Here is a 141120-nt window from a genome sequence, read left to right as displayed (position 1 = left end):
AAGCTATTTACATGCCCGGCTCGGAACAACCAAGCCTAAAATAGGTCAAGAGAACCACAAATAAATGCGGAATCTCACAACCAAATGGTATGGACAATGAAAGTGGTTTGTGAAATTTGATTTTTTTTAATTGCCAAGAAAATAAAAATGACAATTGATAATTAAAATTAAAAATAAAGATAATAGAAACTAATCAAGATATGAAAATTAGGTCACTAGGGTATCCTCCTAACCAAATTTAATGCACAAATATATTCCGACAATGGTCATTCAATTCATAGTGGCATCAAGAACCGTACCCAAGGCTTTTCAAGGCTCATGGGTCATTAGATTCCTTAAAGGGTATTCCTACTCCGGATCAAGGGTAGTAGAAACTCAATTGAGACAATCTAAAGCCTTGTTAGGGCCTCTAGTTGCACCAAAAGGCGAAGAGTCCTAGAATCAAGGTTCCCAAGCTAGCCAATACGGCAATGAAATTGGTATTGTAACTAACCATGTTCTAAACAAGTGTCCTAGCCATAAATTAGAGAAGTGATGGGTCCCCTAACTTGTTCTAGACATGCTCATCTACACATTCAAGAGTTAATCAAGCTCCTAAGCATGCATCTAAACCAAATATTATAGAATAGAACATATGCCAAACATTAAATTGAAAACCATTAAATCAAAACATATTTATTACATTAAATCTATGCTAGGTCTCAAACCCTAGCTTCCTAAATAGACTACTCACAACCCATCCACAAATCAACAACAATATTCATCAAGTAAATAGGTAAAGGTGAAGAAGAGTGAAAAGTAACAAGAACAAATCACAAATTGCTATGGAGCAATTATGACAAGCCTTGATTGATGGCTTCTTACTATACCCAATCTCAAATCTTGATGCCTCTTGAAATCCCTTGAGAAATTGATGAGGATTTGATGGAATTTTAGTGAGGTGAATCTTGTTGAGGTGATGGTGGATCTTGGTGAGGAGAAAAATAAATCTTAGTGGGGAGGAAAATGGATCTTGGTGAGGAGAAAAATAAATCTTAGTGAGGAGGAAAATGGATCTTGGTGAGGAGGCTTTTGGTGTGGAGGAAAATGGTGTGGAGGGGAGGTTTTGGGTGTAGGGAGAGAGAGAGAGAGAGAGGGTGCGGCAGAAGGGGAAGAAGAATGGGTTAGGTTACTGCCTACTAGCTTTCTCTCCCCCCTTCGACAGAATATGATTATGAATATATATATATATATATATAAGGGTGTGGCTAGTTGTGATTGTCAGGAGAAAGATTAGAGCGAATCGTGTGGTTGTGAAGGAAAGAAAAGAAATAAACGCTGCCACGTGTCAAGGCCAAAGTGATGGTGAGGTCATTGAATGGTAGGTTAAAGAACACGTGCAGGCATGGCTAGCTTTCTCTCACGTCCATGTATGGCTACCTTAATTAAGCACAATGTTAATTAAGCTTAACCAATAAACGGCAAATTTTCAATTCTCCTTTCTACAATTTTCTTTTGCGCTGCTTTGGATTGTCATAAGACATTTGCGCACATGTCGTCATCTTCCATGAATTTTTCTCCATTTTTACAACTCCGCTTATTTTCTGCAAAGTAAATAAAAGTGAATTAATTAAATAATAATTGACTTGAGGATTAACTTATTTTTGGTGTTTTAGATACAATTACATGCAAAAAAATGCATGTAATCAATGTGAAGTGGTGATTAAAGGAGGATGGTAACAGGTAAACACTCGGGATCCAATGCAGCAAGTCTGCCAGCGAGTTAAACGAACGGGGAAGGAACTCACAAGTTAGCTAGCAAAAAGAAACATTCATGTTCAGGCAAGTGGAGATGGGAGCGGTATGAGCTCGTTTGGATGAACTACTCAATAAACCCTATGACACAAATGACCACGGAGAAAAGCAAGTACTACAGGAAAAATTTCAAGAACTACTCACACAAGAAGAAACTATGTGGATCCAACGCTCTAGAGCACTATGGCTAAAAGGAGGAGACAGGAATACTGCATATTTCTATAGGAGAGCCTCGAATAGAAAGCAACGAAATCGAATTATGGGTGTTTTTGATGCAAACAACCTTTGGGTGCATGAAGCACAGGATATTGAAAAGGTGATTAGTGACTATTACAAAGGGATGTTCCAAATTGAAGGGATAAATACAAGAGCCTTAGAGCTTATCACAAACACTGTGAAGCAGAAAGTAACGGGGGGTATGAGTGACAGCTTACTAGCTCCATATTCTGATGAAGAAATCCGCATAGCCCTCTTTCACATGCACCCATCCAAAGCACCTGGCCCTGATGGAATGTCACCTTTCTTCTTCCAGAAATACTAGAACACAATAGGGCAAGATGTATGCATGGCAGTGAAACACTTCCTCTTTTCTGGAGAGTTGCTCAAGGAGGTAAACTTTACACATATTACACTCATCCCAAAGGTCAAAAATCTGAAACATATGACGGATCTTAGACCTATAGCTCTATGTAATGTGTTATATTGAATATGTTCAAAAGTGTTGGCAAACAGGTTAAAAATAATATTAGGAGACATCATATCCCCCCTTTAGAGTGCTTTTGTTCCAGATCGTCTAATTTCAGACAACATCCTGGTTGCAACTGAGGTAGCACATCATCTACACAACAACCAAATGGGTGGTGATGGACAATTTTCACTAAAACTGGATATTAGCAAAGCTTATGATAGCTCGAATGGCCTTTCCTGCAGGCCATCCTACTAAAGCTGGGATTTGCTTCAGATTGGGTGGAGTTAGTTATGGCAAGCATCAAAACAGTCAGATACCCTTTCCTTATAAATGGAGAAGTCCTACGTTATGTGAGACTTTCCAGAGGTATAAGACAGGGTGACCCGTTATCACCGTATTTATTCATCTTATGTGCAGAAGGATTATCGGATTTGATAGAGCATTTTGCACAACAACAATGGATTCAAGGAATTGTCCTCGCACCAACTGCACCACGCCTACATCATTTTCTCTTTGCAGATGATAGCTTTTTATTTGGTATAGCCAATACAGAAGAATGCCAACAATTTCAAAACATTCTGCATACATATGAGATTGCATCAGGGCAGAAGATCAACCTACAAAAAAGTGAGGTAGCTTTCAACAAAAATATTGATATCAACGTACAGTTCCAGTTAGCCGAGTTGCTAGGAGTACAAAGAGTTGATAAGCATGACTGATATCTTGGTTTAACAACATATGTGGGAAGAACAAAAACAACTGCTTTTAGTTACCTCAAGGAGAAACTCACAAATAAGGTGGTTAGTTGGCGAGCAAAATTACTGAGTGGAGCAGGCAAGGAGATCCTAATCAAAGCGGTGGCTTAAATAGTACCAAACTATGTCATGAATTGTTATAAACTACCTATTGGTCTGTGTGAAGATCTACAACAACTGTGTGCAGGATTTTGGTGGGGTGACTCGGAAGAGAAGTAGAACATACACTGGAGATCTTGGGATAGACTATGTGTACCAAAGAAAGAGGGTGGTATGGGCTTCAAAAATCTACACTGGTTTAACTTGGGCATGTTAGCTAAACAAGGCCGGCGTATTGTGAGAAATCCAAATTCTCTAGTAGCAAGACTCTACAAGGCTATCTACTACCCAAACGGTGATTTCCTACATGCAGAACTAGGAGACCAACCATCCTTTCCATGGAGAAGTATTTGGGAAGGTAGAGTTGTCCTCAAACAAGGCTTACGGTAGCAAGTGGGAAATGGACAAAATATCGATATATGGAGAGACAGTTGGTTACCAGACTCCTACCCGCGTGGTCCTTGTACACCGCAACCCAGAGATGCACCAAAAAAGGTATGTGAATCAATATGCCTGCAAACACAGACCTGGGATATACAAAAGTTAGAACAATGGTTTGTCCCAGTGGATAAAGATCTGATTATGAGTATTCCTCTGAGTAAAAGAGCTCCCAGAGATAGACTAGTGTGACATTTCAGCACCAAAGGCATCTTCACAACAAAAGGGTGCATATTATGTTGCCAGGGATATGGCTTTAGGCATAGTCCTAGCCCCCCCCCCCCCCCCCCCCAAGAGCTCTACATCCCTGTGACAAATTATGGTATGCAATATGGAATGCCAAGGTTCCAAACAAAGTGGCTTTACACACTTGGAGATCGTGTGTCAACATACTACCAAATAGAAGCTGCTTGAACACAAAAGGTTATACAGGGGAGCTAACATGCCCAATGTGCGAAGCTGCAATTGAAGACAACATCCGTATCTTTACCCAATGTGAGTATGCTAAAGCAACATGGGCAGCAGCTACAGTTGATTTGCCGCATGGATACTTTGCAGATTTGAAAGAGTGGCTGTTAACCATGCTATCCAAGACAAGTAAAGAAGGTTTTGCAAAGTTGATGATGTTGATATGGGGCATTTGGAAGAACTGAAACACCCAAGTCTGGGAAAGAAAAAAGCAACACCCTCAAGATGTAGTCCTGATGTCCATGAGCTGGTTAGAAGATTTCTTGAAAGTAAACCGGAGTGAAAATACACCCATAGCACGAAACAAGGAATGGATAAAGCCTCCAGAGAATTGGGTGAAATGCAACGTAGATGGAGCATTCATCCCACAAACGGGCCAATGTGGAGCTAGCATGGTTTTCAGAGACTATAGAGGGCACTTTAAAGTAGCTGAAATGAAGCCATTACAGACCATTACCACGCCGTTGCATGCTGAATTACAGGCCATGTATGAAGCAACTCATATGGCAGCAAATCTGGATTATCAAAAGGTTATCTTTGAGACCGACTGTGCAATGTTGGCAGCTGCACTGAACCAAGAAGAACGTGACCACTCTATGCATGGATTCCTGATAGATGATGTAAAAGACTCTATGCACACTCATGGGGAGTTCATAGTCACTTTTGCGCCACGTGAGGCCAATAGGGTCGCTCATAAATTAGCTAGTCAAGCATGTAATAGTATTAGCCAAAATTGGTTTGGCTTTGCTCCCGTATTCATAAGGGGTGTCATTCTAAGCGAGTGTACTAGTTGATATGTTTTAATGAAATCCTTCCTTCAAAAAAAAAAATAGCATACTTATTTCTCAAGTGGTACATCAAGTCAGCTTGGCTTAAAGGTAATCTCTGATTACATCAAGCTATCTACTATAAGATACCGTTCTATACATTAACGTAGATGTCTATACAAATGGGATGAGTTTGTGGACAAATTTTTTCGATGTCACTAGTCACTATGTCCAAAAATGGTGCAAGGATATATGTGCTACGAGTCTAAGACCATATAACAGTCGATAGAATAAGAACAAAAGAAAACATTCATATTTCTTAAAGAAGCCTTTGTTATTTTTTGGGAAATAATCATTTACCCAATTTTGGGGTTAATTAACCCCACTTACCCAAACACTCTAAGAGATTGGCCACTTACACAACAATTTTTATTTTTAAACCCCACTTACCCAAAACTCTAAGAGTTGGACCTGTTTTTTTCATATTTTTGGACCGTTTTGCCCTTTTCTAATTGCCAAAGCTGAAAATTGAAACAGAAAGAGATAGAGAGAGAAACACCTCGATTTTAGAGAGAGAAACTCTGCCATTTTAGAGAGAGAGAGAGAGAGAGAGAGAGAGAGAGAGAGAGAATCTGCGCAGTTTATGGAGAGAGAGCTCTACGATTTCTAGAGGAGAGAGGAGCTGTGCTGTGATTATCACCATGGACCGAGATCGAGCTCTTGCTTGTGTTCCTCCTTCATCGCGGTTTGATTCTTTTCTTCATCGTTCTCAAATTGTTTGATTTTAGCTCGGTTTAATCAGTTTGATTTCAATTTCTAGGTCTTTTTGTGTATGTTGTGTTAGTTTTGAAATTTTTGGGTTACGAACTGATTTTAGTGAATCTAAGCTTTATGTTAAGTTCGAACTCTGTGATTTCTAGAGAGAGAGGAGCTGTGCTGTGATTATCACCATGGATCGAGATCGAGGTCTTGTTTCTGTTCCTCCTTCATCGCGGTTTGATTCTTTTCTTCATCGATCTCAAATTGTATTATCTTAGCTCGATCTAATATGTTTGATTTGAATTTCTGGGTCTTTTGTGTACATTGTAATAGATTTGAATTGTTGTGTTAATTTTGAAGTGATTTTGGTGAATCTGAGCTTCGTGTTTAGTTGAACTGGTTGTATTGTAGTTTTGACTATATTATTAGGTCGCAATAATCTGTCTACTGGGGGGCAGTAATGTGTGTTGGTTGTTATTCTGTCTCTCTAGTTGTTGTTTAGTGATCTTTTCCTTTGTGTTAAGAGCAAATTGTTACAGTTTATGAAGTGTTTTGGTTGTTCTGACTACATTATTGGGGGGCAATAAGCTATCTTAATTGTTATGAAGTCCCTATAATAGTTGTTCAATGTTCTTTTTCTTTTTGTTGAAAGTAATTTGTTGCTACTTCTGATGTGTTTTGGTAGTTTTGAAATTATTATTGGGGGGCAATAATCTGTTTATTAGGGGGCAATAATAGTTTTGCTTTGTTGATTTTTTTTGCAGGAATATGGGTGATCCTTTCGTTGCTCGGTGCATTTATTCTGGAAAATGTTATATGATCCCTCTGAAGCAGTAGTACATGTTTTTGGACAGAATTGTTAGGTTTTACAGTTTTTATTGGGGGGCAATAATTGTTTATGTTCAGGCTCAGGCTCAGGCTCATTGTAACATTTTTCTTTTGAGGATGATTAATTAATATTGACTTTTATTTTGATTTTTGTTGCTTTTTAAGAAGTGAATTAAATTTTGAACAGGATTAAGTTTGCAATGACTGTTTATAAGAGGTTTATTGGGGGGCAATGGAGATTTTATTCCCCTCCCCCCACCCACCAATAAACATGTTTATTGAATCTATCTGCAATTTGTTGAAAGGACCTGTAATAATTTGAATACAACAAAAGTATATCGTATCATCCAAATTATATCATTTCACCGTAATTGAAGAATAAATTGCATAGGAGAATGTACAATCCCTACTTTCGGAATCCCTATGTTAAATTCCTACTTTCAAAATAAAGATCCTCCTTTATAGTACATTAGAAGTTAGATATCATGTTCATGATCTCAGTTTTCACTTTCTCTAAGCTGCATCAAGAGGCATGATTTACTCAACTGTGTGCTTCCTCTTCAGAATCACTCAGCAGGTTGAATCTTGGTCTTGCCATTCTGCGCGCAAACAAAACCAAAATCATTATCTTAGACTTTCAAAATCAAAATTTCTAACATTATTAACCCCCAATAAAGACATTATTGGGGGGCAATAATCTGTCTACTGCCCCCCAATAGACCACCCAAAAATCACATGTTTCTATCATTCACATATTATTGTATTATAATAAACTCAAAACAACAAAAGACATTTCAAAGCTCTAATTTTAGTGATTAATTAACCACACTTAAGAAATTATTAGGGGCCAATAATCTGTCTATTGCCTTCCAATAGACCACCAAGAAAACACTCCATTTTCAATCAATAACAGATTAGTGTACTTAAATAAACAGTGCAGTGATTATTGACCCCCAATAGGTATATTATTAGGCGGCAATAATGTTTTTTTTTTTTTAGTGTTTCGACTCCACAATAGGTTTTCAATGAGTCTTCATTTTCACTCAATTAACAGTTTATAATAAAAAAATAAAAAAAGAAGCAAAACAAACTAAGAATGTGAGTGTGTGCAGAGAGAGAGAGAGAGGAGAAAACCACAGATCTTACCTCTGACGACGGAGACAGAGAGAAGCTCCTCTCAGAGAGTAGACAAAAAGGAACCTGGCGTCGCCATTGCCGTGACCTTCGATTTGTGCATCGACGACTGTGTCAGAGTCTTTGTTTGAGTCGAAACCGTGCTGCACGACGACGGATTGAGAGCCTTGATGTCGGACCGATTTGAGTGTCAACGACTGCGCGATTCCAATGGCCTCAGATTGGGCCTCGACGACAGTGCTGAAGGGGGGGGGCCAGGAAGGGAGGGAGAGAGAGAGAGTCTGGGAGGAGAGAGAGTAAGAGAGGAGAGAGATATATGAGTTTCAGTTTAATTAATAGGGCAAAATTGTCATTAAATGTTAAATTGGGTAAATGAGAATAAACAACTCTTAATGGAGTAAGTGGGCAATTTTTAGGCTAAAATTGGGTAAGTGGCCACGGCCCCTTGTTTTTTCCACTTTGCTTAATAAACGTTCATTTCATTGCAGACAAGTTCGACAATATTATGGGTTGATCTCCTTCGTTGATTCAACAATTATATATATATATATATATATATTATTTTTTTGTTACAAATTCAACTATTATATTTCTTTATTCATTGATTAATTATATATGCAATAATAATATGATTAATATCTTATATAATTATAAAGGTTATAAAAATTAAAAATTAGAAAATCGGCTAGGCGCAACCTAAGCTCCCACCTAGGCCCCTGGGCGCTACTCTATTGCTCGCCTAAGTGATTTTTAGAACCTTGCATAATATAGATATTAGTAAACAAATTATTTCTATAGGATGATAAGATAGTCAATAGACTATATCATATTTGAAAAATTTGCAATATCTCCCATGAAAAAGGAGAATCTTCTCTAAAATTAGGAGAGAAATTGCTATAATTTTTTTAATTTTAAAAAATAAAAGCTAATTGATTAAGGGGCTAGTACTATAATTAAGGCGATTAATCACGTTGAGATATCTAATAATAGGAATATCTACACAAACATATCTACTAAAAAATGGCAAATATATAGATCAAATCAGAAAGGAAGATATATGCAATAATTAAGGCAATTAATCGTTTTTAAATAAGGGAAAATAAATTGATTGTATTAAATTCTAATTTGTATTTATAACTGATGTCATATTTAAATTAAAAAAACAGCTATATTTGAGGAATATTTTCCTTATTCAATTAGAAGGATAAAATAGTCAAACTTAAAAAACGTGAAAAAACGTAATTATAGACTGAAAACCTATAAGGAATGTTTAATTATGTGAATGAGTGTAGATTAAAAAAAAAATATAGGAATGAGTTTTTTTTAATAGGAACTTCATTTTTTGGGTTTTTTTTCTTCTAATTTTCTCTTTCCGGGACTAATTTGAAATGAGAAGTTTTAAATGCACACCCCAAATTACTTAATACACACTCCATACTGAATACACCACCCATTTAATTTCTCATTCTAATATTTTACTAAATACACAACCCAAATTAAGTACCTAAAATATCATTAATCTCAAAAATCATGAAATATCCTATTATTTGACTATATTAAGGCTACTATTTAATATGATTAGTATATTCTAGTATATTACTTGTTGTTTTGTAAATAACCATATTGATTACATGTGTTAGTTAGTGAGAATTCCATAAAGATTTATTAATGTTCCTTTTAAATAGATGCAAATAAATAGGTTTTGTATTATTTGAGTTCTCATCCACCAAACACCATGTTGATCAAGTATAAAATTATGAGTTTAACATTTAACCAAAACTATATTAGTAGTTTCTCCACAATGGCCGAACTACAAAGTTGTCATTAGAGGGACCAAACAAATTAACAATTACAAAGTTTTTTCACCCGTGATGTTTTATATTAGAAAATAAATGGATTAATCATATCTCTTACGAAAAAAAGAAGGAAATTAAGTAAAAAATGGGAGTAAAGTGATCCGTTTTAAAAACATTTAATGCCATTGATTTTGAAATTCTAAATATTATGGTTTCTAACCTCACTTAATTACAATTTATTTAAGGAAAAATTAAATTAGATAGTTTCTAACTTTATTCTTGTATTAAATTAGGAGGCCATGTATAGAAATTTGTTGTGTTTATCTAAAACATCGCTGCTTCCCAACTTCATTCAGTCTCAGCACTGAGATTTGAGCACCAGCCATGGAGACCCTTTACCTTGTTCTCTCTTTGGGTGCTGCTCTTTTCGCCTTTGCCCTCTTCGCATTCAAATCTGAAGATGGCAAGAACCTCCCACCAAGCGGCATGGGATGGCCTGTTGTGGGAGAAACTCTCGAGTTTCTTTTTGGCAAGCCGGGAAACTTTGTTTTCAAGAGGATGAAGAGGTACTCCCCTGACATCTTCAAGACCAAGATTCTTGAGGGAATGGTTAAAATTTTAAACTACCATATATGCCCTCACATAATATAGATATTAGTAAACAAATTATTTCGATATGAGGATAAGATAGTCAATAGACTATGTCATATTTGAAAATTTTGCAATATCTCCCATTCAAAAAAGAGAATCTTCTCTAACATCAGGAGAAAAATTACTGTAATTTTTTTAATTTTAAAAAATAAAAACCAATTGTCCGCACATGTTAAGGAGCTAGTACTATAATTAAGGCGATTAATCACGTTGAGATATCTAATAATACGAATATCTACACAAACATATCTACTAAAAAATGGCAAATATATAGATCAAATCAGAAAGGAAGAGATATACATTAATTAAGGCAATTAATCGTTTTTAAATAAGGAAAAATAAATTGATTGTATTAAATTCTAATTTGTGTTTATAACTGATGCAATATTTAAATTCAAAAAAAGAAAAAAAAAAGAGCTATATTTTAGGAATATTTTCCTTATTCAATTAGAAGAGTAAAATAGTCAAACTAAAAAAACTTAATTATAGACTTAAAACCTATAAGGAATGTTTAATTATGTGAATGGGTGTAGATTAAAAAAAAATATATAGGAATAACTTTTTAGAGTTAATTAGATCTAAGTCCAAAAGTCACAGCCTATATAAGATGCAGTCCGGATGCATTTTTTTAGTAGTTGTGGTCCTATGACTCAGCTGCCACATTGGATTTATTTCTTTTTTTATCTTGCTGACTCAACACCTAAATTTTTCATTCTTAACATACCCTTATTTAATATATTTTGCACAATATACAGTAAAAGCTAATATATTAATGGGATTCCTAAATGATTGCAATCTTGTTAATGTAAAATTAACAAATTTAATGTGTTGACTTTAATTTATATGATTAGTTTCTTAATTGAATTCAAAAGATGAATCTATATATATTAAGATATTATTCTTCCTTGATCTTGCCTATCACAAATTGTCTTCTTCTTCTTCCTCATTTTTTCTACCGAATCATCGTTTTTTCCCTCTTCTTGTTCAATGTATATCCTATTTCCAACACATACTTCTCATTTCTCTGTTTATTTCTAGCTTTTTCTTTCACATTAGTATTTTTTTTTTGTGGCTTCTCCCTTCTTAGATCTTTTTTATGTCTTACTAACATGACATCTTCAATTCGCAGCTACCTTTATTATAGATTTGGTAAGAAGTTTTTGCTTACTTTTAGTATAGAATCGATTATGGTGTTATACATAAGATTTGTCCTACAATTTGATTAGACATTTTTATTTCACATTTACATGCCTTATTTATAGGTAAGATTTCACAAGTTAAAAAAAAAAATTCAAGTTTCTCTATATCTCTATATCTAAGGATCTCTCATTATCTCACATTTTCTCTTTCATACATTTTATCTTTTAATTAGGTATAAGTTCTATATATACATATTTGTACCTTTTGATTAGATTGGGAATGTATTCTATGTTTTTTTTTTCCCTGCTTCGTATGTCTACGTAGATTAAATCTCTACGATACAACTTTAAATACCTATTATACTATAATGTAGGTATATAAAAGTATTAGACCTACATCTTATGTATATTGAGTTTATATGAATGCATTTAGTCTTCTTTGTCTGAAAATTATTTATTGATGAATTGTAAATTTTGGAATTTGAATTTAAAATTTAAAATTGAGCTAAAATTGTGATCTAATTAGTGAATTTGAAATTATTTACCTTATTTGGTTCTAAGGGCAAATTGGACTATTAAAAAAAGCAAATGGACCGCAATTAACAAGAAAATATGCGCGGACTAGATCTAATTTTTATATAACAAAAAGGACTTGAATCGAATTAACTCCTTTTTTTTTAATAGGAGCTTCATTTTTCGGGTTTTTTTTTGTCTAATTTTCTCTTTCCAGGACTAATTTGAAATAAGAAGTTTTAAATGCACACCTCAAATTACTTAATACACACTCCATTCTGAATACACCACCCATTTAATTTCTCATTCTAATATTTTACTAAATAGACAACCCAAAGTACCTAAAATATCATTAATCTCAAAAATCATGAAATATCCTATTATTTGACTATATTAAGGCTACTATTTAATATGATTAGTATATTCTAGTATGTTACTTGATGTTTTGTAAATAATCATATTGATTACTTGTGTTAGTTATTGAGAAATCCATAAAGATTTATTATTGTTCCCTTTAAATAGATGCAAATAAATAGGTTTTGTATTATTTGAGTTCTCATCCACCAAACACCATATTGATCAAATATAAAATTATGAGTTTAACATTTAACCAAAACTATATTAGTAGTTTCTCCACAATGGCCGAACTACAAAGTTGTCATTGGAGGGGCCAAACAAATTAACAATTACAAAGTTTTTTCATCCGTGATGTTTTATATTAGAAAATAAATGGATTAATCATATCTCTTAAGAAAAAAAGAAGGAAATTAAGTAAAAAATGGGAGTAAAGTGATCCGTTTTAAAAACATTTAATGCCATTGATTTTGAAATTCTAAATATTATAGTTTCTAACCTCACTTAATTACAATTTATTTAAGGAAAAATTAAATTACATAGTTTCTAACTTTATTCTTGTATTAAATTAGGAGGCCATGTATAGAAATTTGTTGTGTTTATCTAAAACATCGCTGCTTCCCAACTTCATTCAGTCTCAGCACTGAGATTTGAGCACCAGCCATGGAGACCCTTTACCTTGTTCTCTCTTTGGGTGCTGCTCTTTTCGCCTTTGCCCTCTTCGCATTCAAATCTGAAGATGGCAAGAACCTCCCACCAAGCGGCATGGGGTGGCCTGTTGTGGGAGAAACTCTCGAGTTTCTTTTTGGCAAGCCGGGAAACTTTGTGTTCAAGAGGATGAAGAGGTACTCCCCTGACATCTTCAAGACCAAGATTCTTGAGGGAATGGTTAAAATTTTAAACTACCATATATGCCCTCACATAATATAGATATTAGTAAACAAATTATTTCTATATGAGGATAAGATAGTCAATAGACTATATCATATTTGAAAATTTTGCAATATCTCCCATGAAAAAAAAGAGAATCTTCTCTAAAATCAGGAGAGAAATTGCTGTAATTTTTTTTAATTTTAAAAAATAAAAGCCAATTGGTTAAGGGGCTAGTACTATAATTAAGGCGATTAATCACGTTGAGATATCTAATAATAGGAATATCTACACAAACATATCTACTAAAAAATGGCAAATATATAGATCAAATTAGAAAGGAAGAGATATACAATAATTAAGGCAATTAATCGTTTTTAAAAAGGAAAAATAAATTGATTGTATTAAATTCTAATTTGTGTTTATTACTGATGCCATATTTAAATTTAAAAAAAAAAACTATATTTGAGGAAAATTTTCCTTATTCAATCAGAAGGGTAAAATAGTCAAACTAAAAAAAACGTGAAAAAACTTAATTACAAACTTAAAACCGGTAAGGAATGTTTAATTATGTGATTGGATGTAGATTAAAAAAATATATAGAAATGAGTTTTTCTTAATAGGACCTTATTTTTTGGGTTTTTTTTTTTTTCCTAATTTTCTCTTTCTGAGACTAATTTGAAATACTGACCAATGAACATAATTAAAGATGTAACTTGTAAAATGGGTATCAAGTTTATGTAACGCCATGATGTTTGGTTAGTTTGCAGGAAAATAGTAAACAAGTTCGTGACGTCCATTTCATGAACATTCAACATGGAAGAATGGAGAATAAGTAGGCAGAAGAATATTCAACAGTGACGACTTTTGGCCTTTATAAACCTGTTACTTCCCAAGTTCCATAAACATCACTGCTTCCCAACTTCATTCAGTCTCAGCAAACCATTAACTGAGATCTGAGCTCCAGCCATGGAGACCCTTTACCTTGTTCTGTCTTTGGGTGCTGCTCTTTTCGCCTTTGCCCTCTTCGCATTCAAATCTGAAGATGGCAAGAACCTCCCACCAGGCAGCATGGGGTGGCCTATTGTGGGAGAAACTCTCGAGTTTCTTTTTGGCAAGCCGGAAAACTTTGTGTTCAAGAGGATGAAGACGTACTCCACTGACATCTTCAAGACCAAGATTCTTGGGGAGAAAACCGCTGTCATTTGTGGACCTAATGGACACAAATTTCTCTTCACCAATGAGCAAAAATACTTCACTGCATTTCGACCACACTCCATGCAGAAGATGTTCAGGTCATACAAGGCTGCTGCAGCTGCTGCTCCTGCTCCGAAACAGCCTGCTCGTGACGAAGAGGCGAAAGTACTAAGGTCACCGGGGTTCCTTAAGCCAGAAGCATTGATGAGGTACTTGGGGAAAATGGACTCAATCACCCAAGAACAGATGAAGGTCGACTGGGAAGGCAAGAATCAGGTCTTGGCCTACCCTTTGGCCAAGACTTTGACTCTTAGTCTTGCCTGCAGATTCTTCTTGGGGATTGATGAGCCGGAGAGGATTGCTAGGCTTGTGGAGAACTTTGATGATGTGACTGTAGGGATGCACTCACTTATTTTGAACTTCCCGGGAACCATTTTCTACAGAGCAACAAAAGCAGCTGATGCGATCAGGAAGGAGTTGAAGACTGTGATTCAGGAGAAGAAGGCTGCAATGGCATCAGGAGCACCCATGATGGATATTCTGACACATATGATTGTGGCCAGTGACCCATCTGGGCAACACATGCCTGAGGCTGAGATTGCTGATAAGATGATGGGTTTGTTGACTGCTGGGTATAGTACTGTGGCTACTGCTATGACTTTCTTCATGAAGTATGTGGGAGAAAGGCCTGACATCTATGCCAAGGTCCTAGCTGGTAATTCACTTCACAACTTAATAACCCAATTCATCAAATTGATTTGTTTTTTAATGATATGCACTGAGGTTTTGTGTTGTGATTATGAAAACAGAACAAATGGAGGTTGCAGAGTCAAAAAAACCTGGACAACTTTTGGAATGGGATGACTTGAACAAGATGAAGTACTCATGGAATGTCATCTATGAGGTTATGAGATTCACTCCACCACTTCAGGGAACATTCAGAGAGGCCTTGACCGATTTCAAGTATGCCGGTTACACCATTCCCAAGGGCTGGAAGGTATAAACCTTGTTCATCATCATCTTTATTTGCGACTTAAAATGAGCATCTCTGAAAAAAACTAAGTAGCTAACTGACTTTTTTTTCGTTTCTTTTTTTTGTATCAGGTATATTGGACTGTCAGCACAACAAACATGAACCCAGAATACTTCCCCAACCCAGAGAAGTTTGACCCCTCAAGATATGATAACATAAGCGCATTCCCACCATTCACATTTGTTCCATTTGGAGGAGGACCAAGAATGTGCCCTGGAAAAGAGTATGCTAGGCTTGCGATACTCACTTTTGTTCACAATGTGGTCAAGAGGTTCAAGTGGGAAGTGTTGTTTCCCAAGGAAAAGATCACAGGTGATATGATGCCTACCCCAGAAAAAGGACTTCCAATTCGCCTTACTTGTCACTAGGCATGATCAGGGACTTTTGTGAAGTTTTCTGGATGGTGAAACTGCAGTATCATAACCACAAAAAAGATTTTTTTGGATAGAACATAATGTCTAATTATGATCAACATGATACATCATTATTATTGGACAAGAATAGGTTACAATAACAATTACAAGAATGACAAACTCTTATACCAATGCGATATTTTACTAAATTGATTAGTAGACTGCTTAAGCAACATAGTTTAGACTTTAGACCATTCACAAGGATGAAAACATCTGTTAATTGTCACAATTCAAAAGTTTTAAATTCTGATATGAACCTGTATTATTATTTTGGTAAACAGCTAAATATAAAACAGCTATTATCTAACCTACTACAAGCATCAGTGCATCACTCCTTTGCATGTAAGAGGAGTGATGCTGTTCTGTTTATGTATAAAGCAAAAGCTATGTCATCTCTGTAAAAGCAAAAGTGATAGGGATCAAAATACTTAACGGGAACTTGGAAGTGATTCCATGCTCTATGATTCCATCAATATTATCAAGGCTCATTGATTCTTCAGCTACAATTCAGAAAGAGACATGCAAACTTGTCGTCAACTGCAGAAGCATATAGTAAAACAAGAAAAGACCATGATTGAAAGACCTACCAGGGCTTAGAATTGGAGATGTAAATATGACATCAATAACGTTATGGCCTCCTCTGGTGACTAGAGGGAACTGACCACCATGAGGCCCTGCCAGCCCAACTGAGGGTCTCCTCCATACCTTCAAAAGGATTAAAAGCAGATACCATTAGAAAAGATGAGAGCGATTCTCCAACATCAATTTATATTGCTAACTCCTTTGTCTCATGAACAATTTCCAATTCTGAAATTGTATTTGCTTCTTAAATGAAACATTGAAAACTAGCAATACTAACAATCTGATAATGTCTATTCTATCAGTGACCAAGACTTATATTCCAAAAGTATCTCTACTATCAGTGACCAAGACTTATATTCCAAAAGCTGTAATGGGCTGCTTGAAAAAGAGCAGAGCCATCAGCAAGACTGGACCCAGTAATCTTCAGAGAATGGGTTCTTCTTGTTCTTGTGCACAAGGCTCTTCTGCCTCTGGCATTTGATAAAGTTAGAGATGAATGCAGGGGATTTGGTGAAGCTATTGCTATGGCTGCCATTGCCAGTGCCATCCTCACTGTCTCAAATACTGGATAACTGATAGAAAATGAACTCTCAATTGGCGCCCTAAACTTTGATCAATTTAGATATCCCTATCATTTTCAATTCAGCAGCAGTGGAAAGGTGGGCCTGGGCAAATGTGGCATTTGTGGGTTTCTGGAAAATCCAAATGGTGGGCTGAAACCCTAATCCAAAGGACCAAGACTTATTGGCTCACAATAAGTCTTTTTGTGTGGAACCACAGGATGAGAAAGAGTTTATGGAGGAGGGAAAATTGGCCACACGAATAAAATGAAAAGGGATAAAGGTCTTCGAACAATTTGTTGAAGATTTTGACACACCTTTAACGACCGGACATTTGTCCACTAAAGTCTATCATACAAATAAAATAAAAAGTTAAAATAGGTATTTGCTGACGAAATATTCGTCAATAAAAGTCTCTTATAAAGAATAAAACAAAAAGAAACGTATGTTTTACGATGATTCAATCATATTCAAATGTCCCTTATAGAAAAATAAATAAAAAATAAAACACGTATAATGATAAATGTTTGTCGGTAAAAGTCTCTAATAAAAATAAAAACAACAAGGAAAATTTTGATAACAAATTTAAATTAAAGACACAATCCGATAGTTTTTTTTATCTTTGCACCAAGGATTAGATTTGTTAGTCCTACTTCAATTAAATTGAGGAGTTGTACAAAAGTAGATTCCAAGTATTTCTGTCCACTTTCCTGTCGAGTGTGTGATTGTGTATACATGAAATGAAAGACGGTTGCAAAAGTTCGATATGGCATCAGTCTTTCTTTGTAGTACAATAGTACTCCACAATCATTTACATCCCCCATATAGATGGAATCAAGGAGCAACGGGAGTGTGGTAGACAGGTTCTTTTTCCTTTTGATATTGTCACATGGAGATGGTCATGATTTAGGCTAAAAAAGAGAATGATCCTAATGATTGTAGGAATCAGGTTCTTTTGGCAAAGTGAAGGGCACCAAGAACTCCCAACGACTATTAAATTAGGACCATCATGGTTTCGAAAAGCAGACAATGGGTGTATGTAACATGGTAGCCTACCTTATGGGAAGACACAGAAAAGTATTGGACACCAGAAGCTCTGTATTTTTCATTTTTTCGTTTGTTATAGCTAGCAACATAAGGGAGGATAATACAATGATCAGCTTGAATGAAATGTTGATGGTATCGGAATTCAGATTGGATCGGCCGTAGCCCTTGGTGTTCCAAGGGCTGAGAATTACTTGTGGATAAAGGTTTTCATGGTCAATGCAGGCACTAGAGAGGTCCTACAAGCTTAGACATTGAGTCCATCTTTCATGTATTTAGAGTTCTCTTATTAAGGAGGAACTTTGATTGTGAAGTCAATGTATTCGATAGTTTCTTTTATGCATATAGAAAAAAAAACATTTAAATAATTCAGTTTAATTGTTTTTACATCTCGCTCTATGATTATTACATCCAATATTATAAAGAGAGAAATTTTAAGTAAGACGGTCGTGTCACGTGACACGTTAATTTATAAATTAAAATTTAATTACTGATATTTGAACTCAAAACATCTTTACATCTCATTGCATTTAGAATCGATCCAAGTAACATCACTTGAATGTGGATCAGAATAGCCTGACTGAAGAACTTCACGTCGGTGAGACAGAGAAATCATGGGGAAGAAGACAATTGTCAACATGGTATGCGAATCCAATACAAGTCGCACTCAGTTTCGTGCTCTTTATCACATGGTATTCATTCACCCAATTGTACTCAATACAGCACCGTCCCACAACACCCCCACCCAACCAACAAAACCAAAGGAGTCTCTCCCCCATTTGTGCACTGTCACGGGTGACCTTAAAAAATTAGAACGTTGGAACAAGTAGACAATCCAAAGCACAGTTCCAAACCAAAGAAGGTTTGACCCATCAAGACCACATCATTCCAGGTAAGAAAAATCGAAAGTAGACAATGAAGCTTGAAGATCCTATTTTAATCGACCACAAAATTCAGAATCTGTTTATTTGCAGTTTTCCACATACACTGATATTATATCCTAATCAATAAAATTAATAATTAGATACTTTCCAAAAATGTTAGAAATTTAAAACAAAAATTTATTTACGGTACATAAATATTTTGATATATTAAGTAGACTACTTCCGTACAATAGCATACTTATTTCTCAAGTGGTACATCAAGTCAGCTTGGCTTTAAGGTAATCTCTAATTACGCCAAGCTATCTACTATATGATACCGATCTATACATTAACGTACTGTAGAGGTCTCTACAAATGGGATGAGTTTGTCGACAAATATTTAGATGTCACTAGTCACTATGTCCAAAAATGGTGCAAGGATATATGTGCCAAGAGTCTAAGACCATACACCAGTCGATGGAATAAGAACAAAAGAAAACGTTCATATTTCTCAAAGACGCCTTTGTTTTTTCCACTTTGCTTAATAAACTAAACGTTCAAATACACATCACCCAAGAAAGTGTGCGCAGATTCTCGGTGCTCCAGGTCCAGCTATTAATACTGCCTCTACTTCACTCTGCTTCTCTACTCTCTCTCTCTCTCTCTCTCTCTGCACCAAACAAACAAAAAAAAGAAAAAAGAAAGAAAGAAAAAACCCACAAAAGTGAACAAAAGGGTTCATTTTCACCGAAAAGAAGGTTGCTTTCTCAGTCAGATCACTTCTTATCTGCGAAGACTTGGTGCTCATTTTGCAGTTTCCCTTCACACCCTTTCTCACATTGAACAAAAGGGTCTCTCTGGTTTTTGTGCTTCTTCTTCTTCTTCTTCTCCACAATCTGCACATGTTGCAGTAAAGAAGCTTGCTTTTTAGAAAATGGAGGACTTGGGTTGTTGAAAGACTTGAGCTTTGAGGCGTTTTTGCTCATCTGGGCAAGTGTTGTTTTCTGGGATTTGGGGTCTGAAATGGGAAGAATTTATGGGGTGCATTTGGTGGTGTTACTTGTTTTGGGGATGGTTGTGAGCTCTTGGTGTCAGGATAATGATGATTATGATAACATCTCTGCTGTGTATATTGTCACTCTTAAACAAGCTCCTGTTGCTCATTACTTGGCTGACCTGAGAAAGAACAGTCAAGGTCTGAATGGGGATACTGAGAGGTTGAGCATTCACAAACCAAGGTACTCTTCTGGTCTTCAATTTCCAAGCTTTACTTAGAGTCTGAAATTGCTTTGATTGAATTTTCTTTCTCTGTTTGGTTTACACCTTGTTCTGGTTTTTTTAATTGTGATCCAAGTAGAAGTAGTACTGATTGAGGTTTTGAATTTTGTTTTCACTTTGTGATTAGACACCTGAAAACAATTACTCAAATGGGGACAAATTAATTTGGGTTAGGTTTAACATTGCTTTCAACTTTTATAATAGAAGTAAGAACTTGAATTCTACAGGAAATAGAAACATTTTTTACCTGCTTCAGTGTCTCGCTCATGGGGTCCTTTGTTGTTTCTTTTTCAATATGATGTCTGCACAAATTGTTTCTTATGAACGTGTGGAAAATTGTACCGATCATATTGTCCTTGACCCATGTTCGAAGTTAAATTCTACTTCTTAATTATTGTGCAAAATTCATATGATTATTATTATTTTTTTTCCTTTTCTTTACCCTGCCTTAAATTCCTCATTGTTCCCTTTTGTGTCTAATTATTTGATGTTTTCAGGTTGCTTGTATTATTAGGACCTTTAACTTGATTGATGATGCTTTTAAATGACTTTGTTTTAGATCTATAAATATTTCGAGGACGGATCCTAAGTATGCCTCATACATTGCTCGAGTTCATGATTCATTATTGAGGAGGGCGTTGAAAGGGGAGAAATATCTGAAGCTGTACAGCTACCACTACTTGATTAATGGGTTTGCTGTGCTTGTTACCCCGGATCAGGTATATCCACCAGTAAAATTTCAGTATTATTAAAACAACTATTATCATTTTTTTTTTATAATTATTACCATATTTACAACTTTGCTGCTCTAATTATGAATTATGGATGTTTACTTTTTGCTTAATGTGTGTAATTTCAAATTCACATCTTCTTGTAAAATGGAACATCATTTGGCTTGTATGTGAAAAGATGTACTTCAACATAAGTTCCGAATCGGGTGGCGTTTGTGAATTTTGTAGGTTAATAAGCTTTCCAGGAGGAGAGAAGTAGCAAATGTGGTCCTAGATTTCTCTGTTAGAACTGCAACAACCCATACTCCTCAGTTCTTGGGTTTACCACAAGGAGCATGGGTGCAAGGAGGTGGATTTAAATCAGCCGGAGAAGGGGTTGTGATTGGATTTATTGATACTGGCATTGATCCAACACACAGTAGTTTTGCTGATAATTCATCTAAAAATCCATATCCAGTTCCAGTTCATTTCTCAGGTGTCTGTGAGGTTACTCGAGATTTTCCATCTGGTTCATGCAATAGGAAGCTTATAGCGGCCCGCCATTTTGCAGCATCTGCTATAACCAGGGGTGTTTTCAATATATCCCAGGACTATGCTTCTCCTTTTGATGGTGATGGCCACGGCACGTGAGTTTTCTTGAGTTCCCTGAGAGCAAGTAGTAAACCAGTACAACATGGAAATTTTAAAAATTTTATATGCCTTTAGTTTACATTTTGAGAACTGCCAAATTAGCTTCTTTTATGATACATAAACAGCAATAAAGGGATCTTGTTAATTGCTATACAAGTATGTAAAAGTTTCTACTTCCATGTGGTTAGCTTCCGATTCAAAAGATGGTTGATGGATCTAATTTTGAATTTACAGGCACACTGCTTCCATTGCTGCAGGAAACCATGGAATTCCAGTGGTTGTCGCTGGGCATCATTTTGGACATGCAAGTGGGATGGCTCCTCGATCACAGTAATTAATCTAGACTTGAGTCTCTGTGTATATTCCTGTGATGTTGTTGCTGCTGGTAGAATTAGATACATAGCTGTGTAGCTCTATATAGTCATTTTTTTTCCTTTCCTCTGTGGCCATTTTGGGTATGTTAGAATTGTGAGCATATTCGGTTATGCTGTCTTAATCACATGCCTATTTATTCCAGCATTGCTGTTTACAAGGCATTGTACAAAAGCTTTGGAGGCTTTGCTGCTGATGTTGTTGCCGCAATAGACCAGGTACCTGCAATTTGCTTGGCATTTCTGAAAACTATAACCTATCAAACAGCTGACGAATCTTCAGTGTGGTTTCTTAACCAAAACGAAAACAATTTTATTTATATGTTATCCTTTGCCAGTTTCTAGAATATTTAATTTTGATAATTTATTTGCATTCCAGGCTGCTCAGGATGGGGTTGACATTATAAGCTTATCAATCACTCCCAATAGACGTCCTCCCGGAGTTGCAACATTTTTCAACCCCATAGATATGGCAACACTATCAGCCGTAAAGGTTGGTATATTTGTTGTCCAAGCAGCAGGAAATACTGGACCATCACCAAAAAGCATGTCTTCGTTCAGTCCATGGATCTTCACTGTTGGTTCTGCTTCTCATGACAGAACCTACAGCAACTCTATAACCCTTGGCAACAATGTGACCATTCCTGGAGTTGGACTTGCACGTAAGTTTCGTTCCCTGCTGCTTATTGCTCAATTTCTGTTCATTTTTTTCCCTATAGGATCATTTAACAACAGTACTTATACACCTTTCCTTAAGAAGCTGACTTGTGAACTGATACAGGCTGGGTCACTATTCTTAATGAAACTAGGTCCACTGTATATAAACAATTAAATATATATATATATATATATATTTTTTTTCTTTCTGAAAATAAAACACGATCCATCATATTTTGTGAGCATCTATATTTGAATCTTCTGTGGAATGCAATGAGTGATTGATCACTGCCTCACTGGTATATTAAAGTTTTGAGATTTTCAAGTGATTTTTTTTTTCAAAGCTCATCTTTTTTCTATTCAAAACTCAGAGTAAGGTAAGAAAGTGGGAGGATGTCTAAAATAATGAATGTTGTAGCTTATATTATATGCTGGTGGCCAGTACCAGTGAATCATAGAGCAGAACTTGCTATACATGTAGCAGTATTGAGTGTGTTCTTTAGAATAAAATAAAAGACAATCAAATAAGAGGCAGAATCTGAGATTAATACAAAAAGGACTGGAAATAGTGATGTGTGTGTGTGTGTGTGTATCAAATAAGAAGCAGAATCTTCAATATATGTATGTGTGTGTGTGTGTATATATATATATTTATATATAATTATATATATAAAGATTAAAGATTGAAGATTGATATGTTCGGTACCTGATGCTGCGTGATATATCTCTGTCTGTATGCCTACTTGAATTTGGAGACAAACTTGTTCCTTTCTCCAATTAAATGTCACTACTAGATTTATCCTTTACACAAACAGTTTTTACATTACTTCAATAACAGAGCTGTGATTGTACCCATCTCATACATAGAGTTAAACAAAGTCACTTCAATAATAGACCTGATCCTTAAATAGCCATTTTTATGCATGGAAGCTGTAATTGTACCCATAATCTCTGGCAGAGTTTAACATTTTAGACATGTTGGTTGCCTTCTAAATATGACATTACTAATCTGTTCCTTGTGAATTATCTTCATCGTTAACATTTTTATGCATGGAAGCTTTAATTGTAATCATAATCTCTGGCAGAGGTTAACGTTTTAGACATGTTGGTTGCCCTCTAAATATGACATTACTAATCTGTTCCTTATGAATGAATTATCTTCATTGTTAACATCTTGATGCATGGCGTTGCAACTTGCATGTGAAGTTGTGAACCATGACTGCAACCAGTTAAAATGAAAGATGAACCTGATAAGTTTCTGTTTCTGTTTCAGCTGGTACACATAATGATACAATGTACACGCTGATTTCTGCAATGCATGCTTTGAATAATGACACAACAGTTACAGATGATATGTATGTAAGTGAATGCCAAGACTCAAGCAACTTCAATCAGGATCTGGTCCGGGGAAACCTCTTGATCTGCAGCTACTCAATTCGATTTGTGCTTGGAATGTCCACAATACAGCAAGCCATACAAACAGCGCAAAATTTAAGTGCAGTTGGTGTTGTTTTTTATATGGATGCTTTTGTGATTGGTTATCAGCTCAACCCAACTCCAATGAAAATACCTGGCATCATAATTTCTTCCCCGGAGGATTCCAAGGTGTGGATTTCTGTTTATGGATGCACCATTAGTAACTTATATATTTACTTTTCTATTCAAAAAGTTTAATCGTCAAAGTGGCTGTTGCCACATGGACATACATTTGGAAGGTTGACTTCTCTCTCTATTGGCATTTGATAAGGCTTTATGATATATGTGGCAGGCTTTTATCCAATACTACAATCATTCCGTGGAGAGAGATATCATGACGAAGAAAATTATCAAATTTGGGGCAGTTGCAGCCATTTGTGGTGGTACAAAAGCGAACTACAGTAGTACTTCTCCAAAGATCATGTATTACTCTGCTCGAGGGCCAGATCCAGAAGACAATTCTCTTGATATTGCAGACATAATGAAACCCAATTTGGTAGCTCCTGGAAACTCTATATGGGCCGCTTGGAGTTCTTTGGGCACAGACTCAGTTGAATTTCAAGGTAAAACTTAGAAGTGCAGGGAATTGGTAACAGTAATAGTGATATAAATTTACATTATTACTTTGTTTGGTTCATAAATGACATAGTTCTCCTTTGTGTTCTGAACAATAGTATATAACTTTTACTTTTGTATTGACTACCTTTCAGGTGAGAGCTTTGCAATGATGTCTGGGACAAGCATGGCTGCTCCTCATGTTGCTGGTCTTGCTGCACTGGTTAAGCAGAAGTTTCCCAATTTCAGTCCTTCAGCCGTTGCATCTGCACTTTCAACAACGGCTTCTCTATATGACAAGTCTGGTGGGCCAATAATGGCTCAGCGTGCTTATGCCTTTCCAGATCAAAACCAGTCTCCAGCAACGCCGTTTGACATGGGCAGTGGTTTTGTAAATGCTACAGGAGCACTAAATCCGGGATTGATTTTTGATTCCAGTAAGTTATACAACCTCTTCTTATAAATTATAATACCATCATCTCAGAAACTTAAGGAAATTACTTTAAGTAGCAATTTATTTGTTTGACATTATCATGTGGCATTAATGGACATGTTCTCGTGTTGTAGGTTATGGCAATTATATGTCATTTCTTTGTGGCATTAATGGATCCGCTCCTGTGGTTTTGAATTACACTGGTCAGAGCTGTTGGCTTTATAACTCTACCATCAATGCCGGAGACCTGAATTTACCATCAATAACAATAGCAAACCTCAACCAGTCTAGAACTGTTCTAAGAACCGTGATCAACGTTGCTGGAAATGAGACTTATAGTATAGGCTGGAGTGCGCCTTTCGGAGTTTCGCTAAAAGTGTCTCCATCACATTTTTACATTGCTAGTGGGGAGACACAGGTCTTGAGTGTATTCTTCAATGCTACGAGCAACAACACAGCTGCTAGCTATGGAAGGATAGGACTATTTGGAAATCAAGGTCATGTTGTCAACATTCCTTTGTCTGTCATTGTCAAAATCACATATAATACTACCATTAACAGCTAAGGCTTGAGGATGAAGTGCTTTGTTTATTTCTTTTTGGTTGGCTTTTGTTTTTGCTTGCAAGATGTGATTAACCAATTTTTTGATTCATTATATTGTAAATGTTTGATCATGTAAGATCCTGACGTATCTGTAGTATAGATACAGTGGTAAATTGTATTAAACAACATTTACTCTCTCTCTCTCTCTCTCTCTCTCTCTCTCTACACCGTAAAAAAATATTACAGATGTAGAGCCCTGCTCCAACTCATTTCCCTGCAACTAAATACTACAAATTTCTTCTTGTTTTCCTGCAAAGCGTGCTCATTTACTTTCTCAGAATTTGACCCTGTAAAGTTTTGTGCAGCATGCAGTAAGTCAGTAGCATATGGTAACTAAAAACTGGTAAAATTTAATGGCTTGCTCAAATGCCAAGTTTGTTTGGGAATATATGTTAGACACTTGCAAACGCGCATGCAGGAAAACGTGCATTTTCTTCATACAAGTGTTGAGGAGATATTGATGGAAGAAAAGGTTATATATCTTCACACGTTTAATTAACACCAACTGATGCATAGAGATAGAGATGGCACTCACTTCAAGCCCTCTCCAGTCTACTACTGCATATGCCATTCACAGCCTCTAAAAATCTGCGTTTCTGGTCTTCTCAATTACTCCTCTTCTCTAATGGTAATAGGGCACGACCATCAAGGGCCATGCACATTCATTGGCATTCATTCTAGTAGCTTCCCACTTTCAATACATATCCAAGTGTTCTTCATACATATCTTTCTCTATATAGCTACTCAAGCTTTGCGCTTGAGCTCTACATCACCATGTCTACTTTCAAAATGGGGTTCTTGGGTCTCATTGTCATGTTGAGCTTAATTTTCGCCTCCGATATTCTTCATGTTCAAGCACGTTGGTTACTGGCCGAGGCACCAAAACCAACCCAAGAGGAAAATGGAAGAGCTGCTGAAAATGGAAAGGTGACGATGAAGGAGCAGTCAACAAAGGCAAAGATGGAGTTGGGTGAGATGAAGAATGTGCCACCTATTCCTGAGATTCCATTAACACCACAAACTTCTGGAAACCTTCCCCTTCCATTTACACCCTCATTACCAATTCCCCAAATACCATATACACCACAAATTCCAGGCAATATTCCATTTCTTCCTCCCCCATTTCCAATTCCACAAATCCCATTTACACCTCCACTTGAGATCCCTAATTTCCCACCACTACCTCCATTTCCATTCCCATCAATTCCTAACTTCCCACCATTTCCTCCTTTCAACATCCCTAACAATCCCTTCTTTTCTCCTCCTCCTGCATAAGTTTCCAAGTTAAAATGAATCTGGTTTTATGTACTTTGTCAGTTTCATTGTGTGTATGTGTTCAAGTTAAGTATGCATGTAGTTCTTCTGTTTTGTAACTTTGAGTAGCTGAATGAAGCTGAAGAGTGTGCTACTATTATTGTCCATTTGTCCCTATGTATCAAAATTAACCTTGCACTAGTTGTTGTTAAATTCTTGAATCTTTTGTTTTCTTGAGTTGGGTAGTTTCAATTGTGGTCACATTAGATCCTTCTAACCCACATCTTATTTTGATTTCAGGACTGTTTATCTACTAACTTGAGTAGTTGCTTGCGGTTAAAAACTGTGCTACTAAATGGCTATTATATCCAAATCAACCTCGTAGTTGTTACAATCTGGAATCATTTGCAAGTTAGGTCCTTTGAATCATCCTTATGTAAAGGAACAATGAGTAACAAAAACAGCTGAAAAGATGACTATTGTTTATTGTTAAAACTTTATGTAAAGGATTACAAGCAACTCGGTAGATGTAATATAAGTTTACATCTTCATCAATAAAAATCTAAACCAGACTGCTGTTTTGAGTACTAAAGCACAAACATGCATGTATGCATGTGTGCAAACAAAGGTTACTTATGGGGTTGCTGTGATTGCGTCATCTGTTGAAACCGCTGAGTCTGCAGATTTCTTTGCAGAGCCTGGTATTGGTGGTATAGGATGAAGATAAGGATTATAGGGAGGAATGGTTGGGATGAAAGGGAATGTGGGAATTGGAGGTATTGGAGGAAGTTTGGGAAGTGCTGGCAGACCAGGGAATGGGAATGCAGGGTTTGGATTTGGAATTAGCATGTTGTCTTGGAATGTTGGCAATGCTGAGTTTGGATTTGGAATCAGCATGTGGTTTTGGAATGTTGGCAATGCTGGATGACTTGGCTGGAAAAGTGAGGAAGAGTCAAGTCCTAATTCTTTTGCTGATGACTTCTTTGACTCCGGCAATAAGCGGGACGCCAAGCTTGAGTGAAAGCTGCAGAGCAATGGAGCAATGAAGAGCAAGCACATGAGTGTGCTATTGAGACTGAAAGCCATTACAATATTAGGAGATGAGGGTAAGTGATATTGATGGTGATCACAGGATGAGGATTTAAGTAGTTTATATAGGTTTAGAAAAGCGAGAGTGAAGTATAGTTTGGGTTCATGGTAGTTGGTGCTCATTGCTTTCATGTTATTTCTACCATGAACCTAATACTTGAGTCATGCATATTCCCAATTCCAGACTGCATAGACAAAGGTGTTTGACTTTTGACTTTGAAGGATCAGGAGATGTGTTGGATTAGAAGTTTAGAAGCTTATTAGGTGAATCGTTACTACAACTGTTAAAATATGTAGTGGTTATACTAAATCATGATCATTAGCTTGTGTATGATGCAATTGACAGGATATTTGAATTTTTTTAAAGTCATTTTGTCGCTATACGTTTGATTTAGTGACATTAGTGTTAAAATGATTTTTTTTCTCTTCATTTCTCATGAACTTTCTCTAATGAGTATTTTATAAAAAAGATTCAGTGAAAATTTTCAACCCAACGATTAGATGACTAAAACTTGGTAAGGCTTTTTCGTTTCCATTCACATACATCTCAAAAGTACTTATTCAAAAGTTGGGTGTTTTATTTTGATTTGATGGTCAAAAGCTGAGATAAAAAAATAAAAATCGGTACAACTATCGGCTCTAGGGATCGATTTTATGCGGACTTGATATGGGACTTCAAAAAATGATATTTAGGAGGTTAATGTGATGCATTCTAAAACAAAGAAACATTGCTCGTACCAACTGCTATGATCTTAACCGTTGACCTGTATGGTCTCTCTTTTGCGAAAAGCCAATACGATCCATAATTCTTCAAGCATTGGCAAAAGAATTGTCTCAAGATCATATCATTCTAATAATTTCCCTCTCCGAGCTATCAATTTGTAATGAATCCTTGCATGCTAGTAAAAGAAAACAAAAAATTAAATAATTAAATACTAGTAAAATAGGAAAACAATTTGACGGATGAGGGTGTGAAAAGGAATTATATTGGGTGGCAATAGAGGAAAACCAACACCAGTTGCAACGAGATTAAAGAAAACCGAGTTAACAGCGTAAACCAGCTTGAAAAAAAGCTATCAAACTATCAAGGATTCAAAGTTCGCTGTACAACTAGAAAAAAAAAGAAAAAAAAAACAGTGAGAGAGAGTAGGCAATTCGATCATGGCGGGTTCCGATCCAAACAAGCTGATGGCCAAAGCCGATAAGCTGTCAGTATCTCTCTCTATCTTTTCCATTACATATCCACTTTTATCATTTCTATTTCTTTTCTTGTGCTCTTGTCTATGCATTTGATGCAATTTTCACCATCAACAACTGTCTGTTAAATTCTTCAAACATTGAGACATTATCTAGTGATTTCAATTGGGTTTGTAGAGTAAAGTTTTGGGTAGGATTGGAAAATCGTTTCTCTGATTGATTGCTTCAAGAATTGTAGATTCAAGGTGGTTTTCTTTATTGCTGTTTTACTTGATCAAGATTGCAACTTTTTTTGGTTATCTGGGGAACTGTGGAATTGTATGAACTGTACTTAAATTGTTGAGTAGCTTAGAATTTTCAGTAATATGGGTATATAAAGTTGGTAAATTTGTAATGGGGAAGAGTAAAAGAGGGCAAAGGTTTTGTCTTTTGTTTCATTGAAGTAATTTTTGCTCAAGCATAAGACTTTTAGTTCTTCTTCTGAGTTTTTGAATGCCCATCTTTTAGAACGAAGCTCGGTTTTACAAGGTGGAATGCTGATTGGAAAAGCGCTACTCTTCTGTATGAGCAAGCGGGTATGTGTCCACTATGTGCATCTCCTAAGCCTGTAATGGTTAATGGGGACTTGTTCTTATTCACTGGTTCTGTGTAGCTAATGGGTTTAGGATTGCCAAGGATTACGAGAAAGCAAAGGACGCACTCGAAAAAGCGTCAAAAGGACAAGAGTTGATCTCCTCGTATCCTCATTTATATAAGTGATTTTGTTTGATGATCTGTATGACTGTTCTCTTGGTATATATCCTTTACTATGAAATCAGACCCTGGGATGCTGCAAAGCATATGGAGTCTGCTGCTGCTCTAGCAAAGGAGTTAGGCAAGTGGAATGAAGTTGCTGATTTTTACAGAAGGGCATCAGAATTATACACTGTGTGTGGAAGAGCACAGCCTGCATCAGATGCTCTTGCAAAAGGAGCCCGGTAAAGACGGGGTTCACTCTCTTCTTTCTGTAACACTTAGTGGTCTCAAAAAGCCTTAGTTTACTTGCAGGGAAAAGATTTGGACTTGTACTTGGGAACTCTTGACAATTGCAGGAATTCTTGTTGTTCTTAAATGATGATTCATCTTTTCTTGCCAAAAGAATTTTCAGTTTCCTATATATTGAATTTGCACACACACATGTAGTGGGAGGTACCTGAAAATTTATATTCTAGAAAAACCTTTCTCCATTTGGGAGTTTTCCATGTTTGTTTTTCTCTCATATTGTGCATATACTTGAGGTAGGATTACAGCTTAAGAGGTTTGGCCTCTTTATGTTCTGTACGGGATTGTACATCTTACAGTTTAAATGTGAATGTCTTTCCTAAACCATTTCAAATGTTAAAAATTACTACAGTACCCTTGAAGATCCTGTGCCTGAAGAAGCCATTCAACTTTACATTGAGGCCTGCACTATTCTTGAAGACGACGGCAAAGAGCAAATGGCCTTTGATCTATATCGAGATGTTACTAGTGTTTATATAAAACTTCAAAAGTAAGTTTTGGAATGATATACCATTTGTTGTTTAAGTTATGGAATTATTCTTTTAATCGATTAAGAAGATGCGGTACATAATGGCTGTTAGCAAATTAATTATGGTAATTACGATTTTGGTGAATGGGTGAGGTCTTGTTGAATCATGTTGTAGGGTTTTCTAACAGCATTGATAATCCAACAATTGAGGCTAAAATTGTGGGAAATTGGGGTTTATAGGTTTTATTTATTAGGGAAAGGGAAAAGGGAATGCTCCGACAGTACAAAGAGGTACACTAATAGATAGTTGGTATTTTTCGAAAATTAGGGTCACCTGTCACCAGTTTTATTATGAGTTTAATCATAATCCTGGTGATCTACAAATAATTGCTTCCATTATTTACAGGTATACAGATGCTGCGGCTTTCCTGTTGAGATGGGGCTTAGCAGCTGATAAGTGTAATGCTACCCATAGCCAGTGCAAGGTGCGAAAGGATTGCTTTTTGGCTTTTTGCACATTTATCTTTTAGTTTTACACTATTGTTTATCAAAATGATAATGTTTGGAATTGGTTCCCTTGACACTATTCTTCTTTACCATGTATTTATATGTAAATGAGATAGATTATTTTGGACTAATTTAGAAGTTTTGGTATCTGATATGAATACAATGTGGAAATGGCTCGCTGTTGAAGTACCTATGCTATATAGAGTGCTAAAGCCTGAAAAAGTGGACTTCAGTTTTCTGAAAAATAGAATCTTCTTAATAGGAAAAAACTTACAACTAAGTATCTAGCATCTTTCTCTCTGCTTTCATTTGCTTGTCATTGGACAAAGAGACTGATGCCCTTTCGCATCTTTAGTAATAAAACTTTTATCATTAGAGCTATAATTAGTCTTCTTGTACCTTGTTTTACAGAAACTACCATCCTTGTGGCATCTATTCATGTATCTTGGTTGTTGCACTAAAACTAATTCTACAGATTATTTCATTAGAATGCATGTGTAAAGGTTCAAAATAGCAATCGTTCCGGGTTCTACATTTCTACTTCTGTAGTCTGATAACTCATGTGATGATTGTAACTTGTGCTTCTGTATCTGTGTAGTTAATACTAACTAGCATCTGCATATGGGAGATTAAGCTGTTGCATTATTAATGTTCTTATCCTATTGGCTTTCGAGTATCAGTCACTTTTTAATTCCTTAGTATCATGTTTAAATATGTACTTATGAAGAAGTTATTTTTATAACCTTTGTTGAATCAGGCATATCTTAGTGCAATTCTCATATACCTGTATATTCATGATGTCAAGCAAGCAGAAAAATGCTACAACGATTGCTCCCAGTAAGTAAAAGCTCTAACAGAAACTTCTGGTATGAGCAATATATTGAAGTTCTGTAACTTACGTGTTATTACATAGCTTTATTTACTATATAGTATAGACAATTTATCGAGCCAGAGCCCAAAAATCATGGGATTTTTCTATATTTATAATAAATTTACCAGATGTTAGTTTCTTTTCAAATGACAAGAATTATCATCTGAGGTGAGTTTCATCTATATAAAGATCCTAGAATGATGAAATGAGAGGCTGTGGTTATCTATATTCATATGAAATGCTATTTACTCGCGCTATATATTTGGCTTGTAAGTACTATTTACACGATTATACGCTTACTGCTTTGGATCTTGTAGGGTCGATGCTTTTTTGGGCAATGATCATGGCCGATGTGCTAGTAAACTTCTTTCCGCATACACAGAAGGTGATATTGAAGAAATCAAACGACTTGCTCAGTCAAGCGCAGTTTCTCATCTGGATCACATGGTAATGCATTAGTTTGCTTCTCTACCATTATTGGTATGAACATTAATCTAGGCTATGATATAGGGATGTTTGGTTAAACCTGTCTTTTTACGAAGAATGGGTGTTGTATGCCAATCTTGATTTTGAATGGTTTTACTTTTCTGTTCTGCAAATATACTTGGTTTCACATTTGATTCACTAAACTGAAATGGCTGCAGGTCATCAGACTCGCCAGGAAACTGCCTACAGGTGACGTCAGTGGACTAAAGACAAATGCGTCCAAGGAGCAACAAGAAGAATTGGATGAAGATGACCTCACATAGGCTCAAGAGTGATGTTGCCATACATACCCTCTTTCACAATGTGTTGATGTACATTCTTATACTTGGGAATTTTCAAGTGGGTTTTTTTCTATGAAAAAGAGCTCATCTTGTAATGTAAAACCACATTTCCTTGGCCTGTTTAATATTATTTCCTGTATATTAACACTCGACATTATTCAAGACTTGTGTGAATTGTGGGCTTGCAGTGGCCTTCGCATATTGCAACTGAAAAGATGGATATGCATAATAAACAACTGTATTCAAGGCTAATCTCAGGAAAAGTTTGAATCTATATTAGCTAAAATGAAGACCCCAAGTTCCAAGGAATTGAAAAGTGAAATAGCTTCTATAACTCGGTAAAGTTTCTCATGGAAGCTGCGTTGCAAAGCTTCTCGAGGAAGGTTAAGCTTCTTTTATACAACTAACTCCTCCTATAAACTCCCATTCGAAGACTTAAAAGATCTTTGTCAAGCAAAGTGCTCGAAGAGCAACTCCAGAACAACAACAACAAGAAGCACAGCAGCAGCGACATGCAAGAAGGCGATGACAACTCGACAGCTGAGGCAGGGTAAATCCCAGCATCTGTTTGATTGTTCTGTTTCTCTTTCAGCTTGGTTTTCCAAATTTGACTCCTTAAAGGTGTTTGCAAACATCTAACATGGAGTACCTGCCTACGATTTGTTGTTAAATTAGACATCCATTTGAAATGCATTTTTCTGCTACTTAGATTCGGTCTTACAACTAACTGTTGTAATTTCAGGAGCCTAACTTACAAACTGTCTTAATTAGTTAACAAACTAACAAACTGTCTGATATGGCTAATACCCGATGCTTCATAGAGCTGTAATGACAAAAAGAAATCCGGCAAGACGAAGGCAGCTAGGTGGAGAAGACTGTGGCAACTGGCGAGGTTACTGTCACTCTAAAACCAAGGGGATGTGGAACCTTATACTGTCGAGGACAGGCCAACTGATTCGGTGGTGCGTAAGGTTGTTGGAAAGAAGAGCAAGGCGGCCTTGCCTATATTGTCTGCCTCAAGGAGCACATCGAAGCTGCCCGCCTCGAGGGACAATCCACAGCTTACCGTCTCAGGGAGCCTTCCAGAGTCGCCGGCTTCAGGTGCCATATCCTATGCAGCCAGTTGCCACAGCAGCCATTTTCCATGCAACCATTGCATATGTATGTTACAAGAAAAGAAAAACTAGGTGCACCTTGTGTGTTCTGTGGAGAAAAAGATTTACAAAGTGCTCGATATGGAACTCATCGGAAAATATAAAATAAAGTGCTCGATATGGATACCAATCTTTATTACAATGCAAACTGCCAAAGTGGAATTCGATCCAGCATTATTACATGCCAATGAACACAAACAATAACAAGTACAACATCAGAAACAGTCTTGTATATTATTCACATATGGAAAAAGAAAGGGACGTATGAAAACTGAGATCAATCCTTGCGTCTTCCCACGCTTACAGAAAGGAGTCTTCATCAAACTCAAATCTTGTTCAATACTTGTCGGACTTGATTGATTCTACAAAAGGTATAACAAGAGAAATTGAGAAAATACCAACATGGTAAATCTTTATTTCATTATGCGGCTCGTAAAACTAAATTGATGAGTTTTCCAGGATAAGAAACCAATTACCTCGCAGGAGAAAGAAACATGCACTAGGCCAAGTTTTCGTAGACCTGCTTGGATGAATGTTCGAAAACATGTATGACCTCACGAATGTGTTGTATCTTAGACCGATCTGCACCTCCTTTCCGAATGGGGTGTATAATTTCAGTGGGAACAAATTCCAGAGACAAAGAATGTAGATTAGAAAGGTATTCAAGGCCCAATGGCACTGTTTTCAACTCCATGCAGTTTTTAACCCATAAGTACCGGAGATTTGGCATCACCCCTTTTTCTATACTAATCTTTTTCACCGAGGCAAAATTGCACAACTCCAACCTCTCCAGCTTTACAAAGCCTCTGCGGAAACACAACTCTTCCCCAACATATGAATTCCAAAGATCAAGCCATGTCAGATAGGGCAGTGCTTCAATTTGAGGTAGTAAATCCTCTTCAAGTCTAGACCAACGCAGACACAGACGTCCTAGGCTCTGCAGTGAAGAAAACCAAGGTATTGCGGTTTGCAGTCTGCCAATCAAATAAAGTATTCGAAGGCGCGGAAGATGTGGACATTGTGCTTTCACTGGAAGGATTTCCTCTTCATTACTTGCCATTAAAACCACAGATTGAAGCAGATTCAGCTTTTCAATTGAGACCCAAAGGTCAATCTCATCTCTTTCTTTCACATTCGATATGCCGATGCTCTTAAGTTGAGTCAGGTTGCCGAGATGTCTAATAGTGTCCCCTTCTGATTCAATCATCGATAAAGTTTGCAATTTCTGCAACTGAGAAATATTCGATGGCACTTTCATCCCACTCACATATTTGAAGTCCAGATAGTTTCCAGTGAAGCGATACATAACTAGATGGCGCAGGTTCAGCAACTTTGCAATTTCTTTTGGAAGTGATTCTATCTTAGTATCCTTGATGTTCAGTAACTGAAGGTTGCGGAGACGCCCTATGGACTCTGGAAGTTGCTTGATTAAAGTGCCCTTCAAATTTAAATATCTCAAGTTGAACAAGTAAACAACTTCACCCGGCAGTTTATCAATTTGGACTTCCTGCAACTCTAGAGTCCTCAATAATTTGAACCGAGACACCAGTGTATTTGAGAAACACAACGAGGACATGTCAGGGGCAAATACTAGAAGAGAACGAATGTTTGACATACCCGGGCATGATTTAATTTCTCCTTCCATTCTGTGAATTGACAAGCGACGGATTGAGATGTCTTCCATTACTTCTTTCCCGTCGTATACATGACCAAACTTTTCTTTCTCGGCTGTCGACAAAGCAAGCTCTCGCATCAGATCATGCATCTTAACTTGTTTCGGCCTGCCTGTATTATTTCTCCTCACAACTTGTAACATACTGCGGAAACAAAGTTCCCAAAGATAGTTGTCTGCAACTTCTTCTGGTGTGATCCCTTTCACATGTTCAACAAATCCTTCTGCCATCCACAATCTAACAAGTCTTTTTCTTTTAATTACAAAATCTTCTGGGAATAGAGAGAAATAGAGGAAGCAATGTTTCAATTGAGATGGCAAATCATTGAAACTCAGAAACAAGATATTTTTCACAGGGTCTAGCAATGGACTGTGATCTAGATGCCAATTCAAGCTGTTGCAGACTTGCTCCCATTTATCCAGCGACTTCTTGGAAGACATAAGACCACCTAAAGCCACAATAGCCAGAGGAAGGCCTTCACACTTTTCCACAAGTTGGCAAGCTAGCGACACAAAATCAGGTGGACAAGTTTTGTGCTCATTAGATGAAAATGCTTTTTTGCAGAAGAGCTCCCAAGCCTCATTCTTTAGCAGGGGTTGAATATGGTGAACATGGCTTTTGACTCCAAAAGAATGGGATGCTACATCTTCTTTTCGAGTTGTAACTATGATTCGACTTCCGAGTTGCCTATCTTGAAGTGATACATTTATTTCGCTCCAAATTTTTATATCCCACACGTCATCTAGAACAACCAGGTATCTTTTGGAGTCCAAGTAGTTAATTAGTAACTCTAGCAAATCTTTGCTGTTCATGGCATTCAAATTTGCAGGGAAATCTTCCTTCCTTGATTTGTGGAATTCCATGATCAAGCTTCGAAACAAGTCTACCACAGCATACGTTTGGGAAACGGTAATCCATGCATAACAATCGAAATGTCTCTTCACCTTTTCACTGTTGAAGACCTTGGCAACTAGAGTTGTCTTCCCAGAACCTCCCATGCCAAACACAGATATAACAGTTTGGTGTTGCTCTTCATCCATGAGCCATCCCATTAGTATTTGCTTCTTGCCTTTAATCCCAACGAGTTCGTCTTCCCTAATGAAAAACGAAGACTCCGCTTGGCTCTGCAACAATTTGTGAATATCTTCAGATGTAGTTGCTCCTCCAACAAGGCCAACACTGTATCTTTGATTCCTCTCTGGAATGGCTTTGATCATTTCAGTAATTTTCTGCAACTTCTTTGCAATTTTATGCCTGAACCAAAGATTACATGGAGCGCGAATGGTTTTGTGTAGCCCCCTTGAAAGTCGACCCCCACTTTGCTTCTCATACATGTGATACATGAATTCATCAATGATGTCTTCAACATCATAGGCTAGGTTTCTGATTCTTGCAACCCACAATTTCTCTCCTTCTGTTTTTGCTTTGTTGGCCTCCGCATCCACTAGGAAAGCTTTCATGCTTAGAAACTCCTCCTTGATCTTATCAACTTCATCACGAATACCGGCTATGGCTGTTCCTTCGTTCTCAAGAATTGTCGCAAGTTTTCCAATTAAGAGGTCCGTTACTAATGAGGCCATATTAGCCCGCAGTCAGTATACTCGATCTCTGTGTAAAGAAGAGAGAAGGTTCAAGTATTTTCAAAACTAAACCGAGTAATGATAATAAGTATTCCGAAAAGACTCAACTAATATTGAAATAATGCAACTTTTTTAAGAAATGATAGATGTAGAACGACGTAGCAAGTGTTGATGGATCTTTTTGATAAAATCTGAAAGCTCACAGGAGAGCTGCAATGATCTGTTTCAAATCCATGAAGATCCAGTCAAGAAATCAAGAACATGCAAGACTCTAGTCACTGTCTTTGTTGAAATGAAATTGCTATTTTGATACCTTAATTTTGTTGAAATATAATGCCGGTCCGCTTGACCCGACTTGCGACGTTATTTGCTGGCAGTGGTCAGCCTCCTTCCCCGGTTCAGCATCAAGTTGATCATGGTAAGATATTTTCAATTCTCTACCTACAAGACCTGTAATTAAATGTTACTTCTCATTGTGCATTATGCATTCCTAAAGTTATCTCAAGTTTATGGAATGCTTACACATCGATCATTCATCGACTGTGAAAAAGAAAAAGAAAAAGAAAAAGAAAAAAGGGTTGTTTATTAATTGTCAAAAATCCAGCTATGTTTTGAGAATCGTAAGGGGCGTACATTTCAGCAAAAGTTGTGGTTGCAGGTTCCCAGTACCAAAAGGCCGTGGTGTTTTTATGTTTTTGAGCAATAAAAAGTGTGGTCTAATACAGGTAGAAACTAAAATTTCTTGCTCATGCGTATAGAGCATGTGTGGGCAATGCTACGACTAATAAAAGAAGGTATGTCACCTCGTCTTGGCACTTTGGCAGAACTTTCTGGAACTACCATACTCATCTAGATAATAAAGTTCACTATTTTAGAGGCATAATAGTTATTTAAAAAATAGTATGTAATCCTACATTACCAACAATAGGTTTCTAGTTGTGACTCAAAAAAAATCAGACAGAAAAGTTAAAATTAAAAGTAGGGCAAACTACTATTTAGTCCCTGAAGTATGTCTTCGTCCTTGTTTCAGTCCCTGCCTTTCTAATTTAATCCCAAAAGTCCCTAAACTCACAATTTCTGTCCAAACTGGTCCATTCCCTCCGATTCTTCCGGTAGCTGGATGACGTGTCAGTTTCCTCCTTTTTTTTTTTTTTTTCTTTCTCGTTTTATCTCTCCTTCTTCACCTCCTTTCAGACTCTCCCACTTTCCTCTCAAATTCTCTAGTCTCCACCTGTGACAGACCCAATCCCCACCCAATCACGCCGTTTTCTGATCGTATGAACTTCATCTGCGCTGTCCATTTACTTCCACCCACATCACCAGATCGTCCTCTACAGTCTCGATCCAGTCCTCCACAATTTAAAAAAGAAAAAAAGAAAAAAAAAGAGTCCATTTCAAGAACTAATCGATTATCTCCTCTTTTAGATTTCCTGAATTTTTATAGCCACACTCCCCTTCCTGGTTTGGTGGGTCGATAAACAACGGTGGTGATGATGCCGGGGCCCAGGTGATGATGTGGGGTTTGATCTAGATGGGCGGCTATGGCGGGTCGAGGTTGAGGAGGCCATAGGTGGAGGAGGTGAGGGAGATGATGTGGTGGCTCAAGGCAGAGTTGCCAAGATGGGAAAAGTAGAGAGAGAGAGAGCTCAGATTCTGATTCCCTTATAATCCCCCAAATCCAAGCACCACAATGGGTAACATGGAGAAGCTGACGAACCATACCATGGAGCTGAAATTCACCTCCAAGTCCTTCCACGATGGACGAATGTTTATATTCCAGAACCTCGACACGAGGTTGTGATTATGGTGAATGAACCGGCCGGTTTGGGAAGCAACGGGGGCGAAGAGAAAACGGGTTCGTCGTCGGGGAGTTTCTTGGATGAGGAATGTGCAGGAGGCCGTTGGAAACAAAACCCAGATCATAAAGTTACCTCCTTGGGTTCAACCTCAACTCTCTTCTTCTCAACTTGGTGGTGCAACTGAACTACGAGCTTCTCACAGACATGGCATTTCATGGAAGAGAGATAAACAGAAAGGAAAAAAAAAAAAAAGGAGGAGGAAACTGACACGTCATCCAGCTACCGGAAGAATCGGAGGGAATAGACTAGTTTGGACAGAATTGTGAGTTTAGGGACTTTTGGGATTAAATTAGAAAGGCAGGGACTGAAACGAGGACGAAGGCATACTTCAGGGACTAAACAGTAGTTTGCCCTTAAAAGTACTTCCCCAACATTTAACTTTTGTAATACGTGATTCTGTGGGAACTTGGATAGCAGGGGGTGCTAGTCCACTTCAGAATCTTGTCTCAGCAGAGCATGCAGAGGATTTGGCATGTCAAGCTGCTGTAAATTTTGTTCTGGAGCATAACATGATGCCGGTGATCATTGAAACTGATTCTTTACTTGTGCAGAGACAAGTTGCTAGCCCTCTAGCGTCGAATACTTCTGTTTTGGGGAGGATCTATGATGATATTGTGGTCAAGTTGTGCCCATATTCAAAAGTGAAAGTCATTCACACTAAGAGGGCTGCCAATTTGGTAGCTCATCTTCTAGCAGATTATGCTAAGACTCTACAGCAGGTTTCTGCTTTTTCTTCTACACCTAGTCTTTTACTGGCTGCAATTGCAGCAGAAACTATTGTAATGTAATCTCTCCCATCTTCAATAAAGGTTGACCTCATTTTACTCAAAAAAAAAAAAACTTTTAGTGTTCATAAACTTTGTTGTTGCAATACAAAAGAGCATGTTAAGTAACTCAAAAAAAAAGAAAAACGAAAAATTATTAAGGAACAACAAGAGCAAATGAAATTTGACAGACAGTTAAAAGTTTTGCTTAATTATGACTTGTTAGAGACATTTCTCAATAGAACATCAATGGGAACTTCTATTAATACTTTTTAAATTGACATTTGGACATCCCTTTCTCAACTATGCACAAAACTTCCAATCTTGTCATTTTTTGTCTCCACACAATTTTTTTCCCAACACACATATCCTTGTCATGATCACTAACACTAGCAAAAAAAAAAAAAACAGTATGAAAAGAAACCAGGATTATAATTGATGTCACATTAAGCCAAGCAATTAAGCTAACCCAGAAACATAAAGAATAGGCAATAAAAATCAGAGAGTTTCTATTGAGATCTCTAAATTTGCTCATTTGACCTCTCATACTCTCTACACCTCCTTTGTGTTTTTAAATACAAAAATTTGCTCACTAAACCTCCTTTTGAATTCCTCAAATAACCTTAGTTATATTATTCACATACAAAAAATAAAAGAGTAGTGCTACATACACCAAAAAATTATACAAAAAACTAATACCAAAGGATGTGGCATCCTATGTGGCATATGCTCAGTCATCACCTTCAATTAAATAATTTGCAACATATTATCTATCTAATAATATTCATTTTTAATTAACCTAAAAATGTAAAAAAAAAATTAAAATAACTTCCTTATCTAAAAGGAAGACGTGATGATCAAACAAAGCAATCTATAACTCTGCAAATTTAACAGTTCACAGATGTATAGAAAGAGGTGGATGATTATAGATACCCAGCCTTGAAAATTTAAACATTTTTTTTTTTTGAGAAGAGAAAAAAAAAATTAAACATAACTGAAACAAGTCATGTAATCTAACTAAGATGTCCCTCATCTTTAGAAATTAGAAGCATCAACCTTCGATTCTTCAACTATTGATTAAGGCACTTGAGGAAGGATTCTTGGCTTTGGATTGGAGGCCGGAGGAATAGTAAAGTGTCTTTACATGATTTACCCTTCTTTGACAGTTTTATCAGATTTTGTCTATAATTTTGTCCTTTGTATTCATGATTTCATGGCTATGGCTATGGCGGTTCATCTTCACTGTAGAGGACTATGGAGGTGTTTTATCAAAATAAAAATTTTAATTGTTGATTTTTATTTTAAATGAAAAAGAATAAAATAAGAAGACATGAGGGAAATTATTAAATCTTAATCCATGTGGCACATGCCACCTCATTTGGTAAAGGTTTTTTGTATAACATTTTGGGATCTTAAGCATTTTCTAAAATAAAGTACTCATTATACCTCTAATTCACTAACTACACTGTCCTTTTTTTCTTTCTTTCTTTTTTTCTTTTTTGCATGCAAACCTAAAAATGCCCAAAATAAATTTTGAGAACTTTAAATCATGAATCAAATGGTCATAACACAAAAATTGATCAAGCAGTCATAAATCAAACGGTTAGACAATGATTCCTATGTTTCTAACCCTTATAAAAAATGAAAGGTTATTCAAAATAAAAAAATGAAAGGGGCTCAGTGGTTAGAGCACCCACTACCTATGCACGAAGTCATGGGTTCGAGTCACCATGAGGGCAGGAGTGAAACCCTTTGATCATCTTTTTCAAAAAGGAAAAAAAAAAAATGAAAGGTTACATAAACTGATATAAATAACAACAAAAAAAAAAAAAAAACCAAAAACCACCGTCTCCCACCCAAAACTTATCCTTCAACCAAACGTTGAACGAAGTCTAAACTAGGAACTTAATAAAAGTTCGGAGTAGTTTCTTAGTCTTTAATTTGTGTTAAAACTAGGAGGAGAGGTTTGTAAAGAAAATATATACTATTTGATTATAATTCATTATCTATAATTGTCATTTACAAGAGAGGATATATATGTAATTTAATAATTCAAAAGATATAAAGGTCAAATAAGCAAATTCGGAGGTCCCAATAGAAATTCTCTAAAAATCATTTTCACATTCATTAGTTTCATGGTTTTTCTTCTCTATGTTTTTTTGTCCTTTCTTCTATATTTGTAATATTTAACATTCTACCTTAATCACCCAATATTTTTTATGTATAGCTGCAAGAGAATGAGTGAGAAGGGACGAAGGAGAAGAGAAGGTGCATGTTTTGTTTCATCTTTTTAATTTTTCATTTTGTCAATTTTTTAGAAGAGTAAAGTTCGATTTAAAAACTTTCAAAAATTGTTGGAGGTCTAATTACTATTTTGGGAGATCTTGAGATGGCTCACCTAATAGTTATCTATTGTGGACATATTCTGTCCTGATTATTGCTACCTATTTTGGTCAATTTAGCTCGATTAGCTGTTTAATTTAGCATTTGTTGTTGGATTCATTGATATGTCAGTCTCTCACTTTAATGCGTAGCATTAGTCCATTGTTGCTTGTCTTTGATTATAATATCTTGTTGTATGCTATAAGTGCTGTCAGTTTGTAATTACAGTTTATTGAAATGAAATTTCATGATAATATCCTAAAAATCAGTTGTAATCGAAAGAAATCAATCATATTTCATCTAATCATCTTCCCGTTTTGCCGCCACCACCTCTTACCCCTAATTTGGCCTCCGGCGATCGGAGTCGGCCTGAGCAACTGCGCCGATGAGACTGCAGGCACCACGCTGGAGTCGCTGACTTCGGATCCGGACGGGCTCGATCGTCGGACTGTATCCGAGGCCCTACACCGAAACTGTCGCCGATTTCTTCTCAGGCCGGAGGTAGTGATGCTCCTCGGTCGTTGCGCCTCCACCGACACCGGAGTCGGCCTGAACAGCTATGCTGACGAGACTGATTCTAGGTATGCCCAAATTCACTAGCTTCATATTCGAATTCAAGCCATTGTAGGATTACTTTAATTTTTTGAATTGCTAATACTTGGTCAGATATTGGAAAATTGAAATGGCATTGATTTTTTTTTTTTTTTTTGAATGGGAAAAAAAGATTATTATGCATAAGCTCATTCTAGCTTGTTGATTATGTATCAGTGTGAAGAAGACGGTCCTGGGGAGCACCAAAAGGCCCAGATGACCATCTTCTATATATGGTGGGAAAGTCGATAGTGTTCGACGAATTTCCAGCAGAGAAAAGGCAAAGGAGGTGCTAGTTACTGCTGGTGCTTCCTCTCTTTGCAGAGCCAAACGACGTTCGTCTCCCTCACCGTTTTTGTTTGACACAATACACAGCCCATGAATTCAGATGTGGGTTTCGGTAAAGACAGGTGGGTTTTTTAGCTATATGAAAAGCTGTGGTTTTGGAAAAGGCTGTGACCTCTGTAGAGAATCAAATCATGTCATAATATGACTCGGGGAAGAGGAGCAAGTTCTACACTTCTATATCGAAGGGGGAAGAGACAGAGAGAACGAAAGGGTAAAATAATCAATGCGTGTGGGTAATTTCTAATGCTGGCTTTAAGAGAGAAGTGTTTGTCTCTATGCTTCCGGCAGAAATTTCCCATACTCTACTATTTTCTTTTAGATAAAGTCTAATAAGCTAGCTGACATGCAAGCCCAAATTAACCAACAAATAGGTTTCTACTTTCTAGTGTTAATATACAAAACACGAACCGTTAATTAGATTTAGAAACATAATACTGCTATCATGCTATAATTTAAACATAAAAAAATTAAATTATTACGTACATACCTTATTTGTCTTGATTTTTTGCTTTCGACTTGTTACAGACTTTTACTAAAAACACAAGAAAGTAAGGCAATACTTTCTTTTCTTTCTGTGTTTTTACAAATTTGAGAAGTGTAGTACAGGAGCAATGATCAAAGTAATACCGAAAGAGGATTGCTCAAGCGAGCGAAACTCTCTTTTAGTTTCTGATTTATATAGCAGAGTCTGAGGTGCTGCTTTTCTAGGGCTTGGCTAACTTAGATTAATCACTTGGGAGAATGAGTGAGGTTGAGTTTATCTTTTTCTCCTCGGGTGGGAAATGATTCCAATAGTGAATGAGTGACCATGAGTTTATGCCGTTAAAAAATAATTCTCTAATGGTCTTAAACTTAATTAATGCTTGGCTTTTGCTTTTGTAAGACATAAAAGATCTCATATATATAAAATAAACTTAGAAACTACCGGCATCTTATTCTCAAAAAAAAAGAAAAGAAAAAAAAGAAGCAAAAAGAAACCACAAGGCATCTAAACATGAATAATTCTCTAATTGCCTTTAAACTTAATTAATGCTTGGCTTTTGCTTTTGTAAGAAATAAAAGATCTCATATAAAATAAACTTAGAAACTACAGGCATCTTATTCTCGAAAAAAAACAAAAACAAAAAGAAACTACAAGGCATCTAAACATGAATAATCAAATAGTTATGTATATTAGTTTTATCGAATTTCTATTGGAACCTCCAAATTTACTCACTTGACCTCTTATGCTTTTTACACCTCCTATTAAATTTTCAAATACTAAATTTACTCATTAAACCTCACTAAAATTCCTCAAATAACCTCACTTATAAAATTTGCAAACAAGCTATTATCTTTAAAATAAAAAACTTAGTTTTTTCAATGATTTAATTACTCTATAAATCTTAATCACATACACATTCCATAATCAGACAACATAAATATCTTTTTTCAATAAAAATAAAATAAAATACAAGGTACTGAATTTTAAAATTTAATTTCTAATATTTTTTTTAAATTTCTAATCAACAAGAAAATAACATGAACTATTCTGTGGTTTTTTTTTTAACTTTTTTTTAGCTATGAAAAAAAAAAAAAATGAAGATTAATCATTTTTTCTTATTGTTTATTTTATTTTCTCTATTTTATGTACCTCATGATTAATTATTTAAATATTTGTTTAGTTTTGTTAATTGCTAGCTCAATTTTTTTTTTTGCAAATATAATGGATAGACTTAGATTTAGTTATAATATGATTTATTTTGTTTTCCTTCACCAATATGTGTTCAACATGTATATCATATATTTTTATGTCACATGATCTTAATCATAGTTTTAATTCTTATATATATATATATATATATATATATATATATGAATGCTTTATTGAGTATGTAGTGAAATTGGAAAATGAAAATAGATAAGGAAAATAATAAAAAATGCAATCTAATATTATTGAATTGGAAAGTCTTGAGAAAATATATATAATATTTTTTTGGTATAATTATTGTCCTTAATAGTCATTTTATAGTAGGTTATATATGTCATTTAATAATTCATAATATAGTGAGGTCAAATGAGCAAATTTGGAGGTCTCAATAGCAATACTCTTAGTTTTATTACCATTAAATTCTTTTTTTTCCTTTCCTGATAATTCATTAAGTTAACCATAATTAGCCCATAATTATGGGTCATCATACATGACAGCTTTTCATTGAATGGTGGTAACATCATCTAAGAAATAGTGGTGAGTAAATTTGATTTTTGACGGCCAACTCTCTCTGTCTTTTATTTTTTATTTTTTTGAACTACATCTTTTATGTTTTTGTTTTTTGAATGAGTAGTGCTAGGGATCTCAAAACTTTGTACCAAAATTACTTACCAAATGACATGGCACATGCCATATCATCAATTTAAATGTTGACATGGATTTCCTTGTTAGATATAAAATAAATTTCATGTTTTTTTTTAAGAATTAAGAAAACATATATTAAATAAAAGTCACAATTAAACAAAATACCAAATTAATTTAGAAAATGAATAGATGGAGTTGTTATAGCAATCTGGCTCTCTGCAACCTTGATACCAAGATCAAAATATATATTAGAAAAAAAAAAAAAAACAATTCCCATATGAAAGATTATAATTGGGTCTTTGATATTTGAGTTTTGAATCAATCTCTGCGAGTTTTCTTAATGTCTTTCTTACCTAAAGCTTTTGCAGGTTAATGAGGCCTTGAAACCATGGCTTATTCCGGTCGTCATTGGATAAATAGAACTGAGCAGGGATGAGATCAACTAGCTTGTCCATAAATTGAGAATGCTGATGGATAATAGACTTCAAATAAAAAATTGGATAAGAATCAATATTGGTCTCTCTATCTGTTTTATTCTTCATCCTTTTCCCCATTTAAGCAAGATGAAGCCAATTAACGAATAACATTGGCTGCTCTTCACGAGAACCAGTGTAATTATATTTGTAATTGCTTTGATTTTTGTAAAACATTAGGGTTTTGATAATATACAAAATATTTTCTCAAAAACATTCTGTTTTTAAATTGAAAATAAATAAATCCATGTCATTGAAATTTATGGAATGATATTGATGAAGTGTTGTATGCCACATCATTTGGTACTCAATTTTGGTATAAATATTTGGTGTCTCAAGCATTTTCCTTTTTGAGTAGTCGAACTACATCTTTTATTTTTTATACTCTCTCTCTCTCTCTCTCTCTCTCTCTCTCATCCTACCCAGACCAAAGCAACTCATCATGAAAAACTTTCATGAATCCTTCTTGTCTCTCTATTTACCCAATTATGTATAAAATCAGAGAGAACATATCTTATTTCCTTCCTAGATCTGATCTTATTTCCTTTATATATTTCTGGGCTTCTAAGCTTTTGTTCTGTTTCTAATGAAACAAGTTGGAAACAAAACGATGAGAAGATAGATATTTGTTTCAGTGGCGGCGGGATTTGAAGATGGTGGGTGGTATGTTATGCGTAGGATTTGCTGGAATAGCAATCTGAGATCTGGAATTCGTGAAGGCGTAGAACATAAAGCTCATAATCAAGCAGATTTTGATTGATCTAGGCTTTGATTGATCAATAATTTGGGAAGAATAGTCGGGTACCACTTGATTACATAAACATGCAAAGAGAAGAGTAAAGAAGATCGTAGTTGGATTTGATTATAGAAAGAAAGATTGATCAATGGGTAGTTGGGTGCTACTTGATTACAGAGAGAAAGAAAAGAAAAAGATACTGAAAGAAAGCTTTCATGCTTTGAAGCTCCTCCTTAATGCTATCAAACTCCATCACGAACACTGGCTATGGTCGTTCCTTCATTCTCAAGAATTGTCACAATTTTTCCAATTAAGAGGTCTGTTGCAGATGAGGCCATCTTGGCCTTCAGTCTGTATACTCGATCTCTCTGTAAAAAAGAGAGAAAAATGTATTTCCAAAGCTAATTAAGTTGAGTAATGATAATAAATATTCCGAAAAGACTAAACTAATATTGAAATGATGCAACTTTTTAAAGAAATGGCAGATGTTAAACGTGAAAGCAAGCATGAAGGAAATGAAGAGTAGAGAGAAAATTATCTCAAAACAGATTTCTGTTTTATTGGTTTTTGGACGTAATGAAATTATTAAAGCTATGTAAGTATTTATAGTAAGAGAGAGACCTAATGTAACGTACATAAATGTGACACTTGTCACTCATCTGGAAAATAGCTAACAACCATTATAACTAACTGTTCTTACTGCCTAAGCTACTTTATTTACACTAACACCCCCCTTCAGTTGGATGGGTGGTGAAACAACCATCAAGCTACTGCATAAGTATGGATGATGAGGAGAACAGAGGCCTTTAGTAAAAAGATCTGCAGGTTGTTCTTGAGTGGAGACAAACTAAAGTGTGATAGAGCCATCCTTAACTTTGTCTCTAGTAAAGCGAACATCAACTTCAACGTGTTTCATCTGGGAATGATGGACCAGATTAGAAGCAAGTGCTAAGGCAGATATGTTGCCACAATGCAATGTAGGTACTTGAGAGAGATGAATGTGTATATCAGTAAGTAAGTGTTTGAGCCATTGTAATTCTGATGTTGTATCAGCCATGCTTCAGTACTTGACCTCTGTGGAAGACCTAGAGATAGCAATTTGTTTCTTACTGCACCATGAGACTGGAGAGTTATTAAGGAGAATAACAAAGCCGGTTGTGGATTTTCTATTATTTGGATCCCCTACCCAATCAGCATCACAGTAGGCTGGTAGACACATAGGCACAGTAGATGATTGTTTTATGAACAAAATGCCATGATGCATAATACCTTTGACATATCCAAGTATACGTTTAGCAGTATTGAGATGAACATATGTAGGATTATGTAAGAACTGACACACAATATTGACACTATATGCAATGTCAGGTCTTGTAAAGGTTAAGTATTGCAAGCAGCCAACTAAACTCCTGAAATGAGGAATATCACTAGGTGTACCAGCATCCTTGAGCAATTTGACTCCAGATTGGTAGGGTGTAAGATGAGAATGACACGCATCCATGCATGCCTTTGCAACAAGTCGTTAGCATATTTATGTTGAGAAAGAAAGAGACCCTCTGCAACATATTGAATTTCTAAACCAAGAAAGAAGTGTAAATCTCCTAAATCCTTCATATCAAATTCTTGTTGTAGAGCTGCCTTGACCTCTGAGATTAGTTGTTCATTGTCTCCAGTAATTATAATATCATTAACATAAAGTAAGAGATATACCTTTGAGGTAAGTGATGTATTGATGAACAAGGATGGTTAGCATGGGATGATTTGAATCCAATGGATGGCAAGAATGCAGTAAACCTTTCGTTCCATGCCCTTAGTGCTTGCCTTAATCCATAGAGTGATTTCTGTAATTTGCAAACATGTGAAGGAAATTCAGAACTTTCAAAACCACCAGGCTGAGACATATACACTTCTTCATTAAGTTTCCCATGTAAGAAGGCATTTTTAACATCCATTTGATGTAATCTCCAACCATAGTGAGCAGCCAAACTGATAAGGAGTCTAACAGTTATATGTCTAACCACTGGAGAAAAGGTTTCTTTATAGTCAACACCATATTCTTGAGTAAACCCTCTTGCAACTAGCCTGGCCTTGTGCCTAGATATAGAGCCATCAACATTTCTCTTTAGTTTAAAAATCCATTTGCAGGATACTAAGTTCTTATGGGGAGGCAAAGGCACAAGAGTCCAAGTTTGTTGTTGTTGTAGTGCATCAAACTTGTGGCGACTCGGAGACCGGATTACCACAGCGCCGCCTCCCCAAGGAACCCTACGGCAGCGACACTTAGGGAGCAAGTGTTTTAGGCATAGAATTCCTCAAAGAGACAAGGCCTTTGGGTTGGAAAACAAGAAATCTATAAGCCCGAAATTCTTGGGCTTGTATATTGGGCTTGGCTCGTAATCACAAGATTAGGAACTAGGCGAGGAAGAGGAAAGGAAGGTGGTGTTGTGTTGAGTTTTAGAACCTATGTCAATTTTTAGTTCTTAGCCCAAGTTTGCATTAAGTTCATTGAATGGTGTGAGTCTTCTAGGTCTAGCCCACTAGAACCTAAACTCAAATGGAGGTTCTAACCCTAGGGTTCCACTTTGGTGGTAAGCAATCACACACATCATCAACCATACATAACGTTACAAAAATTTTACGAGATCAAACAAACCAAATAAAAACAAACTTTAAACAAAACAAATTTTGGCCTCCACGGATTATCCTCCGTACCCAAGCTTCGATAACAACAGCCTGCAAAACAAACTAAAGTAGGGGTTAGGCTCCTACATCTAGTCATTGCCCATGCCCGCCCCCATATCTAAGTTTAAAAATATGGGTTAACGCTTTGATAAAAGTAATAGATAAAAATCGGTTTGCGATTCCACGTGATCGTTACCACGTAACTACAATCCCACGGCAATTGATCTTCTTCCATAGTTTTCATCATAACCGTCCATCTAGTCAATCGCTTTCCGGAATTCAATAATCACAAAGCTAGAGACAAAGGGGGTAATTCAATAACAAGGGCATGGTGCACACTGCCCACCATCGGTGGCTCAAGGAGGAATAGACCTCTCCTTACATCCCCATCAATTACCAACACATCAATCCAATCCACGCAAACCATTTCAAGTTGTAAAAATAGATAATTTCCAAAACATGCAAGAGGCCTCATATAAAACATAGTATATGCAAGAAAAGCATAGATAGAGTTAAAGGCATCCCCTACCTGGAACTCGAGCTTTCTCTTGCAGCACTTGGCCTCAATTCAACTTTGTAGCAACCACCACTTCACAAGATCCTACCAAGATATCAAGCCTAGCCCAAATAAGTGACACTAATCACGATAAACTAGGCTAGCTATTCACTTTCAATACTCTCTGAAGAAAACCTTTCCTTTGACCTAATTATTAACTAATAACCAAACCATTAGGGCTCTAAGGGAGAGTTGTTTTTTCAGGAAAAAATGGCAAAAACACCTTTAGAAGACAAGTTGCCAAAAGCTGGAAACAGAGTTTAAGTAGGAACTGTTGAGGGCCAAGGAAGAGTGTCCAAAATATTTGAGGTAATTCTCGGAAAATTTTGGAAAGAAGATGGTTCAACAACCTACTCAGTAAGAACGAAATGGTTATAGAATTCTAAGTGAAGCCATGTGAAGAGTGAAGGTTTTAAAGGCTAAAGTAAAACAATGTGCAGATTTTCTCCAGAAATATCAACTTCTGTCCATCTATTTCAAAATTACAGAACTAATTCTAGAAAAATGGTTTTGGAGTGATTCAAATTCTATCTTTCTAGAAGGAACTGATCCCAAATTCTCAACGGTTCAGCTCCAGTTTTGAAAGGAATGCAGCTGGGTCAGATTATACTGGAAACTGAAAACTGCAGAAATTGGTTCTTTGGTGTAAAGCTCTTTTGTTACCCAAAATGGCTAGTTAAGTAGACTCTAAGACACCTACAGAAAGTATCTAAAGCTTCTAAAGGCTTAAAATCTCAGTCATCCTTTAACACTAAATAGAGGAGGTCTTGTAGCTCAATAACATGACTTTTTGAAGACATGGTGTTTAGTCAACCATAAAACAAACAAGCTCTTGGAATCAAGCACGATTTTAATGTTTGAGATAACCATGGTCTAGCATAAATCCAACACATCAGAAAGAATGAAAGGTTCTAAGCTAAAGCAACAAGGTTTCAACAACAACAGTGACAAGTTGAAATCTGCAAGAGTTTGTTACAACAACCCAAAAATATACAGCGTGTTATGGAAATGATGATACTCACCAAAGACTAACCAAAAAGGTGAGTTTCTCTTGAGGGTTTCAGCAGGAAAGAGAGCTGAGGGAGCTGATTGGATTGTGCCCAGTTGCAGGTCAAGAAATTCGCTCAATCTTGAACATGCAGAGTAACACAGAAACTTCTCAATATGTGGAATAGTTGTTTTGAACGTATTGAGCCTAAAAATTGAAGAAAGAAATAGGAACTTGATTGTTCAAGAATCTTACCAACTTTTGGTATCAGCCTCAAGTAAGATGTAAGGGATTCGGGTAGAGCAAGAGAGGGAATTCAAGCAGAAATTCGGAACAGGCTCGCTCCCGAACAGCTTCCGCTTTGAGGGGTGTACAGGTTTCAAAACGACTCCGATTGAGCTGAAATTTGGAGGCTAGATAGAAGAGACACAGGCGAACAATTTTATGAAGAAATTTTTTTGATCGGAGGTCCCTAACCAGGAGTTTCGAGGCATGCAGCCACACTGATATGCCCAGCAAAGAGAGAAAGGGTGAGAAGGGGGGGGGTGGACGATGACCTCTGGTTTGGGACTCTCCCTTTTGAAGATCTGGAGTAATGTTCTTGGAGGAGTTGCCATATGCATGGTGATAACGTGGAAGGGAAGAGCTGAATGAGGTTACTTTTCTCTCTGCCCAACTCTGACGTGAACAAGGAAAGAGGAAAAAACTTGGGCTTTGTATCAGTACAAGCAAGCTCAACGTATAGGTGGAAAAGGGGTTTGGATAAGCTAAGTCATGGGATGGAAAAATAGGTTTTAAATCTAAAATAATAGGGAAATAAAAGTAGGATTGATAAATACAAGAAAATTCAAAATTAAAATGTTGGCAAGACCAGATAAAGATTGGGCCTCACTAAATTTGTATTTAGATAGAAAAAAAATTGACAAAGTAAGTTTTATCGGAATTTTGCTTGAGTTTGAAAAACATAAGGAGTAAATAAAAGGATATGGTTGACGAGTAAGCTTCGGGTAAGGCGAGTAGGAATTCAACCAACGGTTTGGAATTCAACCAACTGTTTGCCGTTGTCTGTGATGATTGCATGCCAGACACCGTAGCGGCAGTAGATGTTCTTCCAGAGGAAGTGAATTACCTTGGCGGTAGTTATTGCCGTCAGCGGCTCCGCCTCTATCCATTTGCTGTTGTAGTCGATGGCGACAATGATGTATTTGAACTGACCTTTGGCGGTTTGGAATTTTCCCATCAAGTCCAGGCCCCACGTTGAGTGAATCTAGGGACCGACGATAACCGACAGAGGTTCTGCCGGGGCATGTGGAAGATCAGCATATTGTTGGCATTTGTGACAAGATTTTGATATCCGCCGGGCGTCATCACCAAGCGTAGGCCAAAAGTAGCCTTGTCGCATTGTGCGATTAGCCAAGGATCTGGCGCCTGAATGATTTCTGCATTCTCCGCCATGTATTGTTGCCAGTATGACCTTTCCCTCCTCTGGGGTTAGACAGCGGAGGTTGGGGTGAGTGAATCCTTGACGGTAAAGTTTGCCGTTCTGCATGTTGTAACGGGTTGCTCTCCGCTGGAGCTGTCGCGCCTTGATCTTGTCTTCTGGCAATGTCCCGTTGCGTTTGTACTGAATAATTTCGTCCATCCAGCTAGGATTGGCCTCAATGTTAAAGATCTCTGCCAGGGTTTTTGTGATACTTGGCCTGTCCAGAGACTCTACCCTTGTGTCCGCTGGACTCTGGTGTGGCTGGGCGGTTGCCAGTCTTGCCAGTGAATCAGCCTTGGCATTCTTTTCCCTGGGGATCTGTGTGATGGTGTGAAACTTGAATTTTTTGAGCAGCGTCTTGGTGTACCCTAAGTATGCCGCTAGCTGCTGGTCCTTGGCCTGAAAGCTGTCGTTGACCTGGTTAACGACCAACTTAGAGTCGCTGAAGATGTTGACACTGTCAGCTCTTGAATCAATGGCGAGGAGTAGGCCGGCAATGAGTGCCTCATATTTCGCCATGTTGTTAGAAGCTTTGAAGTTGAATTTCAACGCGTGTTCGACGCTAAGCCCCCTGGTCCTGTTAAGATGATTCCGGCACCGCTGGCCCTTGCGGAAGCGGAACCGTCCACGTGTAGATTCCAGTCTGACTGTTGGGGAGCCGGCTCCTCGGCCGTAACCATTTCCGTTCTGGGCGGTACATCGATCTTGGTTTCTGGCTGACGCTCGGTGAGCTCAGCAATGAAGTCTGCCACCGCCTGGCCCTTCATGGCTGTTCGTGGTTTGTAATCTATGTCGAACTCGCTGAGCTCAATGGCCCACTTGCTGAGGCGCCCCGAATGTTCAGGGTTCTGCATTACTTGTCTCAGCGGTTGATTGGTTAACACATGGATTGTATGGGCTTGGAAGTACTGGCGGAGGCGTCTAGCGGAGACGATGAGTGCGAGAGCAAGCTGCTCCAATGGAGGATACCGTGTTTCTGCTCCGTTCATGCCCCTGCCGGCATAAAAAACTGGGAGCTCGTCCTGGCCCTCCCACCGGACGATGGCGCAGCTCACCGCTGACTGAGATACCGCTAGGTAAATGTACAATGTTTCTCCTTGGACAGGAATGGAGAGGAGTGGAACTGCCACCAGGTATTCCTTCAGGCCTTGGAACGCCGCCTGGCACTCTGGGTTCCAATCGATGACCTTCTTGTGGGTTGTTTTAAGGACTTTGAAAAATGGGGCGCACCTGTAGGTCAGTCTGGAGATGAATCGAGACAGGGCGGTTAGCTTGCCCTGGAGGCATTGGACGTGCACCTTCCATTCCGGGTCCTTCAAGTTGAGGATGGCTTGCACCTTGTCAGGGTTGGCCTCGATGCCCCGCTCACTGACAATATACCCCAGAAATTTGCTGGCGGTGACGCCAAAGAAACATTTTTCTGGGTTGAGGCGCATACCATAGGCCAGGAGGATGGCCACTATGTTTTTTAGGTTTGCCACATGTCCGCTGGCTTTTATACTCTTGACCAACATGTCGTCTACGTAGACCTCGATTATCTTGCCCAGATGTTCCGCGAACATGGCGTTCATCAGTCGCTGATAAGTTGCCCCTACGTTCTTCAAACCGAAAGGCATCACATTGTAACAATACAGGCCTTTGTCGGTGGTGAAAGTGGTGCACTCCTGGTCATCGGGATGCATCCTGATCTGGTTATAGCCGGAGAAAGCATCCATCATGATGAGGAGCTCGTGTCCAGCGGTTGCATCGACGAGTTGATTGATGCGGGGTAGTGGGAAGCTGTCTTTCGGGCATGCTTTGTTAACATTTTTGAAGTCGACGCACATCCTCCACCTGGCGCTAGCCTTTTTTACCATAACCAGGTTGGAAATCCACTGAGGATAAATGACTTGGCGGATGAACCCAATGCCTTGCAGCTTGGCAACTTCCTCTCCTATAGCACGATACTTCTCCTCGTCGAAGGCTCTGCGTTTTTGTTTGATAGGGTAGAAGGATGGTTTGATGCTCAACTTGTGTGAGATGATTTCAGGGGAGATACTTGGCATGTCTGCATATGACCAGGCAAAGACCGCAGCGTTGTCACGTAGGAACTGAGTGAGCTCCGCCGCCAGCTTTGGGTCTAATTGAGCGCCTATGCGGACTGTCCGTTCAGGGTGCTCGTCCGAGATGCTGACAACCCTCAATGATGTTTCTGGGTTGACCGGCTCCTTCTTTACGTACTTCTTTTCCTCTTCCCTGGGGTCCTCAAAAATTTTTGGTGGAGGTGCTTGACTGCCTACCGCTAGGATCTCATGGCGGCGGGTTGATTGTGCTATAGTAGTAGAATAACACTCGCGTGCCAACTGTTGACTTCCCTTGACACAGCTTGTGCCGTTGGGTGTGGGGAATTTCATGAGCAGCATGTACCCGGCGATGATGCACTTGAGTTTGTTGAGCGCTGGCCGACCAATGATGGCGTTATATGAGCTGAAACAATCGACAATTATGAACTCCGTATGTATTTCACCCATACATGGACTGGTACCGATAACTAGCCGCATATAGTCAGAACCCAGAGGTTGCGTGACGTCACTGGAGAAGCTGAGCAGCGGTTCATGATCTTGGAGTAATTTTTTGTTCCGCTTCAGGTCGTTGTAACAACCGCTGAATATAACGTTGACAGCGGACCCGCTATCAACTAGGATTCTTCCCACTGACATTTTGCCGAGAATGGCGTCGATCAAGAAAGGATCGTCATGGGGCAGATGTACTCCGCGTTCCTCCTCCTCTGAGAAGGTAATAGGCTCCCAACCAGCCCTTGGGAGTTTGGCGGATGTTGCAGACTTCCTTTGGGTGATTAGCTCGCGCATAACGCTTTCTAGCTCTGTGAGACATGTTGGTGATTGGAGCACCCCCGTTGATGGTGTTGATGCGGCCCATGGGCTCAATGTCGGCTATCACAGGTGGCGGTTGGCGCACCTTGAACTGCTCAAGCTTGCCGTCACGGTACAAGGTCTCAATGGCCGTTTTGAGGGCGTTGCAGCTGTTGGTATTGTGACCGCTGTCTTCGTGGTATTTGCACCACCTGCCTGTGTTTCTTGGCTTTCCTGTTTTTGGGTATTTTCCCAGGGGCGGCGGTGGGATCTGATCCTTGCACTGATTGTATATTTCTTCATACGAGGCCGTGAGGACTGTAAACACTGCGTACCGCTGGGAAGACTCCGTATGTTTGTTGCGGTTGTCCCCATGGGATGGGCGGTTCCCCTTGTAGTGTTGGTCCTTCTGTCGCTTGTTTTGGTACTGGCCCTGCTGCCACTCCCTCTTTTTGTTAGTTGGCGGTGTGTTGGAGGTTTTGGTAGCGGTCCCCTGCTGACTGGAGGAGGGTTGTACCGACTTTGCCAATGCTGCTGGGGGCGGTGGGGTCTCTCCATATGTGATGAATTCTGCTTGGGCATGAATGACCACCTCACTCATGAGGTGGTCATATACCGCATTTGGATGATTGTAGTTGAGGTGATAGAGAAATGGCCCTTTGAGGAGTCCCTGCTTAAAAGCCGCTGAAGCCATTGTTTTATCAAGATCACAGCATTGAGATGCCGCCGCTCGCCACCTTGTGACGAACTCCTTCAGTGTTTCCTCCGTACCCTGCTTGACGTTGAACAATTGGCTTATATTGTGGTGCCCGGCGGACAGTAGGATGAACCGGGAAAGGAAAGCGTGCGACAATGCCTGGAATCAGTCAATGGATCCCCGCGGGCATTCGAAGAACCAATTCATTGCCTCATTGTCTAGCATTTCGCTGAACAAGTGGCACAGGGTGGCGTCATCGAATCCCTTATTGTTGGTGACTTTCTTGAAGGTGTCTATATGGACGAAGGGATCAGTCTTAATGTGACATTTTTGGAGTCTTTGCATATGCCGGTTTGACGGCCAGCAAAATTGCAGCGGTAAATGGTCCTGGCCTGGACGCGAAAAGTGGATTTGAAGTTGGTATTGGGGTTCCTGATTCCGCCCGGCTTAACCTTTGTTCCAATTGTTGCATCCTTTCCAATATTTGAGCTGTTGCATCGCCGGCGGGGTCTAATCTGGTACTCTACTGAACTGATCCCCGCCTGGGAGCGGGTGGGTTTCCCTCTGTTCTTGCCCGAGGTCTCGAGCGGTGAGTGTGCAGTGATGACTCTGCCTCCTGTTCCAACATTAGCTGGGGTACATGGGGTGGTCCCATTCCCGCTAGCTCTGGTGGGTGCAACGGGACCTGCATATGCATGACTGGTGCTGGTATCAATGCTCCTGTACCGAGTCGGCTGTGCCTGGTGCTTCGTGACTGCTCACTTCGTGCCGGGTTGGCGGTTGCTTCCAGCGTTTTCTTTAGCTCATCGAAGCGGGACACAAGCGTGGCCACTTGCTTTTGGGCCTCGGCCTTTTCCTTGCGTTCTTGTTCACGCTCTCTGTTTGCCTTGTGAAGATCCGCCAGTGCCAGCTCGTACAGAGAGGCGAGGTCTTGGCCTGGCGGGCGACTACTACTTGGGTTTGTCTCACCGCCGGGGTTGACCGGGGTGGTGAATAACGCGCGGTTGATGCCTACCGCTGCGTTGGTGGGTTGGGGGATGGCGGATTGATCTGCCTGCTCTTCAGCATTCCCCCCGCTATCATTAGTCATGGTGATTGTGGCGGGATGACCTTTTGTTCAAGGATTCCCACAGACGGCGCCAATGTTAATGCTCAAGTCCGGCGGTAGCCGACTCTTTGTTTAACGCAAGTCTGGTGGGCGGACCACTACTCCAAGGATTAGATGACTTCCGCTTGCTGCAACACAAGAGACAGGGCGTCAGCGGGAGACCGCGTTGGGCGGTCTTCACTTCTCCGATGCCTAAGTCAGTCACTGTATATGGGCAGCATGACAATAAATGAGTAGTAATTGCGTAATTAATGAGGAGAGAGGAGAGAACCTTTTATAGGTGAGGAAGAGGTTGATCTTCTTCTTGTTTCCGATGTGGGACTGATGTTCTTCGATTCCCAGCGTTTGGAGCTTCTGATGCCATCTTGACGCGGCGCGTGGCGGCGCGTCAGCAGTGATTTGGGGGCGATCCAGGGCTCCAGCGGTAGCCCGCCTGGCCGTGCCTTCGTAGGTTACCCCCTTGGTGGGAGTCGGTACCTCTGGCGGTACCATGAGCGTGGCTCTTTATAGCTAATTATGCTCGTTCTAGCACATGTAGGTACACCATATGATTGGCATTGGAGACCCAATGTCACGAAGAACTCATAAATGGACCATGCATCAACCTTTTTTTTCCAATTTTTCCTACCACCAAGGAAGACACGTAAATGAAAGTGAGCAACACGCGAGTAGATTCTCCAAGCAAAGCAGAGCAAAAGCAATATGCATTGGCAATGAAAGTTTCAATGTTTGGCATACAAGAAGCTCGAGCGCTCGAAATCTAGAATCCTACAAGGCCATAAGCTTTGAATGCATAATCACAAAATAGTCATATTTTGATCGGCAAATTGATTCGATGATGGCTTGCTTTCACGGAAATGCCTATAAGCCGTCAAATTCTTATGGCAAACAAGCTTCAGTCTACCATACAAGAAGCTCAATAGCACACACTTCAATTTCCAGTAAAAATCCACACGTTATTCAATTTCGAGGCATATATAGCATACGTCTCAACTCTCAAATCAAATATTCTGATAACCACAACAAACACAAGTATTATTATTGTATTAACTAAAATCTACCAATTTCATGAAACTAAACACAAAATTCATCACTTCCCGCCATGAAGAGCCTTCCGGAGCTGCCTGTTTCGGGTGTCAATTTCTATGCAGCCATTGCCTATGTAGACCAAGGCCTCAAGCTAGAATTCTACCAGGGCTTTAAGTTATAGTACCTCAGTTTGGATCACTATAGTTATCTGATATTGATGCAAACATTTCTCACCTCTGCTTCCCATTGCAATGAATGATAAATGAAACCCTCCTGACCATGTTTATATATATATGGATGCTACAGACCTACTCTCATAATTCCAAGTAAATTGTAGGGAAAAATGCACGAACAGTGTCTGGAGACTCTGAGGATTGTCAAAATGATACCTGAACTTTCAAATGTATCAATGTGATACCTGGACTTATATTTTCTTGTCAACGTAGTACCTACATCAACTTTCCGTTACGGCTCTGTCAGTTCGAGTCACGTGTGACGCATGTGAGGCCGAAAATGAGGGCAAAAAAGACTTTTCCACTCCTTCAAATCCTAAAGGGAAAAATGCACAAACAATGTCTGGAGACTCTGAGGACTATCAAAATGATACCTGAACTTTCAAACGTATCAATGTGATACCTAGACTTATATTTTCTTGTCAACGTAGTACCTACATCAACTTTCTGTCACAACTCCATCAGTTCGAGTCACGTCTGATGCATGTGAGGCCGAAAATGAGGGCAAAAAAGACTTTTCCGCTCCATCAAATCCTAAATGAATAAATTTAAAATTTAAAATAAAAACATAATAATTTATTATATTGAAAATAAAAGATGATTAATTTTTTTTGCTTTTTCTATTAACCAAGATCAATCCAATATATTCTCAAAAAAAAAAAAAAATCCCAATCTGATAAGTATGAACCTAACATTTCTTCATCTTCATCTTCTCAAACCCAGCAAAAAGGCAAAAAAAAAAAAAATCTCAATTGTTCATGTTCTTGAACCCATTCTTGTTCATCTTCTTAAACTCGACAAACCCATTTTGAAAGAGAAATGAAAGATCTAGGAACTCCAAGAACAAAAAAGAATGACAAATAATTTTTTTAGCAAAGCTCCCTTGTTCGATTCACTTTTAAAACACAAAACCAAGTCCAACTTGTTTCTGCAAAATCATTCAACCCTATTCAACTCCCAAGTCTGCCTTAATTGGTGGCAACACCAGCAGCTGCGGCAAGGACCACGAGGTCTGCGCCCCAAAGAAAAGGGCCGAGCATTGGATCTAGGAGAAGACCCGCTACCTTATCAGCCTCCGCTTGAGGTCGATGGCCTCTTCAACACCTCCAAGTCCAACAGAGAAAGCACGAAGACTTGGATTGCAAAATAACTAAAACAATCACAGATGTATCAGATCGAATTAACACAAAATTTCATTCCTCCTTTGAAATCGCCTCAACAACATCAATGCAGACCTGTTGTGAAATGGGCAATGAAGAAGAAGAACCAAGAAGACGTTGCAGAAACCCTGAATTTCATTTTTCGTCACCACCCACACCCACACCTCCACCAAAACTCGAACTCAAACTCAAAATCCATTAATATCAAGTTATTAACTACAACAAAAACACCAGCAAGTAATGATATAGATGATCTCTCTGCCCTCCTCCTTCCTCGATCTCAAGTCCCGCTTTAAGTACCGTCGAAGTTTCCAAAGAACCCAATCCAAATCCCAATCCCAATCCCAATCTCAATCTCAATCCCAATTTCAATTTCAATTTCGTCCTCCAAAATGAAGGACGTACATAGTCTTCTTGAAGCCTCGCTTGTCAAATATCTGAAATCGGCAATGAAGTGCGCTGCCAATCCTTTCGTCGAGGTCAACAGTGTCAGCGCTGTGTGCCTGAAATCAAGGAGTACTGAGGTGTTGTTGCGGGAGGAATTGGCGAGGACAACCAGTCTTTTTAGAGAGTGGTTGATCGAGGGGAGAGGAAGAAGACGAGAGGTGGAGGGGTGAAAAAAATTAATTAAAAAAATTAAAGGTAAATCAGTCTTTTTACCAAAAAAAAAATATTTAAAATGTTTTTACCAAAAAAAATATTTAAATAGGGCAAATAAGCCTTTTTACCTTCATTTTGTACCTCACGTGCCTCACACAGTCACACGTGGTAAATTTAAAGGTGTCGTGACAGAAAGTTGATGTAGGTACTACGTTGACAAGAAAATATAAGTCCAGGTATCACATTGATACGTTTAAAAGTTCAGGTATCATTTTGACAGTCATAAGAGTCTCCAGACACTGTTCGTGTATTTTAAATGTCAGTTATAGGGCAAATCAGTCTTTTTACCTTCATTTTGTATGTCATGTGCCTCACACGTGGTAAATTTAATGGTGCCGTGACGGAAAGTTGATGTAGGTACTACATTGACAAGAAAATATAAGTCCAGGTATCACATTGATACGTTTGAAAGTTTAGGTATCATTTTGACAGTCCTCAGAGTCTCCAGACACTGTTCGTGCATTTTTCCCTAAATTGTATGTAACAGAAAAAATTTGCAAAATGCTCGATATGGATCCCCAATCTTTATTACAATTCATACTGCTAAAGTGGCATTCAATCCAACATTATTACATGCCAATGCACACAAATGATAATAAGTACAACATCAGAATCAATCTTGAAGAGGCAAATGACAAACTGAGATCGATCCTTGCATCTTCCCATGCATACAGAAAGGATTCTTCATCAAACTGCATCAAATCTTCTTCAATATATACTTGTCGGACTTGATTGATTCTGCAAAACAAGAGAAAAAACAAATATTTTGTAAATCTTTCTTTTATTGCATATTTATGTGACTTGAAACACTAAATTGGACACATTTAGTTTTCATAGCTGTGTACCATATATACTACCATTTCTTGTACAGTATGATAAAAGGCTAAATATATGTACCTTTCAGGAGAAAGAAATACTAGGCCAAGTTTTCGTGGACCCACTTAGATGATTGTTTGAAAACATGTATGATCTCATGAATGTGTTGTACTTTAGAGCGATCCTCACCTCCTTTCCAAATGGGCTGTATAACTTCAACAGGAACAAATGCCAGGCCCAAATATTGTATATTAGAAAGGCATTCAAGGCCTAATGGTACCGTCTTCAATTCCATGAAGTTGTAAACCAATAAGTACCGGAGATTTGGCATCACCCCTTTTTCTATAGTTATCTTTTTCACAGAGGCAAAGTTCAACAACTCCAACCTCTCCATCTTTACAAAGCCTCTGCGGAAACACAACTCTTCCCCAACATATGCATTACAAAGATAAAGCCATGTTAGATTGGGCAGTGCTTCAATTTGAGGAAGTAAATCCTCTTCAAGTCTAGACCAACACAGATATAGATGTCTGAGGCTGTGCAGTGAATAAAACTAAGGTCTTACGTTTTGCATTGCAATCTACCAATCAAATGAAGCTTTTGAAAGTGCAGAAGAGGCGGACATTGTGCTTTCACTGGAAGAATTTCATCTTCATTACTCGCCATTAAATCCAGAGATTGAAGCATAGTCAACTTTTCAACAGAGACCCAAAGGTCATTCTCATCTCTTTCTTTGACATTCGATATGCCGATTCTCTTAAGTTGAGTCATGTTGCCAATAAGTCTAATAATGTCCCCTTCTGATTCAATAATTGATAAACATTGTAATTTCTACAACTTACAAATATTTGATGGCACTTTTGTCCCACTCGCAAATTTGAAGTCCAAAATGTTTCCAGTCTGGGGGCGATACATAATTAGATGGCGTAGATTCAACAACTTTGCAATTCCTTGTGGAAGTGACTCTATCTTAGTATGCTTGATGTTCAGAAATTGAAGGTTGTCGAGACGCCCTATGGACCATGTAAGTTTCTCGATTAAAGTGCCCTTCAAATTTAAGTGAGACAAGTTGAACAAGTAAACAAATGCATCTGGCAGTTTATCAAAATGGATATCCTCCAAGTTTAGAGTCCTCAACAATTTTTGAATCGATAAACCAATGTATTTAAGAAAGACAATGAGGACATGTCAGTGGCAAATACAAGTAAAGAACAAATCTTTGACATACCCGGGCATGATTTAATTTCTCCTCCATTACTCATTGTGTGAATTGACAAGCGACTGGTTGAGATCTCTTCCATTACTTCTTTCCCATCGTATACAAGACCAAACTTTTCCTTCTCAGCTATCGACAAAGCAAGCTCTCGCCAACAGATCATGCATCTTAACTTTTTTCGGCCTTCCTGTACCATTTCTCTCTACAACTTGTAACATGGTACGGAAACAGAGCTCCATTAGATAGTTGTCTGCAACTTCTTCTGGTGTGACCCCTTTCGCATGCTCAACAAATTCTTCAGCTATCCACAATCTAATGAGCCTTTTTCTTTTAATTACAAAATCTTCTGGGAAAAGAGAGGAATAGAGGAAGCAATGTTTCAATTGAGATGGCAAATCATTGAAACTCAGCAACAAGATATTTTTAACAGGGTCTAGCAATGGATTTTTATGTAGATGCCAATTGAAGCTGTTGAGGACTTTGTTCCATTGATCCAGTGACTTCTTAGAAGACATAAGACCACCTAAAGCCAAAATAGCCAGAGGAAGGCCTTCACACTTTTCCACAAGTTGGCAAAGTTATTGACATAAAATCAGGTAGACAAGTTTTGTCCTCATTAGATGAGAATGCTTTTTTGCATAAGAGATCCCAAGCCTCATTCCTTAGTAGGGGTTGAATATGGTGAACATGGCTTTCAACTCCAAAAGAATTGGATGCTATATCTTCTTTTCGAGTTGTAACTATGATTTGACTTCCGAGTTGCCATTCTAGAGTTGTCTTTCCAGAACCTCCCATGCCAACCCCAGATATAGTAGTTTGGTGTTGCTCTTCATCCATGAGCCATCCCATTAGTATTTGCTTCTTACCTTTAATCCCAACCAGTTCGTCTTCCATAATGAAAAACGAAGACTCAGCTTGGTTCTGCACCAATTTGTGAATATCTTCAGATGTAGTTGCTCCTCCAACAAGGCCAACACTGTACCTTTGATTCCTCTCTGGAATGGCTTTGATCATTTCAGTAATTTTCTGCAACTTGTTTGCAAGTTTATGCCTGAACCAAAGATTACTTGGAGCGCGAATGGTTTTGTGTAGCCCCCTTGAAAGTCGACCCCCACTTCGCTTCTCGTACATGTGATACAAGAATTCATCAATGATATCTTCAACATCATGGGTTAAGTCTCTGATTCTTGCAACCCACAATTTCTCTCCTTCAGTTTTTGCTTTGTTAGCCTCTGTATCCACTAGGAAAGCTTTCATGCTTAGAAACTCCTCCTTAACCTTATCAACTTCGTCACGAACACCAGCTATGGTTGTTCCTTCGTTCTCAAGAATCGTCACAAGTTTTCCGATTAAGAGGTCCATTACAAATGAGGCCATATTAGCCTTCAGTCAGTATACTCGATCTCTTTATAAAGAAGATAGAAGGGTTCAAGTTTTTCCAAAAACTAAACTGAGTAATGATGATGATAATAAGTATTTCCCAAAAGACTAAAGTCACTATACTGATATTGAAAAAATTCAATTTTTAAAGAATTGATAGTAGATATAGAACGATGTACCAAGTGTTGATGGACCTTTTTGATAAGATTTGGAAGCTCACAGAAGAACTGCAATGATGACCTGCTTCAAATCCATGAAGATCTGGTCAAGAACTCAAGAACAAGACTCCGCTCACTCTGGTCTACTTGACCAAGACTTCCAGCACCTAATTTGCTACCACTAATCAGTCTCCTTATCCGATCCTAGCATCAAGTAAATCACACACGTAAAAGAACAGATTATTTTTGGAATCAATGCTTCAACGAAAACTAATATTAAGATTTCCGAGCCTTAATGCTACTAAGAAATCGATTTCCAAGAAATTTAGATTAGACCGAAACAATGATGTTTAATATGGTCAAAAATAGATGCTTGCGGACGCTCTTAGTCCGAAGATTATGAACACTCTTAGTTCATTGATTACGAACGCTCTTAGTTCGAATATTATGAACACTCTTAGTTCATTGATTACAAACGCTCTTAGTTCGTTTAGCGTGAATCCCCACAATTTCACTTATTAAATAATTGAACCCATGTTCGTATATGGAAAATTCTGCATCAAATAAAGAAATTTAGAAGACAAGAAAGCAGAAACTTTAATCTTTAAAACTTGTTAAAATTCGGAGTAGATTTGCTTCTGAACAACTCCCACTTCGAATGGTATACAGGTCTCAAAACGACTCCAATGGGGCTGAAATTTAGAGGTCAGATAGAAGAGACAGAGACGAACAACTTTGATGAAGGAAGAATTTTGATCTGAGGTCCCGATCAAGAAGTTTCGGGGCGTCCAAACAGGATGATCTGCACAGGAATGAGCGTTCTGCTATGGTGCAGGGGCAGCAGGCGTGCGACGATGCTGCAGGGGAAGTAGGCCGCACACGGGTGCGCAAGGGCTGCAGGAGTAGCGCACAGTATGGTTATCAAGGGCTAGGAGCTTACGACAGCTTTTGGGGAAAGAAATTTTGGGTGTTAGGGTTTGCAGCAGCTTTTTGGTTTTTAGGGCTAGGGTTATGGATTGTGCTGATAACGTGTTGTAGTGAAAATGGAATTGCAGAGAGAATAGATGGGAGAATTGTGTATGTTCTATTATTGATAATAGCAGCCCTTTATATAAGGATTTACAAAGTACATAATCTTGTAATACAAGGAAATAGAATCTGAATATAATTAGGAAATCTAGGACATTCTTTACTATTACAACTCTAGAACTAAACCCTAGTTTGAAGAGGCACACTCAATGTCGATATCCTTCAACACTTAATTAGTTTTTTTTTTTTAGAAGAACTGTCTTAATTAGTTACGGAGAGAACAACTTACAAACTATCTGGTATGGCTAATACCTGATGCTCTATGAAGCTGTAATGACAAGAAGAATTTCGACGAGACCAAGGCATCTAGGTGGAGAAGACTCTGGCAAGTGGCGCTGCTACTGTCACTCTAAAACCAAGGGGATGTGGAACCCTTACACTGTCGAGGACAGGCGCGCAACTGATCCGGTGGTGTCTAAGTTTGTTTGAAAGAAGTGCAAGGCAGCCTTGTCTATATTATCCGCTTCAAGGAGCACATCAAAGCTGCCCGCCTTGAGAGACAATCCACAGCTTCCCGTTCAGGGAACCTTCCAGAGCCGCCAGCTTTGGGTGCCATATCCTATGCAGCCAGTTGCCAAAGCAACCATTTTCTAAGCAACCATTGCCTATGTATGTTACAAGAAAATAACTAGGCGCACTTTGTGTGTTCTGTGGTTCTCCTCTAGAAGTTTTAAATACAAAAAAACATTTGCGAAGTGCTCTATATAGAACTCATTGGAAAAAAAAAAAAAAGTGCTCGATATGGACACCAATCTTTATTACAATGCAAACTGCTAAAGTGGCATTCAATCCAGCATTACTACATGCCAATGCACACAAACAATAACAAGTACAACATCAGAAACAGTCTTGTGTATTATTCAATTTTGGAAAAAGAATGAGGCATATGAAAACTGAGACCAGTCCTTGTATCTTCCCACACGTACAGAAAGGAGTCTTACATCAAACTCAAATCTTGTTCAATACTTCTCGGACTTTGATTGATTCTGCAAAAGGTATAACAAGAGAAAAGACCAATATGGTAAATCTTTCTTTCATTACGTGGCTCGTAGAACTAAATTGAGTTTTCATTGCTGAGCAGTTTGTTCCAGGATAAGAAACCAATTACCTGGCAAGAGAAAGAAACACTACGCCAAGTTTTCATAGACCTGCTTGGATGACTGTTCGAAAACATGTAAGATCTCGGGGATGTGTTGTACCTTAGACCGATCTGCACCTCCTTTCCGAATGGGCTTTATAACTTCAACGGGAAGAAATGCCAAGCCCATAGATTGTAGATTAGAAAGGTATTCAAAGCCTAGTGGCATTGTCTTCAATTCCATGCACCGTTCAACCCATAAGTTGAGGAGATTTGGCATCACTCCATTTTCTATAGTAATCTTTTTCACCGAGGCAAAATTCAACAAATACAACCTCTCCAGCTTTACAAAGCCTCTGCGGAAACACAACTCTTCCCCAACATATGCATTACAAAGACGAAGCCTTGTCAGATTGGGCAGTGCTTCAATTTGAGGTAGTACATCGTCTTCCAGTCTTGACCAATGCAGATACAAAGATGTGAGGCTATGCAGTGAAGAAAACCAAGGTATTATGTTTTGCAGTCTGCCAATCAATTTAAGCTTTCGAAGGTGCAGAAGAGGTGGACATTGTGCTTTCACCGGAAGGATTTCATCTTCATTACTTGCCATTAAAACCAAAGATTGAAGCTGAGTGAGCTTCTTAATTGAAACCCATAGGCCAATCTCGTCTCTTTCTTTCACATTCGATATGCCGATGGCCCTGAGTTGAGTCATGTTGCCAATAAGTCTAATAGTGTCCCCTTCTGATTCAATCGTTTTTAAACTTTGAAATTTCTGCAACTGACAAATATATGATGGCGCTTTTGTCCCACTATAAAGTTTGAAGTCCAGATTGGTTCCAGTCAACCGAAACATACTTAGATGGCGCAGGTTCAGCAATTTTGCAATTCCTTCTGGAAGTGCCTCTATCTTGGTTTCCTCGATTTTCAAAAATTGAAGGTTGCGGAGACGCCCTATGGACTCTGGAAGTTCCTCGATTAAGGTGCCCTTCAAATTTAAGTATCTCAAGTTGAACAAGTAAACAACTGCATCTGGCAGTTTATCAATTTGGACATCCTCCAAGTCTAGAGTCCTCAACAATTTGAATTGAGAAACTAGTGCATTTGAGAAAGACAATGAGGACATGTCAGTTCCAAAGACAAGAAGAGAACGATTCTTTGACATACCTGGCCATGATTTAATTTCTCCTTCCATTTTGTGAATTGATAAGCGACGGGTTGAGATGTCTTCCATTCCTTCTCTCCCGTCGTATATAAGACCAAACTTTTCCTTCTTGGCTGTCGACAAAGCAAGCTCTCGCATCAGATCATGCATCTTAACTTTTCTTGGCCTTCCTGTTCCATTTCTCTTTACAACTTGTAACATGCTACGGAAGCAGAGTTCCCAAAGATAGCCATCTCCAACTTCTTCGGGCGTGATCCCTTTCACATGTTCGACAAATCCTTCAGCTATCCACAATCTAATGAGCCTTTTTCTTCTAATTACAAAATCTTCTGGGAATAGAGAGCAATAGAGGAAGCAATGTTTCAATTGAGATGGCAAATCATTGAAACTCAGCAACAAGATGTTTTTCACAGGGTCTAGCAATGAATTGTTATCTAGATGCCAATTCAGGCTGTTGTAGACTTGCTGCCATTGATCCAGCGACTTCTTGGAAGACATAAGACCCCCTAAAGCCACAATAGCGAGAGGAAGGCCTTCACACTTCTCCACAAGTTGGCATGCTAATGACACAAAGTCAGGTGGACAAGTTTTGTGCTCATTAGATGAGAATGCTTTTTTGCAGAAGAGCACCCAAGCCTCATTCTTTAGCAGGGGTTGAATATGGTGAACATGGCTTCTAACTCCAAAAGAATTGGATGCTACATCTTCTTTTCGAGTTGTAACTATGATTCGACTTCCGAGTTGCCTTTCTTGAAGTGATACCTTTATTTCTCTCCAAACTTTTATATCCCACACGTCGTCTAGAACAACCAGGTATTTATTGGACTCCAAGTAGTTAACTAGTAACTCTAGCAATTCTTTGCGGCTCATGGCATTCAAATTTGCAGGGAAATCTTCCTTCCTTGATTTGTGGAATTCCATGATCAAGCTTCGAATCAAGTCTACCGCAGCATACGTTTGGGAAACGATAATCCATGCATAACAATCGAAATGTCTCTTCACCCTTTCATTGTTGAAGGTCTTGGCAACTAGAGTTGTCTTTCCAGAACCTCCCATGCCAACCACAGATATAACAGTTTGGTGTTGCTCTTCATCCATGAGCCATCCCATTAGTATTTGCTTCTTGCCTTCAATCCCAACCAGTTCGTCTTCCATAATGAAAAACGAAGACTCAGCTTGGTTCTGCACCAATTTGTGAATATCTTCAGATGTAGTTGCTCCTGCTACAAGGCCAACACCGTACCTTTGATTCCTCTCTGGAATGTCTTTGATCTTTTTAGTGATCTTCTGTAACCTCTTTGCAGTTTTACGTCTAAACCAAAAACATTTTGGAAAGCAAATGGTTTTGTGCAGCCTCCTTGAAAGTCGACTCCCACTTTGCTTCTCATACATGTGATACATGAATTCATCAATGATATCTTCAACATCATAGGCCAAGTTTCTGATGCTTTCAACCCACAATTTCTCTCCTTCAGTTTTTGCGGTGTCGGCCTCTGCATCCACTAGGAAAGCTTTCATGCTTCGAAGCTCCTCCTTAATGCTATCAACTTCATCACGAATACTGGATATGGTTGTTCCTTCGTTCTCAAGAATTGCCACAATTTTTCCAATTAAGAGGTCTGTTACACATGAGGCCATCTTGGCCTTCAGTCAGTATACTCGATCCCTCTGTAAAGAAAGGAGAAGGTTCAAGTATTTCTAAAACTAAACCGAGTAATGATAATAAGGAGTATTCCAAAAAGTCTAAACTAATATTGAAATGTAATTTTAAAAATAATGATAATGACATACCAAGTATTGATGGGTTTTTTTTTTTTATACGAGATATGAGAGCTCACAGAAGAACTGCAATGAAGAACTGGACTCTTGACGCAACAAATGAGTCTCTCTCTAGCAAACAAATCGAGAACAAGACTTTGGGCTGCCTTTGTTGAAATGCAATTTCTATCATTGATATATAATCTACAGAGAAGAACCTGCATCCACACTTTTTGTTGAGATGTATGCCCCTTGACCAACACTTTTAACTTGTAATATGCTACCAGTGATCAGTCTCCTTCCCATGTCCACTTCGTCCTAGGTCCCTGCATCAAGTAATCTTGACTAGTAAATAGTACTTATCAAGTTATGATCAAAGTTCTCATACCTCCCTAAATAATACTGTTAAGTTATCTCCAGTTTATGGCCTCTATTCAGTCAATGCTTAAAACATCGACTATCAACGAAAAAAAAAAACAAAAACAGGGTTTGTTAACTGTCGTAAATCCAGTTATGAAATAGTATACACCAGAAGAAACTTAACGAGTAGAGACCAAGACCAGCGTTAGTTTTGGAGTACAGCTTTAACAACTACCATGCGTTATTTCGTAAATACTAGAAACTATGCCCGCGCTTTGCTGCGGGAGTTTCTGTTGTCAATGAATTAGAAGTATGCAATGGAAGAAATAAATTATTACATAACATTATATGGTATCCCTGATTTCATAACATTACTGTTGTTTAGAAGAGTAATTGCTTGCGTAAACAACGATAGAGATCAACCTCGCGTGATGCTGCTGGTTTGTTATATGTTTAATTACAACAAAAACAAATGTTTGAAACATTATATCAATAATCAGAGTATTTTTTTTTATAGATTTCAAAATCTGGTATGTTAACCAGATACATACATGAGCAATTTTTGCTGCAATTAGGTAGACAGGTGCTGCAAATAAAACCAAGATCAACAAAAAATCACAACTTTTAGAATCAGATTAATCAAATTTAAAAGCTGAAAGTTCATTATTGTAAATTAAAAAAAAAAGGGACCCATTTTTTTTGGCTATGAAATGTTCCAATATTTGTAGAACATCTAGCTTAATTGAACAATGAAATACCTGATTCCTTAAAAAAAAAAAAAAGTTTGATTCTTCCGATCATTGTCCCAAATTGGGGGGTATAATGCCACAGAATTGCAATAGAATCATTTGAGCACCTTGACCTCCTAAGAGTTGGAAGTAAAAGTGAAAAGCTATGAATGCAATGTACATGTTATATATGCAAGTGGATCATCTGTAAATAATATAATCAATTTCCTAATCACATGTAAATAAAAACTTTCTTTCTATTTTTCAGAAAGTACATGAAACAAAAGAACACGAACAATCTAGCAAGAATTGCGGTGAAAAAAACTTCGATTCTTTTGAACCTTGAAGAGTAAAGGCATTTGCAGCAATGTATTTTTTGCTATTTGTTAAGCAGTAGACAAAGGCTATTACCTACTATGGGATTTACAAATGTCTTAATTTGAAAGCTGTTGTTTCCATCATTCCTTGCCAATGGTGCAAAATCTTGGCAAACATCCTGAGGTGTATAATTCTGTTTATCGCTCTGACAGGTGCCATATATCTACCTTAATTAAAGATAAAAAATTTTGAGGAACAATTGTGTTAGATTGGATTAGTGCATCTACACATTGAATCTATACTAAGTTTTTCAATGGGGAAATGGAAGACACACTACTATGGACTTCAGTTCAAACGTTTTTTGTACAAATTCAATACACACCCCATGATGCAATTATAATGAAAAATATGAAAAGATGCATAGATTGCTGTAGTAGTTGTTGGAAGTTAATGCTGAGTTTCTTATTGACCTTATGCTAGATAAGACGCACCTGGTTTTTCAATTGCGGGACTCAAACTTTAATCTGCAATATGCATAGGTACGCCTCATTTTTGAATTGCTTAAAGTCTTCTTCTTTCTGTTTCAGTCATGACAATTGCACGTGAATGGATTCCTGCAAATGTAAACGATGAAAATAATGAAATTAATTCATCATTTTCTCCCAATATACATATCAAATCAATTGCACAACTAAACCAAACAATGACATAGGAAGGGAAAGACCAAGCTAAAATGGGTGAGGAATTAGTTCAAATTGTTCAGAAATTGAGACCAATTGGAAAAACAAACCACACAGTGCACTTTGATTTGCAGAAATCTACCCAATCAGTTTGCTGATTGATACATTACCTTGTCTGTTTCTGGATCTAGTAGGTTGAGTTCTTTGACTGTCTTTTTTTCTACATCCTCCAGTCCATCAGCTCCTATTATTTGTTTTGTTGGAGCAAGAAATAGTTCAGAAAAACTGCAATGATATAAAACAGGCATGAAGTATTGTAAGATTAAGTTTCAGTTATATACTCGTGTAATCAGATGGGTTCCTATTCTTAAAGTTGAGACTGTGTACCTTTGTTTGTACTCCGCTCTGTCGGGAATGTTTGGATTGATGAAGATGCATGTACTCATAGTTCTATTTAAGACTGGTTTGCCTGTTTAAAAAATGAGTGAAGAGATTAGATTTGAACTGCAAGGGTAGTGGACATATAGAGGTATTTAGATGGAAGATATAGTTTACGTTGGAATTCTTTGACTGTTAAACTTGTGAATACAACTCAAAATGGAGGTGGCAGATGGCTAATGTGTTGGGCTTCAAAGATGCGTGCAGCGTCTTCCTAAAGAGCGATCCTTACATCTTCCTTCCTGCAAATGCATCAAAAACACATCAAGTCACAAAGCTGAGAGAAATAACCCAGGTTGGTGTCGCTATATTAACCCCTCTTTCTCTTCACTCATTATCCAGGGATGTAGTTCAAAGTTTATGTTATTCTTGTATATATAAAGTGGTATTGAAGTTTGGTGTTTCTATACTACGGCACAAAAGTCTTATATTGAATCAGATTTATACAAATACTTATTTATAGAATAAATAGACACATATACTTATGATTTGTATTCAGGACCATAATTAATAATAATCCAAGTGTACTGGAAACTAACATATGCCAAATTCAAATCCACTCAAAACTAATGCAGTAGCAATACGAACTGAATATCACTATAATTAATCATACATAGTAATCAAGTTCCATATCTTATTTGAAATGCAGCTGAATTAAATTCCAAAGTAGAGGTGGCAAACGGGCCGGCCCGGCCCGGCCCGACCCATTTTAAGCGGGCCTAGTCGTGCTTCGTGCCGTGCTTGGGCCGGCCCATTTATTATCGTGCCGGGCTCGTGCCGGCCCATTTACTTAAACATTAAGCCCGGCCCGGCCCATGGCCCGAGCCCATATTGTGCCGGGCTGTGCTCGTGCCGGGTCAATAACCTGCCGTGCTCGTGCCTACCCACTATAAAGTACGATTTTAAAATCTTAATTTGAACAAATAAAAATTAATTTTATTTAACTATTTAGAAAATTAAAATAAATTAAGTTCTACAACGTTTTTCTTAATCTTAGCTTTTTAAGATTAGATTTCTAATAATCTTTTATATTCCACTATAAGAAAGAAAGAAAGAAAAAAACTCAAAATATATTGTTTTTAGTATATTATTGTGAGATTAATCTTTATTAATATAATGAAGATTTAGTATCTATTATTCTTTCCTTCATTCTATAGTTGTATTATTATGAGATTAGTCTTTATTAATAAACATATATTTAATATTTAGAAAAAATACTTATGTCAAAATAAGGATATAATGTTTTGTTTCATTATTTTGACAATATAAAAAAAAAGTATTGGTGGAATTGTCATGAGATTTTAAATAAAAATGTCATATTCAAATCTCATTATTGTAGTTTTTTAATATTTTTAAAAACAAAATGAAATTTTGTGTGTTGTAACGGGCCAGCCCACAATATGTCGTGCTCGGGCCGTGCCGGGCCCATTACGGGCTCGGGCCGGGCCGGGCCAATGGGCCAATATTCTTAGGCCCAGCCCGACCCGTTATTCTAACGTGCTCGGGTCGTGCCGAGCCACTAACGGGCTTGGGCCGTGCCGGGCCGCTTTTAAGCGTGCCGGGCTCATGCCGTGTTCGTGCTTAGTGGCCCGTGTCGCTGCAGAGAGATGCTTCCAGAAAGGGAAAATGGCAGAACTACAGAGTTCAGATCGATCTAGAACTTGATAAAGAAGACAAAGACCAGATAGAATCTGGAAACACGGTTTAATTGTAATTCTGTTAAAAAAATAAGGGCAAAATAGTCATTTAATTCGGGCTCGAATGAACAGTAGCCACGTGAATGAACAGTCCACGCCCTTTAGATTATAGATAATATGATGTCAGCTGCGCAGCATATTCATCACCCCTGACTTACATTTTCTACATTCATTTAAAGAGAGAGATTAGCAATGAGAATCCTAATTGTTACTAAAACCATCCGTTTGATAAATTGGATAACTAAATGATTTTCAGATTCAGTATTGATCTTCAAGGGGTGAACGATTTTTGAATGATTTTAAACTTGCTTTTGAAAGAAATGGTTTTAAAATTATAATTATACAAGTGAAAGGAGGAGTTAATCCCAACAGGAGTGACGTGGCCTCTCTTCTTTCGGTTTTCCTTCAACCGGGTCGTCATTGCTACTTTGCCTCATCTTATATGGCCTTGATTAAAATCCAAAATATCCATAATATTCCCTACATAACCTTGCAATGAGTATCGATATTAAAATGTAACATATATGGTTGTTTTGGTGACATGGATTGGATTGAATTTTTAATCCAATCCTGATAAGACTTTCGTTTTTTTTTTTTTAAATCGAAGGAGGTCAGTCAAATTTATAATTCAGCAAGCAGTACCAGAAATGACACACCTCAGAAGGGGGGTGACAGAAAGAGTTGTCATTTAGGACATACAAATGATCTATTCTAAGAAAAAACAGAACCTCACACTCCTGGATACACCCACCTTTTAAGGACAATTAAGCACCTTTATTCTAACAAAATCTAGAAACTTAGAAGCAAAATAAATAAATGTGACAACCAAGTAACTAGATCTTGTGACCCAAGAAACATTTAAACATTACTTGCTGAGGATGATGCACCAGCATCCCCAACAGTTCCACCATTTGTCAGCAGCTCATCTTTAGCACACTTAGGCCTATTCTTGCTTCTTATTGCCTTTTGGGCCCAAATCCCAATCAAGGTCCTGAGGCCTGCATCCACCATGAAAACCCAGCAGGCCCAGCTGGACACTCCCAGTGTCTTGCTCGGGAAGAAAATCATCAACCAGAGATCCAGCACTGCCGCCATTGCCACCTGACCAGCCGCCAAATCTACGAACGCCGGCATCTGCAGCCTTCCCATCCGCAACACCCGATCCTTTCTTGACATCAACAATAAAGTAGTGCTGGTGTCCACTCTAAAGTGAACTTCATGTAGAACATGCAGAACAGGAAATGTCGTACTGAGCAAGGGAATGCTATAACATTTGAATCGGAGGTAATTTTACTAGGCTATTCATTTTCTAGCTTTTGCATTGGTTAATATAGTTAATGTGGACAGGATATATCTTAGCACTCCTACAAAGATTGCAATTATGGATCATGAGAAGAACAGAACATTTGTAATACGCAAAGATGGTCTCCCAGATGCCGGTAATGATGAATAAATCTAATACATTTCATAATGATGTTATTGTTGCTTGAGGTGTTGTGTTTGCAGTTAAAATGCCTGACTTTACACCATTTATTCATTTAACATGAGCCATGAATAACCGAAGCTCATTGTTGCATATACCAGTGTAACATTATTACAACGGAGAAGATATATCTTGGCACTTTCTCTGCCATAAGTTGCCCAGGATCTGTGTAGAGAACAGTTGCAATTTCTTTCTTTGTGTTATTAAATATATCCTTGCTTTGGATTTATTGATTTAATAGGTAGTGATAGTAAGGATAGTGGAAATTTCATATCAATCAACTGCCACATAGCCTTGTCCCAACCATTTGTGGTTGACGATGTGAAGCCTGTTCCTACATGCTGTCCAGTTATTTAATAGTAACATACTTTTATGAAAAGAAGAAAGTACAATGCAGAGGACATTATGTTTACTGAATTAGCTAACTATCTAGTTTACATCTCAAAATAGCCATACTTTCATTCAGTCACATGTCTCACATTCTAAGTTATCTCTGATTCCATCATATCTACATTCCATGAAAGGTGAGAATCTTGTTGCTCTGAAATACCTGTCCTCATTCTGTTGGTTGGAATTATGTTGTGTACCGGTTTCTTTCATCTAGTGGTGTGGAATCCTTGGGATAAGAAGGCAAAGGCTATGGCTGATTTTGGACATAATGAGTACAAACATATGCTTTCTGTGGAGGCTGCTGCTATTGAGAGACCTATCACATTGAAACCTGGAGACGAGTGGAAAGGGCGGCAGGAACAAAGTGCGAAAGGATTGCTTTTTGCACCTTTATTTTTTGGTTTTACACTATTCCTTATCGAAATGATAACGTTTAGAATTGGTTCCCTTGAAACTATTATTTACCATTTATGTATATGTAAATCATATAGATTATTTTGGACTGGTTTAGAAGTATATCTGATATGAATACAATGTGGAAATGGCTCTCTTGTTGAAGTACCTATGCTAAATAGAGTGCTAAAGCTTGAAAAAGTGGACTCGAGTTTTCTGAGAAAGAGCATCTTCTTAACAGGATTAAACTTACAACTAGGTATCTAGCGTCTTTCTTTCTGCTTTCATTTGCTTGTCACTGAACAGAGAGACCAATACCCTTTTGCATCTTTAGTAACTAAACTTTTCTTATGAGGGCTATAATTAGTCTTCTCGTACCTTGTTTTACACAAAATACCGTCCTTGTGGCCTCTGTACACGTATCTTGGTTTTTGCAGTGAAACTAATTCTACAGGCTGTTTCAGTTAGAATACAAGTATGTGCAAAGGTTCAGAGTAGCAATCACTCTTGGTGCTACAATTCTACATCTGGAGTCTGATAATCATGTGATGACTGTAACTTGTGCTTTTGTAAAGTTAGCAGTAACTAGCATCTGCATATGGGAGATTAAGCTGTTGCATTATTAATGTTGTTATCCTATTTGCTTTCGAGTATCAGTCACTCTTTAATTCCTTAGTTTCATGTTCAATGAAGAAGTTAATTTTATAACCTTTGTTGAATCAGGCATATCTCAGTGCAATTAATTCTCATATACCTGTATATTCGTGACGTCAAGCAAGCAGAAAAATGCTGCAATGATTGCTCCCAGTAAGTAAAAGCTCTAATAGAAACTTCTGGTATAAGCGATATATAGAAGTTCTGCACCTTGAGTATTATTACATCAGCTTTATTTACTATATATTATAGATAATTAATCAAGGCAGAGTCCAAAAATGCTAATGCTCCCAGATTGATGCGATGTATTCCACCAGTGGACTGAAGACTTTATTATTGGTATATCGATCGGTCCAGCACGGATTGAAATAGAAGCCCGGCCGGCCGAGAGCAGGATGCCAGCCGAGATGGAGCTGGGAGCCAACCTATACTTTCCTGGGGCTTGCCTTTTATTTATAAATTTACCAGAAGCTAGTTTCTTTTAATTTGAAAAACAATTATCAATTGACCTGAGTTGCATCTATATAAGATCATAGAATGATGACAAGAGGCGCTGTGGTTATCTATATTCATATGAAATGCTATTTACTCGCGCTACATATGTGGCTAGTAAGTACTGTTTACATGATTACACGCTTACTGCTTTTGGATCTTTGTAGGGTCGATGCTTTTTTGGCAATGGTCATGGCTGATGTGCTAGTAAACTTTTTTCCGCATACACAGAAGGTGATATTAAGGAAATCAAACAACTTGCTTAGTCAAGCACAGTTTCTCATCTTGATCACATGGTAATGCATATGCTTGCTTCTCTACCGTAATTGGCATCTGCATTAATCAGCTATGATATAGGGATGTTTGGTTAAACCTGTCTTTTTATGAAGAATGGTGGTTGTATTCCAATCTTTATTTTGAATATGCTTTTCTGTTCTGCAAAATGCTTGGTTTCACATTTGTTTCACTAAACTGAAACGGCTGCAGGTCATCAGACTCGCCAGGAAACTGCCTGCAGGTGATGTCAGTGGACTAAAGACAAATGCGTCCAAGGAGCAAGAAGAATTGGATGAAGATGACCTTACATAGCCCCGAGAGTGATATTGTCATACATAGCCACTTTTACAATGTGTTGATCTCAGTAGATTCTTATACATGGAATTTTGGAGTGGGTTTTTCTATGAAAAAGAGCTTGTCTTGTAATGTAAAACCACATTTCCTTGGACTGTTTAGTATTAGCTCTCTGTGTATTTACAGTTCACATTATTCAAGATTTGTGTGTGATTTGTGGGTTTCCAGTGGCCTTCGCATATTGCAACTGAAAAGATGCATACAAATTACAACTGTATTCAAGGCTAAACTTGGAAAAGTTGGAATTTTCAGTTACTAAAATAAAGACAATGTTCAAGTAAATTCAGAATATGTGTCAAGCCCAAACTCTTTGCTTGCAGAGAAAAAACTTTGATAGATTTAAAAAATAATAATAATAAATAAATCTTTGATAGACTCTTTCAAATCTTTAATCTGGTGGCTAGAAAATTATTGGAATTTGGTATGTATAGTTAACACTACAAAGTCCATGATTATCTTTGATTTTCTAATTCCGTAAATATGAATGAAATTTTGAATACCTCTGAACTTTTATTCATTTTTAAAAAACCTAAATGAATACGCTTAGATTTTGGTGGAATTCATAAAGTCTTTAAAATCTTAATCGAATACCCCAACACTGTCATGGACTACTGAAGTCTATATTGCATACACCCAGACTTTTAAATTTCATAGATTTCTTAAAAAATTGCACCTAATTCCATGTACAATACACCCCCTGATTCTCTCTTCTAAACCCCCAGACAATTCTGGATCAGCTGTCTTTTGCCTGGATGACACCGTCAGGTTGTTTGCTCGACACAGAGGGAAAGAAATAGAGACAGCGAAGAGAACAAGGGAAGAAGGGAGAGAACTCAGAGAAGAGGAAGAGGGGGATGGGAAGCTCTTAAGGTTTCGTTTTGACTTTTTTCCAGAATCGCAACTCGATCTGTTTGGGGTATTGGTATTACAGAGTCCTAACATGGATGACTGGGTACTTGAGTGATGCAACGTACTGTTGCTGTGGATGCCTTATAAGTTTGGCATGTGATTAATTTCTAAGTACAAGTCTATCTGAAACTTCTGCAGTCTTTCCTCTACCTTATTTGGTAATTGGGTTTAATTCTTGCAGCATGACTATTAATGGTTGGGAGCTCGATCATAATTCCTTTAGCCTTCTTTACTGGGACAGTGAAAGAATGAGAAACTAATAGGCTGAAGAGATAATTTCATTAACATAGAATCGTATCTTTATACAAGTGTGATTACAGGTTGTTCCTACAAGTCAGGAATCTGTTTACTATCTAAAATACATATAAGGAAGGCTACAACTATTACACAACTCAAATGATAAATCAATCTGCAATAATATGGGAGATATGGCTGATTACTTTCCTTACACTCCCCCTCAAGTTGGAGAGTGAATGTCTTGCACCCAACTTGCGAATCATAGGAACAAAGATATCTTTCCCCAAAGGTTTAGTAAGAACATCGGCAAGCTGATAAGCTGATTTCACATACCTTGTGGCCACAGTACCATCTAGAATTTTGTCCCTAATGTAGTGGCAATCCATCTCGATATGCCTAGTTCGCTCATGGAAGACAAGGTTGGCAGCAATGTGCAGTGCAGCCTTGTTATCACAAAATAGCAGAGCCGGTTCACGGAGGGATAAACTGAGATCTCTAAGCAGATAACGCAGCCAAGTTAGCTCACAACATGTTCCTGTCATTGCACGATATTTCGCCTCCGTTGAAGACAAAGATACTGTCTTTTGACGTTTTAACCTCCAAGAAATTAAGGAAGTCCAAGAAAAACAAAGTATCTGGTGGTAGACCTTCTAGTGACAGGGCATCTCGCCCAATCAGAGTCACAATAAGCCCTCAATTTCAAATCATTGGTGGAAGAGAAAAACACACCTTGTCCAGGAGCACCTTTTCGATAGCGTACTACTCTCAGAGCTGCCTCCCAATGCATTTTTCTAGGTTGGTTCATGAATCTGCTAAGAACATGGACTGCATATGTGATGTCAGGTCGTGAAACAGTGAGATATATAAGTCTCCCAATTAGCCTTCTGTACTTTCCAGGGTCTTTGAGCAAATCACTGTGATCAGATAACTTTAGACCTTTTTCCATAGGAGTATCCACAGGTGCAGCTCCCAGTAAACCTGTATCTTCAATAATCTCTAGAGCATACTTACGTTGACATATAAAAATCCCCCGTTTGGAAGTCGAAACTTCAATACCAAGAAAGTATTTTAAGTCTCCAAGTTCTTTGAGACGAAATTGACTATGTAAGACAGCTTTAAGTGTAGCAATAGTCTCCGAATCATTTCCGGTAATCAATATGTCATCAACGTAAATCAAAAGTGCAGTGATTGAATTCCCATGTTTTCTAGTGAATAATGAATAATCAGCTTTAGATTGGACATACCTAGCTGACTGTACAGCATCAGAAAACTTCTCAAACCACTGCCGTGAAGCCTGCTTCAAACCATATAAGGACTTATGTAATTGGCATACCAGATGCTCCTCCCCCTGTCACCGAAGACCAGGCAGAGGAGACATGTAAATTTCTTCCGTCAAGTCTCCATGGAGGAAAGCATTGTTCACATCTAATTGATACAATTGCCAACCACGAGCTGCAGCTAAAGCTAACAAACAACGAACAGTAATGATCATGCCAGTAGGGGAAAAGGTCTCTTGATAATCAACCCCCTCTAACTGAGTAAAACCCTTAGCAACCAAACGGGCTTTATACCTTTCAACGGAACCATCGGCTTTGTGTTTCACCTTATAAACCCAACGACAACCAATGGGGATCTTACGGCCGGAAGTGGAGCCAGAGTCCAAGTTCTGTTGGCTTGAAGAGCCTGTAATTCGGAAAGCATAGCAGCTTGCCATTCAGGATGGGCGACAGCCTCAGAATAAGTGTGGGGCTCGGTAACATGGCTGATAGTGGTCGTGAAAGCGCGGTGCTGCGGCAAATACCAATGATAGAAGACATAATTGGCCAAGGGGTAGCGGGTACCTTTGGTCGGACCAGGCAGCAAAGAGGACGAGTGGTCTGAGCATACATGATAGGTGAGGCAGTCTGGTGGGAGAGTATGGCGGCTGGATCTACGGAGAGGAGCCGGATCGGGATGGGGAATATGGTCGATATCCACAGCGGGGCAAGAATGGGCACAGTAGGGATGGTGGAGGGCAGCGGCGGCACAAGAGCAGAGGTCGGCCGAGGAGAAGAAGGAGAAACAGGCAAAGGAGAGCCAGAAGGACCGAGGACGATGGTGTCGTTGACCGGAGGGTTCGTCAAATGACGGCGAGAGTAGGTAAGGAGAGGGGGTGGGAGTGGAGGCGATAGGGGTGGCGAAGAGGACGGCGGAGAGGAGATGGGGAAAAAGGAGGGACCAGGTGTGGTGCTGGAGAGGAGGATGACGAAATGGGGGGACTGAGAGAGGACGATGCAGGTGGGGAGAAAGAAAAGTCAAGATCGGAAGTGAATGGGTCAGGGAGCAAGGGAATAGGGCTGGGTTGGTGGCCCAAGAAGGAGGCAACAGAACTGGGCCGAGTAGAAAAAGGGAAAATGTGTTCATGAAATTTTACATCTCGGCTTGTAAAGATCTTGTTGCGGGACAAATCAAACAATTTGTAGGCTTTTTGACCGATGGGATAGCCTATGAAAATGGACGGAATGGCACGGTGATTGAATTTATGAGAGGGGTGAACGTTAGTAGCATAGGCTAGACATCCAAAAACACGGAGATGAGAGAAAGAAGGAGGTTTCGAATAAAGGCGTTCGAAAGGGGTGGTGAAAGAAAGGACTGGAGAAGGTAAACGATTGATGATATGGACTGCGGTAAGGACAGACTCCCCCCAAAATTGAGAAGGGAGATGTGCTTGAAACTTGAGAGCACGTGCCACTTGAAGAATGTGTCGGTGTTTGCGCTCCACAACCCCATTTTGTTGAGGCGTGTAAACGCAAGAATGTTGAAAAGTGACACCATTATTACTAAAAAAAGAGCGAAGTGACATGAATTCACCACCATTATCACTACGGAAATTTTTAATACGAGAATCAAACTAAGTGAGAGCATAGCTAAAAAAACGTTGAATGAGGGATTGTGCCTCATCTTTATGTCGCATTAAAAAAATCCAAGTGAAACGTGTATAATCATCAATGTTGGTAAGAAAATAATGAGCACCAGAAAGAGAAGGAGATCGATATCGACCCCAAATATCACAATGAATAATTTCAAAAGGTTTGACAGAGGAAATTGTACTAGTAGGAAAAGGTAAGCGACTTTGCTTAGCCAAAGGACATATGTGGCAAGCATTATTGGACGAAACAGAAACATTCAAAAAACTCTTAGCAATGAAACCTAAACATGAGGATGAGACATGTCCTAAGCGGTTGTGCCATAGGTCGGTGGAGGTGATGGTAAGATGACAGGCCGGGCGTCTGGTGGGAAAAGAAGGACTGGTCATGGACTTCTCCGTCGCTAATGCCACCAAATAATATAATCCGTTGCGTTGTTTACCCAAACCAATCGTCCTCCTCGTAGCCAGATCCTGTAAAATACACCAATAGGGGAAGAAGGTCATTGAACAGTTTAATCCTCTCATCAATCGACTAACCGACAATAAATCGACTTTAAATTTAGGCACAGATAACACATCATGAAGATAAAACATGGTACTCAAAGGTAATGATCCCTTAGCAACAATATTGATTTTGTCTCCGCTAGGCAATAGAACAGATGGTAATGAGCAATTATTAGTTTTGTGTAATAATTGCGTAGATGAAGTAATGTGATCGGTTGCTCCGCTGTCAATGATCCAATTGCGGGAAACAATCTTGGACAAACCTAGTTTTGTTACGGCATTTGCTTTGGAACTCAAGCTAGTATTGGAATTGGGCTTCAAAGTCTGATTACTAAGAGCAGTCATAAATTGTTTAAACTGGCCTCAGTGAATGTCACAGTTGGCCCACTATCATCTTCAACAGCCTCGCTGACTTGATTTGTCGAAGGAGCTACTCTTGAGTGCTTCGAAAAACCTGTGCCTTGTCTCGCTTTATGGTGACCTGGGGGATATCCAATTAGTTGATAACAAGTCTGCACCCAATGGCCCGGATCTCCACAATAGGTACAGTGAGGTCTCCCCCTGCCGGAGCCTTGTCGCCGTTCGGTATCCAAACGACGTCCTTCCTGGGACGCAAAATTGTGTTCTGGACGTTGGGTATGTCGATCATTCTTCTCAAAGCGTCCTCCTCGTCCTGAATTGAAATTGGGTCTTCCAGGAGTGCACACTGCCATTGCAGCGCTTGAAGATGATTCCACAGCGGGATGAGAAGCACCAAGTGAGCGTTGTTTCTCGTCCTGAGAGACCTCGACATAGGCCTTACGGACTGTTGGTAAAGGACTCATCAAAAGAATCTGTCCGCGAATAGAACTGTAAGTATCATTCAACCCCATTAGAAATTGCATGAGTCTTTGTTGTTCTGCCTGTGCTCCACAAGATGTCTCTGAATAGGTAGCTAATTCATCCCATAAGCCTTTCAATTTTGTATAATAAGCTGAGACTGACAGTTGCTCCTGTCGAAAACAAGCGATTTCTAGCTGAATTTCAAAGATGCGTGGAGCGTTACCTTGAGAGAATCGCTCACGAAGGTCTTCCCATACTTCGTGAGCAGTAGGATAGTAGATGACACTGTCAATGATTTCTGAATCAACGGTGTTGATGATCCATGAATGAACCATATCATTACAACGCGACCAAGTCGCGTAGCCTTCCGGGTCTGTCTCTTCTGAAGGAGCCTTTATTGTGCCGTTCACAAAACCAAGCTTGTTCTTAGAATTCAGAGCTAGGGTCATAGCCCTTTTACATCCCGTATAATTGTCTCCATTCAGGGGCTTAGAGACTTGGACTAGACCTGGATGATCTGAATGATGTGTGAAAAAGGGATTAGAGAGGTCAGATTTTGACATCTCAGATGTAGGAGAATTGGAGGAATCGCCTTTTGATTTGCCGTGATCCTTGAGTAGTGGTGAGAGGACATCGTCGTTGCCCATATTGGCTGGAACGATGAGGGAATGAAGGTTAGGCTACACGAGATGTTAGAGTGCAGCAGATGAGAAAAGTCAGGATCTAGTCCTGCTCTGATACCATGAAAGAATGAGAAACTAATAGGCTGAAGAGATCATTTCATTAACATAGAATCGTATCTTTATACAAGTGTGATTACAGTTTGTTCCTACAAGTCAGGAATCTGTTTACTATCTAAAATACATATAAGAAAGGCTACAGCTATTACACAAATCAAATGATAAATCAATCTGCAATAATATGGGAGATATGGCTGATTACTTTCCTTACAGACAGGGTAAAGTTTCTTTTATCTCTACCTCTTTTGGCTCCTTCTCAATTTCTCATTTATAATAAAGTGGACAATTTGGCTGCAAGTGATACATTTTAAAATGGGGATCCCTATATAGACCTCAGAAAAATCTCAGTAGCGAAATGAAGCTTCTGATCAGTGTTTTCAAAGGCGATGCCGAGGCGAGCCCGGGGCGCGCTCCCGTGTGAGGCGACGGTAAATCGCCTTGCCGGTCCAAACTAAGACGCGCTACTGGAAAAGCGTACGGAAAAGCGATGGGGCGCCTGTTTTTGCAGAAGGCGAGCTGTGATGCGGCCTGGGCGCAAGGAAGAAGGTGAAGTCGTGGGTCCCTTTCTTTTTTCCTTTCATCTTTTGCATCAAAACGACGTGGGTTTGAGTTCATTGCTCAAGTATACCGCTTTAAACACGACGTCGTCTTTGGCAATTAATTAAAGCAGACGTCGTTTTTATAACCTCATTTTACCTCCTTTTCTTTCTATTTAATAATCATTCTCTATTATTCAGCCAGCAAGGTCAGTTGGAATTAATTTACTAAAGTTTCTTGTAACCAATATAGACGTTTTTATACATCAGCAATAGAACTGATAGAACTTATATTGCTAGTAGTACCATGATAGTTGCAGATACCACTTGAATATTTGAAAATATATTATTTTTGTGGATTTCTTTCTTTGTTTTAACCTAAATATTTTCTTATATTGTCTATAATTATAATGTATTATTATAATATTTTCGGGAAAGGCGATCGCCTCAACGCCTTGAGGCACTCGCCTCGCGAGGCTCTAACAAGTTGCCTTCGCCTTCGCTTTCACATTTGAAAACATTGCTTCTGATACATGCAAATAGAACTTTGCCAAAAGTACTCATTTACATATTAAAGGGTTGTCTGGTGTATATGCATTTAATTAGTACTTGGAAATTGGAAGTCGAGAATATCTCTTGCAATAGATTGTGTTACATTCTTTCTGGAATATTAACATAGTTCGCTTAATACTGTTCAGCGTGGATTGAGCGATGTTGAGATTTGTTAGTTAAAAATCAGTGAAAGGCTTTGGCATCAATGAGTACGGGTTCAAGTATACTAGAAATTTAAACTATAAGCTTCGTTATTCACACTTCATAAGAATATGTCTCCAAAATAAAACTACACACTGATAGTTTAATTAATCCATGACTTTGTGTAGATTTTCCATTTACATACCTGGCTCACACTTAAGTTCACTATTTCCTTCCACTTTTGTTTGCAGGTGATGGTGTGACAGAGTAAAAGCCTGATCCTTCAATATATCTGACAGCTGCAAAGGTAAATGATCTACATCCTTATTTCCTCCATATGTGTATGTGTGTGTGTGTGTTTATCTGATCTTGATCAATTACATTGTATTGTCTCTCTCTGTATAAAGTGTCACTGATCAAACTTCAAAAAGAGAGATCACTAAGCTTTGTCTATCTCCAGTAATCACATAGAAAATGAAGATGGTAAAACTTTCCTGACCTTATTGCCTATCTGTGGAGAATTGGGTGAAGGCCATGTCTCGGCCAATGTCAGAGCAAGAATTTATAAACATTCCCCCTGTTTAATACAATGCATATATGCACAAGATTTTTAGATACTCATCCTCTGATCGAACGACAAAATGTTGTCATAGCATTCTACAGAAATTAGGAGTATAGTTTCAAATTATAAATTTAAAAAGCAAATTGAGGACCTTAATTTTTTGATGACCTTTCCATCTCAAGGATGGTTGATCAGTCGTACAATGTCTATATCACAGTCATTCCCATCTGAATCCCAACATAGTTGTAGCACGAAAATTCCTATCAAAGGAGAATGTATATGACCACTGTTCCACCGAAAGTAAAACCAAGTTAAAGCTATTGTTCTTTATTCTTCATGATTAAAATCCAATTCTCTTTCCTGTATTCTCTTTTGCTGCCACATTCTAAGATTTTCATTTGTTATATAATGCAGGCCAATGTATTTCTTGAAAATCCTTATGCTTCTCAACCTCTAAAGAATCACCTTAATCTCATTGATTCACCTGATTTTCAATCCTGGTATTACAAATCTTCCTTTAGCAATATGTAATGGTTTTGTGTACATATTTTTCTGGTCTCTCATGTTGTGCTATTTTCTGTGGTTGAAGCAGTTGAAAAAATAGGTATGGAAATATCTAGGATAGTGAAGATGCTGTTTGCAAGGAAAGAAATGAGAACACTAATGGTGGGTCTTGATGCTGCTGGTAAAACTACCATCCTCTACAAGCTCAAACTTGCACAATTGGTACTATCTACTACTCATTCATTAACCCCCACTTTGGGTTTTCAATTCATTGTAAATATTTTGTATTCCTGCAACTTTTACCTGTGTCTTATTTTAGTTGTCGTCCATTTTGTTTGATTTTTTGTCAACCTATAATGGCTTATATTACAATGATTATTCTGTGGTAAATTCAAAAAAATTGAATTTAAGAATCAATGTTAAGCATAAAACTAATAAAATTGAAATGAATTTAGCATATGAAAAACACACGATTCATGGTATATAGCTATATATGCTTTGGAATGAATTTGTTGGCATATAAGATTCATGGTATGAATCTGTTCAGCATATATAGCTAATTTGTTGGCTTCTGCATTTTATTCATTTTGATTATTCTGCAGTAGCAGTTCTTAAAATTGATATTTACATCTTGGGTTGTGACCTCCACCTATATGGCAATGTTTGAAAATTTGTTGCAGGCTGCTATTTATATTGGTTTTGTACTGTGTGCTGTTTCTGATACACACACACACACATACATTGCTTTTCTTGGATTGCATCATGCTCCCTTTGTCGTAAAATAAAAACTGTATACTATACATGTATACATAGCTTGAGTACTTTATAATAAAATAGTAATCTTCATTTGCCCCTGTTGCCAATAAATAGTTGGTTTATTTGCAGAAGTCAAAGAAAGAGGAGATTCCACAGATCACTGTTCATAATAAGAAGAGGTGGGGTACATAGCATAGTTGCAACTGCAACACATTTCCAACGAAAGTAAGCTTCTGAGGACTATCTTTTGTTAGAAATCTACCGGTGAAGGTGAAGAAGAAGGTCTTGATTAGGGAGTTCAGTCAGTTTGGAGAGGTGGAGTCTGAGGATTCGATATGTGCCGATAGAGGATGCGAGTGTTATACCAGAATGCTTTTCAAGTTTTAAGCATTTGTGGTTTTAGACTCTTAAGAAAATTGTGGTTTAGATGATTGTTTTATCCATGTGATCATCTTTGTGCAGACGAAAGCACCTAGAAAAGTAGCAGTGCTTATACATATTTCCCAGAAAGCTGACAGGGAAGATGTCAATCTCTTCATTTGTTTTCAAAGCTGTATGTTTGTTTTTTTCTCTCTTCAAAGGCACTTATTCCGGTTATTGCCTGGTTTTGGATTGATCGTGTATGTTTTAGCCTTTCTATTCTAATCAATTTTGGCTCATATAGAATTTTCATTGTTAGATGGTTTGGTTGTTAGGGATTAGGTTTTACTACTTAGTTAAAGAGGTTCTTATATAGTTGAGAAGTGAACCCCATATTGAATTTGACAGCTCATTCTCTATTGCAGCGTGAATGCATACATCATTCTCAAGTCACAGGAATCTGCACAGGCTTCTCTGTCCCATAACATGGCTATGGTTTGTTATTTTCATCAATTTGGATCAGATATTAGTTGAGTTGGTAAGTTTTGTGGCTCAGGAAAACTGTCGCAGGGAATAATGGGGTTGGAAAATATCAGAATTTGTAGAAACATGTAGAAACGAGGAAGAAGATGGTTAGTTTTGAAAGAAGTTATGTATATGTTTCTTCTTATGAAAAGTTATACATAACAAGCTTGGGATCCTGATCTTTGTTGTTTTGATGGCAGAAACCAATTAGAATCAAGAATCGACCTCCAAAGTCATCGAAATTGTCTTCTGGATCTGTAAAAGAGGACAAGAATTTGGGGGGGGGGGTGGTGGGGTGGGGTGGGGGTTGGGTGATCACTGATCATTGCAAACATTAGATTGATCTATGATTTATGGTTTATTTCAATCTATCTCTTGGTCATTGTTGGAATTCTTCTGTGGATGGACTGAAATCTAGAATCACAAACAGTAGTAGAGCTGCTTTGACATTATGGAACAATGGTGTGTAATAAAAGAGTTCCTTGAGTTGCTGATTTGGTGTTTGAATAAATCTAAACTATGTGTCATGCACATTGTAGGCATTGACTAAATTTTCTACCATTTGCATTGTGATACTGTTTCTATAATCTCTTTGCGGCATCGCACGGGAGGGCTTATCTAGTATATAACTACTCATCCATAAAATGACTGAAGAGGCTTTCATCAAATTCCTCGAAGAGCAACAGCAGTAGCAACAACAACAACAAGAAGCACAACAACAGGCAAGAAGACGACGATGACAACTCGAAAGTTGGGGCAGCTTAAATCTCAGCATCTCTTTGATTGTTCTGTTTAACTTTCAGCTTGGTTTTCAGAATTTGACTCCTAAATGTGTTCGCAAACATCTAAAGATGGGAGGCCTTCTGCAATCTGCTGTTGTTAAATTATACATCTCATTTGTTGAAGGAAAATCAACTTAGTGTGCCTTATCAAACTAGGAGTAGTAATAGGAGAGAAGGTTCTAGAATTCCTAATCCGTATCTAATCCTATACGGATTAGTATTCCTTGAAACATTAGAATATGTACTTTGTAATCCCTATATATAGGGCTCCTATTCTCAATAATAATACACAATTCTCTCATCAATTCTCTCTCGAATCTATTTTACTTAAACACGTTATCAGCACGACTCTAACCACAATAGCAAAAAACCAATAACCCGGAAATCCTTTTTCACCACCGCAGCCCCTAGCCCCTTGCTAGCCCGCCTGCTCCTGCAGCTCTCTCGGCCAGCATACCTCCTGGCCAGCGCCCTCCCTCACCCAGCCCGCTGCCCTACAGCCCCGAACCCGTGCGCCTGCTCCGCGCTGCCCCTGCAACGTTCCTACAACTTTGCCGCAAGTCTACTGCCCCTGCAGCCCGCTTCCAGCCATCTGCCACGATTAGGATTGAAAACTGGTTGCAATCCTAACTTAGGATTGAACTGCTACTGTAATCCTAACTCCGGATTGTAGCCCCGTCGGCCAGCAACGTAACCTACTGGCCAGACTCTCGGCCCCATCCCATTTGTGCATAAGCCTAGCACCGCCGAGCCATTAGCCACGACCAGGATTGTAAACAAGTTACAATCCCAGGTTAGGATCGAACATTCACTTCAATCCTAGCTTAGGATTGAAGCAGCATATGCAATTCCGACCCAGGATCGATAGCACACCTGCAATCCTACACGCCTGCATCAACACGCGCGTGTATTGAGAATTTCAAATTCTGAAATTCATGAGTAAGTTTTCACTAGTAAGTTGTTCCCATTTTTGAAATTTAAATTTATTTTTATTTTTCCGGGGACTTACAAAATCCTTTCTTCTACATCCCACCTTTCTGTAACGTGGGTTCGATTTGCTAAAAGCGGAATTGTGGGGATTCACGCTATATACGAACTAAGAGCGTTCGTGATCTTCGGACTAAGAGCGTCCGTGAGCATCGATTTTTACGAACTAAGAGAGTTCGTAGGCTACGGACTAAGAGAGTTCGTAGGCTACGGACTAAGAGCGTTCGTAAGCATAAAAATTTGACCATATAAACGTCATTGGTTTCAATCCAAATCCAAAAAATTTGGAAACTATCAACAAAGACAGTGGTTATAACTCTTTCTCACTAGGCGTACTCAAGAGTAATTGTGATGTCTAGGAAAGGTTTGAACTGAGAGAACGGTTTAAAAGTGAGCAACGCTCCACCAAAATCTCGCCTTACCTTACCTGGTCACAACCAAATTGGAATTACCAAACAGATTGAGTCACTACTACTTGTCTATGCTTGATTATCCTTTTTGGATTAAATTTAGAAACTTTGACGTAGTCATTGGCTTTCATTGAAATAAAGTGTTGATTTTGATTCGAACTTTATTCATTCAAGTATGTTTCTCGGAGAGCTAGAATGTCTCGTGGATAGTGCTACTATGCACACCATACTTCGAAATAGGCAGTTATTTCTTGAGATGACGCCTACTCAATCTTCAGTGACTACGATGGCAGGGTCATCTAAATTGATTCATGGTCGAGGACCAGCTCAATTCTTGTTGCCACATGGCACAATCATTAATGTCACTGAAGCTCTTTACGCTCCTAGGGCTGAAAGAACCCTTTTGAGCTTCTTCAAAGATATAAGAGCCAATGATTTTCATGTGGAAACACATTGTGAGAATGGACAAGAGTTCCTTTGCATCACCTCTAATGACTACGGACATAAACTAGTATTAGAGAAACTTATGTGTCGATCTAGTGGGTTGTATGCAACCACTATTCGAGTCATTGAATCCAACCATGTCATGAGAGATGATTTATGGGATTCTGACACATATAGGCTTTGGCATGACCGTTTGAGACACCCAGGTCGTGATATGATGATCCGTATATTAAAGACTTCCCACGGACATCCATTTTTCAGAACGAAAAGAAGTAAAAATCGGTTTTTGGACACCGAAAGAGCCCCTGCGCTTCACGACGCCGATCACCCCCAAAACCGGCCATCCTTGGCCAACGCCGCCGTCCCCTTGCTGCCTCAGGGTGGCATTGATGCCACCAATACTCTTTCTACTCCAAATTTTGCTTCTAAAGTTAATTGTGACTTTGTGGCTCAACCAAAATCCTCATTGGTTGTTTCTAAAGCCCATCATTCGTTCTGCAAAGCCTGCTCTTTAGCAAAATTAGGATCGAGACCATCCTATGAAAAGGACACTAAAGAAAATATACCATTCTTGCAACGAATCCAAGGTGATATTTGTGGACCTATTCAACCACCATGGGGACCATTTAGATATTTTATGGTGTTGGTTGATGCATCGACACGCTGGTCACATGTCATGCTATTGTCCACTAGGAGCGCTGCATTTGCTAAACTCCTAGCCCAAATTATTAAGCTAAGGGCTCACCAGTTTGATCATCCTATTAAGTCTATAAGGTTAGACAATGCTGGAGAGTTTACATCAAAAACTTTTGATGATTATTGCATGTCCATTGGGATTGAAGTTGAACATCCAGTTCCTCATGTTCACACCCAAAATGGTCTCGCAGAAGCCGCCATTAAACGACTACAAATGGTCGCTAGGGCATTGGTAATGCGCACCAATCTCCCTATTTTTGCTTGGGGCTATGCAATATTGCATGCAGTTGTGCTTATTCATCTGAGACCCACTGCCACTCAACCCTTCTCTGCGTCCCAGATGGTGACTGGGTATGAGCCTAATGTCTCACACTTACGCATATTTGGGTGTGCAGTTTATGTGCCTATTGCGCCACCACAGAGCACCAAAATGGGTCCTCAACGACGATTAGGCATTTTCGTTGGATATGATTCTCCAACGATTGTCCGCTATTTAGAACCCTTGACAGGTGATCTCTTTACCGCTAGATTTGCGGATTGTCACTTCGATGAGACAATCTTCCCGTCTTTAGAGGGAGATAAGAACATCAATATTCAACAAGAACGACAAGATATGTCGATGACATGAACCTAATTGGAACTCTAGATGAGTTAAAGGAAACTGCTAAATATTTGAAATCCAAATTTGAGATGAAAGATCTTGGGAAGACACGGTTTTGTCTCGGTTTAGAACTCGAGCACCGTAGTGATGGAATTTTGATCCATCAGTCTGCATACACTCAGAAAATCCTAAGGCGCTTTAACGAAGATAAAGCAAAGCATGTGAGTACTCCCATGATTGGTCGTAGTCTTGAGCCCGGAAAAGATCCGTTTCGTCCAAAGGATGAGGACGAAGAACTATTAGAGGCCGAAGTGCCCTATTTAAGTGCAATAGGCGCATTATTGTACTTAGCTCAATGCACAAGACCGGATATCTCATTCGCAGTGAACTTGTTAGATAGACATAGCTCTGCGCCGACACGCCGCCATTGGATTGGTGTAAAGACAATCTTTTGATACTTAAGAGGTACGATTGATATGGGCCTATTTTATCCCTACAGAGAGAAGAGGAAGGACAGAAAAATGGGATCGGACCCCATTGGGCATGGAGCCACCATCCACCATGACAATTTGACCGGCCATATTGTCGCCAACGCCGCCACCACCACCAAGGGTGGCCGGCCTCACCCTATCCCCTTCCATCAAAACGACAATGATGTTTTGATGGGTTTTGCTGATGCAGGGTACCTCTCTGACCCTCACAAAGGTCGCTCCCAAACAGGTTATGTCTTTACCATGGGAAGCACTGCGATATCTTGGAGGTCTACAAAACAAACCCTTGTTGCTACTTCCTCAAATCATGCAGAGATTATTGCTCCACATGAAGCTGTGCGTGAATGCCTATGGCTAAGGTCTATAATTAGACATATTCAAGGAAGTTGTGGTTTGAAGTCTACCATGGATGAACCTACATGCATTTATGAGGATAATGCAGCTTGTATTGAACAAATGAAGTTAGGTTTCATCAAAGGCGACAACGCCAAGCATATATCACCTAAGTTCTTCTATAATCAGCAACAACAATCACTTCTAAAGATTGAAGTGAATCAAATCCGATCAGAGGATAATGTAGCGGACTTATTCACTAAGTCGTTACCTAAATCCACCTTTGAGAAACATGTGAAGAGCATCGGATTGAGAAAGTTATCCGAACTCCCATGATTGTAGCAATCAGGGGGAGATATCGACATCAGGGGGAGTTTTGATGTCTACATGTTCAATCTCGAAGAGTGAAGGGTGTGTTGTGCTCTTTTTGTCCTTCGACCAGGGTTATTTTTCTCCCACAGGGTTTTTGTTACCTAGCAAGGTTTTTAACGAGGCAACGAATGAAGCGTCACCACCAAGTTTGAAGCGGCACAAGGGGGAGTGTTGAAGGAAATCATCTATTAGTGTGCCTAATCAAACTAGGAGTAGTAATAGGAGAGAAGGTTCTAGAGTTCCTAATCCTACTCGGATTAGTATTCCTTGTAACATTAGAACATGTACTTTGTAATCCCTATATATAGGGCTCCTATTCTCAATAATATAATTGACAATTCTCTCTACATTCTCACTCGAATCTTTTTTCCTTAAACAGACATCTCATTTGAAATGCATTTTTCCGCTGCATAGATTCGGTCTTAATTAGTTGATGTTTTGTAATTTCAGGAGCATAACTTACAAACTGTCTTAATTAGTTACGGAGAGAACAACTTAAAAACTATCTGATATGGCTAATAGCCGATGCTCTATGAAGCTATAATGACAAAAAGAAATCCGGCAAGACCAAGGCAGCTAGGTGGAGAAGATTGGAAACTGGCGCTGCTACTCTCACTCTAAAACCAAGGGGATGTGGAACCCTTACACTGTCAAGGACAGGCCAACTGATCCCGTGGTGCCTAAGTTTGTTGGAAAGAAGTGCAAGGCGGCCTTGCCTATATTGTCCTCCTCAAGGAGCACATTAAAGCTGCCTGCCTTGAGGGACAATCCACAGCTTCCCGTCTCGGGGAGCCTTCTAGAGCCACTGGCTTCGGGTGCCATTTCCTATGCAGCTAGTTGCCAAAGCAGCCATTTTCTATGCAACAATTGACTATGTATGTTACAAGAAAGGGGAAAAAAAACCTAGGTGCACTTCGTGTGTTCTCTAGAAATTCCAAATACAGATAAAGATTTGCAAAGTGCTCGATATGGAACTCATCGGAAAAAAATAGTGCTCGATATGGATACCAATCTTTATTACAATGCAAACTGCTAAAGTGGCATTCAATCCAGCATTATTACATGCCAATGCACACAAACAATAACAAGTACAACATCAGAAACAGTCTTGTGTATTATTCAATTTTGGAAAAAGAAAGAGGCATATGAAAACTGAGATCAATCCTTGCATCTTCCCACACGTACAGAAAGGAGTCTTCATCAAACTCAAATCTTGTTCAATACTTGTCGGACTTGATTGATTCTGCAAGAGGTATAACAAGAGAAAAGACCAAAATGGTAAATCTTTCTTTCATTATGCGGCTCGTAAAACTAAATTGAGTTTTCATTGCTGCACAGTTTGTTCTAGGATAAGAAACCAATTACCTGACAGGAGAAAGAAATACTACGCCAAGTTTTCGTAGACCCGCTTGAATGACTGTTCGAAAACATGTAAGATCTCGGGGATGTGTTGTACCTTAGACCGATCCGCACCTCCTTTCTGAATGGGCTTTATAACTTCAACGGGAACAAATGCCAAGCCCATAAATTGTAGATTAGAAAGGTATTCAAGGCCTAGTGGCATTAGAGACAATTCCGTGCACTGTTCAACCATTAAGTCCCGGAGATTTGGCATCACTCCTTTTTCTATAGTAATCTTTTTCACCGAGGCAAAATTCAACAAATGCAACCTCTCCAGCTTTACAAAGCCTTTGCGGAAACACAACTCTTCACAAAGAATAAGCTCTGTCAAATTGGGCAGTGCTTCAATTTGAGGTAGTACATCATCTTCTAGTCTTGACCAGTGCAGAACTAGAGTTGTAAGGCTATGCAGTGAAGAAAACCAAGGTATTAGGTTTTGCAGTCTACCAATCAATTGAAGCTTTTGAAGGTGCGGAAGTGAGGGAAATTGTGCTTTCACCGGAAGGATTTCCTCTTCATTACTTGCCATTAAAAGCAAAGATTGAAGCAAAGTCAACTTTTCAATTGAGACCCAAAGGTCAATCTCATCTCTTTCTTTCACATTCGATATGCCGATGACCCTGAGTTGAGTCATGTTGCCGATAAGTCTAATAGTATCCCCTTCTGATTCAATCATTGATAAACATTGCAATTTCTGTAATTGACAAATATTTGATGGCGCTTTTGTCCCACTCGCAACTTTGAAGTCCAGAGTGGTTCCAGTCAACCGAAACATAGTTAGATAACGCAGGTTCAACAACTTTGCAATTCCTTGTGGAATTGCCTCTATCATGGTTTCCTCGATTTTCAAATATTGAAGGTTGCGGAGACGCCCTATGGACTTTGGAAGTTCCTTGATTAAAGTACCACTCAAATTTAAATATCTCAAGTTGAACAAGTAAACAACTGCATCTGGCAGTTTATCAATTTGGACATCCTCCAAGTCTAGAGTCCTCAACAAATTGCATCGAGAAACCAGTGTATTTAAGAAAGACAATGAGGACATGTCAGTTGCAAAGATAAGAAGAGAACGAATCTTTGACATACCCGGCCATGGTTGAATTTCTCCTCCATTACTCATTGTGTGAATTGACAAGCGACGGGTTGAGATCTCTTCCATTCCTTCTCTCCCGTCGTATACATGGCCAAAATTTTCCCTCTTGGCTATCGACAAAGCAAGCTCTCGCATCAGATCATGCATCTTAACTTGTTTCGGTCTTCCTGTTCCATTTCTCTTTACAACTTGTAACATGCTACGGAAGCAGAGTTCCCAAAGATAGCCATCTGCAACTTCTTCGGGCGTGATCCCTTTCACATGTTCGAAAAATCCTTCAGCTATCCACAATCTAATGAGCCTTTTTCTTCTAATTACAAAATCTTCTGGGAATAGAGAGCAATAGAGGAAGCAATGTTTCAATTGAGATGGCAAATCATTGAAACTCAGCAACAAGATGTTTTTCACAGGGTCTAGCAATGAATTGTTATCCATATGCCAATTCAAGCTGTTGAAGACTTGCTGCCATTGATCTAGCGAATTCTTGGAAGACATAAGACCACCTAAACCCACAATAGCCAGAGGAAGGCCTTCACACTTTTCCACAAGTTGGCAAGCTAATGACACAAAATCAGGTGGACAAGTTTTGTGCTCGTTAGATGAGAATGCTTTTTTGCAGAAGAGCTCCCAAGCCTCATTCTTTAGCAGGGGTTGAATATGGTGAACATGGCTTTTAACTCCAAAAGAATTGGCTGCTACTTCTTCTTTTCGAGTTGTAACTATGATTCGACTTCCGAGTTGCCTATCTTGAAGTGATACCTTTATTTCTCTCCAAACTTTTATATCCCACACGTCATCTAGAACAACTAGGTATTTTTTGGACTCCAAGTAGTTAACTAGTAACTCTATCAATTCTCTTCTGCTGATGGTATTCAAATTTTCAGGGACATCTTCCTTTCTTGATTTGTAGAATTCCATGATCAAGCTTCGAAACAAGTGTCCCTCATCATGAGAAGTTTGGGAAACGGTAATCCACGCACAACAATGAAAATGTCTCTTCACCCCTTCATTGTTGAAGGTCTTGGCAGCTAGAGTTGTCTTTCCAGAACCTCCCATGCCAACCACAGATATAACAGTTTGGTGTTGATCTTCATCCATGAGCCATCCCATTAGTATTTGCTTCTTGCCTTCAATCCCAACCAGTTCGTCTTCCATACTGAAAAACGAAGACTCCGCTTGGTTCTGCACCAATCTGTGAATATCTTCAGATGTAGTTGCTCCTCCTACAGGGCCAACACTGAACCTTTGACTCCTTTCTGATTCGTCTTTGATCTTTTTAGTGATTTTCTGTAACCTCTTTGCAGTTTTACGTCTAAACCAAAGACTTTTTGGAAAGCAAATGGTTTTGTGTAGCCTCCTTGAAAGTCGACTCCCACTTTGCTTCTCATGCATGTGATACATGAATTCATCAATGATATCTTCAACTTCATAGGCCAAGTCTCTGATGCTTGCAATCCACAATTTCTCTGTTTCAGTTTTTGCTGTGTAGGCTTCCGCATCCACTAGGAAAGCTTTCATGCTTTCAAGCTCCTTCCTAATGCTATCAATTTCATCACGAACACTGGCTATGGTTGTTCTTTCGTTCTCAAGAATTGCCCCAAGTTTTCCAATTAATAGGACTGCTGCAGATAAGGCCATATTGGCCTTATGTCAGTATAGTCGATCGATCTCTCTGTAAAGAAGAGAGAAGGTTCAAGTATTTCCAAAACTAACTGAGGAATGATAATAAGAAGTATTCCAAAAGGATTAAACTCATATTGAAATGTAATTTTAAAAATAATGATAGATGTAAAATGACGTACCAAGTATTGATGGTTTTTTAAGATAAATATATGAGAGCTCACAGAAGAACTGCAATGATATGTTTCAAATCCATGAAGAACAATATGAAATGTACAACAATAATTCTGGACATTTTTTTTTCTTTTTTTTTTCTTTTTTAAAGAGGATCAAAGAATTTCACTCCTACTCCCATAGTGACTCAAACCCAGGACCTTGATCTTAAGTTTGGGTGCTCCTAACGAAAAAAAAAAACTTTATGCTGATAAAATGATCAGTAAACTACAAGGGTACTCATAGGATTGAAGCGATCTCGGCTTTCAACTTTGACGGGTCTGAGTTTTGTCTTCCTTTTCCTCTAGAAGAAAAGAAAAAAGGAAAAAAAACAAAAAAAAAGAGAAGAATCCTATATTATAAGGGAGATCTGTGCAATTTTTGGTGTCGACATGCATCACAACATATTAATTATTTATCGTACCAGAAAGTCTAAAGCAATAATCATAAATCCATAATTATGTAGGAGAAGCATACTGACCTTATTTTGAACAAACTTACCATAACATATTATGACAATAGATTGTCAACAAGAATTTAGAATTACATCTGGGTAGTTAATTACCATTAAACTCACATCTGGACGCAACTAATATTGAAATGAGTAATAATAATTAGAGTAATAAGTATTTCCCAAAAGACGCAACTAATATTGAAATGTAATAGTATACACCAGAACAAACTTAACGAGTAGAGACCAAGACCAGCGTTAGTTTTGGAGTACAGCTTTATAATGTGCTTCAACTACCATGCGTTATTTCGTCAATATATGATGTCAGCTGCGCAGCATATTCATCACAGGTGTGATTAGCGATTCGTAACTTACATTTTCTACATTCATTTAACGAGAGAGATTAGCAATGAGAACCCTAATTGTTACTAAAACCATCCGTTTGATAAATTGGATAACTAAATGATTTTCAGATTCAATTTTGCAGTATTGATCTTCAAGGGGTTAATCCCAACAGGGGTGAGCAAAAGAACAAGTGAAAAGAGGAGTTAATCCCAACAGGGGTGAGCAAAAGAACAAGTTCACCATGAGAGACCGAGTGAACCTAATTGTCTGATGAATTGGGAATGACATCTACCAAGTCATCAGACCTGGATTTGTGATAGCCATGGATCCTATCCTAAACAGCATACTAATAACAAAAGTTGGCGGTAGATCTCCATTTTCTCACCAACTTTCGGTCTTTCTCAGCACTTTAACTGCTGAATGTTTGAAGCCAGATGGCGATGATCTGACATTTCGGTAAGAGAACCAGTCTTCAACCTTTTGCAAAGGACTGCATATTCTTGTCTATACAGTTCTAATGAATGGAGATCCAGCAGTCCCATTTCGGTCTATGGGACTATACTCAAGACAATCGGCTAATGGCCCCTAAAACTCCAGCAGTCATTGCCTATGCATAAGCTTTAGTAAACCCAATGTCCAGCATGAAATTCCTATGTGAACAATCAACAACTTCCTTGTGGTCCTTCCCAGTACCTCCTTTTTAAAAAAAAAAAAAAAAAAAAAAAAAAAAAAACAAAAAACAAAACAACTTACCTCACAGCTTTTGACTACTTCAATGAGTGACACATGAAAGAAGGTGATCAAGAAGCAAGCAAGTTCTTCTAGTAAAGCAAAGCAGAAACCATATGCTAAGGCAACAGAAAGTTTCGAACATTGGCATTGGCATGCACGAAGCTTGATCAAGGCTAGAATCCTACAATGGCTTTAAGCGATCACTGTGATCGATGACAGAATCCCCAATTAAGAGTTCTGTTATCTGAAGCAAAGATGCACAAGCAAAAACTTCATTCTACAGTTTCGAAAATGTCATCAACTAATAAACAATCAAAATTCGAATAAAACTGTAAGGCAAGGCAAAGTATGCTTCTCAAATCACATAACCACACCACAAAACACAAAGCATTATCACAAAAATCAAACTCAAATTTTCAAAATCCACCAAAAATCCATCATCTTATAAACCACAAAAATCAACATAAATCTTAACGAGGCAAAACCCTAGGCGGTGAGAACCACAGCGCCGCCCGCCTCCTTGATCTTCTTCTCGGCCACCTTCGAAATGAGCTTGGCCTTCACCACCACAGGCCGGTCCGCCGGCAGCTTCCCCTTACCCAAAATCTTGAAGAACCCGTGCTGCGTCACGTCAATCAACGGCACGTCGTTTTTGGTGGCCTTGTCCTTGACCTCCTGCGGCACCAGGGACCAGAGCTTGTCGACGTTGACGATGGGGCAGTAGAACTTGTTGCGGAGCTTGTGGAAGTACCTCATGCCCACTTTACCGAAATACCCCGGGTGGTACTTGTCGAACAGGATCCGGTGGTGGTGCATCCCTCCGGCGTTTCCCCGCCCGCCGGGGTGCTTCCGGTGCTTCCCGATCCGGCCGTGACCGGCGCTGACGTGGCCTCTCTTCTTTCGGTTTTTCTTCAACCGGGTCGTCATTGCCTCACAGTGCTCCTGTCCAACTAGGGTTTTAGTTGATTTGGGTATTTATGTGGTGGAGGAGGAAAATGTGGATCAAGAAGCTTTTGGGCTTTCGTCCAATTAGGCAGCTAAAACCTTTAATTGGTGGTTCAGCCCACCTTAGAGTTAAGACCTTTAATTGGGTTTTGAGGCTTCCGCCTGATCAATCAAACCCCGGTAACAAGTAAATCCCTTTAATTGAAAGACCTGAGTTATCATCCGAATCATGTTGACAAAGACGAAGAAAACCCTTATTCTAATCTCTAATTATCCATAGCTTTCTACTAAGTTGAATCAATATTTCCAACGACGATGGTGCGACGAATGATTTCGGTTAGGATGACTGTTGCGTGAGAAACGCAACTCCTTCTCATCAAGTCGATGGGTTCACAACTCTCAAAATTCTAATAGTCATATGTTTATGGAGTTTTCAAATAAACTGCAAAAAATTAAATGGTAGTATGGTACCTTCTATCGCGAAAAGAGAATAACTTTATTCTGAAATTATCCGCCTTCCTATCTTACCCACACCATATATGGCCTTGACTAAAATCCAAAATATCCATAATATTCTCTATATAACCTTGCAAAAAATGTAACATATATAATTTTGATAATTTCTAATAGTTTTATGGTTGCCCTTAAACTAGTAAAACTGTAATAGAGTGAAATTTGCTTATAAGAAAAAAGGTAAAAGAGTGAAAATTAAAAGCCGTAAATACCCTTGCAAAGTCCGTGTAATAACCAACTCGCTCTTCTTCCACAAACTTCCAAAGGAATTTCCCGCCGAAAGTTGGTTAGCGCTTCGTAATTCGCAATTCTGTTACAGCATAATATAACCGCCTGGGCAAAACCCTCTCCCTCTTCTTCTTCTTCACTCTCCACTTTTCTCTCTTCTCTCCAAACCCAGAAAAATTCTCAGTCACAGAAAACCTCAACCCTTCTCTCCCATGGCGCCTCCATCTCTCTTCATTCTCCTCATCACCGCCTCTCTCACCCTCTTCAATCCATCCTCCTCCGCCGCCGCCTCCGCTACTCCCCCAACCACCTCACCCCATCACCGCCACCACAACCACCACCTCCATCACCATTGCCACCTCCATCACCATCACCGCCGCCGCCGTCACCTCCATCATCACCTCCGCCTCCGCGATCAAGAATCTCAAGACCATCACGACTTCCGCCGTCGCCTCCATCCCCACTGCCGCTGTCGCCTCCATCTCCACTGCCTCCGCCTCCTCCGGCGGCACGAGCGACGGGGCAGCAACTCAACAACATCATCGACGCTTTGATCGGCTCAGGCGACTTCGGGAGCTGGGTCAACATCATCACGGCTGCGAATCCCCTCGCCCTTCCACTGAGCGCCACCGTCTTCGTGCCTCAAAACGACGCCGTGACGCGCGTGCCGGCCGCCGACCCGTTCCTGCTGCCTTACCACGTGGTGCCTCAGCGGCTCACCTTCGCCGACCTCCGCCTCTTCAAGACCAACTCTCGCCTCCCGACTCTCCTTCCCGGAAAGTTCATCGTCGTCACCAGCAATTCCGAGTCCAATTTCACCGTCGACGACTCGACTATCACCCAGCCCGACGTCTACGTCACCGCCAACGTCGTCGTCCACGGCGTCGCAACCGTTCTTGATTACTCTGTTTACGGCGTCGCAACCGTCGTCTCTATGCCGAAGCCAAAGCAGCAGCCGTCGCCAGCGCCGCCGAGTCCAGGGCAGCTTCTTCCCGCCGGCGTCAGCATCCCGCCGTGGAAATCCGGTGCGACAACGCCGTGCCTCTGCGTTCAGTTTCCGGTTGGATTAATGGTGGCTTTTGCAGTTTTGGGGTTGAGGAATTACATTTGGTGAGTGAAAAAAATTGGGGCAAATCTTCAAATTAGGGTTCTTTGATTTCATTGTCTCAATTTGATATTCAATTCTCTGTAGATAATTGAAGGGTTGGTGACCTTTAATTCTTGAACAACATTGGAAAATTAGGGTTGCGTCAATGAATCTCGGCACTGCTGTAATTGTTACCATTGGAGATTTAGTAGATAATGATTTCTTGGATTTGTTGGAATTGATTTCAATCAGATTAAAAGTGTTCGTGTATGATTGTTTGTGATGAACCAAAAAATTTACAGAGTTGCATGTGAAGCATTACATTGAAGACATGAAGTAGGATCTTTATTATACAAACTTATTCTTCAATGATTCACAAAATAATAAGAAAACTATAAGCTAAACTGAGCCTAGAAATGTTAAAACTGAGAGGTTAGTAGAAGAAGGCAATATTGGCCTCATCATCAAAATCAAAACTGTAGAATCCAGTTCATGAGTAAGCCACATTGCAAATATTTTGTGCCGGCTCAAGACCCAGAATCCCTCCTTTCCCTCTTTATGGACTTTTTCGACCGAAGAATAGGGCCTAACGAATGACTATGTTGCTAGCTACCTTGAATGAGAAAGAATGATGGGTTGGGTGCACCTATGACTTCCTGTTATCTACATTTCTCTGCATCTCTTCAATCAATTCTGCGCATGCCACTCTTGCTTCGGCTGACTGACTGGATAACATTCTATGTAATGTCCTTAACTCTTCGGGATTTGGATTCGCCTTCTCTAAGAGTCTTCGTAAAACTAACTGCATCTCATCGATTGAGTGATGACCCTCCACAGATGGTTGATTATGCTCCTTGTTTGTCATGTTCATACCAAATAGCTTTGTCTGCGGCGCTCCTAGAGAGCAACTTGGTACAGATGAATGCTGCTGCGTACACCTGTGATTCCAGTACTCTGTGCATAGATGATCAGGATCAAGGGCCTCAATAGCCTGGAGAAAATGCAATCAGAGTGAGATACTGCATTAATTTTCAATTTTGAGAATGAAGTAAGAACTCTTTTACACGAACACAGAAACCCACATAGTTATGGATAAAGAAGTTACAATACCTCAACAATAGGTTGGGAGAGAAAGCCAAACATTGCAAACCCGTTAATGCTCTGCAAAGACTGTAAAGGGGGCCCTCTTTCGTCTAGACTACTCCGTCTACTTATTTCATTGTTTAGTCTATGTAGTACCATCTCCCAGCACTTGTCTGCTGATACATTTGCAAAAGCCTCATCTGGGAATTCTTCTAAACTAACCTGAAAATCACACAAGAAGAAAACAATGAAAAAGTGTGCAAGGTACTGAAAGTGTAATGGTGTTTGATGATCATTCATATACCATAGTGAGTTAGGGAATTATTCCCCTTTCTCTGAGAGAGTGGGAGACACACCTTAAATAGGGGTCCAAGAAGCCCAGCATCGAGAACTTCTGATATATAACTACACAGTTTTGTTGGGTCCAGCACACTGTAGAAATTAACTCGGCTTCTAAACCCTGCAAAAGGAACCCAATCATAAGAAACCACAGAAAAAGAACAAATCATGCAACCAAAATCGAAATTATACAACTTAAAAGCATACTGTAGCTAGCATACCTTTTGGATATATGGCCTGCTTAGTGCACCAATATTTCCCAGCCATGACAGCTCCGAAATTCAAAGGCTCAACAACACTCAAACATCCTAATCGATAGCTTTGGTCTCTCATGGATGCATTCACAGCTGAGGTATCGCCAATCTCAGTTTGTGAAGAACTGATTGGTGGTATGTTTGAAGCAGGACGTGATAAGCCAAGATCAACACCAAACAACTTATTAGCCTCAGACGTGCTAGTCTTCTCTTGATTGGACATTGATGTGGATGTCTCTTCCTCAACTGTACTAGCCTTATTATCACAGCCGTCAGATACGTCAATTATCTTGCTTTCATGTTCATCAGACATACAATTGAGATTCAAATCAAAACTGCAATCATGCTCCACCTTTGCCTCAGCATTCACGGCCAAAGTTTGATCTTCATTATGACCATCCTGTGATCCTGACTGAACTACTGCAGAAGAAACAGGACTAGAGGAACTGCAAGATCCATTCATGTTAACCTTATCTTGTGAAACTGGCAAAATTTCCATTGGATCGCAAGACTTGGAATCTTGATCCAGCTTAGGCTTCTTAGCAGCGCACTTACGAGTGTAGTCTATAGAAACTACTCCAGAATCCTTAGATGCCCATACGTGAATGGCATCCAACTCCCCTTCCAACGCTTTAACCAGCAAATTTAATTCCTCAATACTGTAGCGGAGAAGGACATATCTCTGAGTCATTTCACATGAACAGAAATGCTTTGCATGTTTAAGACATGAAAATCGGTCAGGAGAGCAGTTGCAGCTGGCAGCAGATAAGTGCAAGTCATAGGAGCAAGAAAAGCATTCTCTCTCAGTGTTTGAATCAAATTCTCTTTCCATCTTTTGCGACTTCCAACAAATTGGAAGACGATCCAGTCTTTCCTCCTCCATCTCCACTCGTCTCTGTTTATGCCAGATACAAATAAAAGAAGTTATTAGTTCTCTACCCATAAGAGCACACATGCAGCTACTTGTATGCTACACTGGAGAAAGAAAAAAGGGAGAGAGAGGGAAAGGTTTTACCTTAACTGCTTTGGTGAGCACACCATCTTTGCCACAAACTTTTTGCCAGCTCTGGTTGGTAATAAGTTTTGTTCCGAGTGATATTTCCCCGAGGACCTGCACGGCTTCCAGAGCTGACCCCAGTAACAATTTGTCGTGTGACAGTGACGTCTTGCGGCACTGCTTACTGTAAAGCTCAACTGCAGTTTGGCCATGTTGCAACCAGTCAACAGGGGCGACATTTACTGCCTCAGCACAATTGAAGCCACAATTAAATCCAGAATGATATGCCCTCGGAAAGGTAAGAACAAACTCCCCAGAATGTTGGATAGCTCGATGCACAGGTACACCCTCAGACTTTAAAACTGAAGGAGATAGCTGAGTGACCTGAAAAAGAATGACAGTCATAATCTTAGTGCCTTAGCCAAACATATAAAATTATAAAAGCAAAGTTGAAGTGATATAGAGAACTGTGCAAGAGTTGATTGAAAAATACAAAAGACGTGGGAAATAAAGATCTTCTTTGTACCAGTTCATTGAGTAAATCAGGTTGTTCCTCAAACAAATCCGGCAAATGCTTTCTCATTGCTTGTTCCAAAGAGGTAGCATGGCTTCCAGGCACTCCATACCATACCTTTGGGTCACCGAAGTGTAGATAATTTAGGGAATAGAGGTGGTGGTCCTCAACATGCTGTTACAAACAAGAAACAAAGACCAAATAAGCATATCAGTAATCCCCAATGTTATCTCTGTTTAACACACAAGAAAGAACAAGAAAGATTTTGATAGACATGCTTCAACCATCATGTAAAAAACACATACCCAACAAAACGAAGAAAAGCACATCCCAACATAGAGCCATGGGACTAGAACTCCCGAGATATCGCTTTCCTCAAAACATAGTACAGAACCAGGCAAGCGAGGCAAGTTATTTAGATTCCAGCCTGACATTGCATAATGATCTGACTCACTCCTAGTTACCACAGACGATGCCTTGGGAAACCCACTTCCAAACACTCCTGTTTCCAAGTCAGCTCCATAGTAAACCTGAAAATGAGAACAGAAAAAGGCATCCGCCATTAACAAACATGAGCCTACAAGTCATAATCACAAATGCAGTTAAATGCATTGGAAGACCGTAGCTACATACCTCAACCTCATCTGTTGGTTGCTCTACTATGCGCCAGTATTCACCTTCAATATCCTCCACAGAGGGTTCCCATCTTTTGTTGTTAGTTCCACCAGAATTTGAACCCTCCTTAAATTCATGTGTTCCAAAGTAACTTTCCTTGAAAGTAGAGGCTTGTCTCTGAAACTCTGCAAATGTAAAGTCTGATCCTGACTGGAACCCAAACTTCTCATCGGTCTCAGAAGCAGCATTAGCTTCTGCACGTCTCCTTGAGTGTCTTCTTCGTTTTCGCTTCCGACCTCTAGTTTTCTTTTTCATGGACTCTCTATTTTGAAGCAAGTCAACTTGCTGAACACGAGTAGAGAATTTAGCATTTTCCCACATGTCTTTCTCTTTAAGAGGGCAAGGAGGGATCCAGGAACGTGGAGGGACAATCCGACAAATACCATAAGATTCAGCCTGTGGCCAAATCTCTGCTATGTAACCAAGTGTATTTTCGAACTCCTAACACAAGAGGATAACAAGTAATTGAATTAGCAGATTATTACACACTATACAAAAACTTAATTTTCAAAAGAAATGATACTAACAGAACAGAAACTGAATGAATACCTCGGCAGTTGGATAAAATACAGGTGCATCATCAATGACAGGCCGGCATGCTTCATCTGGATCCCATCTAGCTGATATCTGGAAGACACAAGTAATAACTCTGTTATATCATGAAGATAGAAAAGAAAAACTCTACAACATTGAAGCTATTGCTAATCACTACTGATAACGACATTCAATTACCGTAAAGAACACAATGAATAACATGTAAAATGTTGCCTACCTTTCGACTTAGAGGACTGCCAGAGCACTCAACTGTGTTATCACTTCTCTGATTGTTGTTAGAAGAATGAACCTGCAAAGCAGTTTTGTTAGAGTTAAAATCCTGGATGGCCTAAATTTTAATTTTGACATGTTGTCAGTTAAAACAAACATTATACATACGAATATTCTCCAAGGATTCTACTTCAAGTCATTCAGCTATAGACAACTTATTACGAGAAAGAACAGCAGAGAAAGAAGGCACAGGAAAACGAAAACAAGTGAATGATGATCATACAAAAACAGGTGAAGGATTATTATAAAAGAAGCGGTATTCAGCAATCAAGTTTCATTTAAAACAGATACTAGATGCAAATCATGATGTGCTACAGGGAGTGCCCTGGAACTCCATTGACACTCCCAATATCACGCGCTTTGGGAATGGCATGTTGAAATTTACTCTACCAAACAGGCAAACATAGTAAATGTACGAAAGTAAAATTTTAAAGAAACATGCATAACCAAGCATGCACCATAGACAATAGATAAGAAACAGATAACACGGATCTGACATCTTGCAGATCAATGAAACATATAATGGTTTACAAAACACACAACATCTTTAACACCCAGAATTGGCAATCACCATGATCATATGACATAAACAGATCACAGAAACAACATTAGGGATTAGAAATCCAACCTCTTTTGTCTGAGATTCTGCTGCAAAACTCGTCCCTTCCATTGCCTGCAAAAACAAAATCAATAAAATCTCAATCAAAATCAAAACAAAAATTCCCCACTTCTTGATAACCCAACAATCCTAAACCAAAGAATCCAATTCCTCTGTACCTAATTCACCAAAGCACACAGGGCATTCCCCAGAAACAAAGTTCCCTACTTTCAGATACCCAACAATCAGAATTGCATGTATCCCTAACCAAGCCCCAAACTTTTCACCCCTCTGGTAAATAATTCTACAGGCCCTATTAAAAACAATTGACTTGGTAAACGAAATTAGGAAGAGACTAACAAAGTGAAAAGGAATTGAACAAGTCTTAACAACAACAATGAGGATATGGAAACCAGACAAAAACCCAAAACACGTTTAAATATGGAAAAACCAAAAGGGTGTACCTTTAAGAATAAGAACACGCCCAAGATTCCAGGCAAGGATGGTGATGACTTGATATGTAGGTTATTGTATACTTCTATGAAAACCCTTGTATCAGTTTTTATTGCTTCTTTTTTCTATTCACAATAAAAAATCTTTGTATTTCTGATGTTATTTATTCTGGGTAACGAAATAAATGGGAAGTTGAATTTAAAAAAACAAAAAACAAAAAGAATCCCTTAGAAATCCAGCTTGAACGAGGAAGTTGGATCTAATTAGTCTTATATGGAATGAGGATAATTAATTAATTATTATTTTTGAAGACGGTTTCTAATTTAATTTAATAAAAAAAAAAAAGGAGAGAGAGAAATATTAATTTAGAAAGAGAGAGAGAGAGAGACGGTCAACCCGCTGGAAGGCGCCCGCAGTATTAACGGAAACGGGGAGACGAGACGAGTACTACAACCGCACAAGTTATAAGGTGGGGTCCGCGCGAATGACACAGTGACACAACACGCACACACACAAGTACACAGCATCTTCTTTGGAACTGCAAGTACACCAATCTTTGGCCTTTTTTAGGCTTTTTCTTTTTTTCTAAAGAAAAAAATTAAAGTGCACTAACCCTATGTGATTTTTGTTAGTTTTTTATTTGGATTTTTTTTTTTTTTTTGGGTTGAAGTGATTTGGATAATGTCCAAATTTGTTTTTTTTGTTTTTGCTTGCTTGGGTTGTAAAGTTATTGTGGTTTTGAGGATTTTATCAGGCGTTTACACCTTTTTAATGCGGTTTCTGTTTTTAATTTGAAATTTTTTGGTAAATTAACGTTTTTTGAATTTTGAACAGACATGGTGATTACAGCTAAGATCTAATGACAGAAAGTTGAATTATTTTCAACTACCCCTTCGAAACACGTTCTCGCCCGTATTTATGGGATATTATACTTACCGTGAGGCGACAAATAGATGTATTTAGTCCAAATTTTATTATCTCATCTTTTTTTCCAATATCAATAGTGTGAATCTAAACTTTTGAAACAGTATTGATGTAATTTGGTCTATTTATCATTTAGGTTAGAGATGAAAGTAATAATGTAGCATAAGACAAAGACTCTTTGAAGGGTTTTTATTTTGGGAGTACAAGTATGCAAAAACAAAACTTTTGTGATTTTCCTCAAAATAGTATTAATGAAATTTGGTCATCTATCATTTACGTCGGACATGAAAAGTAATGTAGCACGAGTTTCGTCCAAAGTCCAACAACTATTGAAGTTTTTTTTTTTTTTTTTTGAGTACAAGTATGCAAAGTTGCAAACACAAAAATTTTGTGATTTTCCTCTAATCAAGCTTTTCATCGAGTACCACTCAACTTGTCCATTAATTTTCTTTTTCTTCTTATAAGAAACGATGACCTTGAAGAGAGACTACCTAAGAGGTTGGACAAAAAAAAAAAGGTACTATTACCACTATAATAATTTCTTTGTTCACCTTGTGAATATATTTTAACCCAAATTTTTCACTTTTATCCTTAAAATTAAGAAAACAATAATAAAACAAACTTAAAAATTTTAAAAATAAAAATTCAAGAAAGAAGATATATATATATATATATATATATATATATATTAAAGCATGGAACCACGTGGTGTGGTGTGTTGGTCGAACGGTCTAGTCTGGAACCCCCAAATCTAGCGTTTGATGTTAGAATCAACATGGACTTGTCACACATTAACATATAGTAAATTGATAATTAGCTTAATGTCAAAACTAGTTCAACATGGACACAAACTGTAAATCAATACTAGTAACTTAATGAAGCAGTGTATCAATTCATTAAGGTAAGTAATCCAGTTCTTGGTTTGCAAGAAAGACTACAATGAAGTGTTACATTAAGAATCTAACTAGGAAACCTAATCTGATAAGTAATGCTTTAATGGGAAGCTTCTTGAGGGTTAAGTCACCTATATAAATAAGATGAATTGGTCCATGTTGCCACCATGATTATTGCATTAGTTATGTCCATTGGGAAGCAAGGTTGGTAAGCAACAGAAGGCTATATTCTAGTGATCGTTGTTGTGCAGTTCTAGAGATGGAATCCATGTCAGTAATTGCAGAAGGTGAGTCTTGATCCTTTTATGATTATTGTTGAGTTGATGTGCATATGTTGTGAGCATGTATATGGTTTTACAATTGGTATCAGAGCATAGGCTCACAAATATGAATTAAGTTTTTGCTTGGCATCAAAATCGTTTTAGGGTTTTGCAAAACAAACAAAACAAAAAAAAAGGAGGGTTTTTGCTTTACGGGTCAAGTAACTAATCAGGTAACTGACCGAGTAACTGGTCAGGTACCTGATCAAAGTAAGTTACTTAATCTTGGACCAGTCGCAGCAAACACAAGAGCCAGGCCCAAAACCCGACCCGAAGCCTTAAGAACAAAGGACCGTTGTTCTACAACGGTTAGTTTCGATGAAGAAGAGGGTATGGGACCGGATTCGGAAGTGTTTGAGGTGTTTTCATCTCAGAAGGGATTCAAACCCCGATTGCTGTGAATCAAGATACCAAGAGAATTGTTTTGCTGCATCTGGATAACAAATTCAAGCTTCCGTTGGGTTTTCTGGCAACAAATTGGGGAAAAAGCAAAAACAGTTTTTTCTGTGAATATTGTTTTCAATTCATAGCATAATTATTAAGTTTTTTGATTGTGCTCAAGAACCATATTAGCATTCCCGGCGTGCATTAGGCTAGAGTAGATGGTGACTGGATGAAATTTACAATTTCTTGATTATTCTATGGTTTCTTGGAATCGAAACAATTGTTTGTGCTTGAATATGCATGATGAATTGATTGCTTGTATGGCATTGTATATGTGATTGTGTAAAACTATATGAAGAACAAAAATCTCCCAGAAATTGTTTACATATTGTTAAAGTTGACAGATACAAGAGCTTATTTTCTTACAATGATGAATCTGGATAGAATATAAAGTAAAAGAGCTCATATGTTTTTTGAATTTTGAATAGACATGGTGATTACAACTAATATTAGAAGTGGTTTCAGATGACAGAAAGTTGAATTATTTTCAACTACCCCTTCTTTTTTGTCAACTACCCCTAAGATGTTGAGATATGGGCCCGTATTTATGGGATATTAACACTTACCGTGAGGCGACAAATGGATGTATTTAGTCCAAATTTTATCTCATCTTTTTTTCCAATATCAATAGTGTGAATCTAAACTTTTGAAACAGTATTGATGTAATTTGGTCTATTTATCATTTAGGTCCAAGATGGAAGTAATAATGTAGCACAAGACAAAGACTCTTTGAAGGGTTTTTATTTTGGGAGTACAAGTATGCAAAAACAAAACTTTTGCGATTTTCCTCAAAATAGTATTAATGAAATTTGGTCATCTATCATTTACGTCGGACATGAAAAGTAATGTAGCACGAGTTTCGTCCAAAGTCCAATCACTATTGATGTTTTTTTTTTTTTTTTAGTACAAGTATGCAAAGTTGCAAACACAAAATTTTTGCGATTTTCCTCTAATCAAGCTTTTCATCGAATACCACTCAACTTGTCCATTAATTTCTTTTTCTTCTTATAAGAAACAATGACCTTGAAGAGAGACTACCTAAGTGGTTTGACAAAAAACAAAAACAAAAAAGGTGCGACTATTACCACTCTAATAATTTCTTTGTTCACCTTGTAAATATATTTTAACCCAAATTTTTCACTTTTATCCTTAAAATTAAGAAAATAATAATAAAACAAACTTAAAAATTCAAGAAAGAAGATATATATATATATATATATATATACACACACTAAAGCATGGAACCACGTGGTGTGGTGTGTTGGTCGAACGGTCTAGTTTGGAACCCCCAGGTCTAGCGTTCGAATCTCAACTCCATCCTGTGGCCAGCAGATTTGAGGAACCATTTGGGTTCGTGCGTTTGTGGTGCAGTGGATTAGTATGGCTTTCGCTGCTTTCGCCGCAATGTCGGTGCAGATGTCCGGGCGCTAGGATACCACTGCATGGGTGTGTGAGTTAGTAACAGCTAACTACCCGATCAAAAATATATATATATATATATATATATTAAAGCATGGCAGCACAACATCGCCACCGCAGTCACCAACTCTATCTGTTTTACCATTTTCATGTCCCTTTTTTTTTTTTTTTGCATCTTCTAGCTTAATCTAAGGTCTTAATTCTTTGTCCTCCTATGTTAACTCCGTTCTCATCATTGTAACCACTGTTTCAATAGAGAAAGTAACAGAAAAGAGGATGAAGTGAACTAAAAGATTCTGTAGGAGGGGGAGAGAGAGAGAGAGAGAGAGAGAGTATGATGTATTGCGCAATTTTTATTTTTCTTTTTTAGTTTGGCTTTTTTTTTAATTTTTCAGTTTTTTTTTTTGGGATTATGTCCATTTACCCCATTTTTAGATATTTTTTTCCCACTTACCCCATTAAGTTTTTTTAATTCTCTCTTACCCAAAACACTCTAAGGAGGTCTTCCCTAATACCCCATTAAGATTTTTTTTTTTGTTTTTTTTCATTTTTTTAATACCATTTGACCCTCACCCTTTGTTACTTAGAGAGAGAGAGAGAGAGAAAAAAATGGAAGAGAGAGAAACCATAGAAAAGACTTCGCCGGAGCTCTGTCATCGGCCGCCGGAGTCCCGTCACCGGCTGCAGGAATTCGGCCAACTTTCGCCGGAGTCCGGTCACCCGTCGCCGTCCACATAAATTTTCAGAAAATCTCACCGGAAATTTTTTTTGCCCTCAATAGACATCTATTACCCCCTAATATACGTCTATTGCCCCCCAATAAACGACTATCAGCCATGTATTGCCTCCTAATAGAATTTTCGATCGCCGGAATAAGAACTAATCTTCCTAAAATTGGACAAATAAAACTTTGATTAAAGCAAAAAACGAAGAGATTATATCAATTTAAAAACGTCTATTGCCCTCCAATTTCCCCTCAATAGACATTCAAAACTTTTTTTCCTTTCCCTCTGCCCCATTAAAAAAAAAAAAAATCTGATTTGGGCACCCAATTCAACAAATCGAAATTCTTTCTCCCTGCCTCGAATATCCGGTCAGTCCAAGACGCCAATCTAGGCTTCCGGCAAGGCGTCCCCAGAAGCTTCTCCAATCTCGGTGATCATCCGGTCGGCGATGTTGCGGAGGTCAATCACTGCATCAGAGGGGATGAGATCAAGCTCCCGGATGCTACTGGTGGACCTGTAGTTTGAGGTGTTATGCAAATCGCAGTCATCTTCGGCGAAGAAGTCGTCGACTTCAAATTCAGAGCTGTGGTCGTTGCTGTGGTCACCGGAGAAGTGGTGGCTGGAGGAGGAGGAGCCGGGATTGGCGAGGGAGTCTGGCTCGATGGGGGAGGTATCGTCTTTCCGACTCCGATGAGGAGGGAGCACCTGGGGGGGAGAGAGAGAGAGAGAGAGACTGAGTTCAACTCCGGTAGCTCCGATCGGAGCTTCAGGCTTGGACGCCATCGCCGCATGTCGTCCAAGGTCGTGATGCCGGAGTTCGATGCCGCACCGGAGGTGATGCCGGAGTTCGACACCATCAGAGAGAGAGAGAAGAAGAAGAAAAAAACTGGATCTGGGAGAGAGAGAGAGAGACGTGCTGGAGAGTTGAGTGGCATAAAATGTAGTTTGTTAATTATGTCAAGGGCAAAATTATCAGTTTGCTTGAAACAGGGTAAATGGGAATAAAAATTTGTTGCTGGGGTAAGTGGGCTAATTTTGGTGCTTTTGGTCAAGATCTCTCTCTTTTTTTTTAAGAGGTTGAGAACCCATCATAGCTGAGAGAATCAGCTTCAATTTTATAGCTTTATAATTTCTATTGAATTTATTAAGGGTAAAATTGAAAATATTATGGTTAAAAATTATTTGTATGGTGAACTAAGAAGATAGTAATGTGGCAATCGCTGCAACAACAAAAAAACAAACAAACAAACAAAAATATCTTTTTGCGTACTATTTCTAAGCATGTCTATCACTGCAAAAACACAAAACTTGTAAGGAAATTGAGCAATTAAGTAGAATAGCAAGCCCATATCTAAAATATTAGTTGTATATTAACATTACTATACTTTCATTCGAATTTTGAATGACTTATTTGAATAATCAATTTAAGGATCAATGAGAGATGTCACATTCTCTAAGACTTCTTCTTCATAGCAGTCGCACAAAGTTGCACAAAGATGGGGAACCTATTCTCTTTCACAGGGATAAACAAGCTCCACACTCCACAAATAACACGAAGTTGTACCTCTCTTCCACCCAACTAGGCAATACACAATTAAGGCTTAGCACTTGATCTAATATTAATTCAAGGATTAATGTACATCCCCAACCTCAAGTTGATGAAAATGTGGGTATGTTAGTTTCTTCCAGTGTCTCGAATCAGGGGTGGATCCATAAATTTTTTTCAAGTAAGGCAAGTCAATGGCAGGAGGGGAAGGGAGGAAAATTAGAGAGAAGCTGCAGATTTTGGAGGCAATTGTGAAGATTTTGCCTTGGTTTTGCCCTGTTTTTGTCTTTATTTTGCCCAATTTCTGTCATTTTCTTCCCCAATTCACCTTATTTTGCCCTATTTTTGTCATTTTCACATCTCTTACCTACACCAAATCAATGTAAAATCAAAAATTCAGTCTAGGCAAGTGCCCAAGCTGGGCTCTGTGTGGATCTGCCCCTGTCTCGAATATACTAAACCAGCAAATATGAATCTAATAATAGCATAGACTCCAAGAATTCATCTCCCTCACTATCGATATGTAAATCCGTAACTAAAGGAAAAGACATGGCCGGTTAAATTAGTTTTGCATGCCTCCAATTTCTATATTACATTTGATGAGTTTATAGACGCAAGTGGAGTTATAGAAAGGGGTTATGTGTATTGTTTCAACTGTCTCTTCATAAATGTTACAGTAGGATTGCATGATAAAATTTAAAGTTTTGAAGGTGATGGTAGATCATGACTTATTGACCGAATTTTCGAGTTAATAGAATCTAAAGTATAAATTTTTTGTTTTATTAGCTGGAGTCGATCACCATACATGGTAAAATGATCAGAACCACCACAGTGCCCCCGACATTTTAGATAACATATGGATGAAAAAATTAGCATATATAATACGTGCGTAGATGAAATCATCAACTGATCTAATAGAACTTGTAAGCATTTTAAGCATTGATTTCATACATTCTAAAATTAAAATTGAATAGGTCACTAAAATTTTTTATTGGGGGCAATAATAGTCTCTGGCATCATATTTGGTGACTCATGAGATCTCCGATGATTTTTTTGGGGACATCCGGAAACTTCACCGGAAGTTTTCGGCGAAATCAGGTGATCAGAGTCTCGCAACCGGTAGCTAAAGTCCGGCGACCTCCAGTTAAGTCTCCGATAACTTCTCTCTCTCTACGGTGAAGTTTCCGGCGAAATCAGGTGATCAGAGTCTCGCAACCGGTAGCTAAAGTCTGGCAACCTCCAGTTAAGTCTCCGATAACTTCTCTCTCTCTATGTGACAAATGGTCCCAAAAATAAATTAAAAAAACAACAAATTTATTTGGTTATTAGGAAACAAAATCACTTATCTTATGGATAATTGGAAATCCATAAATTGGGTTAAGCAAGTGGGAAAAGTTTTCCCAAAATTTGAGTATTTGGACAATTTCCAAGCTTGATACCCAACCATACATCTACCCATGAATTACCACCAAGTGTGCATTAATGCACTCTCTTAAATATTTCAATCATAATTTGTAATTAGTTTCCTCCTATAGTTTTTTTTTTTCTTGAAGGAAGGGCTGGTGCGGTTGTCCTCAAGTTTTGATTAATGAAATGCAGAATACATGGGAGGGGACATGGTACCTAAATCCCGGATTACAATAAGCATTAAGAGAACTTCCTGAGATAACAAGAGTCTCAACTAAAAAGTAATATATTCTAACAAGCACTAACTAGTGAAAAATGCTATACTAACTACTCCATTCACTTTACAATTGAGGTGACATACTGGAAAGATTGACTTTATCACGAAGAAGCATCATAACAAATAGTACAGCTTTCCCACTATATTGCCACAGGAATATAAGTTCGGTGACACTTAGTTTCGCCTTACCACTAGGAGGCTGCGACCATTTAACTAAGTAAGGAACTCGCTGCCTACATAGAGCAGACACATTACTGCTACTAGGAGATTGCAACCATTTGCAATTTCAAGGAACTCGCCGCCTACCTAAAACAAACAAGACACACTACGTGCACAGACCGAGATGACCCCCATATCTCCAAACCATAAGGTGGTTGAGACTTATTGAAAACGATAAATAAGTTACATCTAAAATAGTAAAGTAAAAGAATACGAAAAACATAGCAGCCCATATTGGGCCCAAATCCTGAACCCAAGCCCAAGATCCGTCCAAAAAATAAGGTCACCCTAGGCCCAAAACCATTCTATCCTCATCCCCGCCATCTCATCACCACCTACACCAGGCTACAGATGTCGTCGGTTCCTCACTGCCATCGCAGCACCACCAACAAACCCAAACCTCCTGTCTGAACTAAGCTGACGACAACACCTACAATCAACCAATCTACACATATCAGATCAACCACCCTACTTGCAATCAACCTAGATCAGATCTGTCTCTGATCCCAATCTCACCCCACCTATCCCATGGTCGAGACCTCAAGCCCCCGCCTGCGCTGCTAAACCATCGATCCCGAAACTAGTCCTAGCCCACCGCACGACCTCCCTTCCCCATTCTTCAGACAGACTTCAGACCCTAAGTCCCACCACAGTCCAACGGAGCAACCAAGAGACACTAACAAACACGTCCCATATGACGACGACATCACTAGGATGTGCCGCTAGACGAAAAAGAAAAATTCGGCTAACGCTACAAGCGCGTGGAGGCGAGTTATGTTTTCTGTCCATTTTTGATCCAGTTTTCTCCTATATCTAATTTGATTTAGTTTAACAAATATGGATCTAGAACAGTTCATCAATTCATCTCCTTCACCAAAACATGTAAATCCATAGCTAAAAGCCATTAGTCTATCTTTTTGAATAGCTGATATCGAATTTTTAATGAGTTATGAATTTATGATTGCTTATTGCCCATACTAACTATATTCCCACACTTAATCACGCAGAGTATGCCAAGCCTCACACTAATTCTCACCGAACGAATGTGAGGTTTGCATGGTTCAAATTTCTAACTAACATCTATGGCAATGTTTAATTTGGGTGATGTGTGCGTGGTATGTGTTGTGCGGAAGCGGCAAATGAGTCCCACACACATGGATCCAATAATGCCGATACTCCCCCCACTTTAGCCACCCGGTGCAGAACGGGTATGAGGTTTTAATACAAAAGGCCTCGGCATTAGTGTGTGTGGTACCATTCCTTATAACCTAAGAATGACTCTTCACCTTTCTGATGTGGGATTCCAAATGGCTCTAATCTAAGCCACACTTTTCCAACAATCTCCACCTTGGCGTGATTCGAGCCATCTTCAATTGTCTCATGATCCGAATTCCAATAGCTCCACCTTGACTGCAAGCATCCAATTTCAAATCTTCTGATCCCAATCCATATGGGAGCTCCTCCAAATTGCAACTCGACCGTATGAGACACCAAGTCCCAAGCGTAACCTAGGCTCTGATACCACTTGTTGTGCGGAAGCGGCAAATGAGTCCCACACACACGGATCCAATAATGCCGATACTCCCCCCACTTTAGCCACCTGGTGCAGAACGGGTATGAGGTTTTAATACAAAAGGCCTCGGCATTAGTGTGTGTGGTACCATTCCTTATAACCTAAGAATGACTCTTCACCTTTCTGATGTGGGATTCCAAATGGCTCTAATCTAAGCCACACTTTTCCAACAGTATGAACCAATGAACATATATAGTGTGGATCATAAAAGGATGATGATTCATGGAACGCAAAATCACACTAAGAAAATGACCTCAAACTCTGAATGAGTTATATGTAAAATGACATCTATGAAAATAAAAAAAGTTGCACATCCTAACATTGTAAGACTTGATTAAGCAAGTCGTAACTCGACCACTCGTAGAGACTACAAAATTTAATTAGTTCATTAATCAATGGAACATATTAACAAGCTCAAATAAATAAAATCTATTATGAAAGTAAAGTTTTAACTGATAGCTATGTATAATTAAGTTGTATACCTAATTTTTTTAGCCGGGTGACAGTGGGATGAAGAAGTCATTGAAATGAAAACCTATTAAAGATTCCAAAGTTGGGGATATTGTGTGGAGGTGAAAAATTTTAAACAAGTCAAATGCAAAAATGATCCACTACTAATTAACCTATTGTGATATCATGTGGGATTCCAAAGTTAATTGTGTGGATGTGTGACAATTGTATAACATTAATTACTACTATAGCTATTTTACGATTGAGAGAATGATCGGGTTTCTAACTTTCTAAAGATTTTGACAACTCGCATTAGAAGTCAACTTAGCCTCTTCTAAAAAAAAAAAAAAAAAGTCAACTTAGCCAAGTGCTACTCTCACTCCACATGATGTAGTGATTTTCACAAGTGTTACAAACATTCTATTATTAGTAGAAATAAAAGGTGTAGCAATTGGTATGTTGATAATAAAGCCTCTAAACTTGATGTGTCAATAAATTGTAAGACGTATGATCAGTCTAAGAGCATCTCCAGTGGAGTATTCAAAATGCTTGTGTCAAATTCAAATTTGAAGGTTGATGTGGCAGTGTTATTTTTGCTATACTCGTTCTCCAATGGATTAGTCAAATAATAAGAATATTTTATTTTTTAAATTGTTTTGATTTCTTGAACAAGTAAAAATAAAAACAATTTGTATTATTTACAAACACATAAACATCCAATCTCTCACCTCAACTTCTCCTTCTTCTCGACTTCTCTTCTGGTTTTTCTGTTTTTGTTTTGTTTTGTTTTTACAAGAACAACATCAGATGCCCAGACTTGTAATCAATAGATTCCAAGATTCAAAACCCATGAAAACTAAAACATAGCAAGAGCAGATCCAAGCAACATCGCTGATCAAGCTTTCTATTTCAATCTCTCTCTCTCCAAATCAAGCTTCGCCGCCAATGTTGATCTGATACTCTGCCACCGCAATCGACCATCATCTTGCTCCAAATCCAGATCTAAGCAATCTACCACCGCAATCGACCATCATCTTGCTCTCTTTTCGAATTAAAATTGATCTGATACTCTGCCATGAATGAATGATTGTGGTATGGGATGAATGGTTATGGTATGGGTAGGAAGAAACAGAGAGAAGAGAAGGAAGGAGGGAAAAGTAAAGAAGATGAAAGAAAGAAATTGACAGTTTCGGGAGATCTGTCAAATTTGACAGAGAGAACTGGAATGTCAAATTCACGTCGGATTTGACAGATCGGTTGAAGGGTTTTTCTCTTTCATTTCTTACCGTTTAAGCTCCATCCTGTCAAATGACCAATCCATTGGAGATGGTCCAACCTTGTTTGATTTTGAATGACTTCTTTGCATTCAAAACAATCTATATAGTTCTTAAGCTAGTAGTTTATTCCAATATCTCATATGATATTTTACTTTAATTGTAATCTAAATATCATAATTCTAAATTTCTAATACGCAGAATGATTCATCTTCTTCACCGAAATGCATAATTTTATAGCTAACGAAATAAACAACCTTGCATTCCCTTGATTTCTTTAAGTGGTAGAAACCTATATGTTAGTGATGACACTAGCCTGTTGTCATTTCATCTGTATGTTAACAATTATTCATGCTGAGCATGATCCATACTAATTTTCACAAAGGCATTATGAACATACGACCTTGTAACTCGTATTGCCCATATTCGACGTACTAATCTAGATTTGATTTTGCAACCGTACTCAAATTGCAGAGGTACAATTTAGAGAAATATTTCACCACTAGTCGAACTCGATCAGATTGTAGAGATCTGATTTCAGAAACAATACAACGCTTCAAGCAAACACCATTAGCCCGTCTTTAATTTTTAAATTGCTGAAATTGAACTAGTCCATGCATATCACACACGTACAGCATGCTCACCTCATACTAATTCTAACAGAAATGGAATGACATTTTTGCATGCTTCAAATTTCTAATGTGATGTTTTGTAAATAAAAAATAAAAAAATCTAATGTTCCGTGTAAGCCTGAAATAATTACATAAGGATCAGAAGAAACATGTAGTGCCTTAATTAAACTTGAAGAGATCCTGCTTGTCGTATTAAATTTTAAATATGCAATGAAATGTGGGGATTAAAATTTATCCAACTTTTTTTAATTGGGGGAATCCACAAGCATACAGAAAAATCTCATCGGAAAACTTTCAATTATAATATGGGCTTGTTTCACTTGGCGAGAATTTATTTATTTATTTTTTTTTTTTTTTTTTTTGAAGTGGAAGGCTCAACTCTATGCTCGAATATTTTTAATAATAGAAGGATGATTGTACAACGAGAGGAACATATGAGAAAGTCTCAACAAGTCAAACCAATTATGATATATTAAACAAAATTTAACTCAATATAATCACATAGTTACGTAATTATGTGATTACATATCAATAATGCACATGTATTACCGTAACTAAAAGAAGTACTACTAAGATAATATAAGTTCTATTTAAAAACTTCAATTTATCTAAAACTCTAACTCAATTCCATAACGGTCATTGCATTTTTCAAGTGCCACAAACATATTATTATGAAAAAGGCATTGGAGCGTTGTTGTGCTACATTTGACTAAGCGTGTCAATATGATGTGTCGTGATTCCGACCAAGTCAATAATAAAGTTTGTAATTTTGTATGATCATTTAAACTTAAGTTGAATTAACCTAAATTATCTTGCCACATACAGTCATTAATATGCAATCTAACAGTTTATTCCAATCTCTCATATAGAATTACTTCAATTAGAAATATGAATATGCCTATGCATAAAGTCCAACTGCTCATCTCTTAACAAATATGTAACTCCATTTTCTTCGATGACGGGATTTATATATGTTATGATTGCTAACTCATTGTCATTTTATTTGTATGTTGAACAATTTATCACGTAGAAGATGTCTCATATTAATTTACACTAAGCTGGTATGAAGTTATAAACTAATGGATTGTATATATTATCCATGTTATCTATTAACACATAATTACTTTTGCATGCGCAAAATAAAAGTATTTTTTCGCAAATGAAACTTTCAACAAAAACCTACATAACTCATCAATTAATCCTAACAAAGAATCTATTTCATAATCATACAAAAGTGCTTCAATAGTTTGTAACTCCTATAGTTCGTGAATTACCATCGAATAGGTATTTTGCAATAGGTGAGTAACATGATCGTAGCAAAAAAAAACAGAAGGAATAAAATTGGAAAAGGGTAATTTAAAGACATACTTAAACATCATTTGGTCTTTCCCGAGTTCAATTCACCATGAATAGTTGTTATATTATTTTCAGTTACATAATAAAATATAAAAACATAGAGACATTAAAAAAAAAAAAAAATGTCTGCTATTTATAGGACATGACCAAACAAATATAAAAATCCCCTTGGTATGGTATTATTCGCCTTAGCCAGAGACAGACTGGTCTCTTGTGGATTGGGTTTCCTAGTTCCTAGTCTGGTCTATAGCCTAATCGAGCTGTCTAGTTTACGACAAGTACACCAACGAAAGGAAGGTTTTGTCCGTTGAAAATTATCTCATCTCTCTCTCTCTCTCTCTCTCGTTATTCCCAAGTACAACACAACCCACAAAGAAACGAATTTCAACCCCTTCTTCCTCGTCAATTCCTTCCATTTCACGTTAATTGAAACAAGACCCATTTCTTCCCTTGACCTAATTCCGCGTTTTCGATCTTACCCAATTCCAAACCACCTCCCAAATTGAACATTTGGGTCCTAAAGGTCTCACCTTTACGCCCAGATATTCGTTTTCTTTGCTCAGGTATTCGTTTATTTGATTCTATTGTTGGATTCATGGTTCCTATTTTGTGGACTTGGTCTAATTGAAGCCTTTGTTGTGTTGCAGAGGTTCGATTCTGCGTGGATTACAGCTTCAATTTGGGAGAGGGATCGTAAAGATTAAAACTTTTTGTGTGGGAATCAGGTAATTCGTTGTTTGATTAAGCTTCTTGGTATTGTAATTGGTGTCTGGTAATTGGGTTTTTAGGGATTTGCTATGTTTGTGTGATCAAATCATTCATATCTGTTCTTATGGTTGTGGTTGTTCTGCGTGTTTCTCTGGGCCTAGAGGCATTAGGTTTTGAGCTTTTTGCCTGTCTGGACTTATTTAGGTTTTGATCTTTTTATATAGAATGGGACTTTTTCTGCAGTTTGTTTCGATGAAGAGGTTGACAAGCTTCTGATTCAGTTTAAAGGGTAAATTATAGGAGTTAGATTGTCTCTGAAACGTAGATATATAACTCTTTTGAGTTTAGATGGGTACCCAAGTTATGAGATTGATAATGAAGCAGCAGCCCCACTATCGGTTATTGGGTGTTCGGTTGAAAACAACCTCATCACAGTATGTAGCATCAAGAGCCAGAGATCCCACGTTTGAGAAACTAATGGATAAGTACAAGAACCTTGTCAAAGTCGTTGCAGTGCAAGATCTCATCCTGGCAAACCCAAGTGACCCTGCAGTTTCTGTTGATTTTCTCTCCAGGCTCTCCCAAAAACTCCATCTCAACCGTGGTGCAGTCGCCTTCCTCCGCAAATACCCTCATATCTTCCACATATACCATGACCCAATAAAGGGACAGACACGATGCACATTAACTGATACTGCTTTTCGAATTTCAGAAGAAGAAGCAGAGGCTATTAATGCCTCATTGCCACTTGTTGTTGATCGATTGGTTCGGCTTCTGTCCATGTCGACTTCCAAGATGTTGCCACTGCGCGCCATTTTTAAAGTTTGCAGGGAACTTGGGCTTCCTGATGATTTTGAGGAGTCTGTAATATCTAAAAACTCCCAGCTTTTTCAACTTTGCGATGCTCATGAACCCAACACTCATAACTTGAAACTGGTTGGTGCAATTTCTGACAAGTTTGTTGCAGCTGTTGAGAATTGGAGGGTAGAGGAATATTGCAAAGAGGGTTGCAGTGTTGGTAGGGCTGAACTTCAGTTTAGTTTTAAGCATGGATATCCTCCAGGGATGAGGTTAAGAAAGAATTTCAGAGCCAAGGTTAAAGAATGGCAGAAGTTGCCATACATCGGGCCATATGATGAGGTCACAGAGAAGAGGTTGTCTAAAGCTGGAATGATAGTTGGGGAGAAACGAGCAGTTGCAATAGTTCATGAGTTCTTGAATCTGACAGTTGAGAGGATGGTTGAAGTGGAGAAAATCAGTCATTTCAGAAAATGGTTTGGGTTTGATTTGAATATAAGGGATTTGTTCCTGGATCACCCTGGGATGTTTTATTTGTCTACCAAGGGAAAGAGACACACTGTTTTTCTGAGAGAAGCTTATGAGAGAGGGTGTTTGATTCACCCAAATCCGGTTTATAATGCAAGGAGAAAGCTACTGGATCTTGTTGTTTTGGGACGTCATGATATGTTAACTGGTGACACAAAGATGAGGAGTATTGCTAATAGCAAGGAGGCTGAGTTTCTGGAGCAGTACAATGGAGAAACCTCTGACTCTGATTAGTTACTAGAGTTTCTTTCCTTTTTGCAAACCTAATCAACTTAAAGATTTCAGTAGCCAGAGCTGTTTTGGTTTTGATCTTCTTATAGTGGGACCTTGGATGTCAATCTTTTGCTTGTACTAGACTGCAACATTGATGTGATTTAGTTATATTATGATGCTAGATTGAAGGAAATGCTAGGACTTGTGCTGATACAAAAGGTTCATACCTTGTGTTGTCCATTTTGGTTTGTGCTCTTCTGGAGTGATTGGTACAAGTTGTGTTCTTTTTTTTTTTTTTCCTTTACAAGGAAGAGCTACTTGTTAACTGAATCTTGGCTTTGATTTTTGGGGTTTGTCTTGTATACTCCTTGTTTAGTCAGTAGCACAGTTGCACCCTTGATTAAGTTTCAGCTTTAGTTATGAAAAAGTGAAAAAGTTATGATCAGCTTACCATACACACAAATAATAGGTAGCAGACTGCAAGAGTCTTGGATTATTTCTATAGTTAAGATGTTTTTCAATAGGCAGGTTCTTCAGCCCTTTTATGAAGTTGCTTTCAGGCTTCTTTAACCTGTTTATAAATTCATAATTCTATATGGGAATAATTTTTTCCAAGTATTCAGGTTCTTTTCCAAAAAAAAAAAAAAAAAAAGCTTTCAGTTTCTTTAAAATGTGTAATGGAGTCGATGTACCTTGATGCTTAGCATATTGACAAAGTAGAAAAAACAAATGAACTCAATCAACGTAATAACTGCCAATCATTTTTTGTTTGTTGTGCAAGCCTCATTCTTTGTGTGTTTCAATGTTGCAGCTATGCAGAGCCAGCTTGTGTGTAGTGGTTGTAGGAGCATTCTTCTATATCCTAGAGGAGCTTCAAATGTTTGTTGTGCATTATGCAATACAGTTACCCCAGTCCCTCCTCCTGGTAATACGCTATTTCTTTTCTCTTATCCTTTCTTTTAATTGTTGCTGAGTTAGTAAGTGCTCTCCTTTCATGATATATTTGGTAGCTAAAATGAATTGGCTTCTGCTTGGTATGAAGTATAGTATAAGGTTTTGTTATTCAAGGTAAACTTAAATGGAGGATAAACAGTAATTTGGTTTGTTGGAGTGTTGATGCATGTCCTTTGGCTTCATAGTTTAATTAGATTGGCTTGTTAGTGTTATCCATGTCAAATCAAAAAAAATTGATGGTAGGAATTGTGTGGAAACCATGTAGCAGAAATCAAAAGAAAATTTATCAGTTAGGTCTAAGATGCATGGTTGAAATAAAATTTTAAAAGGGTAAGAGGAGAGTGAGATTACCTTGTAGCAGTTCCTCAGAATGTGGAACATCCTGAGAGCAATCTTGTTGAGTTGCTGTGATTTTTATTCTCTTTAAATGACTTTTTTCTTATATTCATCCCTTGGTCTGCATCTAACCTGTGTAACACCTGTTTACTGGATTCCGTGAACAACCGCTTACTGGATTGTCCCCAATCTCAGTTATTGACATTGTGTGGATTGTCAGTCAATATGATTCTTTGAGGAGAGGCTTTATATACTGTGTAATATCAATATTGGACCAGACAATAATAAACTCTTATCTAACTTTAGAAGCATTTCATAGAGTCATCCGGTTTGATGATGCGACCAACCTTGCAGGTACGGAAATGGCTCAACTTATTTGTGGGGGCTGCAGGACATTGTTAATGCATACACGCGGGGCAACAAGTGTGAGATGCTCCTGCTGTCATACAGTCAATCTTGCTCCAGGTATTATATAAGCTCTTTTTTGTATTTCCTTGTTCTTGTATGCAACATGGTGGAAGGTGAACATGCAGCCTTACTGTTTCACCGCAATAGTTTCTGACAATAACAGGCTTGAGACTTCTGTTCTTTTGAATACCTATTTCTTGGGATTGTCTTGGCTGATATTCAATAAAAATTTAAAAATTGATTGGTCTTGATCTGTTCTTCCTTGTTTTTTTAAATTAGTTTCACAATTGCAAAATAAGCTTAATTTTGTTCTATGTTGCATACTTAGAAAACTGTTTCACTACCTCAGCTTGCTTATTATTGACTTAACTTCTAATGTGGGTTTTATTTTTGTGAAATACAGCAGGCAATCAGTTTGCCCACATCAACTGTGGGAACTGCCGGACAACGCTTATGTATCCATATGGGGCTCCTTCAGTTAAATGCGCAGTCTGTCAGTTTGTTACCAATGTTGGTGTAAGTTTGGATAATTCTTTGAACCTTTGGCATATCATTTTCTCATACTCTATTACTAATTAGTTAATTTTTTTTGAATCATGTGTTAATTCCATTCATATGTGGTTCAAACTGTGACTTAGCTTCTATTATCTTCTACTTTGGTATTGTATTAAAAGAGAAAAAAAAGTTAAAACTTGCTACTTTTTCTTACCCATCTTATCTCTTCCATGTGGATTTTGTGTGCTTAATGAGGTTGGCATTCTACATCTTATAACGTATTTTTGGGTTCACATGTATGAGTAGTTTCCAAAACATGCAAATGCGGCTGTGGCCATATATGTTTGATTTCCGATAATTGTGTCAAAGCAACTCTAAAGTTTGTGTTAACAAATCAATTGGACTATTAATAGGAGGATACTTGAATGGGCACATATGTCGACTGTTGTATATCTTTCACCTGTCTATCATACTGCAAGTCAGTCAGTCTCTCTCTCTCTCTATGTGTCTCGGCATGTATCTTAGGTGCATTTTTGTGTACTTTTGCAGATGGGCAATGCGAGGGTTCCAATTCCAGTTCACAGACCCTCTACTTCAGCAGTAAGTTATTAACAGTATACCATCAATATTCCAGATGAGAGCATGTTTGTGGTAGTAACTTGTGATACTTATCATTGAATTTGTGTTTCCTGTATTTCTCCCAGTCAATGCCACATTCTCAGAGCCAGACTGTTGTCGTTGAGAACCCTATGTCTGTTGATGAGAGTGGAAAATTGGTATGTCTGTTCAATTATGCATCTTCATCTGTTTTTCTCTTTACATTCCGGTTGCCTTATCGAGCAAACAAAGATCAGCTGATCATAATATTCTTAATCTCACAGGTGAGCAACGTCGTTGTTGGTGTCACAACAGGGAAAAAATAGTGCACTCGGATTCTGGAAATCTACCGCAGCTACTTCTATTTTGAATGAAGCAGATCAAATCCTTATCACACATTACCTGGAAGATAGACATCAAAATTGGTTATATATTTTGTTGGATATGTTCATAATTTACAACCTTTGTGCGAGAAACTATGTCCACGTGAGGTGTCAGATAATGTATGATGCACTAAAAACACCTTAAGTGGAGAGGATATTCATATCATTCTTGTGATTGCTATATCACCATGTGTTGTAGTTGAGTGACGGCAGATAAAGTATATATGCTTCCGGATCTAATTGTCAAACATTTACTCTGTATTTAAACAATTTCTTTTGTTTGATATGAACTGATGCTTCTCTTCTGAGATGATGGTGCTCGTCTATTCTATTTAGAGCTTGATTTGCATCTCAAGCTTGCTAGTCCTGCATTCGCAAAAGTATTGTGGGTCTTGACAGCAAAGTCTTGTGGTCTCATTTAGGTGTGAAATGGGTTAGTGTGGTGTTCACCGGTCAGAACAAGAAGTTCTCCGTGAACCCCCATTGACTTGGCTTTGTAACAAGCACGCCTTCTCTACCTACAACCTGTCACTAAACTATTACTTTAGAGACCAAATAGGAACAAGTAAAAGAGGGTCCTGATCGAAACTTTGTGCAACCATTTCTGCAGTTATAGTCACTCCAATAAAGATTAGGAAGGCAAAAACCAGTTTATGAAATGGCAGTTTGTGAAGGGTCTTTATTAACTTCTCAGTAAATTCTGAAATCTGGTATTTGTGTTAAAGCCAGGTCACGCGACAATGTCCAACTTACCAGCTATAGTCCAGAAACATAAAAACATTGCACTAAAACACGGTATACCGCATGAGAATCTGAGACCAACTGTAGTTGAATATGAGCAAGTTTTGGTTATATTAATCTAGTTGGACTTGGAAAAAGACCCATGTGAATCTGAGACCAAGTGTGTCGATGCTAGCTGTAAATATAGTGTGTTGTTCTCCTTCTCTGCTTGTTTTCATTTTGATTAATTCTCTGCCCTGTATTTTCAAGTATTCTGCTTTCTTGGCAAAGTGATATAATCACCTCCGTATCAAGGTATGCCCTCTCTATCTTTATATCTTCGTAGTGACATTGCCTATAAATGAAGTTCTATAGACATGCATATCATACAATGTCGCTTTGCTTCAGCACTGAAGTTTGAAGTAGGAACATTTTGTCTCCAGATGACAGTTCACAATCATTTCTTCTCATACTAATTCTCGTTCTCTCTGTATCTGTCTCTCGCTCAAATTCCATATTTGTGTTACCATTGACATGTTGACTATGTAAGAGAACCGGTTTCTAAAGGAAAAAGATGTTGGACATAATGAATGTGTGAATGCAGTGAGATCCTTATGGTGGTAAAATGAGTGATATTTTCAATTCAACAAGGCCATTTTTCGTCACAGAATTTGAATCCGGTATATGATTCAGTACTTTACTATTACCTTGAATTGTCAAGGGAGCAATTCAAGGGAGTTATATGACAAAGTAATGGCTCCAGTTTGTGTCCTGGGAACCAAGAGAGGCCTTCAACGGCTTCCTAGGCCTTTGTTTCAGTTTTTCTTACAAATAAATATCACTTTCAATTCATTTCTTGTACCAAGCTTTATTCTGGTAAAAGTTGGTATTTAATTTTGTACTAGAGCTTTGATGGAACCCTGTAATCTTGCATTCGTAAAAGTTTGATTAATTTTTACGTGCTTGAAAAACTGTCTCTATTCAAGGCTACCAACTTTGTCTCTGTATTTGGGGTATTTGTTCATTTGTCATGTAACCATCCACTGCAAGCTTTTCGGGGGTTCCTAGAAAACGATGCACACTTCTTAGCTTTCAAGTTTTGGCATTCTAAATAGGGAATGTATAAGAACTAAAAAAAATTGCTCAGTTTGGATTACCAGACTAATAGCATCATGCTTCCGCTTTCCTTTTACTCTTTGGAGTAGAGTTGAAAATGTTGTGGACTTCAAAGAACAAATTTTGCACTCATGAACTAATTCAAGTAGATAGAAGTTCGCAGTGGAGATTGTCAAAAGTGCTGATGTGTTTCCGTAAAAAGCAATATAAAATAAGGTTTGTCGCGTTGTTGCATTTTGGACCATAAGCATTTGCTTAAGACAACCAAATGTTACCATAAAGGCATGGAGTTAAAACGAAGTCTTCCAAACCACCTCTACCAACCTATGCACCAAAAGTTGGGGGATAGTTGAGACTACTTGAACAAGTAGATATGTGCTTCACACTATTAGACTCAACAACTGATGACTTCTTTTGATCCATTTCCCTCCCTTCCTCTAAGAGTCTACGTTACTATATATGCCCCTCTACCTCTAAAACAAAGCATTCACTTCCATCTGATCTCATTCTATTCTATCAATGGCGCTAGAAAATGGAGAGAAACCAGGGTCTAGTTTCGTGGCGGTGAGAAAACCAAATGATTGTACCATTCTCTTGCTGAGACTGGTTGCATTCTTAGCCACACTTGCTGCAACTCTTGTGATGGCACTTAATAAAGAAACCAAAACCTTGGTTGTTGCCACTATTGGGACTACTCCAATTAAAGCCACTCTCACAGCCAAGTTTCAACACACCCCAGCAAATGTGTAAGCACTAATATCCTCACTATTGTCATCTTCTTTCTCCTCTCATGAACGATGAAAATCGTTATGAAAAAGAATTCGAGTGCTGATTTTCGTGAATGATGATCATGCAGGTTCTTTGTTGTAGCTAATGCAATGGCCAGCCTTCACAACTTGTTGATGATAATAGTGCAACTTTGCGGAGGCAAGTTCAAAGACAAGGGTCTTCGCCTTGTGATGATGGCCATTTTAGACATGGTAGATCAGCATTTTTGTTTATTTTTCGAGCTTTTCACTGTGTGCCAACATTACATGTCAGATAGTTGGCAAATTGACATTATGATCATGTCGACTAAATATTGTGTCATTTAATTGTTTATGCAGATGACTGTGGCCCTCCTATCTTCTGGCGATGGTGCAGCTACCTTCATGGCACATCTAGCGAAGAAAGGTAATTCGCATGCAAGGTGGAACAAAATCTGTGACAAGTTTGACAAGTTCTGCGACCATGGTGGTGGCGCTCTAATTGCTTCTTATATTGGGCTCCTTCTCTTGGTGGTTATCACAGTGTTGTCCATCATCAAGCTACTCAAGGCGAAATAGAGCACTCATATGCAATAGTCCCTTTTCATGTATACTTTGTTTGATTTGTGTGTTAATGCTTCATTTGTGTGGTTACTGTTTCTGGAGTGCTGTCCAGAGACCCACAATCACATAAGATGCTTTATTACATGTTGCGGTCAAGGCATGACATGAACTTGTGTAACTGGTGAAAAATTTACATGCAATCGCTTATCTATTTTGTCTTCAGAACAATGAAAATCGTCTCAATACTTGTATTGATCTCAGTGCTATATTAGTCCATGACAAAAGAAATCTTTTGAAAGGAATTAGAGGAAACCATTAAAGGGTTGGGACTTGGGAGTAGGGCTTTTTTGATGTATTTAAAGGGTTGGTTGACCCCTACGTCTTGTTGATTCTCAACCCTATTTCTTATGGACAACACGAAAATGTGATATTAGAGAGAAAATCTACCGATTTTATTAATAATCGTCAACACATTCTTAAATAAATTGAGGGTTTGAAATGTACGAACACCATCACAAAAGAAAGAGGAAATTATATTGAAATTGACGAATAATAAAAACAACATAAATTGAATAGATTGACAAGCTTAACTCCTCAACTAATCATGACTTTTCTCAATATCATCGACCAGAGGCTTTCTTCAACTTCACTTGATCTTACTGCTGGTCATGATTCAGACTAACATAGTAACATGTTAACCGGTCGTGGCCCTTTGAACGATGTTTGATTAACCAATTGAAGATCATCTTTGTAATATATGAATCAAATTGAGGCAACACTTAACTTATGGTCAACCCAATTGTATCAAAATAAATATTTTTGACAACACTTGGTACCATCGAATTGTTTATTTATTTGTTACATATTAGATGACCAAATGACCTCCAATTTTTTTTAAAAAATATGAAGATAAAACACGATCATTCTAATTACAAAAGTGTAAAATAAAAGTTATCGTCACCAAGCGAATCAGAATGAAACCGTAGAAGAATTGTCTGATAAAAGAAAAAGAAAAAAAATATGTGTTTGGGTTAGACAGGGAAGTCTTCTTGGGTTGGGCCAAGTTAACATTTATAAGTTTTGGTGTTGCTTCAAAAAGAAATAAAACTCTCTCAATAGTAAAAAAGCCTTTCTTCTTCATAATTTCTCTCCCTCTCTCTTCTCAGATCTGCAACTCCAAAACTCGAAAATCGAAACCCAAACGAAGCAAAGGGCAACCGCCATGGCAGCACTAGCAGCAGGACCGGACCACCTCTTCAACCTCCGCAACAGCTTCTACTTGGGGGCCTACCAGGCCGCCATTAACACCAGCGACATCCCCAACCTCTCGCCGGACGAAGCCGTCGAGCGCGACTGCCTCGTTTTCCGATCCTACATAGCCCTCGGTAGCTACCAGCTCGTCATCAACGAGATCGACTCCTCCGCCGCCACGCCTCTCCAGGCCGTCAAGCTCCTCGCCCTCTACCTCTCCGGCCCCGATTACAAGGTCCGTCCTCGTTCTCGACGACTCCGCAATGCTCGTTGTCGTAGATCTAGGGTTTTGAATTGTCGCATTTGGTTGGAATTGGTGACCATTTGAATTGAAATTGTGTAGGAATCGGCGATCTCGAATCTAAAGGAGTTGCTGGCGGATCCGGCCATCGGGAACAACGCGACTCTGAGGATGATCGCCGGGACTGTATTTATGCATGAGCAGGACTACAATGAAGCTCTCAAGTACACCCATGCTTCTGGAGGCAATTTGGAACTGTACGTCTACTCTTTTTAACTTTAACCTTTTACTAGGGGCTATTCTGATTTCACTGAAGAAGAAGTTTACTCTTTAGATTTGCTTTCGGATTTAACATGTTGAAGTATGCCTACCTGGGGATCGTAATCAGATTTATCAGACTAGTCCTTGCAAATTACAGTGCTTTTTACATTGCCATTATCTTTGATAAGGGATGCACCTGAAGTGCTTCGAAGTTTTATTTTCTCTAGCTGGATTATGTTTCGGATTTCCGTATTGTTTTAGTTTTCTTGAGCTAGTCCTATTAGAACAAGCAATCAACTTCGTGTACAAGGACATTTAAAAACCCCCCTTACAAGTGGCACGAAACTCACATTCGAAACAAAATTTAAGGTCTAAAAAATGTGAACTGCAATAAAATGTGTACCTCTTGCCATCTGATAGCTTTGTCTTTAATGATGCTAGTTATAAGGTATGCCTTGCCCAGTTCATACATTACCGCATAGTCACATGATATAAGTGTTGGAACAGCAAGCAGAATTATCAAATGCTGATGGTCTTGTTATATTCTCAAGTCTGATGCATGCTGCTTATTCTTTTTCAGGGATGCACTGAATGTCCAAATATTCCTCAAAATGCATAGGTCTGATTATGCTGAAAGACGGCTGAAGGAAATGCAAAAGATTGATGAGGACCACACCCTAACTCAACTTGCAACAGCATGGCAAAATCTGGCAGTGGTAATTCATGAATTTTGTTTTCCCTTTATAGTTCCCTTATAGAGAAGTTATAGTCCATGTTTCTAATTACACTTTCATTGTATTCAGGGTGGTTCTAAGATACAGGAGGCATATCTTATCTTCCAAGATTTCTCTGAAAAGTCTCAGGTCACAAGCTTGATTTTGAACGGAAAGGCTGTTTGCTGCATACACATGGGAAACTTTGATGAAGCTGAAACACTGCTTCTTGAAGCACTGAACAAGGCAAGTCTGATTAATTAGTTGTAGCTTATTTAGAGATTTTGAAATGTCTACAGTTAGTAGTGAGTCTGAACATATGTAATATAATGTGCGCTATACAAAAGTACATGATTACAGCCTTATAGCTGAACTCTATGAGTGGATAGATACAGACTAGTATTAGTAGTATATTGATTTGTAAGTTCAAATATTGTTGTTCATTTAGTAATGCTCCAAATATATGGACATCCTGATTTTCATCTAGAAAATGGCACTGAATATGCACTTGTTTTTTATAATTAGAGTAATGTGGAGTCATTTTGTGTTTCTCACAGGATGCAAAGGATCCAGAAACTCTAGCCAACCTTGTCGTATGCTGTCTTCACCTTGGAAAACCACCTTCTCGTTTTCTCAGGTAAAGTTTGTTGGTGAACAAGAGGACTTGGTAGCCATAATAGTGTCATTGGAATCATATTTATGGGGAATATCTTCACTTGGGGTATTATAATTCAGGTGTTAGCTACTGTGTAACATAATGGTTAATGATTCCACTGTCACTGCTTTTCAGCCAATTAAGACTTGCACATCCAGACCACGTCCTCGTCAAACGTGCCTCAGCTGCAGAAGAGAGCTTTGACAGAGCTGTTCAGTCAGTTGCTTGAAATCTCAGAGATGGATTTCACACAGGAGCTAATTAATGCTATTGTATACTCCTCACACTTTTTGTGACGGCTCTTCTTTTGATTTTGTATGCTAAGAATATATAAAATTTAATTGAAAATGTGTATTTGGTGACACTGTTCAAAGTTTTATACTATTGGTTCCCAATCTCATTGTTGGATATGGTACTTCATGTATTAAATGTTGTCAGGAATTTGAATTATGAATTTTGGGCGTCAGTCTTGCTTTCTTTTTGACTAATTGCACCTGGTTTTGAAATTTTGAGTACGTGTAACTAATGGCACCTGCTTTCTGTCTTTGAATTTTGAATGATAAATTCTTAGAGGGGTGTACCAGGAGCTATTTGCCTAAATCTTGTGTCTTGTAGTCTGCAGTGTTTAACTTGGATTTCACTAGTTTTTCCCCAATTCAAAACTCACAAGCCTCGTTGTTTGGAAATTTTACAAGGTTTCATCCTTTCATTGTTACCCTATCTATGAAGTGAATCTTAGGTTCACAAAGCCTCAAGGAATTTGGGGGAGAACGTCTGCAATACCCGTGTGTTGATCGTTCAGATTAGCTCTATGCACATCATGCTAATCCGCCTAATTATGTAGACCATTTTCACTTGGGTTTTACGACTCCTCAAAAGAGTTAAAAAGACCAACCTTCCACAGTAAAGAAACCTTTCACTGTATGTTTTACAACTGTTTTCACCGTGCATTGAATATATACTGTAAGTTTTATGGTATTTCGGCAACGGGTCTTACCGAACAATAAACTGAGTGGCAGCCTTCAAAGGTTTTCCAAAGGCTTTGTTAGAGCTTTGTTTCACTTTTTAGTTCCAAGGGCCAAAACAATGATGGATGGGCACAACGATACCAAGGTAGAAAATAGACACGAAGATTCCATAAAAGGTATACCGCTCCTGGGCATCATTTATTGATATCATCATTCAAATACATGTAACACATAGGCTGCTCCTTTTTCCGGCCACGGTATAGGCTGCTCTCTACTACTACTAAAGAATAATATAATATAATGACAAAAAAATTAACCCCCTAATCTTTTTCTTCAATGGGAATTCGGAAACCCCTTCTCCTATCGAGCTAAGGACGTGTGGCTCAAGTCAGCAGCACTGCAAAGGGATACAGCGCCAATCTCGGCAGTGTTTGCAACAGCTGCGACCCAATTAAAGAAGACATCAGAGGGGTATCATTCAAGAAGACACTACCATAGGGGTTCCGTATCCATCACGGTGCGACTTTTGCCATCTCCACGCAACCTGCAAACTCTCTTGAAGATTGGTGTGTTGTGCTGTCCAGTTCAGTTCACGCAAGATCTTAGATGGGTCACTGTACACTTCAGCATAGTCCCCAGGCCGGCGGGGAAGGAAATCAACTTTGATGTTCACCCCAGTTGCCTTCTTACATGCCTCCACAAACTCCTTTACAGAACTACCTGGTAATAGACACCCACATACAAGCTTAAGACAACATTTGAAAGCCTGACCAGAAAATCCCTTGGACTTCAAATTGCAATAAAACATATAGATTATATTAACTTTACCTTTTCCAGTGCCGACGTTGTAGATTCCCACTTTACCAGGTCTTGCGTGCTCAAGAGCTTTCACATGGGCATCAACCAGATCAGTGACATCAATGTAGTCCCTTATGCACGTGCCATCAGCTGTTTTATAGTCTGTTCCTCTAACCTGCAAAGCACTTTAAGCATTATAATTCCAACCACTTTGAAGATCACTGGGAAAAACTTCCCCAAACAGCACAGCACAGCACATCACTGGGAAAGACCATAATGGTGTAATTTTATTTATGTGCAAAACCAAAACTCTGTTTTGTTTACCCTCTCTGGCTGGTGACAAGTAATAACTTGTATGATTTTTTTCTTCTTTTTCACATAATAACTTGTTTTGGCCATACAGTAGATTTGGTGAGCTACGTTATTATAGTTGATTATAAAAGCCATACCTTTAGCCCAGGAATAATACCACGAGCTGCATCAAAACAAGCTCCTGATATGCGTCCATGCTCACGAAGTTCAGGTCTGGGAGCTTCACCTAATCTGCCCTCTGGATCTGACCCAATCACATTGAAATATCTAAAAGATTCCAAAAGAAAAGTATGATGATATAATCAAAATAACCCATCAGTTTTTAAAAATAAATAAATCTTCATTTAATAGATGGTTTTGAGGCAAACATCTCGTTTGGTTGTTAACTTTCATGTCCAATGGCTGGAAACACTGTAACACTTCATATATGTGACAGACTGTATGCAGGACCTATCAGATGATGGTACTAACATTCTATTTAGCAAAAAACAACCTTGCTGAGAGTCACGGACTATCAGTTAGACTTGTCGTTATTATAAAGGAAGTCAGTCAAGTTGCTGAACTACCTCAACCCAAAGAGTACAGAGAGAGAGAGAGAGAAAAAAGTTCAGCTGTGAAGAAAAATTGAAGGTAAACTGCTACTCTGAACAGCATTAAGAATGAAAGAATTAGCTTATTAGCAAATAAATACAAGAATACTAGCTTCACATAGAGCCAATTTGGCACATAATAAAGCTATATGCCCATAACCCTCAAAACTAATGGAAAGGCTGTAAAGTTTTACAAGATCCCCCATCAAAATCCCAGCATCCATTCCCACCAAAGCTATAGCCCAGGGCACCAAGCTTTTAACCACCACTTGTGTTTAAAACAAAACCAGAAGTTAATGAGATGACGAATTGAAGCCCACTAGTCAAGAGAATTTCATGTGCTTTAGGTATCACTTGCAAATAAATTAAGTTGGGTTCCACCAATGAGAAATGATTACTAAACAATGTTCTAATGTCAATATTTCAGAACAAGTGAGTTAGTGTTTCTAATAAAGCACCAACCTCAGGATCATGACTGCCATGTTTGAATTCTTAGAGAAATCCAGGATAATATCCTCTGCCATCTTCTTAGCTTTTCCATATGGATTAATTGGGACCTGAATTTATGAAATTATGTGAATTCACAACCGGAACATCAAAGTCAAAGACTAAAGAGTTTCTTTGTTGGAAGCAAAACAAAACCATGGTGTAGGATCCACACCTGTGTAGTTTCTTCAGTAATAGGCATCTTTTCCGGTTCTCCATATGTTGCACATGTGCTAGAATATATTAATGTCCTCACACGATGTTTGGCCATTGCCTCTACTACTACCAAGGTATTTGATGTAATATTGTGGTAATACCTGTGAAAAGATCAAACATGTCAATTAAAGGATCAATTGTAATCTTATAGCTCGCTTATAATTGACGAGACATAAAGTAAGCAATTTAACACGATACACAGTTTGATGTTCTGGATAGCCTTTACGAATTCAAATGTAGAAAAAAGTTGTCCAGGAACACTAAATTTTCATTGAATTTCCATGTAAAAAAAGTTGTTGCCCTTCAAAAGAGCAAGCACTTCTTCATAACCACAAGAATTCCAAGCAAATTAGCATTTAAAATTTTATACGCCCATCTTGCAGCTAGAAATTTTTTTTTTTTTTCAACTGCATTAAACTTCTAGGTCAACATCCACTATCCCCCTCCACTGCCATATATTCTTATCTAAAACTTCTTGAAAACAAAAGGACAACCTAGGGACGATCCATTGACTTCCACAACCTAAGGGGTAATCAATCACAGTCCATACAAGCTAAACGAGTATGCCTTTCAGAAATTTAGTCTTTTCTGTCATTTGAAACTTTTGCAGACCAAAGAAGACTCACTTTGACTTCTACAACCACAGGTGGTGCAAATCACACATGTAAAACAAGCATATTTTGTATAATAGTAAATGGTCCTGAATCTCTAATCTAGCTTACATGCAGTACTTACTTAAGTGGATCAAGGGTGCTTTCCCCAACATATGCTACAGCTGCAAAATGCATCACAGCATCAAATGCATTCTCTGCAAATATTTTGTTAACCTGGAATGTTCAGTTAAGGCTACATTGACAATCCCTTTTTATTTGCATAAATATTTTTGACAGTAATTATAAAGGACATCATAAGGATACGGATTTTGGATCCCCCAAGTCAGCATAAATAAATTGCAGCCTCCCAGGCTCAGGAAATAGTTGTTGGAGAACCTTGACTGCACCTAGGTTTCCCCGTGAGAGGTTATCCTGTCAAAAGGCAAAATTCATAAAGATCTAGAGTACTTACCAATCACGTCTGCCAAAAAAATTGCCAATCAGATGATCCAGATATGTAAAATAAGATCCAACAGAATCCAAAAGAAACCTACCACAATAGTTACACGGTATGAATCCTTTAGAAGTCGTAATGCAGCATGTGAACCAATATATCCAGCACCTCCCGTTACTAGGACATGGGTTACTCCTGATTCACGACGGGAGAACTGGACAGAAATCCATTGTTCACACAACAAAAGGTTAGATCTTTGAAATGTCATGAAACTTCACAATTAGTTTCAAAGACATAAAAAAGAACAGATTCTTGAAAAACGTAAAAGCAGCAAGATTCTTGTATTCAAGTTCTCACATCTTATCTGTATTATCCACAATAATCCAAGCAGGAAAATTGGGGGAAACAAAAGAACCACTCTAATTGAACATCAAGGAAACTACAGAAGATAATTCTACGCAGGTATAGGAAACATGAAATAAGCTAATGCAATGAATCAATTTTGATAATCACAACCAGAAGAAAGACCATAAGTGTTGTGATGATTTCATTGATAAAGGATGACCTAACTAACATCATGTTTTTATCACTGTCCTGGAAAAGGGTGATGTACTTTGACTCCTCTTCTTTGAGCAAGTGAAAAGGCAGCAAAAAGAGCTTTTGAAAATTATTTAATCAGGGAGAGTTGATAGTGCACTAAGAAAATGATTATTTAGCTGAAATCAGGCTAGTATTATCATTTATTTTAGCATACAAAGGATCAAGGAATTACCGTGCTAGTTGGATTGAATGATGGGGATTGTTTCAGCATGATAATGCATAGCGCCGTAAGGGCAGCAGCCAAAATAATTTTTCCTACAAAATTGTTCTTCCTCTTGGGATCTGGGTAATCCATGCCTACAAGTAAAATTGGGTCAGGCAGAAATTCTTAATAGAAACCAATGCAGTCAAAATTTGAAGAAAAAGCATATATAAATTTTGTATGACAAAGCCATACAAACTAATAAACACATTTCACTTATTTCAGCTCAAACTCCTCTCAATCTTGTTTTCTCAGAAAACTCGTCGATAAAACCAAGATTCATTCTTTGAGAATGGTGAAGATGAAAGTGCTTAACCTATAAGCCAACCAGAAAATCCGATGCAAGATGGAATTAACCCGAAAGAAGAGATAATAGATTTAAGCAAAAAAGAAATCTCACCTCCAAGCGACAGGGGTCTATTGGACCGTGACTCTCGTCTGCCCCTGGCAAAATTTAGCATCTGGAGAATATCTTCTATGCTAAAAATAGAGGACTACGATCCTATGCCTCAATGCCAATGAACAAGTTAAAGGACCTGCAATGAAAACCCAAAATCAATCAGCAAGATATTCAAAATTTGTGGTAAAAATCATTAAAACACAAAAGTTGTCATATAACTGGGCCCTATCTAGAGAAAACAAACAAACAAACAAAAAGGTTAAAAATTTCGAAAGAGAAATCAATTCACAAGTGCAAGACACGCATAGAACTCCTGCAAATTTCACCACACAGCTTCAAACACCAGAACAGAAGAATAGACAGATTCAGAATTTGAAGATCCAAAGTATTCAAATAAGCAAAAACAATGAGCAGAGCCCAACATTCCCAAATCTACGGAGAACACATGCACATATTTTGGTTGTCAGAAACTGTCTCCCCCCGAAAGAAAGAAAAAGACGGAATTGAAAGGACCATTTTGCAGAACCCAGTATCAGGAATCTGAAATAGTTGAAGAAAAACAAACCCAACACAATACAGAGCCATAAAGTTTAAAAATTTCCAAGATCCAAACAAACCCACCTGAAATTTGATCCCCCACTCAAAATCAAAATCCACCGCTACCCCATTTTTCTGATCACAATGTTATAACCAAATTTCAAAACTTTAAGCAGAAACAGACTCAAATACCTGAACCCAACAAATCAAAATCACCAATAACCAAGACCCCTATGCAGAGAAGCTATCAGAAGCAAAAACCAAAAGCACCCAGATGCGAAATCATGAGCAGAACAGCAAAAAAGCTTGGAACTTTAAAGAGGTGCATGAACAAAACTAGTTGTTGACCACAATTCAAAGCAAGAAAGAATGAAACGTACAGAGAGAAAAGGAAAGAGAGAAACGTACAAGAGGCAAAGGAGAAACAGAGATAGATAGAGATACAGAGAGATAGAGAGAAAGAGAGAGAGAGAGAGAGGGTCAAGCTTTGTGTTTTGTGTTGAGGATTTGAGAAATGGGGAGGAGAGAAAGAAGAGGAGAAGGAGAAGGAGGTTGTGATTCTAATAATAGACGAATTTCTCAGCGGAGAAGCTCATGTTCTCAGTTTTTTTTTTTTTTTTTTTTTTTTTCAAGAAAAGGAAAGACAAGACCACCAAATGGACTTTGAAAATTTTTTCTTTAATTTTTTTTAGAGTTTGATTAGAAGTTAATTATGAAAATTAGTAAACAAACAGGAAAACATGAAGCAATAAAAAAATTTTGGTGACTCATGAAGCAATAAATTAAAGTCTCAGAATCTTTCTCCCTGTAATCCAATCATTTATTTATTTTTTTATTTTTTTGTTTGCTATGAATGTGAATGTCTTTGTTGGGCGGGGAATGCGGGACTGACTCCTATGCAGCAACCAATTGGACACCTCCATGTACATCCACCTCTTTGGTCCATCCCTCTGTGGGACCCATGTCCTAAGACTACTTTTGGAAATTTTTTTTCATGATTTTAGATTTTTTTGAAAATATCTTAGCAAGATAATTTTTGTGAAGCCTTTTTTATGTTTTGTTTGTACCCCCAAACGAGTGGAGTGATTGTTTTTGACAACCATCATTGAGTTCAAAGATGTGGCTTGAGACGCGTTGGTATGGTGATGAGTTTGAAAGTAACATGTTGTCTATAGCAGAGAGAATTTGATTACGTTAGCAAGTTAGTAACACACTCTCTTAGTTAGTATTTAAATTAAATCAGACTAATTATCTAATCCTGAATGTCCCTTAAACCCGCTAACTACAAACTAATGAGAATTGAGACTCGAACGCTATACATGATAGTTTCATGCTAGGTCGCTCGACTAACCTAACTACACTAGGTGATTATCACTTCTAAAAATTCTATATGGTATAAAAAATAAATACTTACAACCAACTTTTGGTGGTTATATGAGTTGTATATATAAGACATAACATGTATGATACATATTTGAAATAAATCAAATAATACATGAGACTCTAGCTTTGTAGTATCAACACACACGGTAATGACATGGTCTGGGATAATATTTCTCACAATCATCTTGTTTACCAACTTATTAGTTGAATTTTTAGGGTTGAGAATTATAAGGACGATAAATTTTTAAATATGGATCTAAGTGGAGTTGAAACTTAATAGTGAAATCTTAGTTTGTAATTATACGAGATAATATGTCGAGTCATGTCATTTATTACTTAAGTTTTATTAATTTAGAGAAGTAAAATCTACACTTTCCATTTTACAATCCACACTCTATATTTCATTTTTGAGTATCTTAACATCATATTTTTTCAATCCACACTATAAAAAGACAAAATTTAAGATACTACAAAAGTAAAAATATAGAGTGTGGATTATAAAATAAACAGTGCAGATTTCACTCCCCTTAATTTAATATGCTCAAATTTCATCATGTTCTTTACATAAACTAATGAAAGTTTAAGACTCCATTCTTCAATTTTGATTTTATTTTTGTGTCAAATCAACAATTGTCATAAAATAACTCTTACATAACGCTCCCACATACAACTAATGAAAATGTCAAATGCGACCGTACATTAAGAGAAATAAATGCAAAAGTTACATTAACGGTTGCAAATCTCAAATCACCAAAAATCGAACGCGATCCCTATTCTCAATAACATAACCAAATCCTTCAAAAAAATTAACATAACCAAAATCCTAAAATGTCTGGTAAATCTACTTATTTTCCTTTGAAATTATCCTATTTTCATCTTCATACTATCATCTCGTTTAATATATGGGTGCGGCTATTGTCACCCTACTATTTTCTTAGTTTACCCTACAAACATTTGAATTATTGAAATACTATATTACCCGTGTGTAAAATGACTAATAAGTACACTAATTTTCTAAAATCCAAATATGTAAAGAAAACTAAATACATAACCAATTAATTCAATATAAAGATTACTTAATTTTTCATTGGATAACATTGATCTTCATCTTCACCGCCCAAATTTGAATTTATTAATTTTTTTTGTAATCTTTTTGTTTCCTCATCATCATAATTCGTGATTTAATTACAAAACTATTAGTGTTAACTTCATCATCTTTGCCATATCCTTTGTAAAACACAAAAAAACACAACAAAAAAAAAAAAATCAATCTCTTCTTCATTGCTCATAGTTGTTAACTGACTAATTTTTTTAACATAGATTAAAATAGATTAACACTAAAACTGAAAAAAAAAAAATTAAAAACTAGAAGTAAATCAGATTTTGATTTAATTAAAAAACTTTAATATATTTTAGTTTGTTTATTGGTATAAATTAAATGAGAGATTTTCGTCTAATTTTTTTTTTAATTGGATATGTTATATAAGGATATTTCTAGAAAGAGAAATGAGTTAGATAAGTAAATATAACAATTGAAATTAAAATGTATAGTGTAATGAGCAAATATGATGAACAAAGAAAATAATAGGGTGGCAATATCCGCACCCTTAATATATTTTAGGTATTTTTTTAAACATTTTCATCGATTAAGACTTTGAATATGGAAGCATATTCATACACACGAGCTCATATTCTGATATTACAAAAATATACAAATATATAATATATAATCTCCATGCAAATAACACTTTAATTACAAAATTGTCGACAAAAATTAGTTCTACTGTCAGAGGGTTTTGCACTTTTGATGTCAATTGTACTTGATTCCCTTGGACCATGTATACTTGAAACTCAACTTTAAATAGAAATTGAGAAGTCAAAAATTGGATATTGATCGTGATGACCACAATCTCAAAGTGTTTGGCCACCCAATTTTTCCAAACAAAATATCTAGCTA

The 141120-nt window shown here is 38.2% G+C and overlaps 16 protein-coding genes and 1 pseudogene across 22 annotated transcripts in view; 8 read left to right on the top strand and 9 right to left on the bottom strand.

The window, feature by feature from the left end:
• The window catches only part of LOC112166484 (probable ribose-5-phosphate isomerase 4, chloroplastic), a 24172-nt gene extending 7277 nt beyond the window's left edge, over positions 1-16895 (bottom strand). The window contains exons 1-2 of the mRNA XM_024303350.2: positions 16645-16895; positions 15991-15992 (exon numbers count right to left, since the gene is read on the bottom strand). Coding sequence (XP_024159118.1) covers positions 15991-15992; positions 16645-16825 — 183 coding nt within the window. The 5' untranslated portion in view covers positions 16826-16895. The remainder of the gene's footprint in view (positions 1-15990; positions 15993-16644) is intronic.
• LOC112166483 (beta-amyrin 28-monooxygenase) lies at positions 13939-15745 on the top strand. The gene is made up of 3 exons (XM_024303347.2): positions 13939-14965; positions 15060-15247; positions 15355-15745. Exons 1-3 carry the CDS (start codon positions 14023-14025, stop codon positions 15649-15651), a joined length of 1428 nt encoding a protein of 475 aa, XP_024159115.1. The 5' UTR covers positions 13939-14022; the 3' UTR covers positions 15652-15745.
• Positions 16896-19329: 2434 nt separating the features above from the next.
• Positions 19330-25616, top strand: LOC112167081 (subtilisin-like protease SBT2.2). Its single transcript, XM_024304046.2, has 10 exons — positions 19330-19983; positions 20583-20742; positions 20983-21380; positions 21619-21714; positions 21902-21974; positions 22135-22417; positions 23686-24017; positions 24181-24451; positions 24599-24880; positions 25011-25616. Exons 1-10 carry the CDS (start codon positions 19769-19771, stop codon positions 25439-25441), a joined length of 2541 nt encoding a protein of 846 aa, XP_024159814.1. The 5' UTR covers positions 19330-19768; the 3' UTR covers positions 25442-25616.
• A 714-nt stretch (positions 25617-26330) lies between these two features.
• LOC112203190 (uncharacterized PE-PGRS family protein PE_PGRS20-like) lies at positions 26331-26717 on the bottom strand. The gene has a single exon (XM_024344188.1). It carries the CDS (start codon positions 26715-26717, stop codon positions 26331-26333), a length of 387 nt encoding a protein of 128 aa, XP_024199956.1.
• Positions 26718-28856: 2139 nt separating this feature from the next.
• LOC112164712 (gamma-soluble NSF attachment protein) lies at positions 28857-32888 on the top strand. Its single transcript, XM_024301007.2, has 9 exons — positions 28857-29030; positions 29527-29594; positions 29672-29756; positions 29838-29996; positions 30413-30550; positions 30936-31014; positions 31794-31873; positions 32225-32354; positions 32552-32888. The coding sequence occupies exons 1-9, from the start codon at positions 28984-28986 to the stop codon at positions 32654-32656; spliced, it is 891 nt and encodes a 296-aa protein (XP_024156775.1). The 5' UTR covers positions 28857-28983; the 3' UTR covers positions 32657-32888.
• A 1072-nt stretch (positions 32889-33960) lies between these two features.
• On the bottom strand, positions 33961-43655 carry LOC112164711 (disease resistance protein RPM1). The gene is made up of 4 exons (XM_024301006.2): positions 43513-43655; positions 37395-37531; positions 34305-37109; positions 33961-34190 (listed from the first exon to the last, which is right to left on the bottom strand). The coding sequence occupies exon 3, from the start codon at positions 37079-37081 to the stop codon at positions 34328-34330; it is 2754 nt and encodes a 917-aa protein (XP_024156774.1). The 5' UTR covers positions 37082-37109; positions 37395-37531; positions 43513-43655; the 3' UTR covers positions 33961-34190; positions 34305-34327.
• Positions 43656-60738: 17083 nt separating this feature from the next.
• On the bottom strand, positions 60739-97062 carry LOC112166939 (disease resistance protein RPM1). Of its 2 annotated transcripts, none has more exons than XM_040506464.1 (2): positions 93478-97062; positions 60739-60755 (listed from the first exon to the last, which is right to left on the bottom strand). In XM_040506464.1, the coding sequence occupies exon 1, from the start codon at positions 96242-96244 to the stop codon at positions 93497-93499; it is 2748 nt and encodes a 915-aa protein (XP_040362398.1). In that variant the 5' UTR covers positions 96245-97062; the 3' UTR covers positions 60739-60755; positions 93478-93496. The 2 variants fall into 2 exon arrangements, with proteins under 2 accessions (XP_040362398.1, XP_024159643.1); XM_024303875.2 differs by lacking the exon at positions 60739-60755 and adding an exon at positions 93094-93355.
• On the bottom strand, positions 60934-63504 carry LOC112203188 (annotated as a pseudogene).
• Positions 65558-68557, bottom strand: LOC112164710 (disease resistance protein RPM1). Its single transcript, XM_024301005.2, has 2 exons — positions 65785-68557; positions 65558-65662 (listed from the first exon to the last, which is right to left on the bottom strand). Exon 1 carries the CDS (start codon positions 68555-68557, stop codon positions 65804-65806), a length of 2754 nt encoding a protein of 917 aa, XP_024156773.1. The 3' UTR covers positions 65558-65662; positions 65785-65803.
• Positions 68876-98928, bottom strand: LOC112166940 (60S ribosomal protein L27a-3). The gene is made up of 2 exons (XM_024303876.2): positions 98430-98928; positions 68876-69003 (listed from the first exon to the last, which is right to left on the bottom strand). The coding sequence occupies exon 1, from the start codon at positions 98892-98894 to the stop codon at positions 98454-98456; it is 441 nt and encodes a 146-aa protein (XP_024159644.1). The 5' UTR covers positions 98895-98928; the 3' UTR covers positions 68876-69003; positions 98430-98453.
• A 798-nt stretch (positions 98929-99726) lies between these two features.
• On the top strand, positions 99727-101020 carry LOC112203187 (proline-rich protein 36-like; the record flags this gene model as incomplete). Its single annotated transcript, XM_024344187.2, has 1 exon — positions 99727-101020. A coding segment is annotated over one exon (1041 nt), but the record flags the coding sequence as incomplete, so codon positions are not given.
• A 24-nt stretch (positions 101021-101044) lies between these two features.
• LOC112164959 (probable lysine-specific demethylase JMJ14) lies at positions 101045-106731 on the bottom strand. 2 transcript variants are annotated; one of them, XM_024301327.2, is made up of 12 exons: positions 106490-106731; positions 106056-106100; positions 105375-105446; positions 105152-105229; positions 104561-105043; positions 104233-104457; positions 103940-104101; positions 103432-103797; positions 102384-103311; positions 102180-102283; positions 101851-102045; positions 101045-101731 (listed from the first exon to the last, which is right to left on the bottom strand). In XM_024301327.2, the coding sequence occupies exons 2-12, from the start codon at positions 106095-106097 to the stop codon at positions 101387-101389; spliced, it is 3000 nt and encodes a 999-aa protein (XP_024157095.1). In that variant the 5' UTR covers positions 106098-106100; positions 106490-106731; the 3' UTR covers positions 101045-101386. The 2 variants fall into 2 exon arrangements, with proteins under 2 accessions (XP_024157095.1, XP_024157096.1); XM_024301328.2 differs by lacking the exon at positions 106490-106731 and adding an exon at positions 106205-106440.
• Positions 106732-120436: 13705 nt separating this feature from the next.
• On the top strand, positions 120437-122836 carry LOC112164886 (protein ROOT PRIMORDIUM DEFECTIVE 1). Of its 2 annotated transcripts, none has more exons than XM_024301234.2 (3): positions 120437-120500; positions 120585-120662; positions 120870-122836. In XM_024301234.2, the coding sequence occupies exon 3, from the start codon at positions 120994-120996 to the stop codon at positions 122203-122205; it is 1212 nt and encodes a 403-aa protein (XP_024157002.1). In that variant the 5' UTR covers positions 120437-120500; positions 120585-120662; positions 120870-120993; the 3' UTR covers positions 122206-122836. The 2 variants fall into 2 exon arrangements, with proteins under 2 accessions (XP_024157002.1, XP_024157001.1); XM_024301233.2 differs by having other exon boundaries at positions 120438-120500; positions 120889-122836.
• On the top strand, positions 120441-125647 carry LOC112164888 (protein LSD1). Its single transcript, XM_024301236.2, has 8 exons — positions 120441-120500; positions 120585-120662; positions 122996-123109; positions 123829-123939; positions 124286-124398; positions 124927-124977; positions 125082-125153; positions 125259-125647. Exons 3-8 carry the CDS (start codon positions 122998-123000, stop codon positions 125298-125300), a joined length of 501 nt encoding a protein of 166 aa, XP_024157004.1. The 5' UTR covers positions 120441-120500; positions 120585-120662; positions 122996-122997; the 3' UTR covers positions 125301-125647.
• A 1544-nt stretch (positions 125648-127191) lies between these two features.
• Positions 127192-128714, top strand: LOC112164887 (CASP-like protein 1B1). Its single transcript, XM_024301235.2, has 3 exons — positions 127192-127939; positions 128050-128173; positions 128300-128714. Exons 1-3 carry the CDS (start codon positions 127713-127715, stop codon positions 128516-128518), a joined length of 570 nt encoding a protein of 189 aa, XP_024157003.1. The 5' UTR covers positions 127192-127712; the 3' UTR covers positions 128519-128714.
• An 889-nt stretch (positions 128715-129603) lies between these two features.
• LOC112168246 (coatomer subunit epsilon-1) lies at positions 129604-132090 on the top strand. The gene is made up of 6 exons (XM_024305366.2): positions 129604-129989; positions 130098-130252; positions 130837-130972; positions 131060-131215; positions 131527-131606; positions 131760-132090. Exons 1-6 carry the CDS (start codon positions 129726-129728, stop codon positions 131851-131853), a joined length of 885 nt encoding a protein of 294 aa, XP_024161134.1. The 5' UTR covers positions 129604-129725; the 3' UTR covers positions 131854-132090.
• Positions 132091-132757: 667 nt separating this feature from the next.
• LOC112165417 (UDP-arabinose 4-epimerase 1) lies at positions 132758-138434 on the bottom strand. 4 transcript variants are annotated; one of them, XM_040506846.1, is made up of 11 exons: positions 138161-138434; positions 137244-137379; positions 136814-136938; positions 136142-136255; positions 135912-136019; positions 135730-135821; positions 134954-135095; positions 134755-134849; positions 133840-133969; positions 133421-133565; positions 132758-133312 (listed from the first exon to the last, which is right to left on the bottom strand). In XM_040506846.1, exons 2-11 carry the CDS (start codon positions 137302-137304, stop codon positions 133071-133073), a joined length of 1254 nt encoding a protein of 417 aa, XP_040362780.1. In that variant the 5' UTR covers positions 137305-137379; positions 138161-138434; the 3' UTR covers positions 132758-133070. The 4 variants fall into 4 exon arrangements, with proteins under 4 accessions (XP_040362780.1, XP_024157670.1, XP_024157671.1 ...); XM_024301902.2 differs by having other exon boundaries at positions 138189-138433; XM_024301903.2 differs by lacking the exon at positions 138161-138434 and adding an exon at positions 137865-138152.
• Positions 138435-141120: the final 2686 nt, after the last annotated feature.

The sequence above is a fragment of the Rosa chinensis genome, chromosome 5, assembly GCF_002994745.2.
Source record: "Rosa chinensis cultivar Old Blush chromosome 5, RchiOBHm-V2, whole genome shotgun sequence".
NCBI classification, from domain to species: Eukaryota; Viridiplantae; Streptophyta; class Magnoliopsida; order Rosales; family Rosaceae; genus Rosa; species Rosa chinensis.
Note: the sequence above shows the minus strand (reverse complement) of the source record. Positions and strands in the feature narration are given on the sequence as shown.

Excerpts from the sequence above, each read along its gene's own strand:
- LOC112164887 (XM_024301235.2), top strand. The coding sequence starts at position 127,713 with ATGGCGCTAGAAAATGGAGAGAAACCAGGGTCTAGTTTCGTGGCGGTG. Across the intron at positions 127,940-128,049 it reads CAACACACCCCAGCAAATGT|GTTCTTTGTTGTAGCTAATG; the intron begins GTAAGCACTAAT and ends ATGATCATGCAG. Across the intron at positions 128,174-128,299 it reads TGATGGCCATTTTAGACATG|ATGACTGTGGCCCTCCTATC; the intron begins GTAGATCAGCAT and ends TTGTTTATGCAG.
- LOC112167081 (XM_024304046.2), top strand. The coding sequence starts at position 19,769 with ATGGGAAGAATTTATGGGGTGCATTTGGTGGTGTTACTTGTTTTGGGG. Across the intron at positions 21,381-21,618 it reads GATGGTGATGGCCACGGCAC|GCACACTGCTTCCATTGCTG; the intron begins GTGAGTTTTCTT and ends TTGAATTTACAG. Across the intron at positions 24,018-24,180 it reads CTTCCCCGGAGGATTCCAAG|GCTTTTATCCAATACTACAA; the intron begins GTGTGGATTTCT and ends TATATGTGGCAG.
- LOC112164710 (XM_024301005.2), bottom strand. The coding sequence starts at position 68,557 with ATGGCCTCATGTGTAACAGACCTCTTAATTGGAAAAATTGTGGCAATT.
- LOC112166483 (XM_024303347.2), top strand. The coding sequence starts at position 14,023 with ATGGAGACCCTTTACCTTGTTCTGTCTTTGGGTGCTGCTCTTTTCGCC. Across the intron at positions 14,966-15,059 it reads CTATGCCAAGGTCCTAGCTG|AACAAATGGAGGTTGCAGAG; the intron begins GTAATTCACTTC and ends TTATGAAAACAG. Across the intron at positions 15,248-15,354 it reads CCATTCCCAAGGGCTGGAAG|GTATATTGGACTGTCAGCAC; the intron begins GTATAAACCTTG and ends TTTTTGTATCAG.
- LOC112165417 (XM_040506846.1), bottom strand. The coding sequence starts at position 137,304 with ATGCTAAATTTTGCCAGGGGCAGACGAGAGTCACGGTCCAATAGACCC. Across the intron at positions 135,822-135,911 it reads ACTTGGGGGATCCAAAATCC|GTTAACAAAATATTTGCAGA; the intron begins GTATCCTTATGA and ends TGAACATTCCAG. Across the intron at positions 134,850-134,953 it reads TTACTGAAGAAACTACACAG|GTCCCAATTAATCCATATGG; the intron begins GTGTGGATCCTA and ends TCATAAATTCAG.
- LOC112164888 (XM_024301236.2), top strand. The coding sequence starts at position 122,998 with ATGCAGAGCCAGCTTGTGTGTAGTGGTTGTAGGAGCATTCTTCTATAT. Across the intron at positions 123,940-124,285 it reads TACAGTCAATCTTGCTCCAG|CAGGCAATCAGTTTGCCCAC; the intron begins GTATTATATAAG and ends TGTGAAATACAG. Across the intron at positions 124,399-124,926 it reads AGTTTGTTACCAATGTTGGT|ATGGGCAATGCGAGGGTTCC; the intron begins GTAAGTTTGGAT and ends GTACTTTTGCAG.
- LOC112164712 (XM_024301007.2), top strand. The coding sequence starts at position 28,984 with ATGGCGGGTTCCGATCCAAACAAGCTGATGGCCAAAGCCGATAAGCT. Across the intron at positions 29,757-29,837 it reads GGACAAGAGTTGATCTCCTC|ACCCTGGGATGCTGCAAAGC; the intron begins GTATCCTCATTT and ends CTATGAAATCAG. Across the intron at positions 31,015-31,793 it reads CTACCCATAGCCAGTGCAAG|GCATATCTTAGTGCAATTCT; the intron begins GTGCGAAAGGAT and ends TTGTTGAATCAG.
- LOC112166939 (XM_040506464.1), bottom strand. The coding sequence starts at position 96,244 with ATGGCCTTATCTGCAGCAGTCCTATTAATTGGAAAACTTGGGGCAATT.
- LOC112168246 (XM_024305366.2), top strand. The coding sequence starts at position 129,726 with ATGGCAGCACTAGCAGCAGGACCGGACCACCTCTTCAACCTCCGCAAC. Across the intron at positions 130,253-130,836 it reads TCTGGAGGCAATTTGGAACT|GGATGCACTGAATGTCCAAA; the intron begins GTACGTCTACTC and ends ATTCTTTTTCAG. Across the intron at positions 130,973-131,059 it reads CATGGCAAAATCTGGCAGTG|GGTGGTTCTAAGATACAGGA; the intron begins GTAATTCATGAA and ends CATTGTATTCAG.
- LOC112203190 (XM_024344188.1), bottom strand. The coding sequence starts at position 26,717 with ATGTTGAAAGGAGGAAATGGTGGGAAGTTAGGAATTGATGGGAATGGA.
- LOC112164886 (XM_024301234.2), top strand. The coding sequence starts at position 120,994 with ATGGGTACCCAAGTTATGAGATTGATAATGAAGCAGCAGCCCCACTAT.
- LOC112166940 (XM_024303876.2), bottom strand. The coding sequence starts at position 98,894 with ATGACGACCCGGTTGAAGAAAAACCGAAAGAAGAGAGGCCACGTCAGC.
- LOC112164959 (XM_024301327.2), bottom strand. The coding sequence starts at position 106,097 with ATGGAAGGGACGAGTTTTGCAGCAGAATCTCAGACAAAAGAG. Across the intron at positions 104,458-104,560 it reads AACCAACAGATGAGGTTGAG|GTTTACTATGGAGCTGACTT; the intron begins GTATGTAGCTAC and ends TCTCATTTTCAG. Across the intron at positions 103,798-103,939 it reads CTGATTTACTCAATGAACTG|GTCACTCAGCTATCTCCTTC; the intron begins GTACAAAGAAGA and ends ATTCTTTTTCAG.
- LOC112164711 (XM_024301006.2), bottom strand. The coding sequence starts at position 37,081 with ATGGCCTCATTAGTAACGGACCTCTTAATTGGAAAACTTGCGACAATT.